Source organism: Equus quagga, chromosome 8 (assembly GCF_021613505.1).
Source record: "Equus quagga isolate Etosha38 chromosome 8, UCLA_HA_Equagga_1.0, whole genome shotgun sequence".
Lineage (NCBI taxonomy): Eukaryota > Metazoa > Chordata > Mammalia > Perissodactyla > Equidae > Equus > Equus quagga.
In genome coordinates this window covers 73946896-74091074 of record NC_060274.1, presented here as the reverse complement: position 1 = coordinate 74091074, position 144179 = coordinate 73946896, and the positions used below count along the sequence as shown (strand labels likewise).

Below are 144179 nucleotides of genomic sequence, written 5' to 3'. Positions count from 1 at the left end.
TCTAATTAAGAGAGAATTCTAAGATTCTAATTAAGGAGAATCTCGGGAGTCTTGCTCGACACATTGGGGCAAAAGTTTGCTCTAAGAGTAGAAAGATGTAAAGCAAGGAATGTGCCATCCTAGGGAAACTAGCCTATGATGATGATACACCAGAAAGGCACAGCCACTAGAATAAAAGAGAAATAGAGTCTGAGCCAGTGGATTTAGCCAATCATGAAGCCCTGTTCTTCCTCTAACCTTGCACACAGAGGAGCCAACATTTGTCTTCATAAGGCCATCGAGTCAGGTATTCTCTCTGTGCAAGCAAAGATATTTTAACAGAGTAAGTACCTAAATTCCTAAATACCTGAACGTCTACAACATTTACAAAAAGCTCAAATATATGCAGTGAGGTGACCAATGAAACTTCATTCAAAGGTCTGAATAAAACTACATTTACACAACAGCACATGCGTTTGCCATCTTAAATGAGTTAAAATTGATCAATCTACAGGAACACTGTAATGAATCCCATTGTATTAGTCAGAGTTCTCCAGAGAAACATAAGCAATAGGGTGGTGGTAGGGACAGAAAGAGAGAGAGAGAGCGAGAGAGACAGGAGATTTATTTACAGGAATTCGCTCACACAATTATGGAGGCCAAGAGGGAAGTCCCATGATTTGCTGTCTGCATGCTGGAGGCCAGGAAAACCAGTTGTGTAATTCAGTTTGAGCCTGAAGACTGAGAACCAGGGGAGTCAGTGGTGTGAGTCTGAGTCCAAAGGCCTGAAAACCAGGGGTGAGGGCCAATGGTATAAGTGTAGGTCCAAGTCCGAAAGCCAGAGAACCACAGTGCTGATGTCCAAGGATGTCTGGGCTCAAGCAAAGAGGACAAATTTGAACTTCCTCAGACTTTTTCTTCTTTTTCTTTTTGAGGAAGATTAGCCCTGAGCTAAGTGCTGCCAATCCTCCTCTTTTTGCTGAGGAAGACTGGCCCTGAGCTAACATCCATGCCCATCTTCCTCTACTTTATATGTGGGATGCCTACCACAGCATGGTGTGCCAAGTGGTGCCATGTCTGCACCTGGGATCTGAACTAGCGAACTTTGGGCCACCCAAGCAGAATGTGCGCACTTAACCACTGTGCCACCAGGCTAGCCCCAAGAAGAAAGGCTAGACTTTTTCTTCTATTTAGGCCCTCAACTGATTGAATGATGCCCACCCACATTAGGGAGGGTGATCTTCTTTACTCAGTCCACCAATTCAAACGCTAATCTCTTATAGAAACACCCTCTCAGACACACCCAGAAATAGTGTTTTACCAGCTATCTGGGCATCCCTAAATCCAGTCAAGTTGACACATAAAGTTAACTATCACACCCATTAAATAAAATAATCCCTCAAACTCCCGTTCAGCCCTGATACCTTTCTTCTCTCTCTTTAGCTTTTGCTATTGACTTTAGAATATTTCTTTCTTATCTTTTCTCCTTGCAACTTCCTCAAATATCATACCCCACCTCCACCACAGCAATCTCTATCTTACGCAGCAATACTTAAGAGGTACATATACTACTTTTACACATAACACCTACCACTACCCATAGTTTATGGAAGGAGTTAATTTAACATTAACTGAAATTTATCATGAGCAAACAAAAATTACAGTGGGAAGGAGTTAAAATTAGCTGAACACTATCTTTACAATGTGGCTACTATATCATGATATAAATTATCAGCGAAATAGAACTAAAAACAAAATCTTCTCCCAACCCAGAAATCCTCTTCACAAAGGTAGTAGAGAAAGAGACACTTTTATTATTGAATAGGCATTAAACCAGAATGTAATACACATCCTAGGCAACCATGTAAGAGATTGCAAGAACAGACAGGAATCTCACGCTTTTATATGGCCAAACAGATACAACCCATCACCTACACATTCTCAAGATAAATAGTAACTAGTCCCCAAGTTAAGAGGACTTGACAGTACCATTTGTCATGATGAGGATCAAGAATGCACCAGGGAGAGTAGCCCAAGGTGTCCTGCCCTACATACTGACCTATGATCTATATCATCCTCTGGAAGAAGCGTAGGAGTCCTGACTTAATCCTATCTGATTCTTATCTAAAGTTATAGGACCAGCCAATAACCAGACCCCACCTGTACTGATACCATTTTAACGATTTTTTTCATGATCTTTCCTTTGTCTTGTAAAGACATAACTCACATACCTATGCCTTATAAATTGAGCTCTAACCCTCAACATATTGCAGCCCTTCACTGCCCATGGGTCCTGTCCCCATGCCTGCAGCTCTTCACTGCCCATGGGTCCTTTCTCCATGGTATTCTCTGAATAAAGGAGCACTACTGCCAGACCTTGAGAATCCAAGAAATCTTTCTTTCTACTCCTTCACTCACTGAGCCTGCATCATTCACACATAGTTCATCCTAACTTTACTTGGTAATGAGATTGGCGTAACCATCTATCCTAGCTAACATGGGGCCGGCCCTGTGGCCAAGTGGTTAAGTTTGCATGCTCTGTTTTGGCAGCCCAGGACTTTGCCAGTTTGGATCCTGGGCATGGACCTAGCACCACTCATCAAGCCGTGCTGAGGTGGCGTCCCACATGCCACAAGTAGAAGGACCCACAACTAAAAATATATACAACTATGTTCCCAGGGGCTTTGGGGAGAAGCAGGAAAAACAAAATTTTTGAAAAAAAAAGAGGAAAAACAAACTTTTCATATCTTTATGACAGGAGGTAGTTTTGCAACTTGGCGCAAGGCACCCACCTAAGTTCAGCTCCTATTATCCTCTAGAAATTGGGAAATGGGCTGCTACCACCCTCTATGTTCACATTTCAAAGAGATGGGTCCCAGGTCTTTGAGAAAGACATTCCTGGGTCATGAAGCTAATAAAATGCCAATGTAGTCTTCTAAAATATTTACATATATTTCAAAGAGAGGAGAAAGTACTTCCAATGACAAGTTTTCTAAACCAAATACTCAAGAGAAAAGGAGGGGAGAGAAATCTCTTCCCTTATTTTCAACAGGGAGAATTAAGCAACTTATTTTTAATTTGTATTTGTCCTTACATGATGCTCATATTTTGATTTTATTCTAGGTGTCCAAGACTCTAATGTAGGTGGAACTTCATTCAACAAATATTTCTAAGAGTACCTCCTATGTGCCAAGCACATGCTAGGCAAGTCTAAAATCCTTTATCCTTATTCTAAAATTTAAAAAGCTCTGAAAATTGCAAAGTTTTTATAAGTCTGGTGCTTAGATTCTTTTTGTGCAAAATTTGACCTAAGAGGACATGAGACTAAGTATAATCTTTATTTCACTTGATGTGAATATCTTAATACATTTTACTGAGAATTATTTTTTTTGTGTGAGGAAGAGCAGCCCTGAGCTAACTACTGCCAATCCTCCTCTTTTTGCTGAGGAATACTGGCCCTGAGCTAACATCCATGCCCATCCTCCTCCACCCTATACATGGGACGCCTACCACAGCATGGTTTTTGCCAAGCAGTGCCATGTCCGCACCCGGGATCTGAACCCGTGAACCCTGGCCCGCCGAAGCAGAATGTGCGAACTTAACTGCTGCGCCACTGGGCTAGCCCCCCTGAGAATTATTAATGTGCTTGAATAGCAGATAATATCCCAGACTCTACTTAGTTAGCTTTAGTGATTGCTTTACTTTGACTTTTGAAGGAAAAAAGTATTAAAACATAAGGCAGTGGGAGAGGGGAGATTAAATTCTATATATGTGTAAGTTGCATTTTTGAAAAATTTAATTCCACGTTATAGTCAGTTAATGGAGGTTGAAGAAGTAAAATGAAAAACAGGAAGAAAAATTAAAGGAAAGGGAAAATGCAAGCATGATATATATATATGAGGGCAAGGATCATATTTGTTTTATTTTCTATTAAATATCCAGAATTTAGCACAGAGCCTAATACAAAGTACGTGTTCAATTTTATGAGAGGTACAGGAGGAAGGATAGCTGGACAAGCACAGAAAAGAGAAAAAGAGACAAAATCATAGAAATAACCACTACGGGGAATGAAACAGCATATTCCTAAAACTAGAGGGGAGAGATTGAGAGAGAGAGAACTAAGATAGAAAGAGTCAGGCACAGAGACACCAGGAGTGTCTGAACTAATAGCCTGGCGACAGCTCTGTAGAGCTGAGAGAGACTTCAAAGTCTATTATCTTTGATCTTTGAAATGCCAATTCACTGATTAAAGACTTTTCACCACTTGTTATTTAAACTTAAATTTTCAAGCCACTGCAGCTCACCACGCTGCACTTCTTTTAGCTGCACTGATAGTGACTGAAGAGCAGAGGTGATGGGGTGAAGTCCTGCCAAGATCTGAGGCTGTCGACCCTTTCTTTAGAATGAGTGAAAGATACCCCAGCATCTGCCATGTTTGCATTTGAAAAGAGAGGTTATACAGTATGGTAATAGCATTGTGTTTTTTTTCTCTTGATTCCCTTTGTTTGGTGATGTCAGCCACAGTCATTCATTTTGTGAAGAGACCTCTGAATAGTAATTATTCAGAAGATCTCTAAACCTTCAAATTGTTCCATTGATGTCTCCCCTTTTGATTTTCCTCATTGTAACATTTTGTTGTTCTCATTAGGCCCCAGGTGATGTAATCCAGGCTGGAGGGAAGAGGGAGAATTGAGGTACAGGGATTATACAGCCCGGAGAAACGGTCTGTGAGGAAGTGAAATTCTCAGCAGTTAAGTGATGTTAGCACTAAGATCTACAAGAACGAGAGAAAATTTGAAGATAGGATGAAAAGCAACAATTTAATTTTAACTTTTTCTTGATCTTAGCCAGTAATTCTTAATCTTGGTTGTTTATTAGAATTACCTGAAGAAGCTTTTAAACATACTCATTTCTCGGCCTCGCTTCAACATATTTTGATCCAATTGCATCAGAGTGGGTCCTGGGCATCCATATTAAATACACACACCGCCCTCTCTCCAGAGGTTTAATGAAAATCCAGAATTGAGACCTCTGCCCTAGGTGATGTGCTAGTCTCCTGTTGTATTAAATTCTATCCATATGACCACAGTTCCCTTCTGACTGACTGACTTGTAACTTCATGTGTTGTTTTGATGCGGGATCGGTGAGCCGAGGAGTCGAAAGAAAGATTTCTTAGACTCTCAAGATCTGGCAGTAGTGCTCTTTTATTTAGAGAATAGTGTGGAATAGCATGGGGACAGGACCCATGGGCAGTCGGAGCTTCTGCTGCTGCCGCTGCCGCTGCTGCTGCCCCCGCTGGCATGGGGACAGAGCCCATGGGCAGGCAGAGCTGGTGCGTGGGGACAGGACCCACGGGCAGTCAGAGCTCCTGCTGCTGCCCCGAGTTGAGGGTTAGGGCTAAATTTAAGGCATAGGTATGTGAGTTATCTCTTTATTGGTGCCCGTTTGGTCTGGCCATTTGGTGGTCCCACAAATCAAACCGGATTGAGTAAATGGCAGAAGTCACCGCTCAAATATTATCCTCGGCTAAAGACAAAGGAGGATCTTGGGGTGGGGGTCAGTTACATGAGGTTGCCAGACAGTTTCCAAAGATAAGGCCATCCCCCCTTCCTCCTGGCTCAGAGAGGGAGGCATCTTCACAGATAGAGGTTTCCCTTAGAAATGTAAATGTTTTCCCAACAAGGGGCAAACAAATTCCAGAGAGGGAGGCATGAAGATTTCCTTTACAAATGCAATTGTCTCTGATCAAAGGGCAAACAAACTCCACTCCTTGGAGCCTGCTTCTTATCTGTAGTTTGAAAAGTAACCAGCCTAAAAATCCTCATCATAAACTGGTTTAAAATTAAGCAGCCTAAAAATCCCCATCAGTTTTACTTCAAACTTAGCTCTTGATTTTTACACCCACCTCCCCAAAATTCAACTTCATTCTGTCGGGGACTGGCATTGGCCACCCCAAGATACGTCTCTTTGGCATGAGGATTATTTGGGGCTGGTTACTTTTAATAAACTGCAGACGGGAAGGAGGCTCTGAGTGGAACTTGCTTGCCCTTTGTTAGGAGACATTTACATTGTAAAGGAAATCTCCATCTGTAAAGTTGTCTCCTCTGTACCAGGAAGAAGTGGGGATGACCTTATCTCTAGAAACTCTTAGCAATGGGGAAGGCAAGGACTTAAATCTGCATTTGTTTATTGTGATTGTCTGGTAACCTCTTGTAACTGACTCTCCCCACCCCCAACATCCTCCTTTGTCTTTAGCTGAATATGATATTTAAGGTGGGGGCGTCAGCCATTTTGGCGACTTGCTCAGCTTGCCTGAGCCTCTCCCATGTATACATGTTATAAAGCTTTGTTTAATTTTCTCCTGCTATTCCATCTCATGTGAATTTAATTCGTTCTCCGGCCAGACGAACCCAGAGAGGGTAGAGGAAATGTCTTCCTCCCCTACAATTCCTAGTCAATGGTTGCCCTCTCCTCCAAGGTACCTCCAACACTGCAAACAAACATCATCACTACTAACTCATGTGGAAAACCTCCTGACACCTCCCTGTACCTCACACTGTCCTGATGTTCAGTCATCAAGTCCTTCTGATTTTACTTTTAGGAAATCTGTCCACTTCTCAGTGTCTCCACTGCCTTCACAGCACTCCAATCCCTCCTCATAGGCACCTGGGTTACTGGTGTGGTCTCTGAGCCAGCTTCCTTTCTTTTACTCCTGTTTCCTACAATTCGTCCTTCACATAAATTTGTTTATGACCCACTATTGATGAAGAACTTTCAAAATCTTTCTTAGAGTGGTGGTTACCAGGGTCTGGCTGAGGGAAATGGGGCACTATTGGTCAAAAGGTACAAACTTCCAGTTATAAGATTAACAAGTTCCGAGGATCTAATGTATACATGGTGCTTATAGCTAATAATACTGCATTATACACTTGAAAGTTCCTAAGAGACTAGATCCTAAATCTTCTCACCACAAAAAAGAAGTGGTAATTATGTGACAGGTTGGAGGAGTTAGCTAATGCTCTGGCAGTAATTATTTTGCAATTTATAAATGTATCAAATCAATAAGTTAAATACCTCGAACTTACACAATGCAAATGTCAATTATATTTCAATAAAGCTGGGGTGAAAAAGATACTTCTTTTGCTCTATGGATAAAACCCAAATTGCTGAATTTGAGCTACTAGGCCCAGTCCACATCTACAGACTCATCTCCCACTCTCCTCCCATCCCTCACCCTGCTTCCACATCGTCACTGACCTTTTTTCTTTTTTTGTTTCTAGGTCACATCAAATCTCTAATCTCCTCAAGGGCCTTCCTACAGGATCATTGTTCATTCTGCCTGAACCGTCCATCCTCACATCTTTTCTCTCCCAACACACCCCCAGTTCCCATACCACTTCCCTGTCATTTTGCAAAGCCTGACTAAATTCCATGCACCCGTTACTTCTCAAGTTAAATGTTACCCTCATTCTAAATTAGGTCCACTTAATAAATGCTCTAATACCCTGTATTATTCCTTCAAAGCATTTCCAACAATTGCAATTACATATTTATGTATTTTTCTTTCCCAGTAGAACATAAGTTCTACAAAGTCATGGACTAGGTCCTTCTTGTTAGTGCTAAATGTCCACCACTTATCACAGGATAGGTCTCGTGGTCCTCAGATACTAAATCATTTGTTCCACATTGATTAAAATGGGAGCTTCCTCTTTCCATGGTATCAGTATCCGTGGGATTGTCTTGACTCTGGAAAATTGACGAGCACTCATGATTCCCAGCTTAGCTCTCACAGGGAGGAGCTGAGAATGAGGAAATCAAGACTGTAAGAAACTTTACATGGGATCCTAACTGGGTAGGTGTAGGTTTCTCAGGAATCTCTGCCCTTTTACCCAGTCTATGGTTGATAGATTGTCTTCCTCAATAAAAGCATGTACATGCTTGCTAAGGGGTCCTGGTGGATTGCCACTGCAGTGTTGTTCTAAAACAGAAGTCTGTCATGCAGGATGTGATGTGGATCATGGGACATGAGCAGTGGGAGAGGCTTAGAATGACAGCTCAGAATACCACGAGAGTCATCCACTGACACCAGTTGAACCCGAGATTTCCAATCACTAATATATCTCAGTGGTTCCATCCCCTGGTCCAGCAACATCAATAAATCTCTCTTCTTGAGCTGTTGTACAGTCCAGAATCATCCTTACCCTTTACCAGAGAGACATTTCTAAAGTTCCTCCAGTATTATATTGGCTATTTAATTAAAGTTTCTATTTAATTTTAATAGTTGACTCATTTCCATTTCAGAGGCTACTCATAGAAATGAAATGCTTCTTCCAGTCTTGTTCTGGCCCAAAGACATATGCCAGATATTAAAACCATCAAAGAATAATCTACTCTTTTTTTGGCATCTAATCACCAATCAAAAAAGAATCTACTTGTTTATGGCAATCTGCAAAAAAAAAAAAAAAAGTGAGATAGTAGTACTTAGAACTATGAAGGAAGATAGCACTGGCAGAATTTCCCATCTCTCTGGCTTCAGCCACTAAGCATTGACACAGTTAACTAGGCTCTAGAACTCACCAAGGAAATTTCTGGGGACTTCTCAGGGTATTACCCAGCAGAAGTACTTATAACCCTCACCCTTCCAGGCATCTGATATCATGAGCTTATTCATCTGCATGAGGAGCTGTGCATTTCAAGTTATTTAGCATCTCCATCTAGCAAATATTGCACAGGAAGAAATCTCAGGTCAGTCAACCAACAGAGTCATCCACAGCTTGGGGACCAATTTTATGGTCCCAGGGGAGTCCTGGAGAATGAGACTCAGGTCAGAAGTACCTGTAGGCACCAAGTGTAACAACAGTCCAGGTACCATTGTTCCTCTAAGACCCCCATGAGCAATCTGGGTCTCTTGGCTTAACTTTCTAGGGTACCCCTACTGACAAATAGGTAAAAGTATAAAGGTATACAGGTATAAATAAAAAGAAGAAATTATTTATTTTTTTGTTTTAATTTATTGAGCATAGGCAGAAGATTTATTTCCCATTTTTAATTAACTATTATCAGTATGTATATGATAATAACCCATTATTATAACGTAAATCTCTGTATTCATTATTAAAAGAACCTCATCTTGTTGTTATTATTATTATCTACAACTAATATGTAATGAGTACTTACTATGTGCCTGACAAGGTGCTAAGCACGTGATATGTATTATGTCATCTAATTGTGATTACAATTTTGTGAGAAGCTAGGTAACTTGCATAATCTTGCATATGAGATAACTTGTACTATGGAATAACTTTCATCTCATTCAATTGCGACAGCAACCCTGTGAGAAGTTAATAAACTTTGGTAATAGGGACTATTAATGAAGCAAGGCTTGGGGAATATTTGTGGAAAAGTAATAATAGTGATAAAACCTTAGATAAATATAACAGCAAAAGAGTTTGGTTCAATGCAATTGATAGGAAAAGACAACAGATCTTAAGCAGAACATAAAATTATATTAAGATGACACTGATATTCTATTGCATCAGTCATAATAAATAGCGATTTATACTTGCAAAACACATTTTAGTTCCATTCTACATAATTCCTAAAATACTAGATTAGAAAATTAAGGAACAGATCCTAAGTAAGAGTTTAAGAATCCACAAGAAATAAGAATACCACCACCGAGTTTAAAAATTTCCTTTGTCTACGTAAGAAAAAAAACCTTCTGAGATAACATACTTAATATATTAATTTAAATATACTTAATATATACTTCAACATATATTGAAGTATATACTTAATATAATCTTAAATATACTTCACTATAATCACATATTTCAAAGAGCCAGGCTGAACTTTCAGAGATGGTAAATTCCAAAGGCAACTTCTATTTTTAAGTTTTTTATTAAAATAATGATAGACATAAAATAAACTTATTAGAACTTATATTTCGAAAGTTATAAGGTGGTATAGCATTTGCTTGAGAACTCACATGTAGAAGTCAGACTTCCATGACTTGTTATCTATAGAAATTTGGATGAGTAATTCAGCTCTGCTAAGCTGGTTCATCAGCTGTAAAGTCAGATTAATAATAGCTCTACCCTACAGGGTTGTTTTGAAGATAAAAAGGAAATTATTTGGCCTTAGTGAATTACATATAATTACTGAAACGTCAATTAAATTTGCCCAGTCACATTTACAGAAGCCTTTGATTACTCTATGTTTTAATTGGGCAAATGTTTAAATTAGCTCTGTGTGGTAAGATTCCCAGTACTGAAGCATTTTAGAACACTGCATTATACTGCATATTTAATAGTATTTGTTATATTCATCTATCTCTAACAGCAATTTCTGACCAATTTCAGGATGCTCACAAATTTGACATTTAATCATAATTATCTTGAACATTTTAGAAGAAATTTTGATTTCAGACCACCAGCAGAGCTGGTTGTGCTTCATACTCAACTTGGAGCTCCATGTGGGTTGCCTAGAGTTTTGATGTCTTAGTCAGCTCCAGCTAATATAACAAAATACCATACACTGGGTAGCTTAAACAACAGACACTCATTTCCCACAGTCTGGGAAATCTAAGATCTGGGTGCCAGCATCGTTAGGCTCTGGTGAGAGCTCTCTTCCTGGCTTGCAGATGGCCACTTTCTCACTGTGTCTTCACAACGTGGAGAGAGAGAGAGAGACTACAAATTCTCTGCTGTCTCTTCCTACTAGGATACTAATCCCATCATAGGGGCCCCACCCTCATGACCTCATAAACCTAATTACCTCCCAAAGGCCCTACTTTCAAAGACCATCATATTGGGGGTTAGGACTTCAACATAAGAATTTTGGGGGACACAACCATTCAGTCCACAACATTCGGCTAGGGCTGCCATGACAAATTACCACAAACTGGGGGGCTTAAACAACAGAAATTTATTGTCTCACAGTTATGGAGGCTGGAAGTCCGAAACCAATGTGTCAGGAGGTTCCTTCTGAGAGCTGTGCAGGAAAATCTGTATCATGCTGCTCTTTCAGCTTCTGGTGGTTTGCCGGCAACCTGTTGTGCTCCTTGGCTTGTGCTGCAGCACCCTGATCTCTGTCTTCATTTTTACACGGTATTCTCCCTCTGTGTGTCTCTATGTCCAAGTTTCCCCTTTTAATAAGAACGCCAGTCATACTGGATTAGAAACCTACTCTATTCCAGAATGAATGATCTCCTCTTAACTAATTCCATCTTCAGTGATCCTATTTCCACATTAGGTCACGTTCTAAGGTAATGGGGTTAGGAGACGAACATATGAAGTGGGAGGGAACACAATTCAATCCATAATGCCTTTAATATCTATAAAACTTAGATAAGGACATGAAACATTATTTAGCTCCCAAGTATTCATAGGCTATATTATTTTTTCACATTAACATAAAATATTATTTAATATATAACGTGGTCTATGTTTTCTCACTTGATATCTTCTGTGAGAAGTATTGGCAATATTAGAAGAACATTCCAAGTTTTGTGAACAAAAAGAAACCTACACTTACAAAAAGAAATTGAACCCTAAGTGTCATCTGAGAACACTTTGCCAAATGAAATTAGCAATTTGCTTAGTTTCCTGGTATGGTACTTCCAGGGTTTAAAAGTGTTTCTAAATTAGCTATTAAAAAGCATTTAATTTTGCATAAAGCAGCTTTCACTGCAGAGCCTTAATTAAAAGTCACTAGTGAATTATTTATGTACCACTCAGGGTATTCAAATGATTTAGGAAACCAGCAAGTAACATTTTACAGATTTGGACCCACTGGCACACAATAACTCAGAATAAATTCAAATACTATTCTGACTTTCCTTGTCTGGATTTATATCCATTAGCCTTTACAGAAAGCTGCTAGCTAACGCGGTCTCGCGGTCTCTGATGAGATCAAAAGACAAGAAGATGTTTGAAGTATTCTGAATACTCACTTAAAAGTCCACAGAAATTTGAAGCTATAAAAGTTTAACTAGCTCACAGAAGAACAATTAGGTGACAAATACAAATAAATTTTTAAGAGCTAAATAATCATCACAGTGAAAGAAACAACACTCAGTTATCTAATTCAAAAGGACATCTGCAGCTCCCTGGTGACCAGGCAGGCCCTGGAATTGTTGACTCCTTTATCTGGTGGCCTCCAGCCGTGCACAGTTGCCTTAGGGGTTCCCAAAGTGAGAGGAATTTAAAGGCATGCCCATGGACCCCCAAAACAATGAGCAAAATGAGTGACATGGGTCCCCATCACTCCTCTCTGATACCTCGAGAGTGTCCAAGAGGTATTCCGCCACTGGGACATCTACTGCAGTGGACAGCTACAGAACGTGACACTGCCCATCACGGACAAGTGGCCCAGGGAGCCATAGGAGTTGTATTCCAGGTGGAAGCAAGTCAAGTGGTTCTACGAGGTACTCTTCTAATTTAAGTGATTAACCTTTCATGGGCTGAGTTGCTTCCAACAGGATCAGTGAAGTCATCATCAGTAATTACCATGAGGCTGGTGAGTAACCTCAACTTGCTAAGACAAACAGGGTTTACAACTTTCACTGAACAAACACCATCCTTCAAAACAAAGATTTTCACAGACACTGCTTTCCATAAAACAGAGTAGTTCTAAGGTCAACAGAGCTTAGAGCATATCTAATAAAACAAAATTAAATATCAATATAAAAGACAAATAAAAAAGTTGAAATATTAGGGGAAAGTTCCCTTCCCCTTTTAATAAACAGACTAAGATTTCACTTTAGGATGACAAGGAATGGACTAAAGTTAGGTTTAATTTACTTTTTATGGTAAATCAAAGCTAAGAATTCTGTGTTCTTTATCTTTCTTCCTCACTTCACTAAACATATAGCAATGACTAACCTCAAGCTTTGAATTCACGGAGTCCATTGTTACAGCACCTTTTTATTTTTCCTTCAGGTTTGACTTGAGAAATCTTTGTCCAGTGACTTTTTTCCTTTAACTCAATCAAGGCTGAATTAAAGTATCCTGAGCTAATGATCTCTTTTTCCTCTTATAATAGTTCACTGTGAATGAGCACTATAGCCAAGCTTCTTTAGATTCTCATTGGCATTTTGACAATTGTTGAAGGTTGAATGATGCCCCCCTCGCAAAGATACCCTCATCCCAATCTCCAGAACCTGTGAATGTGTTACTTTACATGGCAAAGGAGCTTTGCAGATGTGATTAAATGAAGGCTTTTGCGATGGGGAGATTATCCTGGATTACCAGGCGTAAGGTGATTCTGATGTGGGCAAAGAGTCCCGTAGAGGAAGAGTAGGAATGCAGAGAAGCAGAGGCTACGCTGCTGGCTCTGAAGATGGAGCACAGGGCCACAAACCAAGGTCAGCAGGGAGTCTCTAGAAGCTGAAAAAGGCAAGGACCTGGATTCTTCCCTGGAGCCTCCACAAGGAACACAGCTCTGCTGACCTATTTTAGACTTCTCGCCTCCAGAACAGTTAAGGTTACAATTTGTTAGGTTTTAAGCCACTACGTTTGTGGTGACTTGTTAGTGCTGACAGGAAACTAATACAACAATGGTCTGCAAGCAGCTTTCACTCACCTCCTTCGCGGGATCTCACGTGCTGCCTGTGGTGTTGCTTTTAAGTGTATTTGTGAGGCTAGCACTGCTCAAGCCAATGCCTCCAGTTACAGACCTTAAAAGGTGGTTGAGGGGCCGGCCCAGTGGCCTAGTGGTTAAGTTTACATGCTCTGCTTTGGCCACCTGGGGTTTGCAGGTTTGAATCCCAGGCATGGACCTACACACCACTCAGCATGCCATACTGTGGTGGTGTCCCACATACAAAACAGAGAAAGACTGGCACAGATGTTAGCTCAGCAACAATCTTCCTCACCAAAAAAAAAAAAAGAAGAAGAAGGTGGTTGAAACTCTAGGTAAATGGTATTGCCTAAGCTGTCTTATAATACTTAGATTTCTCCTATGTGCGACTACCTAAGCTATAGATCAGAAGGCTATTCACTATAACAAAAACACTAACAAATTAATTTTAAATAAGATAGACAACTAGAGGAAGATTCAAGCAAATGCCAATCCCTATACCCAGTTAGTGACTCTAATCAGTAAATTTTAACTGTTCATCACTGCTTAATATAATTTGAGTTTCCTATGAATTTGAGTAGAATAAACTCATCTTGAATCTTCATTATTTTGAGATAAGTCTGGAACTATCAGACCAACTTGATATGAAAAATGTTTCCCAACTGCAATACTTTTATTCTCCTTAATTAAATATCGATCTTTGAGGTTTTCTCTGATAATCCTCTCCCCTATTTGGTTCAGAGCCCAGACTGCCCGTGGCTTGCTTCTGCTTCCACGTAGAATTAAGAATATTATTGTCTTCTTGCATTCTCCTGGGCTGGATTCCATGATTGCTTTTCATCTTATCCCTTGTTTACCTTCCAAGATAATAACCTCAGAGCTGTTCTCCGTGTGTGTGTGTGTGTGTGTGTGTGTGTGTGTGTGTGTCCATGTCTTCTAGCATTTTCTGCTAAAATCCTGCTGGAAGAAGGCCGGTAAGAGATCAAATTTTTAAAAAGGCAAGGCATGAAGTTACATTTAGCCTACTCCAGGTATTGCACTTCTGGGGGCTAAGACCACCTCTAAATATTCCAATCAAGTTTCAAAACTTAGATCTTTAGCACCATGTGTTTTACTTTTTAAATTATTTTTCAGTGTTTATAAAGTGAAGAAAAAAAAACCCCTCAATTCATCCAAAACAGACACTGATACGTGCAGCGTGGGTGGTACAACGGTGAGCACAGCTGCCTTCTAAAACAGACACTAATCGGCCATATTTTTTAATTAGCTATTCGGTTGGATGATTCAAGCTTATTACCTGAATTTTTAAAAACAGAAATGTACAGCAAGTTATCTAATCTCCTCCATATTTCTTGGAAAATGGGTTATTGCTTTTTTTGAAACAGTACCCTGTAGTGTTCTAACTCCTAACTGAGATGGACAAAAATTAAGTGGGTCACTGGAGCAAGCACTTCATTAAATCAGCCCAATTCTTCCTTCCTGTCCCTCCAATTCTCTCTACCCTGAGTTCCCTTTCCTCTTCACTTTTCCATTGTGGGAATATGTCAGAAGGAACGAAGACTGGCCCCCAGGACAAAGCTGAGACACTGGTAGGTGACTGTGATATTGCCATGGCACATACATTTCATACGGGAGTTGGGCTGTCTGGCTATAACCATCTGCCTTGAGTTCCCTTGACACCACTATTTGGCAAGCCCTTGCCAGCTGGCTGCTATTTTTTTTAAGCAGCAGCATATTCTTTCATGAGTTCTAGGTAATTTTCCTGAATGCACACATTTCTAACATATTTTGCGGTCCAATCTTCAGAGGCATCTACTGTATTCATTTAGTTACTTACAAATCTTTCACTAGTAGAATCATTCTTTATTTTCAGCATGATTTTAAGAACAAGAATACTTTCCTCATATCTAAAACAATGCATAAATCATAACTTCTGAGGAGTTCACTTGTTTGCTTGAAACTTGGTTGGTCATTGTATATGGAAAATAACTTTTTTTTAATACACAAGGGGAAAAAAGGAACGAAGCTTTAGACTCAATCTAACTAAAACAACTTTAGAAATTAGAGTCTGACTTAAATGATTATTTTTAACCACAGGGTGATGTAGGGCCTTATCTGTGACTTTTATGAATTTTATTGTGCATTTTAAAAAAGTGTCATTTGTGGCAATACCAAATCTTTAAATCGTTTTATTACAACCATTCTTTTAGGGTATCCTGATAGCATATCCATAGGGTTCACGGAGGTCAACAGGCAGTTCTGGAGCCACTCTCAGGTCGTATGAATGCACTTATGAAATCACAGACACTTAGAAAGATACGTGCTTTTAGAGGTCATCATGTCTAACCCTCTGATTTTACAAGAGAAGAAACCCAAGTCAACAGAGGATAAGAATGAAGAACAGAGGGACCATAGTCTCACTCTCTTTTCTTTTCTTTTTTGTAGGGAAAGGTTTGCCCTGAGCTAACGCCTGTTGCCAGTCTTCCTCTGTTTGTTTTTTCTCCCCAAAGCCCCAGTACACAGTTGTGTCAGCTAGCTATGAGTCATTCTAGTTCTAGTTCTTCTGTGTGAGCTGCTGCCACAGCATGGCAACTGACAGATGGGTGGTGTGGTTCCATGACCAGGAAGTGAACCAGGCCATCAAAGCGGTGAGCACCAAACTTTAACCACTAGGCCATCAGGGCTGGCTCTCTCTTTTTCTTTAACTAAAAAAAAATTTCTTTTTTGGAGACCACAGTCTCTGGAATCCCGATCTGATGCACTTGTCCCCAAAACTATGTTACTTCGGGCTTTGAACATAAACAAACATAGTCCTCCAAAACTATTATAAGAATGAAAAGGTTATAATATCCATTTTAGAGATTTTCCTTGACAGTTTGGGGGGGTATTACTTTGATCTGAAGAGAAACTGAATTCATAATATTTGCAGCACTTTAAAATGGGATTAAATAAAACAATTTTGTTATTCCACATTATTTGTTTCCATGCAAAATAGTATATATATCCCCATGTGTGCATATGGGTGTGTATAAATGTGTGTGTGTATATATGTGTGTATATTTATGTATGTGTGGTGTATACATATATCTCCTACTGTTTCTATTTCTCTGGTAGGACTCTGACTAATACAGATTTTAGCATCCTTATATCTTGATATCATACTATAATAAAAAACACTGAATCACTAAGTTCTGGAATGTAATGAAACCCACAATCTATTTCTAAAGTGGTTTATCATCATTATCTTTGAGTGCTTTGAACAAGCTGCCAGTAGAGGTGATACTAAAATTACCAGGAAATATGCCAATATTTGTAATTTTGTGTTTTTCCCATCAACTAGAACATAATAAGGTATAAAAGGTTTGAAAGGTGCCTATAAGGACACAAAACAATGAGAGCCCTGATAACTGGCCCCTTCTCCGGTGGTGTGATACTGATGCTCATTTCCTGTGTGATTACTCATTTTGTGACATAAATTATGACCTAAAGAAATTCTCTCTTCCCCACAGCACCATACATTCCCAGTCCCTGATTCTTTTTTTTTCTTTTTCGTGAGGAAAATTCGCCCTGAGCTCACGTCTGTTGCCAATCCTCCTCTTTTTTTGCTTGAGGAAGATTTGCCCTGAGCTAACATCTGTGCCAATCTTCCTCTACTTTCTACGTAGGATGCCTCTACAGCATAGCTGATAAGTGGAGCAGGTCCGCACCCGGGATCCGAACCCGCAAACCCAGGCCACCGAAGTGGAACACATAGAACTTTAACCACTTGGCCCACAGGGCCAGTGCCCCCTCCTTTTTTTTTTTTTTGATAGTGATGAGCATAGCTGCCTTCCTGATTAAGTTTTAATAGAGGTGAACTCACACTTACAATGATTTTTAAAAAATATCGGGTTTTTCTTGCTTCTGCCAAGGTAACTAATACCTGACAGAAATGGTACCCTCAGGCTAAGGAGGATTTCTGGAACCAGAACCCTCTCTTTGGAGCTGGGAGCAATCAAGTTGAACACGAGTTAACTGACTTTCCTACATATCTTTGCCCAGGATCTTGGCATGCTGTAGAACGTGAATTATTGATTATGGTGGAGTCAGATGCCAAGTTCACAACAGACACAGACTCTCCTGTTTTATCTCCTGGATCGCTCTTGACTTTGGGCAAACTGAACCCCACTTTAAGCCATTAACAATAATGTGATAAACTGTTCCTCAAATTAACTCTCTAGACGTGAAAGCTACAGATTTTATTTTTCAGAATTTTTAACGAGACAAATGTAGCAGAATCAAAAAAGCTTACATCTGACCTTGAGGGTATTATATGTTAAGTGAAATAAGCCGGAGAGAGAAAGACAATCTCTGCATGACTCCACTCATATGTGGAAGTTAAACACGTGGACAAAGAGAACAGATGAGTGGTTACCAGGGAAAGGGGGGGTAGGCAGTGGGCACAAAGGGTGAAGTGGTGCACCTATAATATGACTGACAAACAATAATGTACAACTGGAATTTCACAAGGTTGTAAACTATCATAATCTCAATAAAAAGTAAAAAAGTAAAAATAAATAAAAAATTTAAAAAAAGGTTACATCTAATAAACACCTAAGAGAACAAGGATAGGTGTGGAAATTGTGTGGCTATAGCTGCAAGCTGGAATGGTAGGCTGGTCAGTAACATTCCTAGAAGAATTCACTATTCAAGGTCCTGCTTCTGGTAATGCTAAGTAGTTTCTATAAGACCAAACTCCCCATGGATAACAACTATAAACTCTAAACAAAATAGGAAAACAATTACTTGAAGGCAGTGGAGAGTAACAAAAAATCAAGCAGATACTGGTGGGGAGGCAAACAATGGGAGGAGTCAACACAGAGAAAGAGAGAGCACTGGGTAAGTGCGCCTCTCCCCCACCCCTTTAAAAAAGCATATGTAAACAAATAAATAAATACATATATACATACATTAGCACAAGGGATGCCATTTGGGGCCTGTGGTTTTTCTCTTCAACACTAAAAAGGGTGGGTTGGTTGTACTATCAGGTAAAGTAGATTTCAAGACAAAGATTATTACTAGAAGCAAAGAGGGACATTTTGTTATCAGCTCTTAGTTAACATCAGCCCTGACATCGGTTCACCTACATTGAACCCAGCATATATGGGGTTAAAACCAAAAACATTCGGCTCCCTGCTTCTTTAGCTACACTCATATGTAAGTATCTGTCTCTTTAACCTTTGACTCCCCAAGCTTTACAACCAAATAGAAGTTACAAATTGTTCAAGTCCAGGTAGCCTGGCATTGGACTCACATTAAAGTTTTAGCTAATCATGCGTCCTTGAAGTCTGCCCCAGGAAAACTGGTGTCTAGAGGATATCAGAAAACTGAGGCTTCCCAGACCTCAACTCCTCAGCTCCCTGACACTAGAAACCACCATCCATTATGAAGGCAAGACAGCCAAGGACGCCCACCAGCAATCATCCTGTCTTACCATTCCCCTCTCCCTGCAAGCAGCCAATCAAGGCCAAACACAGGCTGGCGGGAAAATGCCCACTAGCAACGCTATATGTTCCCCCCCACCCGGCCACCTAAAACCCCAAGTAAAAACCCTTGCTTGTAGCTTTTCCAGGAGTTTGGGATTTCAGCATTAGTTACCCATTCTCCTTGCTCAGCACTTGCAATAATAAAGTCCTACTTTCTTCCACTGCACCTGGTGGCAGAGATTGGCTTGCTGTGCAACAGGTAACCAAACTCACTTCAGGATCGATATCAATTTCATAATGAAAAATTGGCCAATTCATGAGAAAGATATAATGATCATAGGTTTAGGCATTTAATAACAGAGCTTCTAGATACAGGAAGCAAAACTGGTCAAATTAAACAGAGAAATGTACACTTTACAATCAGGGTTGATTTTAATACCCCTTTCTCAGCAGTTGATACAACTACTGGGCAAAGAAGTCATTAAAGGCAGACGCTCTGAACACCACCATCAGTGATATTTATAGAACACTCTGCCCAACAACTGCAGAGTCCACGTTATTTTCCAGTGCACATGGGATATTCATCAAGATAGACCATATGCTGGGCTATAAAACAAGTCTCAATAAATTTAAAAGCTTTGAAATCATACTGCATATTTCTCTAACCATTGTGAAATTAAACTAGAAAGCAATAACAACGTTAGAAAAAATCAAATATCCGGAAATTTTAAACTGTACTTGTAAATAGTCCATGGGCCATTGTCATAATTCATATATTTCAGAAGTTGTTCAGTACTCACATGCTATGATGTGAAATGTTTCTTTTCCCCAGCAGCATCCTTTTATTGGCTCTGGACAGTTTTGTGGCAGGAAGAGATGGAGCCAACCAGGGGTGGATGGGCTCACCCATCCGCCCAAAACATGGCTGACATCTCAAGGACTGTTCAAGACAGGACTTCAAATGCTTGCCAGAAGCTCAGCACTGCTCCAGGGATGTTGCAGCCCTGAACTAGGTGCCAGGTAGGGGCCAGAGTGAGTTGGGGACCCTGAGATCCCAGAGGACTAACTGGGTGGGGTGACAGGAGAGAAACCCAGTCCCTAGGCTGAAGCCCTTGCTGGCCCCACTGGTTGGAGGGCGTTCATGCTTGTCCAGTCGTGGCTGTGGTTGGTGCCAAGGCCTCCTGCCCCCACTGGCTGGAGCTAGACGTGTGACCCTTGCCCCAGGGAAGGGCCTGGGCGGTGGCCCCAGACAGTTGCTGCCACTGCTGTCCTCGCTGTCCGAATATGTGCCCAGCTGACTCAGGGAGGAGGTGCGGGGCGTCTGGGGTCCAGGGTCAGCAGCTTCCCGTTCTTCACGGTGCCCAGGGCGGGTGCTGCGATCCAGGTACGTTTTCTTCACCATGACCAAGTCCAATAGCTGGGGCCTGCTGCCAAGGGTGCCCACGCTCCTCTCCCATTTCTCCACTTTCCTCTTAGCCTTTGGGGCCTCCTCCAGGATGGAGATGGGATTGGGCAGGAGGGCTGACCCGGGTGGGAGCAGCATCCTCCTCTCCGAATTGAAGTCTCCAGCAGTCTTTGTTTCCTAGCTTCTTCCCTCTAGGCCGCCACTAACTTCGTCCTCCTTCTGCTCCTGCTCCTGCCTCAGCACGGCCTCCAAGTCCACATGGGTCTGCCACTGCCCTTGAGGTCCCGCAGGTTCTTCAGAACTGTCTCCAGCTTGGAGTCCTCAGTTCGGTTCTCCAGCTCCTTCATGGGGTTGTTCAGCTCCTCGTCCTCCTGCTCCCTCTGCACCCTCTTCTCCTCGGCCTCCAGGAGCTCCTCGGCCTGGAAAATCGGCGTGACTCCGCTCCCTGGTGTGGTTTGTGTTTTCAGGCTCTGTCCTGAAGGTGCTCTCTGCCAGGCAGCGCGCACTTGGCGCAGAAGCGGAAACTGCGCAGGCCCGGCCGCCTCGCTCTGCAGCGTCTCTGCGCGCTGAACTTGTTGCCCCAGGAGGTTTGTCTTGCATGTCTTGCACCTCAGGTTGAAGGGGGGCCGTCAATGCACGCGTACTCCCGGTCTTAGGGCAGCTTGAGCACGGGGATCTTTGACCAGTCAAAGCGGGTGGGCAGCATTTGTTTAAAACTTTTTGCTCCACCTTTGCCTCCGACTTTTCTCACAAGTACAAGAAAACTGCTAGCGTTCGGTGTTCGCTGACCTTCCCTTGTACTTCCGCTGACATCACTTCCGTCGGCCTCTATTATTGGCTGTGGCGTACACATCTTGTCTTTTTCATTGGCTCCACTGTGAAACATGCTTTGTTGTGAACGAAAGGATAGAGGCCGTATGGGCAAAGTAAACAGCTTAACCAAAATCCGTGGAAAAGGTTTATCGTTTGACCAACAAAAGATGAATGATCAGATATTTCATGTGCTTTGTCCACAACATTAATGTGGCATCAGGATTTTAAAATCTTTTGTTGCAAGCTAGTTAGCCTGTATGTAATCCTCCTATCTAGATTCCCATGTGCATATATACATAAAATTCATCTTTGATTTCTCTGTTCCCCCTATGTTCCTCTCTATTATCCAGAAGTCTATTCTGAGATATGTTGAAAATACTCATCTTCCAGATTCCATTGTATTTAGAAAAATTGCTGTTTGTTACTACGAAACCTGCTTGTTGATAAGCATACTAGAAAGAAGAAAAAAAACACTGGGAATCCCTTTTCACTTCATTGTTCAATAAGAAGATAAATGGGGCTGGCCCAGTGGTGCAGCGGTTAAGTGCACAGCAGCGGTTAAGTGCACACATCCTCTTTGGCAGCCGGGTTGGCTGGTTTGGATCCCTGGTGCGGACATGGCACCGCTTGGCAAGCCGTACTGTGGTAGGCGTCCCATGTATAAAGTAGAGGAAGATGGGCACAGATGTTAGCTAAGGGCCAGTCTTCCTTAGCAAAAAGAGGAGAATTGGCAGCAGTTAGCTCAGGGCTAATCTTCCTCAAAAAAAAAAAAAAAAAGAAGATAAAAAGTTGAGAAAAACTAGTTTTTAGAAGAACTATTACTTTTCAGGTGTTCACACGCACTTAGGAATGAGTTCATACTAGCCACCAGCTATTCCCATAGTTTGATCTGAGTCATATAGTTATAGTCTCTGGAGATGTTTTCCAGTCTCTGATCAGCCTTCAAAAACATGAAATCTACCATCTCACTAACCCCTTACCTTGTGCCAAAGCCTGGTCCTGCCTGTACTCTAATTGTCCTCCAATCCTCATGTCTTTTAGGAATGTGTTCCAAGATGGTCTAACACTTGAAGTTTAGGTCAGGCCAGTGGTTCTTAAACCTAAGTGTGCATCAGAATCACCAGGAGGGCTTGTTACAATAGATTCCTGGGTCTACCCCCAGAGCTTCTGATTTAGCATGTCTGGAGTGGATTTTGACAATTTCCATTTCTAGCTAGCTCCCAGTGATGCTGATCCTGCTGGTCTGGGGTCTACACTTAGAAAACCATTGGGTTTTCCTGTTCAAGGGAAAGGAGAATGCTAAGAGAGTTTCCAGGGTTTACTCAAAGGATTTTTTTCTATTGTAAGAATTCTAGACTGTGTGAATTGAGATGTTTCAAACCCTTGTACTTCTTAAGACTACTTTAGGATTTCAGAGGAGACAGGAGTTTGAGAAAGCTAGGTAAGAAATTTTAGAAATTCCAGCGCTTTTGAGGTTGTCTAGATCAAGGTCCCATTCTGTGGGGCTGGGTTGCTTCAACATGCCTGTTACTAAGGGATTAGAAACTATCTAGCCCAGTGGTTCTCAACGTGAGGTCACTGGACTAGCAGCAGGAGCGTGACCTTGGAACTTGTTAGAAATGCAGATCTTCAGGCCCCACCCCAGGTGTACTGAGTCTGAAACTCTGCGGCTAACAATTCATAATTAACAAGCCCTCAGGTGATTCTGATGCACACTAGAGTTTGAGAAAGGTAGATATTTTACCGTTTTGGATCTGTTCTAGGCTGGAGGGGATAGGCTGAGGGGCTCACAATTGGTCAACAACAGGTTGTCAACACCCACAATGCACTGTTATAGAGCCTGGCTAGACAAGCCTCACAAGAACGTATTATTTCTTCTTTTGGAAGCAAATAAGGGATAGTGTCAGAATCATTTTATAAATTATGAGTCCACATTTTGTTGGCTATGTTCCAGAGAATGACACAATCAATAATGATGCATTTCTATTTAGTGTATCAATCCTAATTGTTACTAAGTAGAAGTCAGGCTGTGGTTCCAACACTGTTCTTTTTAAAGAAGGTATAGGAACACATTAGGATGAATTTATGATCAACTCTTTAAAACGGAATTCTTAATGCACATTCGCTCATTGATTCATTCAAATATTTACCAAATGCCAACTTCCTACCAAGCTATGCATTGTGCTAGATGGCAATCAAAGATAGAGAGATGAGTGAAATACAACCACCTCCTTTATTGAAGACATAATCATTTGCAGAAGTCAGCACAGAAATGGATCTTAGTAACCACTTGGCCCAGTGGTTCTTTCTCAGTGTAGTCCTGACACCAGGAAGATCAGTTATTACTGAGAACTTGTCCCTAGATCTACTGAGTCAGAAACTCAGGAGGTGGGGCCAGGAGGTGGGGAGGTGCAGTCCCAATCAATTTTAAGCCTTTTGGGTGATCCTGATGCATGCTGAGATTTGAGAACAAGCAATCTAGCCGAATGATATTTTGCCTTTCTTAGGTAACAGACCACTCAGAAAATCTGATGAAAACAGAGTCTTGTATATAACTTTGGGTGGTATAAACTGTGAAGTCTCAATTTAAGGACTGATCTTGTCCACATCCTTATTTTACAATTAAGCAAAGTAAATACCAAGAGTTAAGTGACTTGCTAATTAGTTAAACATCTAATTAATGGCAGAATGGTGCCTCCAAGCTCAAGCTAACCAATTCCGAGTTCGTCTCCACTCCTCCGCTTATACAGCAGCAAAAGCAAAATGTAGAAGTACACACAATTCAAGCCACAGTAATCTATGATTTTTGAAAAATTTATCTTGCCCGTATAAGATGGGACTACTCCTTCAGAGGAGGCAGGGATGGTTTTCTTTTTTGTAATGACTACCATGAGGAAATGTGTGCCTTCCAAAACTCTCTCTGAAAAACAGATATGTGCCTAGGAATTGTTCTCTGTGCCCAAAGAGAATAGGGCAACATTTTGGCTCATTAAAAAATAATGTTCTCTTGTTTCCCATGTTCTTGCTGAAAGAGCTGAGTATTATTGTTGGTAGATCGACTAAGCTGCTAGGTGGACTTAATCACCTACCAGAAAGAAACTAAACACAAAGAACAACGAAATGAAGTAGAGCAAAGTTGAGTAAGAGAAGGCGTGAACAAAACAATGCTATGTGCATTCATTGCAAACACAGGTAAAATGAACCTGTGCTGTCAGAACTCAGGAGAGTGATGTGCCTTGAGGAGGCAGAGGTGGGGAGGGGCATACGTGGGCTTCAGGGACTCAGCTAATGTTCACTTTCTTATGATTGCTGGTTACACAGGTGTGCTGTTTCTAGTCAAGCCATAGACTATGCATTTTCCTTTGTTTCACATCAGTAAAACACTTCTACACACAAAACCAAGGTGTAGAGATTTTAAATATGCAAAGCCTAGTCTAAAAATGTGTTTTGCACGGAAGAAACGTTTTACTCCCATGTATTCCACAAGTAGAGGGCCAAGGCAGTGTCGGGGCATTTATTAGGAGGGACCTTGAAGCCTGCCGTTTTTCGAAGGTACAGAAAGCAGAAAGAAATAATTTCCATTAGCTCAGAGAAGGTGAGGTCAGAGTACTGAATCAGCTGTGCCAGGGAACCACATTGGCTCAAACCAGGTAATTCTGTAGCCATGTAGGACTTGATGTGCTTACAGACTGCTGGTTTTCTGGCTTGAAAATGAAGTATTTTAATTTCCTCCACCCCTACAATTTCAAAAATTGGATCTGCTGAATTCCAGAAGTTTAAACTTTCGTATTTTTAGAAGTTAACAGGTACTTTTTTTTACTTATGATTGAAATTATATTGCCTTGAACTATGCCCTAAATGGGTATAAAATGCATTCAAATGTATAAATACAAATTCAGAAATAAGAATTTGTGTTAAAAATATTCAAGTCTTTTAAGCCAAATTCCATATCTATTTTTTCTAAATAACCAGAGATAAACAAAGATTTATGTAAGAATATACCATGGTTATTTTTAAAAGCAAAATTTATAAAATACCTTCTATTGAGCAATAGAGTGAGAAATAGATTACACTCCATCCATACCATGAACAATTAAATATACTTTAAAATGTTTTTGAAGAAGTTATTCATATGGTAAAATGTTATAGAATGCTTTTTTTTTTTTGAGGGAGATTAGCCCTGAGCTAACATCTGCCACCAATTCTCCTCTTTTTGCTGAGGAAGACTGGCCCTGAGCTAACATTCCATGCCCATCTTCTTCTACTTTATATGTGGGACACCTGCCACAGCATGGCTTGCCAAGCAGTGCCATGTCCGCACCCGGGATCCAAACCAGCGAACCCCAGGCCAACAAAGCAGAATGTGCGCACTTAACCACTGCGCCACTGGGCCGGCCCCTAGAATGCTACTTAATAAAGAGCAGTATATAAAACTGATATAGAATGGACTTAATTTTATAAAGAATTAAGCAAATCATATGTGTAAAAATATAAAAACATTAGAAGTGCTCATCTCCATAGCAGGACACTGTAATGTTTAGTTTTTCCCAAAAGCTTTTTCATATTTTCCAAAATAAATATATATTAATTTTTAAAATTATAAGGATATTGCATGCTCTTTCTAAAGGAATTCAAGAAAGTAGAAAGAGTAAAGAGAAAATTCTCCTTCCGCTTTTTTCCTTCATTCCCGCCAAGACTTATGCAGAAATAACAATTATTTATAATATTATTAGAGAATATTATTGCTTTTCTATGTGCTTATAAAGATATATTATATATAGACATAGCTTTCATTAATGGAAAAAAGACATTCTTTTTAACTTGCATTTTTCCTTTAATGATACACTATGAACCTCTTTTTGAGTCTATCTCATTCCTGATATGGATTTATCATAATTTATTTAACTAGTTCCTTCTCATAGACATTTTAGATTTACCAGTTGTCTTAGGCCATTTCAGTTTTATCGTTAATAGTGATCATTGCACATATGTCTGTGTGTACACCTGTGGAATGATTTCAGAAATGGAAGTGCTGAGTCAAAGGATATGCATTTCAGAAATGTTAATATTGATGCTCACCATCACTAATCATCAGGGAAATGCAAATCAAAACTACCCTAAGATATCACCTCACACCTGTTAGAATGGCAAAAATATCCAAAACAAAAAGTGACAAATGTTGGAGAGGTTGTGGAGAAAAAGGAACCCTCATACACTGTTGGTGGGAATGCAAACTGGTGAAGCCACTATGGAAAACAGTATGGAGATTTCTCAAAAAAAATAAAAATAGAAATAGCTTATGACCCAGCCATGCTACTACTGGGTATCTATCCAAAGAAGTCGAAATCAGCAATTCCAAAAGTCCCATGCACCCCTATGTTCATTGCAGCATTATTTACAATAGCCAACATGTGGAAGCAACTGATGATTGGATAAAGAAGATATGGTATATATATACAATGGAATACTACTCAGCCATAAAAAAGGATAAAATCGTCCCATTCACAACAACATGGATGGACCTTGAGGGTGTTAAGTGAAATAAGCCAGATAGAGAAAGACAATCTCTGTATGACTCCACTAATAGGTGGAAGTTAAACAAATAGACAAAGAGAACTGATTGGTGGTTACCAGGGGAAAGGGGGGGTGGGGGGAGGGCAAAAAGGGTGAAGTGGTGCACCTACAACATGACTAACAATAATGTACAACTGAAATTTCACAACATTGTAAACTATCATAATCTTAATAAAAAGTTTTAAAAAAATAATGTTTATTGCCAAATTTTAACTCAAAAGACCATGTACACAGGGAAAGAAACCATTTTTTCCTACACTACCATTATGGTTTTAATATATTTTCTAACCCAATGAGTAAAACATCTTATCTCATTGCTTTATACAACTTCAATTAACAGTAAGGTTGAGCACTTTTCCATGTTAATCACTCATTTGAATTGACTCTTCATACTCTTTTTGTGTTTTCTCAATTTTTTTTTCTTATTGATTTATGGGCACTCTTTATGTTGTATTGTTGTTAATTATTTGTTATTTTTATCAAAAATATTTTCTTCCAATCTGTCGAAGCTCTACTAATCCCACATGCATTTGGTCTTTATTATTCATGTATATATCCTTCAATATGGAAGAAATGTTAACTTTTTAATCAGATTTCTTTTTGGCTTTTGTGTCATGCTTTTCCCATGCCAAGATTATGAAGCTATTTCATAGATTTTCTTTTAGTGCTTTCATCGTTTTAGCATTAGGTGAAGATTTTTATCCATCCAGAAACTATTCTAGGATGTGTGTATATACTACTGTGGTAGCCAGCCTCCAAGATGGCTCTCAATTATCCCCACCTTCTGGTATTCACATCTCACACAGTCCCCATCTACAGCACACCAGGGTTGGTCTATGTGACCAATAGCATGTGGCAGAAAGGATGTTATGTTACTTCCAATATTGTTATTAAAGATGGCTTCCTTTTTGGGCACCCCCTTCTCTCAGACCACTCATTCTGGGGAAAGCCAGCTGTTATGTCCTGTTGACACTCAGGCAACATAAGCAGAGGACCCTGTGGTGAGGAACTGAAGTCTCTGGTTAAAAGTCAGCAAGGAACTGAGGCCCGCCAATTACTGACTACTGTCAGCATGGAAGCAGATCCTATAGCCTTCAGTAACCGCAGGCCCTTCAGGCCAGGCTTGACTGCAGCCTCAGGAGGGGCCCTGAGCCAGAACCTCCTAGCTAAGCAGCTCCTGGATTCCAGACCCACAGAAACTGTGACATCAGAAATGTTTGCTGTTTAAAGCTGCCAAATTTTGGGATAATCTGTTACGCAGCAATAGATAACTAATGTAACCACTTTTATAACTGGGATAGGCTTTATATTTAAAAAGAAAACAGACACTTGTCTTTCAGAAAAAAGGATTCATTAAGTCTTTGCTGTTTGAGCATTCCCTGCCCCCATGCTTGCTTACCCTAAGATTACTATCTAAAAAGCTAAAACTCTCTGCCAGAAAATGTTGTTTAGTATTCTATAATTGCTGCAGTTTATAGATTAGAAAATAGCTTTTCCAGATGTTTATCAACAAAAGTACTAGTTTTAAAAACACTTGCTTGAACTTACATTCTCATTATAAATAATTTGACGGGAGAATGTACAAAAGAGCATAGGTGTGGGACTCTGAAAATGGCAATTTTAGCTCCATCTTGGTCACTAACTCTACGACTTCGGGTCAAATATTCTCTAATGTAGGGGCCTTCACTTTTTACTCCTGATCTCCTAAAATGAAGGGAAAACTCTCTTACATGTTGACATAGAAACTTAAATAATATAAAAACATAAAAGTTGACATAAAACTTTTATCATAAATTGAATGTGATTTTCAATATCTTACCTCCAACTATATTTTTGTCAAAATATTAGGATGTAGATTTAACTTAATTTATGGGATATGTCTGCCATATTAATTGGCAGTCAACACTCATCCAATTGGCCAAATTTATTTTTCTTAAATTACTTTTACCTATCTTTTTTTTTTTTTTAAAGATTTTATCTTTCCTTTTTCTCCCAAAGCCCCCCAGTACATAGTTGTGTATTGTTAGCTGTGGGTCCTTCTAGTTGTGGCATGTGGGACGCCGCCTCAGCATGGCCTGATGAGCGGTGCCAGGATTCGAACTGGTGAAACCCTGGGCCACTGCAGCGGAGCACGTGAACTTAACTACTCGGCCACAGGACTGGTCCCCAAATTTATTTTTCAACTAAAACTTTTCATTTTTTTCAATTCAACCAAACACATTAATATGCACTCTATGATGTGACTACCACTTAACTTCCTAATTCTAATTTTTAGAGAGGAGGAAGGGTGGACAGATAATGGAGACTTGTCATGAATTGATGGCCTGGAAGAAATCAGATACCTCTCCCTTTGGTTCCTGATTTTTCTCTTGAGGAACTATCCTACAAGAGCAAAGAATTCTAGATTTGTCCCTTTGTTTAGTAACATATGGTTTTCATCTCCCAGGATAATGTACCATAAGGAATAGATGAGTTAATACTTTCTTTTATAAAGTAGGACAAGGGCAATTGTGAAAAGGCAGACTGGAAAGGAAAACCAGTATGAAAGAGGAGCATTACCCAATAGATCCATTTTAGGAAAGAATATATAAGGACATCCAGGGGTATGCTAAGCACTTTAAGGTGCCATAAAGCTGTTTATTCTATGACTTCCAATCATTCTTGGCCACAGTTGTCTTGTTCTTATTATTTCCTGTGTGATGAAAATGACATTCTTACACATAGATGATTTTTCAAAAATTATCTATGCTAAATATTTCTGTCCATTGTTGGGACAGAGAACTTGACAGTGCTCTAACTACACGAGAAGAAAGGCATTTATCAAAGCCTTAGTGTTTAAAAGATGGGAGGAATCCATCATGTTAAAGGTGTAGGTATGTGGTCAAGTTACAGGGGGAAAGATTTCCTTTTTTTTTTTGGTGAGGAAGATTGGCCCTGAGCTAACATCTGTTGCCAATCTTCCTCTTTTTTCTTCTTTCTCCTCAAAGCCCCAGTACATAGTTGTATATCCTAGTTGTAGGTCCTTCTACTTCTGTGTGGGATGCTGCCTCAGCATGGCTTGATTAGCTATAGGTTTGTGCCCAGGATCTGAACTGGTGAACCCCAGGCTGCCGAAGTAGAGTGTGCAAATTTAACCACTATGCCACCAGTCCAGCCCCAAGATTTCTTTTTTCTCCTGAAGACAAATAGGATACTAGAAAACATTGTACCATGGTGAACATTGTTTCCAACATATCCTCCCTTTGCTTCAACTCTCAGACAAAACGTTTGTCGGAGCCTACCATTGCCCTAACAGCAGCAGGGCAGTTCTTAAGTTTTTCAAGAGTTAAGAAAGGCTTCTTAGAATTTTAGTTAAGAAAGAAATAAAACTATGGGCTTTCCCAAATGGTATGGTGTTTCACATCGCTACTCTTGAGAACAGGATAATTTAAAGAATAAAATCAATATAGTTATAAATAAATATAAACAGAGATCTATTTACATTTATAAATCTTTTAGGTCTTTAGGTCTTCTCTAAACAGGGAGGAAACAGAGCTGAGGAAAACATGAGAAGTGTAGAACTATGCATGTACATATATAATAATTATTAATAATATCACTTCTTGGTATTAGTGCTAATATGCATATAATTTTGGATCAATTTCTATTTCGCTACAAAGATAACTGAAATTTATTACATATGATGATAAAAGGAAGTGTTATTTTCCTAGATGACAAGAAATGTAACCATTCAAAATTCTGGATGGGGGAAAAAAAGCCTAACACTGAATGTCATCTGCTTAAGAAGTCACATACTGTAAAGAAACAAAAGCTCCAAGAATATAAGCCCAGATTTTTATAAAGCCATTTATTTTAAAAAACTGGTTTGTCAAATCACATACACGAGCAGATACACAACTACCAAAGTGGCCCTGTAATAGACACCAGTGGGGCGTTCACCACACAGTACCTGAAAAATACGGCTAAAAAACAGGAGTCTGTTGAGTATTTAACTTTCAGATTCCTAGTTGACTCCGCGTTGAATGGCTTTAAGTTAGCATATAGCGAGGGAGAGGTAGAGTCCCAAGTATAATAGCTGATGCCTCAGGGCTCCATTTAAAAACAAAATAAAACAAAAACCATTTCCCTCTCTGCACAAGGGAAGTCTATCCTATTTTTTTTCCTTTGTGAAAACAGAAGCCAAGTTTCTCTTCCCAAATGGTTCAGCATTCCTGATCAGTGCTGTGTGGTAACCTAGGTATTGTGCTTCTTGAGCCATCTAACTTTCCTCGCCTTCCGATTCAGATTCTAGGAGAGAAGAAACAAAGTTAGGTTTTCCTTTTTTTTCCTAAGACTCTTTTAAATAAGGTCATGGAAGGGTTTCTAACCCACTTCCCACCGCTGCCCCTCAAAAGACATTTTTGTCCTAGGCACCTATCACTAAGTAAGATAATTATATAGGAGGACAGATAGCAAACTTTTGCTCCCTTTTGCTTTTAAATTACCTTTGCCTTTCTAAAAATGCAACATCCTCATAAGTACTATTAGAGAATATAACTACTTTTATTCTTTGAATCACCTAAAATAAAATTTTCATTCTGAGTTGGATTCACTCTCATCCATTATTATCCCGTGTTGCCATTTTAAATATCAGTCAACTGGCAACGGTGCTTATAAATCCTATACAATCCCATAATGTGTGATTAAGCCAAATGTGCTTTTTTCCTTTCACACCTGCTTATAATTTCTTCCTCCTTGTCCTTCATTAGGGTGGATAATTTAAGGGAGTTTTCAAAATTTTGTTTTGTTTTTTGCCATTTAGAAGTTTTCATTGCATTGATTTCAGAAAGGAAGGCTAAGATAGAGACAAAATGTGTGATATGGAAGACACCTCTAGAACTTTAGTTTTAGGAAGGCAAGAAAAATCTGCAGAAGAGGTAGATATCTTGAACTATAACGAGAAAGCATTTGCTAAATGGCCGCCAGAGTTGTTAAATGGAATCATACCTTCTTCTGCGTTTTGTAACCACTCGACAAATTTCTTCATCTGGTCAAGAAAAACACTCTTGCCTTTGGCAACATGCGCTTCTTTGTACCATTTCAATATCGCTTCTTCACTCAGCACATCAGCTGCAATTAAAAATCAAAGATTTCAGTTACCACATAAATGTCATGTTTCAAAGCAGCCTCATGTTTTATAGGTTAATAGAAAGCAATCACTTTTAATATTAAAAGCTCTATTACAAAAGAAATCCACATCCGAAACTTAGAAGATCATGTTTTATAGGTTAATAGAAAGCAATCACTTTTAATATTAAAAGCTCTATTACAAAAGAAATCCACATCCGAAACTTAGAAGACAGGAACCAAGCTCATTTCACACAGAACAGTGCTGTACTTTAGCAGTTGGCTTAGTAGTACTTTAGGGATGATGACGACATACATCTCATCAGGCCTGATATAATGCAAGCCTATATGCAAGTCACTACTGGGACCTGGAAATCTCTTACAGTGCTAATTTGCTGGTAGGAAACTGGGTTATTTTGGAATTTTGCAAATGCATCAGCAATTCCAGCATTTCAGAACACTCTGTGTCCTGCCAACGTCAAACACATCTTGATCAAGCAGCAACCTTAAATGACTGGTCTTTTAAGGAGATTTACTTTTTCAGGAGAAAAAAGGGCAGATGAAAAACATGTAGATAAGATACAATAATGATATTAACAATTAGATAAAAAGATGAGCCTCCAGGGTGTATCATGGGACCAATACACACAGAACCCAAAGTTCTACACTTATTCTATTGCTAATCACTAATTTATTTTCCTACAGTATAATATCCTAAATCACAAGATTTCCTTGTACTCTATTAAGAGAAAAACAGAGACATATTGGATAGATTTCCTACAGGTTTCTAACAAAAAGTGTTATCTATTAACTATTACATAAACTTTAAATTCCACAAATATGCCTTGATATTCTCAAGTTACCATTAATTTAGAACATTTAATGTTAAGAATAGGAAGGGGAATACGAAAATAATAGCATAAATATTCTGCCAATGTTCTAATGGGTTGTCTTCTGAGATTTCAGAGTGAGAAATGAGATGGAAAACAGATAAAAAGCATTTATTATGGTCTCTAATGCCTGCCCAATCCATTACAAATGCTGATAAGTCACTCTTATGATAGATTTGCAGCTAAAATATAATTTTAACTTGTGAAAATGAGAGAAATGATTTTGATAATGTTTTCATTTAAAACATCACTGACCCTTTCAAAACAAAAACGTTAAGCTTGTTTTCTTTTTTTAAAATTAATAACTGGCTCTTGGATTCGACTGAAGAGACTGAATTGGCTAAAAATGCACATGATTGGTTTTAGAAAATATAAGTTTTTTATTTGTTTATTTTTATCATTAAATAATACTACCTTTTTCAAAGGAAGGAGGAAGTCTGGATTTATTCATTTTTAAGGACTGAACATAAAAGTTCTCATCAGGAGTCCTATAGAATTAAGTATTCTTAGCTTCTAGTCTTTTAGCTGCTTCTGTTTGCAGCTCCGCACCTTCCACTCACAATGATCAAAGAACGTTCCTAACCACTTGTCATCAAAGCCCAGTTTTTGTAGGTGAGGGGTAGGGTTTACAGCCTGGGAAAGTGACTTGTTATTGTGCAAACCTGCTTTGCAGAGATTTTTCAAGAACACTAATTAGCTCAAACATGGATTTTAAAAGTCTCTTTTATATAATTTGTCTTTACAACATCTTTAAGATGCTTGTGATTTACATCAGTAATTTCCAAACTGTTTTGATCATGCTCCCCTATTAGTAAGACAATTTTGAGCATGTACACGCAACATGTGTATATTTTTTGGTTTATAAATTATATGCATGTTCTGTAGAACTATTATTATTAATGTTATAAAACAAACAAAAAAGAATTAAGAATATGACAAACATGGAAAAGGAAATTCTATTTTTCCCCTCACTTCAATGAACTGTGTATGACACAATGTACATGCTGGAAAGCTGGTCCAGACTGCAGGTTAGTGATAGTTTGTCTGAGGTTTTTCTTTTGAAGGCTGAGAGCTCATCCTATGTTTTATTGCCCCACAGAGGCTGAAAGAGGCCATGCAACTACTAAAATGCTTGTCAATAACAGTGCTTGTGAAAAGGACAGCAAGTGAGAGATCAAACCTCTCAGATGAGTTGTCCACCGAAAATCAGACAAACTGTGCCAAGTGGAGTTCTTAGAAGAACCTGATTTAGTAACAGACCTGTGTTGCTTAACGACAGGGACACGTTCTGAAAATGCATCGTTAAACAATTCTGTCGTTGTGTGAACATCCTAGAATGTGCTTACACAAAGCTAGATGGCATAGCCTACTACACACCAAGGCTAGATGGTATGAATCTTATGCGACCACCGTCATATACGTGGTCTGTCCTTAACTAAGACGTCAGTATGATTGTAAATACCTGCTCTGAGACCAAATTTCTAGTACGAGGCATAATAAAGAAGGGACAGAAACAACCACACAGGCAATTTATGAGGCAAAGCATGAACAACAGTCTAAGAAGAAATTCAACTTTTGTTTACTGAAAAGTCTAATCCAAAAAAGAAGGAGCTCCTTCTTGAAGAAAGAAGAGGGAGATTTTTTTTTTTTCTCTAATGAAAAGTAGGGAGAAGAACTAATTCAAACTGGGAGATGACAAAGTGTTTGTTAGCATCTTTCAGAAATACCTATTAGGAATATAGAAAATCACTAAAAATATAAGAAGAAGGAAAGACACACTGTTGCATGTAGAGTTCCCTCAGATTAAAAAATATTTTTCTGCCTTCTATCTGGCCAATTTCTTCATCATCTCTGGTGAGCTTCTCAATTTGCGGAGTTATAATTTAAAATTTATGTTCTCATGAGAATCAAAGAGACAATATTGTAAAAGTGGTTTTAATGTTATTTAGATATTTAAGTTGAAAACTATGTTCCTTGGAACTCAGGTGAGAAGGCCACCTACCTTGTTTTAGAACGAGAATAAGAAACTCGTTTTAGAAAAATTTGCATGAGAGACAGAATTTAACCTTAAGAAATGTCTGCAAACAATAAAACCCATGATAGAGATACTAACAGTACTTGAGAAGGTGGTGTTATATTTTTCAGACCTACATGCTGAGAATATGGTACTTAGCTTCAGGAAGAAAGGAAGAGAAATTATTTCTAAAAGTGAATAGTGTGATGTTTAAAAATTAGTGATGGATTTACTATTTTTCCTTACTGCCTTAGAAATATAAAAATCTAGATTTTTAATACAGAAAGTGAATGACCAATCACTAGTTTTTTCTTTCATTGCTGAAAAGCATTATTTATTTATAGTTTATTCACTTTTATTCCACTGTTACTTATATAAAATATTTAAAAATCTTTCAATAATGGCATGCATTTAAGTGATTAGGTTTGTCTAAGGGGACATGGGTAATCATATCCCCAAGTTTCTGTTATCCTCAAGTTCTGGAAATAAGGGTAAAGTGTGTGTGTGTAATAGAGAGAGAGAGAGAGAGAAATGGAAAAGGAGAAAGAATTTCCACTATGTGTATATATATATATATATTTCTTTTTTTGAGGAAGATTAGCCCTGAGCTAACATCTGCTGCCAATCCTACTCTTTTTTGCTGAGGAAGACCGGCCCTGAGCTAACATCTGTGCCCAGGCCGCCAAAGCAGAATGTGCGAACTTAACTGCTGAGCTACCGGGCTGGCCCCACCCCCTATATTTTAAAAAATCTGCTTTAAAGCAAAAATCTTCCTTACAATAATTAAAAGGACTCCACATCTAAGCACACAAGACATTATTTGATACTTATAAAATGTACATGTGTGCATGGAATTAATGAGAAGGATAATTCTGAATATGTTACTTTAGTTTACAACATTTGCCCTTCTGGCATTCAATACTCTTTAGACTGGTGGTCTGGAACCAACAGTCACAGTATTACCATAAAGTCTGTTAGAATGCAAATTCTTGGGTCCAATCCTGGACCTGCTGAATCAGAATCCTTGGGATCCCTGTTTTAACAAGCTCTCCGTTGATTCATATGCACACAAGTGTTGGGAAAGGAATGCTTGAATATCTACTGTTCATCAAGCCTTTCTAGACATATAAAATATACGCAAGACATAACAAGAGCCTCCAAATCCTTATAAAAACATATAAAATATATATCTCCTGGTGCACAAGTGTTTGTTGGATGAAATTAGGTCAAAGTAAAAATGACTATTCAAGGAAGCTAAGAAGGTAAACACTGTAACTCTCTCAATAGTGGTCTGGAACAATCATTCCCCAGGTGTTTCACGTTCTCAGGAGAAAACTTGTAATTATTTCATTCAGAAAAAGACTATATGTATAATTTTGTGGAAAATTATGAAATTGCCTAGAAAATGACATTTAGTTTTAACATCTCAGTGATATACTTTAGGTTTCTATTTTTAAAAAGTTTCCCAATTTCCTTTCCAAAAATAAGCCAGAATAAACTTGACGTTGACACTTGCCTTCCTGCGTTCCCTGGGCCTGCTCATACTTGCCACAGACCTTACTAGCTTTACATTTAAAAGCTGATCACCTCTTAATCATGGCCTAAGCAAGAGCTAATCCCTCTTGTTTTTACTTCTTGATGCCCACTTCTTGGTTATTTTATAATTTTAGGTACTGTTCCTTAGTATTTGGGACCGAAAAAAGGGAAATAACTCAAAGCAGTCAGTTTTGCTAGTTCTCAGTAGTTATTAGAAGGAGTATAATGGGGGAGGAAGTTGGCATTAATGGTTAAAATGAGAGATTTGAAGAAGGGTTTTAATGCTTCATATGCCACCTAGATGCCATTACTGATAAAAAGTAGTTTGTTTGTTCTTTTGTGAGAACTAAGTACAATAATGAAATGAGGTGTTCCTGTAGATGAAGCTCAAACAACTGTCTCAGTTAAGAAAACATTTGGTAAGAGACACTGGTTGGGTTAGCTATTAAATGACAAGAAAGGACATTGTGTGCTTAGGCTACTAGTTTATAAACACTTTGCTTCTCTGTAGTGGCAAATATTGACCACCCACAAAGCAAATGTGAAGCCTCTCAAGGCTCTCTCTACCAGTTTATAAATGGAGCCAGCTGTGGCTAGCTAGCGTGGGCAGAAACGGCCACTGGCTGGGCGGGCTCTGGTTCTCTTTCTTGGTTGCTGAGTACCATAGGTGCGTTGGCAGTATGACCTGCAGGTTTTGTTTGACGGGTTACCTTGGGTATCATTTTAGCCCTAGGTTTAGGACACTGCCATCTCATGACCACATTCAAGAGGACCTACATCAGATCTGGCCAGAGAGAAATGCCAGTCAGTGAACTTTAATTGGGACCTGGCAGTCATCACATTCTCCTACTGACAGAAAAATTGTGCCAAATATCTTAAGGCTGAGAAAGTAAAATATCACCCAACACTTGTGGGTAAGATGTATGCATCTGAAGAATCTGCATGGCCAATTAAAACTTCTTGTGAAATGCTATTAAACCTTTTAAAAATAGCTATCAATCAATAACGTAAAGTTTTTACACTCCAAATGCCCAAGTAATCATTAAAAATAGACAAATTTAAGAACACATCAAAAGGAAAAGAAACAGTGGCTGGTATTAATTCATACTTTAGTTTTTTCTGATGTTTTGCATTTAAGATTGCAGTAACTTCTAATGAACATTTCATGATGTTCAAAATGTAGCATTTCTTAAGTGTTCTTTTATCCCCCTTACAAAACTACATAAGCCCAGACCAAAGACTAGTCCAGGATCATTTTTTACATACTATAGGTATAGAGATTGAGATCAGTTAAAACTCTAATAGCATTAGTTCATCAAAGACAGTGCCAGTTGTCATGGCAACATAATCCTTATAAATACAATGAAAAAACAGTAAATGTGAAAAATCTAAAAATAGCCATTTACTTGGAAAACAGAATACCTGGGCCAAATAAAAAGTGAAGAACTAATTATTTCAATAATTTTAAGGTCAGCTTTATGGCACCTAAAAAGGTCTGACCATACTATATGCAGTATTTTGGTAATCACTGTTATTAGATCTAATCCTTACAATTCAAAAAGAGACCTACACTTTATGTAATTATATTCTTTTCTCACCGTCTCCCCCCAAAATAACCACCAGTTCATCAACAGTCTCCTGGGAAGTTCCACCAATGAGAAGTGCCCAGGGGCCTAATCCTGCTGGTTCCTGAGGCCACACATACGGTGTCTGCACTTTCTCTCTCTACATAACCTGCCTGCCTCACTGAAACCTGCAAAGATTAACATGAAGCCCCTGTGCTCCTCTGCCTCACCCCCTGCTCTGGCCCTAAAAGAGCTTCAATGAAACATAGAAACACAGAGGTGGAACAACACGGAGGGATACCTTTATAAAAGAGAACCACGATCTTCTGAAAGGCTTTCATGAAATGGATGTTGTCATAGCAGTATTCCTGAACCTTCTGGAGGAGGATCAGCTCTGACTGGCCTTGGGAGCTGAACACAGCCAGGAGAGGAGCGTATTGCTGGAACAGAAGTGGGGAGTAACACTGTGAACTTTCATGGGAGGTAGAGGGCTGGCAACACTTGAATCATAACAGTAATCTGGTGATTTGCTTAGAAAACATTCACTTTTAGGATTATCTTCTTATTATATTGTATCTAATCAAAACAAATTTTTTATCCCAACATCTTATCACATTTCTCTTGCTGTACCCACTAAAGGAAGAGACCAATATGAAATTTTGACTATATTAAAGATAACTGTTGTGCTACTATGTCTGTCTATTATGAAAATGAGACAAAGCATGAGATTTTCCTTTCCCAGACCCCTCACAGGTCATCTTTATGGTTTTGTTCATATTGTTGCTTTTGTCCTCGATATCCTTGGCCTCCAGTCACTGATGTAGAGCCATTGTTTTCCCTAAGGCCTACTCACTTCAACACACATCCTCTGAGGAGCCTTCCCTGATCAACCTAACCCGCATACATCACTCACAGCTCTGTTCCCCTAAACACTGAGAGTTCTCTTTAATTTACACTAGGTGATCTTTGACTTCCCAATTCAAGTGGAAACTCTGAAGGCAGGATCGAAGTCTTCCAAGTCTCTTAATATGGTTTTGTAGGGAGAAGACACTTAATAAAAGCAAAAACATACGTATCCATGCACACAGATAGACAATTTACATAATTAGTTGCTCAGATACGTTTCAAGTTCTAAAGTCAGTTTGTAGTTTACTTAAAAATATTCACTAAGAATTTTTGTCACGTAGAACAGAAAGAAAAACAAGAGTTAGAGCATATTACTCTTTAACTTTAAATACTAAATACATGACTATTCTATGGATCTTCTGACATCGTTTTTGGTAAAAACTTACCCTTAGATATTTCATAGGCTCTTACATCTGAAACATTTTTGGTAGCGACAAATTTGAAAAGAAAAAAATTAGAAAATATCTGTTTGGCCTGAGTCTAGGTGAATTGCGGTTGGAAGCCATCTGTCATACTGTTAAGAGCCGCAGTTGGCCTGCAGCCGAGGCTGTTCCGTGTTAAGATCCTGTACCTTCAGGTGCTTAAGAGCCTGCTCTGCAACGAGTTCTTCCTTCTTGTTCCACTCGACAGCATTCATTATACAGGTCCATAGCAGTCCAATCACTGCTGTTTCCGGAAGGTCATTCCTCTTCATCTCTTCTTTCACATAGAGCACCACCTAAATTTCATGGAAAAAGGAGTCAGAGAGTCACAGGCAGATGGGGAGTTCCCCTCTCACTGTGCCTGGTTAGTACAAGATTTGGGGCAGATAAATATTCTGCTCAGTTCCTCCCTTCTTGGCATATATTTGCAGATTACAAGAGGGAGGAAAAACACAATGATTTGTTCTCAAAGCAGATTTATTTTTAGTCCAAAAGTTGATAGGCTCAGCTCTGGCCAGGAGCTGCTGGGTAACAGGAAATAAGAGAATCGTTGTTTCTTAGGAGTTATTCTTTTACGTGCAGGAACCCCTCTGGGTCCAGCAGAGCAGGGATTACTTGAGACTGACTTTCTTGGGGTTTGAAGAAGGCAATAGAGCTATGAATTTTTACCTCTGACCCTCAACTTTAAACCTTTTGATGGATAATGTCTTGGGTTTGTACTTGTGCATTCTCCACAATTCATTCTTTTTTTTTTTTGGTGAGGAAGACTGACCCTGAGCTAACACCCATGCCCATCTTCCTCTATTTTGTATGTGAGCTGCCACCACAGCATGGCTTGATGAGTGGTGTAGGTCTGTGTCTGGGATCCGAACCCATGAACCAGGGCCGCCAAAATGGAGCATGGAAACTTAACCACTATACCACAAGGCTGGCCTCTCCACAATTCATTCTTTAATTATTACTTTTGATGATCCTGGTGCCCCATCTCAGTGAAAAGTTAACTTATAAATAAATTGTAAAGTGCAAAGGTAATTTTTTATATGCTATGTATCAATGCAGCAACACTCAGCAGGTTATTTTCCCCTTGGAATTATGTTTAAGTATAAATTTATCTTAAATTCTGACAGTATAGAATATAGATCTGCCTAACAAGGTATTTTATATCAAATTTGTTTGGAAAAATCTTGCTTTTGAAATAAAATCACAAAGAGAGGTTACAGCCTCAGAGGTGATTAAAACCCATAATATATGTCAAGTATAGTGGTTTGTGAGTAGTGCAACATTTTTTTCCTTTCCTGTTTTAGTGAAAATATATTGCTTTCTTTTCTGATGGCCTGCGTTGCAGCAGCCGGTTAAGCAGCCTTCAAGAACAGAAGGAACTGGGAAGTGCCAGTCCCCGAGGTGGCTGGGGGAAGCGGCAAAGAAAGGTGACATCTCTGCCTCCAAAAGCATCACAGTGCTTTTGGTTTTGTTTTTTCCCCCATGGAAAATCATGTCCAGGTTCTTGTTGGAGAAATGATATTGAACATATCGCTGACCTTAATGCTACGAGATTTAGAAACATTTATTGCTCCAACACATCCACCTGCTGGGTAGCATCAGTCTGGAATTGTCCAGTCTTAAACCACACGAGGGGCCTTAGAGAGCTTAGCGTATGCAGGGTGGTGAGGATGAGGGACTCAGGAGTAAGTGGCAAAAGGAAAGGACTCTTCATTTAGTTTTTGGATTATCGTGTAAAAGTTATTAAAGTTCAAATAGGAAGTTTTCTTCAGGTGTGAATTAAAAACTAAAAAGATACAGCCCTAGCTATATGAACTACAGTATACAAACTATGTTTCTACATAGCCACACAGAAATGTAGCATTTACATTACGTTGCACTAAAATGTAGCATCACACAGCTATTGTGAATGGGATCAAACAAGCCACTGGTCCAACTGGTCCTTTCCCATAATATGAATTCAAAATTGTCAACCTATTTTTCCTTCAAATGAAAAAAAGAGAAATAACTCTAAATATTCATATTTGGTAATGCTCAAAATACCCAGAATGGATTTCAAACACTAACCAAATGATTAACCATGTTACATAATCTGCAACAAAGCAGAAAAACCACCAGATAATGGGGTATAGTGAGAATGGATGGTAAATCTACTTGACAGATGAGCTCATTTAAATGGTATGAACAAGTGCATGAAGTTCACAGCAATAAACAAAGGAAGGTCTTCTTAAGGGAGGTAAAGGTGGTGTTATAGAGTCTACGTTATTCCTCTCTTTCATGCGTTTGCAGTGATGTCAGCCCATGGTTTCCCACCTCCTTAATCGGGCATTCCTGAGAAAGACGCTCCTGGAGCTCCTTCTGCAGTTCCTTCCTGGTGCCCAGGGACTGCTGGACTCGCAGGAAGTCAGAAAGCTCCTTCAGACCTGCATCAGTGAAGTACTTAGCAAAATGATCCACACTCTGTCTGTTAACTGGAAAGAGCTCCTGAAAGAGAAAAGAAAAAAGAGAGACTGTTACACAACAAGCTATTTAAATTTCAGCAAGCATAAAGGACAAAATTTTCATATTAAAATGGCACTTCGAATATATCATATTTGGAGGAAAAGAACAAGGACTGATTTTCAAAAGAATAAATCTTGGGTATATTTCTTGAACATTTGCTAAGTACCTTTGAAAATTAGTCAGTTTCACAAAGAAAGGAAAAAAATGCTAAGCAACTTCCATGAACTTCACTCACCTTGAACCATTATTTGCTTTTTCTTTCACTTTAATAAAAGTATAGCATGTAAATATAGAACTAAGTTTGCTAAATCAAATGTAAATAAAATAACTTTGAATAACATTTGGATTGTTTTAAACTGACAAGAAAAAAATGCAAATCATTAGGTAATCACACTGTTTCTTTAACTGAGTTAATAGACAAGTCAGTTTTAATAATGCTGAAAGATCTGAGATAATATTAGAAAAACAACACTGACTATTGTCATCTCAAAGACCTCTATTCACATTCTGAGAAAATGCTGCTATTATTCGAAAATACTAGCTATAGAGCTAAAGAGAATTTTGTTATATATCTTAATGATGGTGCCTCAATTAAGTTCATGGTGAGATCTAATCTAAACCCATCCTACCAACTCTTCAGAGTTCATTACATAATTTTGTTGGAAACTTGGAAAAAGAGCAATGTACCATGGCTGCTCTCATATTTTTACTTCATTTCCATTTTACCTTACACAGCTTGGCAGAGTCTCAGTAACACTTAGTCATGTTCTAATCCTGTGTGCCTTCAACACCCAACTAAGAAATAAAGCAATTTTCAAACTCACATTTTTCAGACTGCTGCAGAGTCTAAAAAATAGACCCAAACTTTTATCTTGGTTAGATTTGCATGTATATGGTCAATGGCCACGTGACTCCAATAAAAATCTCAGCAATGGGTTTGCCACCATGTACAGGGGCATAGCCAGATGGCTTCTATATCATGACTTGAATTTCAATATTCTCTATATCATCATCCCATAATCTCCCCTGTTGAGTCATGAGATTCAAAATGTCAAAACAGAGTTTGGGGGAACAGGTATAAAACATGCATTAATGCTAAAGCAAGCATTTCACGCAAGACTGAAGTTGTGTCACTGACATTTGCACTACCATTCGTGAGGTCTTCCAAATTTGAGGGACGGGGAACCAATTTAATTGAGTTTCTTCTATGAATCAAGATGTGGCAGGCACTTTGTTCATAATTTTGTAAGGTAAAAATTTTTAGAGAAGGGGCTGGCTCCGTGGCTGAGTGGTTAAGTTCGCGTGCTCTGCTGCAGACGGCCCAGTGTTTCGTTGGTTCGAATCCTGGGCACACACATGGCACTGCTAATCTAAACCACGTTGAGGCAGCGTCCCACATGCCACAACTAGAAGGACCCACAACAAAGAATATACAATTATGTACCGGGGGGCTTTGGGGAGAAAAAGGAAAAAAATAAAATCTTTAAAAAAAAAAAATTTTTATAGAGGATAAACTAAGTCTCAAAAAGGTTAAGCAGGTTGACCCAAATTATGCAGCCAGAATATTTATGGACAGAGCTGTGCAATCCCAAAGGCAATATTTTATTCCATTACTTGATGCCAACATTCAATATTCAATTTAGGAAGACTGTGACTGCAAAGTTTGATCTAAAGTTACACTCAGAGCAATATGTCATCAAACGTATTATTCGTGACTTATTTATTAACGATATCCAAAGTCCTCATGAATGATACATAATATATTGAAAATTATTATTTAGATTAAACTGAGGTAAAGTCAGTCTAAATGGTATCATGACATTTGCTAGCTTAGAACGCGGTTTGCGTTTGTTAGAAAAACTTTCCCTGGTACAACGTTGCATCACCTCATCCCTAGATGAAGGTGTCCCTGCTTCTGTCCTTGCTCCTCAGTCTATCCCCAAGGCAACAACCAGAGGGATCCTGTTAACACCCGAAATCCCATTCTGCACAATTCTGCAGAGAATTTTCTAAAAGCTTCCTGTCTTACTCAGAATAAAAACCAGTTGCTAGATGATATGGCACGTGCTACATCTCTGAGCTGACCGTCTCTACTTTCACTCTTACCTAATACTCTCTCTTGCTGTTCCCAACATGCCATGCCTCAAAGCCTTTGCAGTTTCTGTTCCCTTTGCCTGGAATGCTCTTCCTAGAGCTATCTGGGTAGCTCAATCTCTCACCTCCTTCAAGTCTTTACACAAATGTCACCTTATCCGAGAGGCCTTCCCCTACCACTGAAAATCATATCCCACACTGACACTCCTTAGTGCTGCCCTACTGAATTTTTTCCTCGTAGCACTTTTCACTTTTAATGATACTACATATTTTAATTGTTTATTTAGTTTATTGCCTGTTCCCTTGCAATAAAATGTAAGCCCTGTAAAGGCAAGGGTCTATTTATTTGATTTCTTTTAATATCTTCAGCTCCTAGAAAAGCTTCTGGCTGATATCTTGAGCATTGTTCCTTATTCCACTGAGGAGGGAAGGATGTCTCCCATCCCCTCTCTTCTTAGAGTTGCGACAAAATTTTCTTGCTTCTGTATTACAGAAGTGGGTAATTGCTAAACTTTGAGACTATGCTATTTTTTCCTAAAATGTCCTGGCGCAGTCAGAGAGAATCTCGTTGTATGTGTTAATGAAACAAAAATTCCCTCCTTGATGGTGGAACTGACCCTCTAGTTCCTCATTCATTCGTTGAGTCAGCAAATATCAGTCAGGCGCGGTCCCAGTGTGCAGGCAATTTGCCCATCCTCAAGGAGCTTGCAGTGTTTCTGGTAGACACTGCCACCCATGCTTCTCATACCCAAAATACATGTAGACACACAAACCTAGTAAGAATAGTTAAATGATATGTGTTTTTCAAAAAGGAAATACATTAAAAGAATTTTTCAACGAAGTGACCTAATTAAGCGAACCAAGCTCTGCCTATTGATATCTTTAAGGAACCATGCTTTAAGAAATAACTGAGTCTTTTGTGACGAGTTGTAATAGACTGTATCCTTGTTCCCAATCATTCACCCCGTCTCTTTAAATAAGTATTAAGAGAAGCCCCGCCTTGCTGTGTTGTTTGCAGGGGTGGAGAAGTAGCCTGAGACTTGCCTAAATTTTCCCACCCCACTGTCAGTCTTCTCAGTGACTTCTTTTGGCCAATAAAAAGTGAGCTTTTAATGCACCAGAGGGGCTCACTTCAGTCTTCTGTGTTTCTGTGTTCTGCACGGCTCAGATGGGAGCTGCTCCTTCAGCCTAAGTCCCAGAATGAAAAGGTATGTACATCTCAGTGGGGCCCAGCTAAGACAGAGCCAATCCACACTCAGGGACAAGAATACCTTCCCTTCATAAGACCTTCCACTGTGCTCAGCAACCTACTCACTTATTTTTTATGACTGTCCCTTTGATATACTGGGATCCACTCTAAGACCATGAGAAAGTAGTTTCCATAAGGGCAGGGAGCTTTTCTTTCTTGTTCTCTACTGGCTCCACAGCTTCTAGAGGCATGCCCGGCACAGAGCAGGCACTCAGGAAATACCAGCTGAAAGAATACTATCATCAGTGGCAGAAATTAACTAGAATCTAGACTTCTTGATTTTTCTTTATCATATTACAAAGACTTTAAAGATAGAAATAGGGCTATTTTAAGATAAATTTCAAGAGACAAAAGAATTTTAAGTGATTGAAAGTACAAGTATTTACAGTTAACATTATTTTCAGGTTTTCTTGAGGAAAAGAATCAGTTTTCAGAATTATCCCATAGACCAACAACTTTGTACACTGAAACACATTGGAAGAAAAAAACAGACAAGAGACTAGGTGAAGAGAAGCTGGCAGGGTGTCTTTTAATTTTAGGCTTTGTCCTAGAATTGTAAAAGCAATTTCACTTGGAGAAATCTCTATTATCTGGACAGCTGTTGCTTCTAGCAGAAAGAAATTGTAGGGAGCAGATAGAAATTACAAGGACAAAATATTTTTCTTGATTTTCTTTGAAAAATACACAGATGGAGACACAAAAATATAATCAAGCAATCGTGATAATGGGAGCTTCAAATTCACTACACTTAACTTATTTGCTTTGTTAAATAGCTAAGTATGTCCAAGGAATCGTGGTATAAACAAGGAATCCTGTTTAAACTCTTATTTTGTTAACTAACATGTATTTGAGATCAGTGTCATCCATCTCCAACCCAAGACATCACAAATGTCTAATGAAGTAGGATCCATAGGACTTTATCATATTAAAACTTTAAATTTCTATAGTTACTAGTTACAAAAGAAAGTGCTAATTCTGACAAATGTTAACACTATGTCAACAAACTTTCAAATTTGAAAGTTTCCATATTCTCTATGACTTTAATCTTATCATCCCATTTATTTATACAAGAAAGATTAAAATGAAATTAGTTTCTATCTGCCAATAATACAGAAATAAAAGGAACCATGCTCCAATTCCACACAGACCCAGCATTTTAGTCATGTAGTACACTGTGGGCATTACCAACGCCACGACAGAAGCACGAAGCATACAACCCTCTGACCAGACAGCACTTACAAGCAGCCTCTTGTCTAAGTTGGCTTTTCTCAAAGAAGAGGTCACAGAGTTGGCATCTTTTTCTGCCATCCATGCTTTAAAAAGCTTGACAGCAAATGAGGCTGCAATGCCTGTTAGAAAAAGAGAGAGAGTTTCTTTCCTTTTATAGGTAAAACCACTTGTGATGATAGACAAGACAACATTTCCCACTAGGTTTCCAGAAATGAGTAAATAACTCAAAGACTTGACTTGGTACTGAGGAAAAATGGATAGCTTTCTAGGCACAGTTCTATTCTTTTCATTACTCAAAAGAGAACATTTTCATGAGGAGGAAAAAGATAAAATATTTTTCAAAGTCAGACTCCCTAATTCCAACCTGGAATTTATTTATTTATTTTTAACTTGGTCAAAAACAGATTCAGAGCCCAGCATTTTCTAGTATTTTTGCTTCTGTTTTACCCTGTGGCTCACCAATATTTCATGTTTCTAACACCGATCCTGAGGTACAATAAATAAATCATGAGATATAAAACTGAAATGTCAACTAATGTACTGATAAATGATACCAGTGAAAGAACATTCATAGTGACATATAAATAAAGCTGTAGATGAACATGCATCATTTATTTTACATTTTTACTTTTTGTAAAAATCATTTTGAAATACTCATGAGTTAAGCTATAAAAATATCAATGCTGTTTCAAGTTGAACTCTCTTCTGGATATTTTTTAAGAGATTATTAAAATAGCTACATTAATCAGGAAACCACTCAATTACATATCCATATTTACATTAGGATTTATTTCTAAATATAAATAATCAGATAACTAGTAAACAGTTCTTCTGGGAACACTTTAAATTTCTAAACTAATGTTGCATTTATATAATGAAGAGTTAAGGTGTAGTGGAAATATTAAACTGATTTTTCTGAACTGAAGGCTTCCCTATTGTTGGTGGCCTAGCAGCCTCTATTCCCCTTTCCTCTCTCCTGAGAGAATTTTCCTTTGGTTCAGGCCAGGTGACTTTTAATTAGTCTAGGTCCTGGTACCACCTCCTTCTGCAAATGATTAGTTTCATGACCTCAGCTTGAACCCATCTGCTCATGGCATCCCCCTGGCAACCACTACTGGGCTAGAACTGATCATGTGGCCAATTTCAGCCAATCAGCCAAAGGCAAGATCAATTACGCTATGTTCAAAAGTGTTCTTCCACTGAACCTGAATGAGGAAGCATGTGCCATAACTATACTAGCAGACATCTTGTAATGACTAGGGAACCCATCCTTGCAGAACAGTTGATGCTATGAACGGTAACGTGGAAAATACCTGAGGCTTGAATGATATTTGCGTCCACTCTAAAGTCTGCCTTACTTTTATACTTATTGTTACATAAGAAATAAATGTCCTGATATAACAATTTGAATCTTGTCTTCCACTTACTCGAAGGTAAACACTTTTGACCGATATATCATATCATTTATATAGATACCAACTTTACCCAATTTTCTTCATCTGAATAGCAGAGGAACTAAGCCAAAAATAATTATGGCTATGACAATAAAACATGTGTTATAAGCTGGAGAATTTTACATTATCAACTTGTTGACATGGATTTTTAACACTTTCATTAGTTCATAAAATCAATATAAAATTTAATATAAATTTAAGTAATTAAATAAAAATAACAGATGGTGAATCTATATTGTAAGTAAGAGAAATAAAGTATGCTCGAAACCAGGAGTCCAAACTCTAGGCTTAAACCTATCATTTTGCACTGAAAGTGGCTCTTAGCAGAAAGGTTGGAGAAATTTCTTTGTACCGGAGATTCTACTAAGTGGGAAGATTCCATCCCCCTTAGCCGTTTGGTAGGTGGGAGGTTGGGGAAAAGATGTAATTTCTATTAATCCTTTCCTATTTAGGAAGCAAGAGTTTAATTCTTTAGTTTCTAAGGTTGGTGGAGTATAAAGAAAAACCAGCCAGCACAGGCACTATGTCACCTCCATAGCAAAGGTATTTTTCTTCTCTTTCCCTACCCTACTAACACTTTACTATAAAAATTTTCAAACATACAGAAAAGTTGAACAAACTGAACAGTAGATACTCATATACTCACCATCTAGATTCTACAGCTCTTAATATTTTGCTATATTTGCTTTCTCACTTGTCTATCTATTCATCTAATAATTTAATTTTTTGCTACATTTCAAAAAAGTTGTATACATCATTTAGATTTTTAATACAACTAGAAAGGCAATTATTTTCTGTTATGAAGGTAAGGGCATTTTCTCTTGTTTTCCTAGCGTAAATTGGCTAGTAACATAAATAAGACATGTGAAGTGTCATAAATTCTCTTCAGGAAATACTTTAAAATGTTATTATAATTATTAACAAGTTAATAATAATTACAGAATCTGAGCTATCATAAATCTGAGCTGTTCAAAGCTGAAAACTATAGAGAATCTCTAAATAATATTTGACTCAATTTACTATTCTTTTCGCGGCTACAAGAAAACTATAACACATTTCACTGCAGGCATGAATGAGGCTGGGACTTCATGATTATAGGAGAAAAACTTGTTCTAAGAAGACAGATGTTTTCACAAAAGTTCTTTTAACTTATTTTTAAGAAAAAAATAACTCTTTGTTTTGTGTTGCCTTATAACTTGAATATCATTATCCTCCTACAAGAGAAGAGCCCACTTTTGTTTTATTCTATAACCAAGAAATTGTATGTATGCCTATAAAACTCTTAATGCTTTAAAATTAAAACAAAACTTTGATGCAGCCATCTGGACTTCCAAAACAGACATAATAAATATCTTAAAAATGTGATCAAAATGAACCTACGAGCATAAGATCTTGAAAGTTAACAGTTTAGAAGAATGGCTGTAACCAGGGAAATAAACAACCATTTGGGGGGCATTTTTGGTTGTTATACTAAATGGAGGCGGGTGCTACAGGCTGGCATTTTGCGTCTGAGGGCAAAAAGGTTAAATGTCTCACAAAGCACAAAAGAGTCCTGGACAATGAAGCATTGTGCCAACAAAATATGCCAGTAGCATCTAAGTTGAGAAAAATGGCTTGGACCAGTTCAACTTCAGGGTATTTGACCTAAGCATTTAGTTTTACACCAAAAATTCTAGTTTATTCTTAGTCTTTATTTGTCTTTGTATAAGTGTGCAATTTTTTTTCTTTCAATTTCCTACAATAAACATGTACAATCCTCTTATTGCTTGAAGGTACACACACACACACACACATTCTCTTATATGGAGGAAGGGTCGGTAGTAGAGGATACTAAGAGGTACTGGCATTTTTCTAACCATCTGTGGCTTTACTTTTCTTTTACATATGACAGGGAAGAAAACATGAGAGGAATTACCTTCCTTGACTAAGCTGTCGGTGAAGAGACTGGTAAGGATGGTGGCAGGAAGGGTGCCGTTGCCCAGCAGGATCCCAGACAGCATTGCCAACTTTGTCTGCTCTGTTTCGGAAAAGGCTTTAAGGAAGAGGAGAAGCTGTGGGTCAAACAAAAGAAACCATGTCTATAAAGCAAAGGACTAAAGCAGGAAAATAACAAACAGAATGTCCAGCCATGGCTAGGTGGTACACAACCAGTAGGTCAGACACAACGCATAGTTATTATTCACTGGAAACACATACATATGTTCAGGTATAAATTGAATGCTACAGTAAGAGACTTTATCAGGCATAGTTCCTTTCTTCCAAGTTCACTTACACATAGCTATAGATAACATTTATGTGAAGGAAAAGAGACATTTGGAGAACAGTGTGAATAGGTTGCATAAATAATTTACATTTGACTTTGTACATGACAAAGGTTAAGTGTTACATAATGAACATGATGTTTTCTGACATATATTATTGTCTTTCACTTCTTTGGGTGCGTCACTCCCCCCACCCCCCACCACATCTACCCATTTTTGGGGGGGGTTTGTTATAGCAAAACAAACGAAAAACAGGAAAGAGTCAATAAGCTTTGACATTCAGCATATACTTCTCTGAGTTCACAGCACATCATACTCTTTCAAACAAGACTGCTGAATGAAAAAAGAGTTTTCTAAGTTCTTAATGTTCTTTTTAAAGTAATGAGATTCAAACGCAGTATTTCTTGGATCACACAGGCTGGTGGTAAAACACCAGCCCTGGTGATGAGGTAATGGAGGATATGAGGTAAAGAAAAGTTCCTAACGGAGAAAAGGTCTCTGATGTGAGTTGGAAAGAGCAATTTTGGAGGGGTAACGAGAAGATGAAGATGTTGTTTGGGTCCTTCTGGGTCCCAGTGCTCCCAGCCTCTTCCCCTAAGGGGAAGTGAAAAAGTAGCCACCCCAGAAAGGTTGAAGGGAAGCCTTCACACGGATCAGACTCCATTTTGAATTCCAAGAGTATTCAGTCTGTGGAATGCCCTCCTCTTTCCTAATCCTCCTCCACCTAGTGCTTTGACTACAATCCATGCCTATTTTCTCCATTTCATCAGTCCTTAGGCATGTTACTGAGATCCCTAGGGCCCAATATCACTATCAGGGCCTTGCTGACTTTTTCATTACTTTGCACCAATGAAAAGTTACTGGCATCAACATAGGTGTAAGTGCTTTAGTGCCAATGAAATTCCATTAACTCTGTCCAGTGGGTAGGGCAATATTAATTTACTATCCCCAACAGTTAAAGGATTATTACTTTATGGAGAGGTTATGTGACTCTCCAAATATTTATATTATGAGTAAGTGGCAGAACTGGAATCAAACTAGTCCATTTCACTCCCAATTTATCTCTATTAAAATCTCCATGAATTAAAAAGAAGTCGTCTTCTAAGTTCACAAGAAAACAGGGAGTGAGGGAACGAAGCATCAATGGTTAAAGCATCTGGGAGCACCAGGAACGGCGTAGAGTAAAAGAACTGACAAAACCATCGACACTTTGTATCAGTCTGGCCTTCTATTAGAAAAATGAAAAGCGCATATATTTTGAAAAATAAATCATTCTTGAAAGCATATCCATACATGAATGAAATACTTAAGGAAGTTTTCAAGGTTCAAATGAGCCGAGAGAAGTAAAAACATAAGTGATATTACTAGATAAAGTGATAAGATGTTTAATTTATTTGAATGTTTTGCATCATGTTTTTCATCATATCTATCCCTCTATTTAAACAAGCACTTCTTATTTTCTAAGCATGCAGCAATATAATGGACCACATTTTTTCCATTTATACTTTTTCATATTAAAAAAAGTCATATATATTAGTAGAACAAAATCTGACAACACAGAATAATATAAAAATGAGAAAAATCTCTCTAAAGCTACTCTCTTAGAATTAACATTAACATTTTGATGTGTGTCCTGGATATTTAAATGCACTTATATATGTCTACAAATTATAAATAACTACATGTATACACATGTTGTTTTTACTGAATTATACATTGATAACAGCTACAACTTGTTGAGTGGAGCAGATACTCCTCTGAACACCTTCTATGTATGAATACAACAGCCTCAATCCTTGTTTTACGGCAAAGAAAACTGAGGCACAAAGAATACATAACTTGCTCACAGTTAAACTACTACCAAATGGTTGCTCTGCACCTTGCTTTTTCATTCAACAATTTATCACGGGCATTTTCCCTTATCATTTCATGTAGCTATGCCTCATTCTATAAAAGATTGCTTAGCATCCCACTGTACGAATAGACCATAATTTAATTAACCAGTCTCCCACCAATGAACATTTAGATTACATCTCAATACTGTGATGAACATCTTTATACATATAGTTTTATGTATCTGTGCTGAAAGATTCTTATAAACACGAATATTGGGTCATGGAGAATGTGAATTTAAAAAAAAAAGATTTTACTGTCAAAATGTTCTTCACTATATATGGAACCACTGTCAACAGGGGGAAGGAAGGAAGTCACAAATTAGATTTTATGGTTCCTTTATTCCTGTGGTTTATAATTTAGGTAGATTTAACACTGGAAACAATGACAAAGCAACATACAAATCTGTAACAAATTAATGTAGTGACTGCTATATATAAATACAGAGGAGTTACAAATTAGATGAGAGATCATACTGCGAACCCTGAAAAGAGGGCTTCTTTAATAAAGTGCTACTCTTTCACAACTTACTAGAGGCCAGTTACTGTGTTAAACACCTAATATGTTTTCTCATTTATTCCTACAACAACCATAAGGTACATACTCTTATTGCAGCCATTTTACAGATGAGAAACGCCACTGAGATTTACACCCATCCACTGTTTCCAAAGATGTGCTTCTATCCCCTTTGCTCAACTGCACCTTCTAAAACGAAAGAACTTTACTGAGTATTAGCTGCTGTGCGAGGCTCTTTCACATGCTTTAACTAATCAAAGCGCCTTATCTCGATTCTTCCCTTGATATATTTATTTTTCTTGCATATTTGGAATCTCTAGTTTTTAGTCAAACTCTGCAAGATCAGAGATCATATTCTATGGAACTATTCCTATTGAACAAAGCATATTGTCTTGCATGAAATATGAATGAAAAAAGTCTAGGCTCATCATGTCTCTCTTCCTATAGCTACTGGCTAATGATCTATCATACTCACTCATTTAACAAACATTTATTACAAACTTACAATGGCCATGGTACCTATGACTATTGTTGTATATGCAAAATTTTTGTCCCTCTCCATTCCATCACTTTAAATAGATAAGGCACGACATTTGAATTTTTACCTTTTTCATTTCATCCTCAAATGCCTTTTCCAAATACTTATATCTCCTGATGAGTTTATTGAAGACCTAAACGTAAAACAGAACCATTAGATATTACGTAAACAATATTAAAAGGCAATAGAAGGAGGTGTAAAAACTCACCCTAACTACAACATAGATTGACATGAATAAAAATGTGTAGTTAAACATGCTCACCTTGTGCTATCAGAACTATAAGTACTACAGAAGAACTCACCAATTATGACCTAGAGGACAAAATAGGATCAAAATGCATGTGGAGACTAAAATAAATTCATTCAAGAATATAACAGGTGAGAAACCAAAAATAACTTTGATGAAAATAAAATGAATGTAATTTTAAAACTGTGAGATGCAGAGACGGAAGATAACTGAAATGAAGGGGTTACAGACGTCATCACATAGACAGTGGATATGACGGAGAGGAGAGCAGAGTTCATGGGAGATCATGCTCTAGGTGGACACAGACACATTTGCAGCAGATGAGCAAAAAATGGTAGAACTTAATGGCAGTAAAGGATTGCTGGCCCCTGCAATCCAGTTAGAACTCTCAAGCAGGGTATACACAGGCCAGTGAAATTCTGGACTGTTTGTAAGTGGAATGATGTTTGTTATGGACTGAAGGTTTGTGTTCCCCTCACATTCATATGCTGAAGCTCTACCCCCTAAGGTGACTGCATTTGGAAGTAAGGACTTTAGGAGGTGGCCAAATGAGGTCATAACTGTGCAACCCTAACCTGACAGGGCTGATGGCATTATAGTAATTCTCTATAGAAAGAGAGACCTCCCCAGGAACCAGATCCAACTGGAACCTTGATCTTGGACTTCCCAGCCTCCTGAACTGCGAGAAATAAAATTCTGTTGTTTAAGCTACCCAATCTGTGGTATATTGTTATGGCAGCCCAAAAAGATTAATACAATGTTCTTATTTAAATAGCGATTTTTATAAATATTGATTATTTTAATAACTGTGGAAATGATTTCTGAATCTAATTCCTTTCTCTTATATCTACATGATATACTTTCATCTAAAACTTTCAGGGGGCCAGCCTGGTGGTGCAGTGGTCAAGTTTGTGTGCTCTACTTTGGCGGCCTGAGGTTTGCAGGTTTGGATCCTGGGCGTGGACCTAGACACCACTCATCAAGCTATGCATCTGGCATCCCAGATACAAAACAGGGGAAGATCGGCACAGATGTTAGCTCAGCAACAATCTTTCTTAGGCAAAAAGAGGAAGACGGGCAACACATGTTAGCTCAGAGACAATCTTCCTCACCAAAACAAAAAAACAGAAAAGAAAACCATTCCCTCTCACTAAGGACAAGAATACCTCCTTCAGAGTCAAGAGATCAAAATAAGTTATCTATATCAAAGTGTAATAAATAGACCATTTGTTCTTAAAAAAAAAAGCAATAAAACACTTTCACTGTGTTTATTCCTTAATGTAATCAAGATGGAGTCCAAGAGTAAAAATTACAGTATTGCCCTTTATGAGGAAAGACTAATGACCCAGCATGGGAATTGATATGCAATAAAAAAATAATAATAATAAATTATATTGAAATCCTACAAATTTGATTTCTGACTTACACTAGCACTCACATATTCCTTAAGATGATTATTAACAGGAAAAAGAATTCTCCTCATCCAAGAACGACTATCCAAATCGCCACAGGTAAATGTCTACATATGAAAGTAAAAATCATCATACTATAAAAGTACTCTCCAACTATTAAATTAATCTCCACTAAATACTCTTTTCCATTTAATTTCTCTCTCACCTTGACTACCCCATTGACCAAGTTTTTCTGTCAGTCTATAAGGCTACAATAATTTTTTTCTGTTTTATTTTTAAAACTTTTTAATGTTTAATTTTTCCTTCTCCCCAAAGCCCCCAGTACATAGTTGTCTATTTTAGTTGTGGGTCCTTCTAGTTGTTGGCACGTGCGACACCACCTCAGCATGGCTTGATGAGCTAGGTCCGTGTCCAGGATCCGAACTGGTGCAACCCTGGGCCGCCGAAGCAGAGCACGAAAACTTAACCACTCAGCCGCGGGGCGGGCCCAAGGATACAATAACTTTTAAACTCAGAAACAACAACGTATCAAAGGGTCTTTCCTCAAATACACATATTCTGTATGAAAAATAAAATCATCCGTAAAAAGAAACAATCCTATTTAGATATAATGAAGAGGCGAACTCTCTCTCTTTTTTTTATGGGAAAGTATAGTGAAGTAATGATTTCTCTTCCAGGCCTTCTTATCTTTCTTTCTCAGTGGAACTCAAATAGCAAAATAATACACATTTAAAAGACCAGCTTTTGAATTGAGTATATTTGCTTCAGTATACACCTGGTCAAGGTGTTTTTGGGCATTTACATCCAGAGAAGAAGCAAAGATTTACAGAAGACAGGTTAGAACCCAGCCCACTCAATCCTGTATGCTTAACCTTTGTTCCATTTTAAAAGATTTTCTCTGCTTTCATTTGTTATACATTTCTTAAATATAAACCAGGAAAGAAATATATTTGCTAAAACAGCATGTAATTAAAATACTTTTTGGAAGTTTAAATTCTTTTTTTTTTTTTGGTGAGGAACATTGGCCCTGAGCCAACATCTGTTGCCCATCTTCCTCTATTTTTTGTATGTGGGATGCTGCCACAGCATGGCTTGATGTACAGTGTGTAGTTCCATGCCCGGGATCTGAACCCACACATCCTAGGTCACCAAGGTGGAGCGAATGAACTTAACCACTAAGCCACCAGGGTTGCCCCTTGAAGTTTAAATTCAATCATTTAACTGCCAGTAATTCCTCTGGCCTTCTTCAGGTATATACTGATGTGTATAACAGGAAGACTTGGTGACCTTCAACTTGCCCTCATACTTAAGTTGGGAATAACGCTGACTTATAAGAAGAGTCAGAGATAGAATCAGAACAGAAACACACCAATCCTAAGCTGGCTGCTCAGGATGCACACATTCAGCTTTACAAGGTCACGTCTACTAGGTTGCTCCATTTTACACTCCTGCCACTTCCTGACCTTCCTTAGGGCCTAAGACTTAATTTTTACCAGTCTAATGAATGCAAAAGGATGTCTCATGACTTTAATTGAAATTTCCCTAATTATCAACGAGTTTGAACATGTCTTCATCTGTTTTTGGGCTAATTGTTTCCTCTTCCTGGAAATGCCTATATGACTTTTCCTGATAGGTTGCTTATCCTTTTCTTATTGACTTGCAGTTCTTTATCTAATCTGGATATGAATCCTTTATAGATTTTATGTACTACAAATATCTTCTTGTCTCTTTCTTTTTAACAGCTACATGATAGCCTATTAATATGAATTAACAAACTTTACATATTAGTACTCTATCAATTGACTTTTATATTGCTTTCATTCTTTGATATTATTACAAGCAAGAGTGTGATGACACGTCATTTCACACATGTGCAAGCTTATCTGCAAGATGAAGTCCTCGAGGTGGAATTGCTGGGTCAACGGGAACGTGCAGTTTTAGTTTTGAAAGACAGTGCTAAACTGCTCTCCCTGAAGATTGGACCAATTTACACTCCCACCAGAAATCACGTGAGCATCTCATTCCCCAAGTCCCTTACAGGTGAGCCATAAAAAATCCCTCGTGAAATTTTAATGCCCATTGTCTTACTATGAATGCAATTGAGGGTCTTTTCATATGTTTAAGAGCTAGCTAACATTCCTATTTAAAAAGTGGCCTGTGGAATTCCTGAATCTAATGTTTCCCTAGATGCTTCCTGTTCAAACATTTCCCTTCTAACACAACAATCTCTCAGCAACAAGCTCTACCTGAGCATAGTTTCGGATGGTTTCATGATCTTCATTTGCTGAAAACACACAGTGGTTGGTCATCTTGGTCTTGTCACCATCATCTATGCGTGTTCCACCAGGGGCTGAAATGAGAAAGGCAACTACAGTTAGGACAATTCTGAAATGAGAAGAGCATTTGCCAAACAGATCAATTCCTGCACATCGAGGAAAACAATAAAAGTAGATGTAAAATCTAAGAGCCACATAAAATTTCATGGAATGATGCACATGTGTAGATGCGTACATGTTGTTATGTATTTGCTCATGTTCCGAATATAATGCAAATTGGTCATTCCATTGTATATTTCCACCACAACGTATGAGACTGTTGTGCTACATTCTTGCCTTCACTAGATTCTATCACTGTAAGTCTGGTTCTTTCCAAAGTATATCCTTAACCATGGAAGTTAACAATAATATTTATTCGGTGAACTTAATACAATTATTCTCAATTCAGTTCCTGACGTTTCCCACTAGGACATGGTTCACTTTTCAGGCTTGATAATATTTTGCTGGACTCCAGTTCACCAACACTGAGATTGACCAGACCTGGCTCTTACGGTAGATCTTGCTGGTTTCTACTTGAGTAGGTATTGAAACTGTTCCCTCCTCCACAAACCCAGTTATCCATGCAGAGTTGAACAGTATACACTGACTCCTTGCCATTTGTATTTGATCACCTAGCAGATGCACTGGCTACGAAAGAGAGCATTTTATTCCCTCTCATCTTTTTTTCCCCATGGCCTATAAAATATCATGAAATAAATGGACTAGAACGAAAGAATGCCTTTTTTTATGACTCAACTTTCCACATTTAAAGGCTCTTCCTGTAAGTTTCAATGGTGCCATTCCAAACATTGGTTGATTAGAAGAGCAGAATCAGGAGACTAGGTATTTTTGTTTTCTGATTCTACTTCACTGAAATTAGGGTGGAAGGTTTGAGCAAGCCAAGTTAGATTAATATCTTTCATATACTTGAGAAATATTTGCAGAATATATACTTGTACCATCCTCCCCACTCTTTCTTTCTTTCATTCCTTTCTCTCTGTCTTTCTAAGTGTATAACTGCCTTGATTTAACTTGTGATTTCAGATCTTTGGATGAAAAGAGCTACACATAGCCAATTTTTTTTCATACTCCAGCATACAGCTTTATAAGTAAATTAATTTTTAGAAAAGTCAGCTCATTCAGGAATCTATTTTCATGCACTTAATTTATGCACAAGGTTTAATTAGCCCTTTGTAATGAATACAACCACCTGGAACACAATTTTATCATGATGATAATCTTCTAAAAACTTTGGGCTAATGATTTCTAACTGACAGAAGTTACATAACTGAAAAGTCTGATTTTGAAACTATTATCTTTTCTCTTAAGAGGTAAGTTTTAAAAATTGCATTCTTTTATAAAACAAAACATCTGTTACACATTAATAATATTGCTACACCTTGCATTTAAATTTTTTCCCTGATCTTGGAACCAAGTATTAATTCCCATTTCTAAAATTTTTGTGAGCCTGTTTTTCTCAAAGTAGAGGTAATAGAAAGTAAAATATTTTTATACATACTCTTCAAAGGATATAATTAAAAAACCAAAATGACTATTGTTTCAAGAACAATGGGAGGAGGTAAATTCTTTTGTGGGTGTAAAGAAAATTCTTACATACTCAACAAGTAAACAAAGTGTTTATATAAAAAGAATGCACCTGGCTGGCTTCATTCATTAATTACATCATAGGCTTGGCCTCAGTAGACATAAGACATCCTGCCTTATGCTCTCAGTAAGTTGTAGCAAACATTTTGTCCTACCCTCTTCTTGGATGTCTGGGTGTGGAGTGAAGGAGTGAAATCTGGGCTGCAGATAAAAACTAGCTGATCATCATTATACAGATGGTAAATAAAGGCTTGAGATAATCAACGCAAAGTGAACAGAAAATTTAATACATACGTAGGGGGAGTAAGTATGGAAACCCAGGCGTTAGGTAAAAAGTGGCATCTGAGACATGTCTCAATGGTCTCATGTAAGGCAAGAAAGTAAAACATTTCAAAAATGGCGCAAGGCTCCAAAGGGCTGCCAGGAGGGCATTAAGCACTGAAAAGGGTCCATATGATTGACTAACGAAGTCATGTGTGACTTTGGCAAGAAGCAAACTCACTGAAGACTATTCAGGCACGAAATGTACCAGCATACCAATAAAAGTATATCATCATTCATGAAATACAAAAAACCAAAAATAGCATTAGAAAGCATTCAACTTCACTTTTAATTTAAATTTTTTAAATGAAAATATTTATCACTTTCCTAATTGACAAAGATCTAAAAACTGACAAAGTTGAGAGTACCTAACATTGCTAACAGTGCAGGTAAATAGGAACACATGCTTTTTGATAAAATGTTAATTAGAATATTCTTTTTGAGGACTGGTTCTCTCTCTCTCAGATAGATATAGATATCTCCATGCTTCAATTCATTAATCCCTTGCTAAATACATAAAGATATAATCAGATAAAAGCACAAAGATGTGTATACAGATACTGATGACATTGTTATTTATAATAACAACAACTGGAAACAACTTAAATATTCTTCAACATCAGTATGGTTTAAATTCTTTTTAGCATCATCCAAGGTAACACTCATGGGCATGAAAGGCAACAACATATTGCTGAGTAAATACAAAACAGCATGCAGAGTATCAGATTAGCATATCATCCCATTCTCAAAAGTTTGTGTATTTAGGTAAAGAGATTTCTAGAAGGGAATTAACCAAAATATTAACAATGTTATCTGCGGGTATTGGGATTTGAACACACTACATATACCTTTTATAATTGGACTTGAATTATCTATAGTGATAATGTGAGAAATTTATAAACACTAACAACAGCAAAATTAATTTGGTATGTAGTGAAAACTAGCAGCACAGATCAAAAGGGGCCTGGTAGTAAATGGGGCCATGTATCAAAACAGATAGAAGAGCTCAGAGGGAGGAATTCGAGGGTGGCTCCACCTTGAAATGGAGGAATGTATATACTTTGTGTTAAAGTAGGTTGGCTTATGCAGCATTTCTCAAGGAAAGGCACTGATGGTGCAATGGGCAGGGCAACTTTTCATTGTACTCAAAGTCTCTTGCATGGCAAAGGAGGTGGCACAACTGGTCTCTACTCCCAAGTCTTTATAGCAACCAAAACACTTCTACACATTTAGCAATGTCCCCTAGATAATTGAAAATCACTGGCCTAGGAGATTTGACCACTTCTAGTGATTTATGGTTACTACAGGAACGAATTTTAAAAACTAAGATCTAGGAATAACTATGAGAGGGAAAATGGCGGTTATGATACCTAATAAACGTTTAGATCAATAAACCATGTCACTTAAATAGTATTCTGAAGTCTTCTTCTCTGACGCTTCTGCTCTATAAGACAAAGTTTTTATTTTGCTTTTTACATGTCTTTAATAATTTCCAATCATCTTCTCTCTCTAATCCTTTTAGCTATATATCCACAATTTCAAGGATTAAAAAAGGTTTAAACTATAGTTCTTAGACATTCGTGGATGAAATGGCATTTAATGAAACACTGGGAATTATTTTTAAATTTGTTGACACAGTTACATTTCACTGCACCAAAAAAAAGGGTGGGGATCACAAGAAAAGGTGCTATGGACTTTGGGGGTTAATTAAATATAGTGGAACATGTTAAATGTACTGGAAGGATCTAGACACACAAAATTATACTCTACTGCAGAAATTATTTCCCCTATGTCTGCTCCAGAAAGATTTAAAGATTAGGGACACATGGGAAAGCTGGCTTTTAGCTAAAGCAAAGTGGCCAACTATGTTTGTAATGTCAACAAAAATCCCTAATTCTATGCCTCTCTTAACCAATAACCATTTCACAGCCACATTAATACCACTGAGTAAAAATTGTGGACACTCTCATTTGTATTTCTTATCAACTCTCATAAATGTAAGCTTATAAAGATTCTATCCTGTACAGAACTATTTCAATAGAATTGGAAGTACATATACTACAAGAAGATGCTATAACGCATAGCTACCGAGCATACTGCCAGCCACCAGGATATCGAAGAGTGTGTCTGCATAGCGACGATAATCTAATCTTGAGCCTGTAGAGTCCAGAAACTTGGCTACAGCTTCAAGGTCATCCCCAGCTTCATTAAGCCCCTGGACAAGTGTATCCCTGAAGACTGTGGGTTCGAATTTCTCTTTTTCATCTAAAATAAATAAATTATAAAATTATTCCTTTATTTACATATCATATTCCCAAACGCAACCATGTATTTCCTGCATTCACTGTTCTTTATTTGATAAGGTGATTACTTAAAAGTTGAAGGACAGTTAAGTTTTAGTACTAGATTTCCAGGTCTTGAAACCCCTTGTTTAAACATTTATTCAACCAAATAATTTATTTCTGCTTAAAAGGGGCCACAAAAATATGTTAACACTAACTAATACATAATAAAATTGTTGACTGGTCATTTGTGTCATTCATAGTATAGGCCAATGTAATCTATTAACCTTAACCATCTGAGAAAAAATAAAGTATAACCACCAAAATTTAAAATTTTGTTTCATCTAAGACAGAGAAAGAAAATGATGCAGGGACAATCACCTAAGAATAAAGGACAATGTATAAACAAAGTAAAGATTGAGAGGGAGGAAATAAATAGGAACATCTCTTTATTACTTTTTAACTGAGATATAATAGACATATAACGTTCCATTAATTTCAGGTGTACAACATAATGATTCAGTATTTGTATATACATTGCAAAATAATCACCACAATAAATCTAGTTAACATCCATCACCACACAGTTACAAATTTTTTTTTCTTGTGATGAGAACTTTTAAGATTTACTCTCTTAGCAACTTTCAAATATACAATACAATATTATTCACTATAGTCACCACGCTGTACATTACATCCCCTGACTTATTTATTTTATAACTGGAAGTTTGTACCTTTTGCCCACTGTAACCCATTTCACCCACACCCTACCACCACCAATCTGTTCTCTGTATCTGTGAGTTTGTGGTGTTTTGTTTTTTTTAGATTCCACATATAAGTTAGGTGATACAGTATTTGTCTTTCTCTGTCTGACTTATTTCACTTAGAGTAATGCTCTCAAGGTCCATTCATGCTGTCCAATTCATGTTGTCACAACCTGCAGGATTTTCTTCTTTTTATCCCTTCACTCATCTATGGACATGTAGGTTGCTTCCATATCTTGGCTATTGTTAATAATGCTGCAGTGAACATGAGTGTGTATATATATCTTTTTGAGTTAGTGTTTTTGTTTTCTTCAGATAAATACCCAGAAGTGGAATAGTTGGATCATACAGTAGTTCCATTTTAATTTTTTTGAGGAACATCCATACTGTTTCCATAGGGCATGAGTCAATTTACATTCCCATCAACAGTGCACAAGGCTTCCCTTTGCACCACATCATCGCCAACATTTGTTATTTCTTGGAGGGACATCGCTCATTACAAGATAAATTATTTCAGGGTACTTGAAGATTTAATATATATCATGAGCAATATATGCATATTTATAGCTTCAGAGCAGATGTTCTCAACCTTTTTGGTTTCATGATCCCTTGACATCATTAAAAAGTACTGGGGATTCCAAACAGCTTTTTTGTTTATTTAGGTTACATCTATGGATATTTACTTTATAGAAATTAAAACAGAAAACTTAAAAATATTTATTAAATAAAAACAGTGAGAAGAGAGGCGGTGTTTTACACCTCTCTTTAACACCTGGCTTAATATCAGACGGGTGGATTCCCATATCTGTTGCGTGCAATCTGTTGTAATATCACACCTTCTGTAGCCTCTGAAAAACTCCACTGTAAACTCACCAGAGAATGTATGAAATGGGCAAATAATATCTTAGTATTATTATGAAAAGTTTGGATTTTGTAGAACCCTTGAAAGGGCTTTAGAGGATTTAGGGATACAGATATTTTGTTGAAAAGAAGTGAAGATAACAAACTAGAGGTCAGATGAGGCATTAAAAAATGACTAGATTAAAGGCAAAGGATCTAAGATTCAATTCAAAGGACTTCACCATCTTTTTTAAATTTTTTATTTTTTTGCTGAGGAAGATTTGCCCTGGACTAACATCCATGCCAATCTTCCTCTATTTTTTAATATGTGGGCTGCCAGCACAGTATGACCACTAACAGAGTGGTGTACGTCTGCACCCAGGAACTGAACCCAGGCCACCAAAGTGGAGCATGCTGAACTTAACCATCAGGCCACCTGGGCTAGTGGTTAAGTGGCCTAAGTGGTTCTTTCCCCTTTATGGAGAATGAGTCTGGATGTGTGGAGAAAGGGGCAAAGGATGAACTCAAAACTTAAAAATAAAAAATTCCTGTCATGGATATCTTCAGAAAGATAAATAGATATTGCAACTATAAAAAAAGAGGAGGGGGCTAGCCCAGTGGCACAGTGGTTAAGTTCACGTGCTCTGCTTCAGTGGCCTGGGGTTTGTGGGTTCAGATCCTGGGTGCGGATCTACACACTGCTCATCAAGCCACGCTGTGGCAGCGTGCCACATACAAAATAGAGGAAGATTGGCACAGATGTTAGCTCAGGAACAATCTTCCTCACCAAAAGAAGAAAAAGAGAGAGAGAGAAGAAGGAGAAGTAGGAGGAAGGGAAGAGGAAGAGGATGCTATAAAAAAAGAAAACATTTCATGAAGAAGAGAGTCCTTGGAAATGAAAAATAAAATAGAAAAAGTTAAGAAGAGTTGAAAGAGAAAGCTGAGAATATCTTTTAGAAACTAGAAAAAGAAAGTCAAAGACCTAGAAAATAGGAGCAAAAAGATAAGAAAAAGGGCAGAGCAGTCAAACGTCCAAATAATAAGTAAATAAAATAAAAAGAGAATTAAAAAAAAAGAAAGGAAAGGAAATTATTTAAAAAATTTCAAGAAAGTTTTGCAGAATTGTAGGACATGAGTTTCCCAGCAAAGGGCTGTCTGGGCACCCAGCACAAGGACTGAAAGTGGCTACACCATAAGGTGCATTCATTATCGTGAAATCTCAGAATACTGGGAATAAAGCGATTATCTGAAGTTTCAGGGGCAAAAACCCAAAACACATATAAAGTATCAAGAAACAGAATGACACTGAATTGCTCAACAGAAATACCAGAAACCAGAAATTTCTTCAAAGGGAAAGATTAGAGTTGACTAGGTTTGAGGCACAGAAAACTAAGCAAAAAAAAAAAAAAAAAAAAAGTAAATTATTAAACTTATTAAATCCAAAGATAAAATGATATTCAGAAAATGAAAGGTAATCAAATAACAGTTCAGCTGCAAACAGCATGTCCAAAGTCACAATAATATAAGCCCTGAACATAGGCTGGCTATAACTGTGATGTAATGAAAGGATAGAGAGGGACAGGAAGTGTGCAGGTGGGTGGGGGCAGTGTGAGAGCGCCAAATCCTGATCTTGCACAGTAGGAAGTGTGTGTACAATACCTCCAACAGAAAAATCAAGAAATAGCCACATAAGGATGTTGTTTGGCTTCATGAACGTAAATAATAAAAGAAGCGGTTAAAGAGCAGAAAGAGTTTCTCTAGGGAGCAGACTTGCTGTTGTTATAACATGTCTTAGAGAACTGTGTGACCATTTAAACCATGTGCATGCACAACTTTGATATAATTAAACTCTACATTTAAAAACCAGACAGCACCTGTCTGGTGTGTACAGACTGACTACTTAGAGTGGTCTAATAAAAGGGGTGGGTTGTAAGGGGTTAACATCACAGCATCATAACCAGAGGAGAAGATGGCATTCCCAGTACCCGTGAGAGTCACGCAGACTAAGATACCATAAAGACAGATGTAAATTAACTTGAACACGATTTGTCATGAATAAGACATAAAAGTCCTTTTGATGACATAAGCAAAACATTATGCAGCCAAAAACACGCAAATGTTGATTACAGAAAAAATAAAATTAGTCTTTTTGTGCAGAGGGGGAAGAAGAGAATGGGAGCACTAGAGGAACAGATGATGAGGAGCTGGAGGAGGGGTGACTGACTGAGCAGGAGGAGCTCACTGGCAAGCAAAGGAAACTTCACCCTCTACTCAAGGTCTAGCCAAAGGGTAATTCTCTCCCCAGCGGGAGAAAAAGTTTTCTTTCCTGTAACATGAGAACATGGAAGTAAAAAGATCACCAGCTGTTTATTAAGTCTTGTGACCAGCTTCCAAAATCAGTTGAGGCCATCCCCACCATGCACTACAACATGCCTGAATGTTGACTCAGGTGGGAGAACAGGCTTTCGTGATTTCAAAGTTATGAATTCGAAGCACTGGAAAATATAAGTTGGTAAATAAGGTAAAACCCAGACTATGCTATGAATTCATGCAGAGGACTTCGTTTTGAATCTCAGAGACAGCTTAAAATCTTGTGTTCATACAAAGGCCTTCATCCTCTGGTTATACTTTCCTAAGAGATCCGCCAAAGAAGAGGAAAAGAGGAAGACAGGTATCATGGCCAAGGATATTTCAACAGTGAGCAATCATGCAATAGGCCGAAATAATCACTTATAGCTTTGGAATCTTAAAAAGTCATGATGATACGATAGGATTAATAATTCTTTTGCAGGCTGGAAAACACCTCCCATCTGCTAAGATAAAGTGTCCATCCGGAGGAAGACAAAATTCCCGAGCAAGAAAATGGCAAGAACACCGATGGCAATTTGGGAAAACAAGACAACATTTTACCCAAAGGTTCTTTTTCATTTGAAACAACAGTGCATACAATTCCTATTGCATTTGAGGACAGTCTAGCAGAAATACTAACAAAATCCTAATGAAAATACACCACTGCTTCCTTGAGTTTCCATTTGGCAGGTCAAACCTCCCTTGAGGTGGGAAATATATAATCAGGGTCTCAAATTTATACTGTGTTGGTGAATCACAAGTGTGACACTGAAGAGTTCGTCACAATAGCCCTTATACCGACATAGAGAAACGGGCCTATTTATGACACTCATGTACGCCTGTAAACTATCTAAATACATTGCTTTCTCTGAGAACTACAGTACCTGGTTAATAGAGCATTTTTCCTACCTGTTAACTTAATAATAAATAACATAACCCATATCCCTTTCTTAGAGTCACTGAGGTATAGTAAATGAATAGGAACTATCATGGGTTTTCTAACTATACACACACATATATATTTCAACATTTGAAGGTTTACTCAATTAGTTGCTAACACCACTTCTTATAAGTCCAAGAGTGATTTAAAACCCCCAGCACAGATCTGAAGTCTTAGGGAGAAACCCGAGGACGTGGTCACTCCGGATGCCTGCGGTTTGGTCATTTTGTTTCTCTCCTATTTTCACTAATTTTAATCCAATTTCCCTACAAAATTTACAGGGAGGCCAGTTCAGTTATTAAATATTTCACTTAGCTAAGCATAACAATAGCTCAGAGGAGAAATTTTCATCCTCTTAGGTTCCCATGAGCCACACTAGAAAACATAATTTCCTTGGAGAAAATATAATAAACAAGATGTGCATATTTTATAAAGGAAAAGAGAGTCTGAAGGGAGCTCTATATGATGTATCTACCATAATGTTTAATTTCAATGTTCGCAATAAGAAATGCACTTTTGTACTAACTTGGCATGGAAGAACATTAGCTTTGTTAGGAAACAGCTTCAAACTGAAGACAGATCTTCAGAAGACAGCCTACCAAAATGACCTTGAAATATCCTCAGTAGATTTTTTCTACAAAACCGCAGACCATTCATCTCAAGTCAGCCCCACCGTAAGTGCAAAGAAAAGCCAAAGCACAATAAACCGTCAGGAGGCAATTCACTATTATGAAGAATAGAAAATGAGGTTGACTCCATTTTTTTTTCCAGTCAGCAATTTGGCACAAAATGGCTCAAGTGTTGCTTAAATCCCCTAGAGATCTATGTTATATAAATCCAGATCAGCTGACAAATAGTATAGAATATATTTCTCGACAGCTCTCTCAGTGCTCCAGCAGCAGCAAGACGCAGGCACAATCTTGAACACCAAATGCATCAGAACCGAATCAGAATCTCTAATTCTCAGAATTCGAGAAAATCTTTCCAGTTCAAAACTGAGGACGGACTGTAAAGGCCAGTTGAACCGTTGAATCATGAGCTGTTGTGCAACACATCCTTGGGCCTTCTCTTGGCTTTTGAGCTCAGTTACCGGGAATCAGCGTCACACCCATAAAGCTGCTTGATCTCGAGATCCAGGTCTGAGATTAACACATTCCCTCAGCAGGCAGGCGATGGCAAAGCTCTCTGCACCTCACAGGCAGATATGCATTAAATATTATCACATTACTTGGCCAAACAATACCTTAACTGTAATTATGTTTCTGAACTGTATTATTCCTTACTGATTAAGTCCTTTTGAAACCATCCACGTCATCCCCCCCCCCCCCCCCCCCCCCCCCCCCCCCCGCTTTAAACAATGAGACAAAGAATGCCTGTCGGTTGTAGCATCCTGTATTGATATCTGCTTCCAGATTTCAATGGGGAAAGGGAATGGGGACACAATTGGTAAGACCAAGATGAGCACCACATGGAGTGAGGTTGCGCAGGCTGTATGTGTACTGAGCTTATGGGAACGAGCCAGGGATGAAAAAAACAGGAAAGAGGAGAACGCAAGACAGAAATACTGAACAAAATTACCATTTTTCGTTAGTTCTAAACTTCTTAATTTTCATTGTTTAGTGGGAATGTGAAGCTTTCCAGCAGGCAGCATTTACAGTTAAACTCAGCCTTACTGCTGTCTAGTGACTCCTGCAAACTCTTCTAACCCAAAAGACCTGTTGAGACTTCTTTTTTTCCTACATGAGTGGACTTGCTACTTATGCAGACAAAGCCCTACAAGAGATCATCAGGTGCAGGCGCTGCCTCAGTGCTGGAAATGCCAAGAGCATAGGTCATCAATCCAACGAGTTAGCACTCGATGACCATTACACGGCGTTATGCTTCATACTCAGCAGTGAGGCCTCCAGACAGATATTCAGTCATCACTTATCTTTATACATGATTCTTCCGTAAATATTTTTCAATCACTCTCCTCAGTGTTAGTTAACAGAATAATTTCATGTTTCCTGTTTAAAAAAGTTTCCCTATCAAGTTTCAGCTCAACTATTCTTAAATCCAAGAGGATCACTATATAATATGCAAAACTGATTAAATATAAATTTTTAAAAAATATTCTTTACACAGCAAGGAGGATAAGATGAAGATAATGTAAAAAGAAGTCACTCACACAAACAGAAATTTTACCAGTCATTATCAAACTGGGCCATCACTACTCTTCCCACATAGAAGACAGTTGAAAACAACCTGGGTTTTAAAGAAATTTAGGGCAGTAAATTTAATTTGACTTCCTAAATTCTGAAAAGGTAAAAACTCTTCAATATCTCTTTCTCTAAATTACTCTCCTCTTAGTTTTACCATCTTTGCTAGGAACACTTTCTTAAAAACAACAAAGAAAGGAAAACCAAATACAAATGCTGATGTCAAAAATGATAAAGCTTATCAATCGCATAGCCTCACATGAGAGTAAGGCAACTTGAACAGAGATAATCACCCCCATTTTGTAGATAAAAACACAAAGTTCAGACAAGTTAAATGACTCGTCCAAAATCAGGCATCTAAGTAACTGGCAGTTCTGAGGCTCGAATGGAGGACTTCAGATTCTACATCCGGAGCTCAAGAGTAGAATTAGTGAAGTTAGGTGGAAACAGGGATAAATTCTAATTCTTCTCCAATCTTATATTTTGATTAGAACTTTAAACACACACATCGTCTCCATACACACACACACACACACACACAACACAACCTACCCCTTTTCCGAGTTTTGAACCGCTGGCCTGTTAGCACTGGCTTCTGATGCTTATTCATAAAATTTCTGAAAACAAAGAAAATAAAGATTACGTATTTCAAATAAGCAGTTCATATAAAAAAGTCTAGCTAATAAGCATATGTTCAACCTCACCCGTACTGAATATATTTTTAAAAATGAGATATAGTTTGAACTATTGAACCAGCAAAACTTTTAAAGTTGAATAATACTTAGCGTTGACAAAAGACACAGGGAAAACAACCAGATGCAAACTATGGCATAGGAGATAGACTCCATACTTTTGGAAAGCATTTGATGAATATCTATAAATATTTATATGTACATAACCTGTGGCCCAGCAATTCCTTTACAATGAATTTACTCCTCAGTTATACCCACACAAGTTATGCAAACATACGTGTGTGTGTGTGAAAGGATTTAGTTGCGGCATTGCTGGACGCATAAAAAAATGGAAAGTTAAATGCCCATAAACATGAGTCTGGTTAAATAAGTTCTAATAAGCCATCAAATGGCACATTATGAAGCTTTACAAAATTAGATCTAAATTTGCTAGATTTCTGGCCCTAGCTACCTCTCCGATTATGTTTCCTACATTGACCTCTCTTCCCATCACTCACTGTGCTCCAGCCACACTGCCCTTTCTTCGTTCAGTGTGCCAGAGAAGATCGCCTCTCTGCTGGCAAGGATCTTTCTCTGCCATTCGCGTGGCTCACTCTCTGCACTCACTCAAATGCCTCCTTTTCAGCGAGGCTTTCCCTGACCATCCCGACTAACGGGGCCCCTCTTCACTCTCTCCTTACCTAGCTTTATTTCTCTTAGCCATACCTGCCATTTTATTATTACCTGCGTGCCTATGGTCTATTCCCCCTAAGAGTGTAACTTCAGTGTGGGGAGGGTCTTTGCAGTTTTACTCAATACTGTATCTTTAGCACCTAAAACAACACCCAGTAAAGAGCAAGCATTTAATACATAATTGTCAAAAAAGCTGTTGCACTGACACAGAAAGATGCTCAAGGCATACTGTTAACAAAAAAGCAAGGTGAACAAAAGAACACAAAGCATAATTTTTTTTGTTAAAAAGAGGGTATATATAACATTTGTTTTTCTATGGAAGGAAAATTTAAGAAAGATATAAAAACTGTTAGTAGGTTTTCCGTTTCTTTGTTTACCTTAGAGGATGGGGATTTGGGTATTTCAAATTCTTCTACTGGATTTAATATACAATTGAAAAATATAATAAATTATCTTCAAAAAACCTGCTCTACAAGATCTTTTAAAAATTGAGAATAAGCTTGCAGGTATAAATATTATAATCTTAAACCATGTCTAGATTGCCTAAACTATGAAGACCAAACAAGTAAGATGTCAAGCAAATTATTTAATTACATTTCAAAGTTTTTTAAAATTGTGATTTGAAAATGACTAGATTTTCTCCATTAGCTATACTGTTAAACAATCAGGAAAATCTGCAGTATTCAATTAAATTAATTACATTGCAAAGATTAAAAAAAATCTTTAAGAACATAAAAAAATTATTATTCAGTTTATGTACCAAAACTTTCTTCCCATTCCATGAAAGAAGAGAAACTGCTATCATAGCAAGAAACTTCACATAGAAAGCATCTGTTTATCATTGAAAATTTTCATCATAATTTAAAAAGTGAAACTAATAAAAAATAATGAACACAAAAAGTAACTTCTTTCATGGTTTAAGTGGAGAGAATTTTTATCAATCCTATAAAATAAAATGAACTTAATACACCACGCTTTGAGACACAAACGTGACTAAGCCAGATTCCACACCCTGAAGGAGCACAGAGCCCAGCAGAGATAAAATTGGAACGTGTACAACACAATGAGAGGTGAACAGCAGCAGTACAGACCTGGAACAAGGGCAGAGAAAGTGATTGATTGCTGTGTGTATGGGGCCGCCGCTACATATTGAAATAGCTACAAATGCAATAAACTTAATCAATGAAATCTCATTTCATTTGACAGATGTTGGAAATAGAGCTTCTAATGCATTATTTATAGTCACTGTGAAGCTCTTTCGTTCAGAAATTTCCCTGTTGGCATTTTCAACAGATTCTACTCCGGATCAGCAAACATTTCACAGCGGCACAAGTAATGAATATATGTGTGTGCTCTTTATCATTTCCACACCTCCCCAAACACAACAAATATCACAAAAAATGTTTTCTTGTGTTAGCAAGGAAAAATACCTATTAAAGAGTTGGGTCTTGTACCAAGATACAAAAACAAAAATGGAGGCCAAGTAGCCTGAACCTTCGCTAGTTGATGAGCATACAAGGAAGCAGCTACTCTTTGCCAAAGACGTTTTTACTTTCGAATTAATAGAAAATATTTTAAAAGTGTGAGCCCTTTCTAAGAGTTTTATTTTAGGGTCCAGAATATAAACACACGGAAGTCCCTAATTAACTCTACTTTGTTTCTATTTTTCTGCTAATGGAGAATTACCAGCAAACACAGCCTACCTATGAGCGAATTACTCTATTTCAAAAAGCTCCATTGACACTTTCTTCAGTTCTAAACACAAAAGTTTGTTTCTTCATAGCCTCACTACGTGGGCTTAGTTTTCACACAACCTCAATAGGGTCTATGTGGAAAATAACATAATAACATGTAAACATAAAAAAGTACGTGAAGATTTTGATGTACACAACACCAAAAATTAAAACAAACAGACAAACACAGAGACTCACCTACTGGTACTGAAAGACTAAATGAAGATAATCCCTTCACTAAAGTCTCTATCGTTTAGCTGTTACTATTTGGAGCACAGGCCTGGCTTCCCTCTATATTTAGCTCTCTGTGCTACATTATAATCTGCTCCAGTGAGGGTCAGCCTTTATAAGGCACTCATGGAAGCCCTGGCCGAAGAGAAGCAAGGGCACTTTGAATAAGAAACTGTGCTAGCTTCAACCTGGGACAGCAACAACAAAGAAAGAGGAACAAAGACAATTTTATCAGGCCAATGTCCAAAGCTTGCTTTTACTAGATTGCATTGCAATTTACAACTTGAAATTAACTAACTAAAAATACATAAATTTTTTTTAAAAATCAGAGTTTAACAAAATCCTCAAAGACAAATTCGTCTGGGGTACAACTTACACATCAGGATGACTTGGCATCCATTCAAAACACTATATGCCACAGTATTTTGTCAACGCATACAAAATAAGCTCATGTCTCACCAAAATGGAAAAGTTCCATGGCTTAAAACAGTATTTTAAAAAATTGTATGTAAAATGGTAAAACAAAACGGATTTAAATATTTCCCGTCATCTAAGAGATTAAATTTCTTGGACATTCCACAAGATAAAAGAAGATTATAAAAATACTAAAATGATCCAATCAATCAAAAATTAGAAACCAGGTACTGTATTAGTGAATTTTTTGAATAAATTCCTATTTAAGACTAAATTGAAAGTTTTTTTTTTTTAAAGATTGGCACCTGAGCTAACAACTGTTGCCAATTTTCTTTTTTTTTCTGCTTTTTCTCCCCAAATCCCCTCAGTACATAGTTGTATATTTTAGTTGTGGGTCCTTCTAGTTGTGGCATGTGGGACGCCCCCTCAGCATGACCTGACGAGTGGTGCCATGTCCACGCCCAGGATCCGAACCAGCGGAGTGCGTGAGCTTAACTACTCGGCCCCGGGGCCAGCCCCTAAATTGAAAGATTTTAATTGAAAGATTTTTAGGTCTAACATATTAGATAGATTTCACTCCACCTTATTCATCTTCTAACTGTCCTTGTGTCCTCTGCAGATTCCATTCCTGACTCCCAACCAGACTCTGGGCCCAAGTGTGACAATGGGCCAGCAGCACAGAAGGGCCTCATGGCAATAGTTTACTAACTCTGTCAGTTGTGCAGCCCACCTTATGCAGATTGACACCCTGTGTGTTGTCTTGCCTGGTATTCTTCTTTCTCTTCATTTTGGAAAGAATCTGATCTACCAGAGAAAGACTTATCTTCTATGCAAACAATCAACTTTATGAATATGTACACTCTAAAGCAGGGTCACCACCTTTTTCTATAAAGGGATACAAAGAAAATATTTTTTGCTCTGTGAGCCACATGGTCTGTTTCAACTACTCATTTCTGCTGTTACGGCCTAAAAGCAGCCACAGACAATATGTAAACAAGTGGTCATGGCTGTATTTCAATAAAACTTTATTTACAAAACAAGTGGTAGAGCAGACTGGGTGCCCAGGTCGTAGTTTGCCAACCCCCATTCTAGAGCAGTGTATCCAATACAACTGTCTGGGATGGTGGAAATGTTCTATATCTGCACTGTCTTACACGGTAGCTACTAGACACATGTGGCCATTGAGCACTTGAAATGTGGCTAGTGTGAATGAGGAACTAAATATTTAATTTTATTTAATCTTCATTAATTAAAATTAGAATAGAAATAGCCAATGTGGCTAGTGGCTATCATGTTGGGCAACCCAGTTGTAAAGCATTCATTATGGCCCAACATACTTAAATTTGATAAAAAGGTGAAAATACAGCCAAAGAATAGGAACTTTTTAATTAACGTTTTTTGAATAAAATAGTTCTAGGGACAATTTGGCCCAAATTGCAAAACCATGTGGCTACAGCAGGAAAGAAAAAAAAGAACTAAACTTCAAAGTGAAAGTTTCTGTGTGGGGTCAATATTACTTAAGATAGCAGGGAAAAAAAGACTTTTGAATCTAAGATAATAATTATAGGCAACAATATTACCCTCAAAGTATAAAGTGTTTCATAAAGATACAAGAACACCAGCACACAAAACTCATAACACAATTGAGCCACTTCACTGCAACATTCTCAAAAAGTACTTTGTTTCATAGCAAGTTTCAAGAATCACCTTTTATTCTATATTTCAAATGAGTGAAATAATTTACCATTAAAAGAAAAAACTAAAAATTGCCCATAATTATAAACTATTCTCCTTTCCATTAAAGCTAAAATTGCAAGAACAAACATCATAAAATACTTTACAGAAAGTTGTCATATCCAATAATCATTGGGTTAATAACATTGTGGCATCATTCTCTCCAAAGCAGCAAAAATAATTAAATTACTCTCTAAAAGTTTAAATTATTAACATTCTAAAGCAATAAACTAAACATATGTCTATAATAACTCTATACAATTTGTTGCCCAAAATAACATTAACTTGTTTAATATCCTTATCATGATTTTGTAACAAACCACCTCTCTCTAATCAAAATCACCCAGCCTCTACAAAAGGCATCATTACAGCTCCTAGTGAATTCTTTTTTATTTCCCTCCCCAAATCCCCCCAGTACATAGTTGTATATTTTAGTTGTGGGTCCTTCTAGTTGTGGCATGTGGGATACCACCTACTACTGAGAGGTGCCATGTCCAGGCCCAGGATCCGAACCTCGAACTTAACCACTCGGCCACGGGGCCGGCCCCGTTCCTAGTGAATTCTATGTTAAGTTTTAGTATTTATAATAATTGAAAAAAACATTAAAAATTTAACAGATAACCTACCTATAAAAGAAAAATGTTTCTAAATAAAATCAAATATTCCTTTCTTAATACAAAAATATTACTGGTATATTCATATCCCTTCATTCTCATCCTTAATGGTATAAAAGAACAAAAATATCTTTCTTAAAATGCATGAAACTTGGGGCCAGCCCTGTGGCCTAGTGTTTGAGTTCAGCGCACTCTGCTTCTCAGCGGCTTGGGTTTGGTTCCCAGGCACAGACCTACACCACTCGTCAGTGGCCATACTGTGGCAGCAACCCACAGAGAGGAAGATTGGCATGGATGTTAGCTCAGGGCAAATCTTCCTCAACAAAAAGAGGAGGATTGGTGGTGGATGTTAGCTCAGGGCGAATCTTCCTCGAGAAAGAGGAAGACTGGCAACAGAAGTGAGCTTCAGGGCAAACTCCCTCAGCGCAGCATGCACGTGCACGCACACACACAAGCAAGAAACTTAATAGTTCTTGCCTCAAAAATTTACAACTATGTTTTCCAGTTAAGGACATTAATGACGGAGACTTAAATTGTGCAAAGCAACTAACTTATAAGGAAAGAAAGATCAAAGCCCAATGGAATTGTGCTGTGGAGAAAAAGAGCACTAAGAGTTAACTATGTTCATCTAAATTTTCCTTAAGAAGATATATTGGCATCATAAAATGTTCATTATAACATTTCCAAAGCTATTTAACATCTTAAAATTGTTAATACACCTATCTTATTTCTGAATGCTGATTTTTTGCTTCCCTTTCAATAAAAATGGAAGTATTCCAAAAATTACATTTTAAGTATCACTGCACAACCTCTGCATAGAAATAAATTAAGACAATTACATAATATCACTTTTTTCATCTCAAAGAAATTATTTTAAAAATCTTTCAAGAAGTATAAACTGACTCCTAAAATACTTTCACTTATCAATTCATACCCTCCGGTTAATGTAATCTCTGAGAAGTCCCCTAGGGCATGCACTTTCCCTTCTCTGCCCTGCCACTTTCCCCAGATGGAATCTCTCCCAGATTCCTCCCTTCCCCCACCAACTGACCAGGCTCATTCAACTTTCCAGATGGTCTAATCTTGCTGATGTCATTCTTACGTCTCTCAACACTCTGAAAGACACAAACACACACACACACTACACACATTGTAGCACACTTGGGATTTCAGAAAACCCATCCCTCAAATAGAATGTTTCAGGGTATTTTAATAGCTAAATGCCCTAAAACCTCTGTTCTAGATAAGTTAAGACCCTTAGAATTTTTGTCTGCAAGACAACAAGATTGTGATAACGACTGCATACCTACCATATTTCAAATTGTAAATTTTGAGAATTTAGAGGAAACGGTGGCCTAAAACAAGAAAATGTCCAGTGATTAAATGTCTATCTGTGGTTTAAATAAATGTATTAATTTATCAAGTATTTCGGGGTGCTTATTGTGTGTCAGGCATTGTACTGGAGCAGTGGTCTCACTTCAGGGTAATTTTGTCCCCCAGGGGACATTGGCAATGTTTGGAGACACTGTTCATTGTCATGCCTGGGGGAGGGAAGTGCTACTGGAATCGAGTAGATAGAGACCACCGATGCTGCTAAACAATCTACAATGCACAGCAGAGCCCCCAGAACACAGGGTTATCTGGGCCAAAATGTCAATAGCGCCAAGGTTGGAAAACTCTGCACTAAAGAGGAAACAACAGTGAGTAAAAGCAGAGACAGTCCTTGTTCTCTAGAGTTAAAAATCATGTGCACCAGTCTAAACATACCAGAGCTGCAACCATGCAGATATTTCCTTGAATGACTTGTTTCTGTTTGCCAAACATTCATGTTAATTGTAGAGAAAACAAATTTATCACTGAGTAGCTTGTCATAGCTAAAATCAAAAGTACAATTAGTATACAAAATAAATGCTTCCCACAGTCTTTGATACTCATTGATGTATTTCCACACTGAGAATTTCACATCCTCTGATAAGCGGGGAGGGCAGAGGAGAGGGAACAAGGTGGGATGTGAGGAGGGAGGCAGGAAAGAGGAGGCTGAGCGCCAGCAGACAAACTTCTGCTTTCAGACATCGCAGTAGTGAGACTAAAAAGACAATAAGGAAAAGAGGAACTTTAAAATGCAATCTACAACTGAAAAATACAATTGTTTAATTTTTAGGACTTGGAGAAAACAATGATATGCTAAGTAGAAAGAGCAAAACACTAAATTCTATATAGATACATGACATGATCTTAGCTACATAAAATACACTAGCACAAACAGTGGTCAACTGGAGCAGTGAGTTTAAGGGGTATTTTATTCCTCTTATTTTACTTGTCTATATTTTCTATATGATGAGTATACATAACTTTTATAATCAGAAAACAGTGTATGTTTGAATGAAAACCTTTAGCCTCTTCTGAAGTGTAAACCAATTTCAAGAGTCACAAGTAGATCTATTGTTTGTGCATATAGAGAAATATGCCACAGGATCTAAATATTATTTCCTACTAAAAGAAACCAAGATTTCTTGGATAAATGGCTGATTCCAAGGTTGCAGCAGAGAAGATTCAATATAATCCTGGAACATCTTGTGTCAGAAAGTAAGGAATTGTTAAAAAAAAAAAAAAAATAGATCAAATGACATAGGAACCACCTGGAGGACAATTCCACTGGCATAACCTGATAACCTGGGACAATTTCAGCACCAAAACAATTAAGGACAGCACTGGATAATAACTCAACTGAATAAAATAAGAATTCACAGATCCATACTCAACATTCATTTCAGAGAAAGCAAACAGTGCACAAGGGAAAGGGAAGTAACTGGGCAGAAGGGAAAGCTTTTCTTTCAGTAGAATGCCAACTAATAAATAGAGAAGGAAACGTGGAGCCAGAAAATCACCATTTTGCAATCATCGTATTAAAAATTGATTCATGCAAGAATCATCAATGTATGCTAATCGTACCCTGCCGTGTGTGTGCGTGTAGGGGTGTTTGATGATCAACAGGATACTTACACAGCCTCAAAACATCTTCATATAAATTACAAAAAAGAAAACAGTAACTGCAAAGTGAGAAACAAGGTAACACCTTAACCAAGGCACCACCTGTCTCTAGATGTTTTACACTTAGGACAGGATATTGTTTAAAAAGCACGACCTGAATCTAATCATGAGGAAACAAATGCATATCTAGGGACATTCTCCAAAACTGGCCTGTATTCTTCAAAACTGACAATGTCTTTAAAAAAAAAAAAAACCCAAAAGATCAAAGAACTGTTGCAGATTACAGAACCAAAAGGACATCACTAAATGCAGTATGCAATCTTGAAGTGAACACTGTACTGGGGAAAAAAAAAGTACACACACACATATATGACATTATTGGGACAATTGATGAAATGGGAGTATAGACTACAGTGATGTAAGTACGGTATCTATGTTAATTCACTGAATTTTATTATTGCACAGTGGTTCTGTAAAAAAAGTGTCTTATTCCTAGGAAATACACACTGAAGTAAGAAGGGGCAAAGCGTATGCAGCCTACTCTCAAATGGTTCAGAAATAAAAGTGAACATGTTCTTTAAAAAAAAAAAAAGGGGCCAGGCCCATGGCTGAGTGGTTAAGCTTGGGTGCATCACTTCACCAGCCCAGGGTTTCGCCAGTTCAGGATACTGGGCGTGGACACGGCACCGCTCATTGAGCCATGTGGAGGCAGCGTCCCACATGCCACAACTAGAAGGACTCACAACTAAAAATATGCAACTATGTACTGGAGGGCTTTGGGAAGAAAAAGGAAAAATAGAATCTTCAAAAAAAAGGTGAACATGTTTGTATAGATATAGAACCATGGGGTGAAGGCAAACACTGGAGGTCATACATATTTTGGGGAATGAAATTGGGCAAGGAGAACAATTTAGGGAGCTGAAAAAGCCTAGAACCCTGAACAACACAGATTTTGTATTTTCTGGGACTGCTTAGAAATCAAGCTTGCCACAGAGAGAGAAGGTGCTTTATCCTGCTGCATACATAGACTACCCAAAATCCTTGGCGTAAGCCAGCTATGACCTGCTTAACCACGCCCTGCACTATGTGTGTTATTCCTGCCATGGACTACTGTTCTGCATTATAGTCTTGATGGAGGAAAGATTCAGTACTTAAAACGAAACTATTATTAAAGATCATCATCATGGAAAGGACAAAGTCAACAGTGAAAAAAAAGTACATGCACGTAAAATAAGATGTGAGATTTTTAAAGATAAGAAGTTCTAACCTCTTCACTAATTCAAAACCAATACCTAAAGGCAAAGTTATGATTCCTGAACAGAAAAGGTTTTTAAAATTTTTAAATAAACTAGTTCATTATTTTTCCTGTATATTTAAAAAATATTTATCAAAGCAAAACACACAAGTACAGAATACTATATAGTAACTTAATTGATTAAAAACCATATATTCCAGAAATTACCCATCAAATTAATTTCTTCCTTAAATACACAACTATGAATTAAACTAATAATGCTGTCATTAATTAAAACTCCTTTTCATTAATATTTTTATGAACCTATTCTTTTATATATTGTTCAAAGGCAATGAATGCAATTTTCAAAAAGCACTTTAAAACATTTATTGATCAACTGAATTATCAACAGCGATCTCACAAGGTGATGATTTGGAAGGTCCATTATCTACCAAGATATTGTTTAACGTTATCCATGCTGTTGGCTTATCTCATTAATATATCTCATACATTTTATATATTATTATGCATACCACTTGATTATTTCATAAAAATGTGAAAAAATTAATACTTGCTGTAGAGAAAATAATTCCTTAAAAATCACTGTTTACAAAATCAACTCATCATGTAAATTGCTGAAAGTTTAGGAAGAAATTGGGAAAAAGATGGATAAAAAGTATCTATAATTCTAACTTTCAGTAATGGCCACTGTATACATTTTAACACACTGTATAATCCTCCATTCTGTTTTTTTGGTGCATACACACAGAAAAAATGTTTAAATCCAATTCTATCAACTTTTCTAATACTGTGACAAACTATAATGTAAAAAGAAAATTTCTTGCATTAGAACTTGCAGTTATGTGACTTGATTCAGTGACAGCCTCTAGCATCTTTATTTTAAAAGTCATGTGTTCTAATGCATCACTTTAGGAAAATCAGAAGCCTTTCTTGGAGAGGGAAATGACCTTTGAAATTTATTAATCATATTTTAGTTTGAAGCTGAGAGGAAACACGATGGTCTCTGTATATTATTTTATTTTATTTGGCTCTTTTAAACTATAAAGTGCAAATACACTGATGGCAAAATACTAACATAAAGGGTATGAAGTGAAAAATAAAGTCCACTTTCCAACCTCTCACTCCTGATCTCATGTCACGGAGTGGTGTCCCATTCCATGGAAATAGCAAGTTTAATCCTTCACATTGTCTTACGTATCCTTTCAGACAATGTCTATGGATATATGACAATAAATACACATACACATGTGTGTGTGTGTGTGCACGTGCACATACAGAAAATGAATTGAACATTTATGTTGGGCACCAAATAGGTACTAGACCATCTGCTGTCAAACAATCCATAAATTTATCAATTTTAACAGATGTACCATTCTAGTGGGGGATGATGATCATGGGAGAGGCCATGCACGTGCGGTGGTTTATGGGAAATCTCTGTACCTTCCTCTTAATTTTGCTGTAAACCTAAATCTGCTCTAAAAAATTCGTCTTAAAAAATCAGCAGGAAGTAGTAACCAGAGAGCAAGTCAGTTTATTGAGATTGACTCTGTGTCAGACATAAAACTGAAGGGAGTGTTTATGACTATTAGTTCAAATGGGAAGTTAGAAGTTATCATGACAAGGGGGACTAAAGTGTCCTCTCTTCTCAGCATTTTAATCAAGTAGAGAGGAAAATAGAATCTTCTGGAAAAAAATAACACCCTAGACTGGTAACCAGTGGGAGAATCTTGCTTTGGAGCCACTGCCTAAAAAACACGGTAGTGGACCTTCAGGAGGCTCAGAGGTGGTGGTGGGCAGGAGTCCCCCAACACTTCCTCACTCAACCAAGCCAGCCACTCCTGCCCCCATCCTCCCAAGAGGGGACCTGCCCAAGCCTGTCTAACAGAAGATTTGAAGAGCTGCACCCCCAAAAAGTTAGTTACCATACACACTATTTCACAATGAGGAGAGCAGGAACTGGAGAGAAATGCCAAAGCCTCGCCTAGGACTTACTGCGACACAGCACACTGATGATATGGGACTGTACTCCCTGACACAATTCTATAGGAGTGGACCACACAACCTCAAATTAAAGGAGGAAAAAAAAGACTAGTGCAGAGCTACAAACGCTCTCAAGTACGTATACTTTTCTAAAATGTACAAACATATAGAAAATCACTCATTTGTATTCATTCACCAAACATGTCTGGTACCGGTCAACAGAGATGCAGCCGGGACCAATCGGACAAGTTGCATGGTGCTCACTTTCTAGAAGGGGAAGGTGTGACCCAAGTACAGCACAAAAAACCTAGCAGTGAGTTAACAAGAATTAATGGTCTCCAGTATGTTAAAGGACATCACATACTGCATTTGAGTTACAGTTGTGTTTATTAATGTTTTAATAATTAAATGTGTTTTTGACTTTTTAACTTATAACTGATACCCATGAGACATGGAACACTTTGCAAACCATGGACCTAAACCCAGACCCTGATCTCACAGCCCAATAAGGCTCACGGATGTCACACCACCGCCTGAGGTCATGCACTCCATTCTAGCATTGGTGATACAGCAGAGATCAAAGTAGAAAACTCCCTGCCCGCCAGGAGCTTAGACGCACGGAACAGTCAGGCTGGAATCTGATCAACTCAGTCTCCATTTAGTGCACTTCCCAAACAGCCAGCTGAAGATGTTGCAGTGTCTTGGGTAATTATTTATACGACGCTTGAAGGAGGTTTTTTCATTATTTGCCTCATAGATTTTATGGTTTAGAATTAGATGGAGTAAAGCATAAATATTAATTTTAGTGTCTAGTTCAGCACTTGGATAAATTGAATTAGCATATGTTACCTCCAAAATGTCAAATAGTTCTCCATGGATTCTATTAAGGAAAAAAACATTTATCTTCAGTGAGAGGATTTAACAAAAATTCTGCCTCTTAGGGACATGTAAATAGTAGGAAATTTATGGCACCATGGTTTCTAGTACTACAGGAACCAGTTATCAAATTATTTCCTGCAGAGGCTCAATTCTAACAAAAACACAATCTTCACACTCCTAAATACCAATGCTACATCCCTTTCCTCTAGCCAGCAGTTTCCTCTGTACCACCAACTTGGGGTTCTCCTTCCTGTTTACAATAGCCCCATTCTATTACCCTGTATACAAGAAAAACATATGTCATGTTCTTCTTTTTTCTTAGAAATGATCACAGATCCAGGAAGCCGTCGAGGCTAGTTTGAAAAGCATTAAAGTCTTTTGTGTGAATCTACAAAAAGAAGAGGATGACAGCAGAACATCACAAAACTGCACATCCCACAGTGGCTTATGATGTCTCCTCTATAGTGCTAAGAGGTAGTGTCCTTTATTGCTACTCACCTCTGAGCAGTGGTTTTCTTGAGATTTATTCACATCCTCAAAAATAACAGTACCTCTAACAATTATTTTTTAAAAGTCTTCATCTAACATAAAAATAAGTTGAAATATGAAAAGAGAAAACATAATTCTCTATCTTTCACAGATTTAAGTTATTATTGTTTTCCTACTAAAATATTACTTCCATAATTAAGAGAATTAAAGATAGCCAAAGGAGTACATTATCTTTAATATTAATGTAGGGCATTATTCTTTCTTATGTTATCATTATACTATTTTCTTTCTTTTTTCATGTAAACTAAAAAACAAACAAACAAACAGAAAAACGAAAAACAAAGGATACATCTGATGTTAAAAATCATGAAGGAATAGTGAAAGCATTGCGTCTTTGGTATTTGCCAAAAGAATGGTTCATTCAATGAGTTACCTAAATCTTTATTTTCAAAGTAGATAGTTTACAAATGTGACCATCAAAACATTTTTTGGCACTCTTCACTCAACACATGCCAAGTTTAGAACAGGTCAAATCTTTCCACTTGGCATTTAACTGCCCCAAAGATACTTGCCAAAGAGATCCACGGCCTCAACATAGATACGAGAGTGAGCTAAGCATGTATTTTTGAGTGTACTCTGCTAATGTTGGTAGATTTTATATTAACAAAAGTTAGAAATTATTCTAAATCATCAAGTGCTTTTTCCCCTAATGGACACAAAGGAAAAATGCTGTGGAAACTCCTAATGACAACCACAATCCTACATTAAAAGATCCACATTAACCTGATTATTAAATACCTGAGTTGTATCTCAAGCTTAACCGTTTCGGCAATGTCTTTATTCTATTCATCAATAAAAGTAGAAAAAAAAAAATCTGAATGGTCCAATTGGAAAAAAGTCAAATTGAGAGAATAAGAAGTCCTAAAATTCCTTTAAGGTATAGATAAAAACAGCTTCCATGGATCAGATATTCAGACATGTTTATTTGCAAAATAAATTTCACAAAGAATTTTCTCCTTATTTTATCTTCTAGCCGTTTGGCTATTTACATTCTAGCTATTTTGGATAATTTCACATCATTTTGCACCCAAGGGCAAAATATTCTAATAAGTATATGGTTTTTCTCTTCCATTGTTTTTTTTTATGTCCATTATCAAGTTTCCTGCTACCACCAATTCTAAAGAGACTAGTTTATAATTTTCAATTTAGTATTAAACATGTGATGTCACATTTTATAAATTACTTGAGAGCAAGAACATACCATCAAGTGTGCTTTAAAATATAATATACCACCTTTACGATTTTAAAAAGTTGGCATATTGAGGAAAGCATGCCTTTAAATGAAATCACTTTTAGTTCCAGTGTGATCGGCCATAAAATTACAGCCAATATTTACTTTACAAATATTTATAATGTTCCGATATTTTATAGAGTTGTCTTCACGGACATTGTTTCCCTGGAATCCTCTCATTTTCCAGCTCTCTTGCCCAAAGTCACCAATTCTTCCAGACTCTGTTCAAAATCTCACTTTCTCCGGGAATCAGCAGCCCCACTGAGCTCTATCCTTTGTGGAATCCACACTTGTGTCTGTCCCGCCCTGGCTGGGGACTGAAGAAGGCTGTGTGGAGCAGCGGTCATCTGAGTGGAGGACTGGAGTAAAATTTGATATGCAGAAATGGGTGGGGAAGGGCATTCCAGGAGCAGGAAGCGGAGTGGGTGGGGAGAGGAGTAACAACAATGTTCGAATTAGAGCTGAAAGATCGGCAGGAGGCAGACAGCCACTCCAACATGCAAAGGGAAGTTCTCAAAGGTGTCTAACCTACAGGCTGACATAAGCAGGGCAGAGCCTTGGGAGGATTACTTTAGTCCCTACTGTTTCAGGGGCTGGCTTGTCTCCTGGAGGAGGGTATAAGCCTCTTGAGGACAAAGATCATGTCTCATCCTTTGTGATTCATTGAACATGACAGATGCACACCAAGCTCTTTCTTAATAATATAGAAAGGAATGTTAATTTTGAGATATAATTACTAGAATTATATCTTTGATGAAAGAGTCTGTCTTTAGAAATAATTTTTATCTTCCCAAACCTACAAAGACAGGTTTATGGCAAATACTCACGTCTATACAATCTTACTTTGAAATGATTTATCAACTAGGCCTGTAATTGTGTTATTCATATATTTCCCAGCTGTAAAAATAGACAGAATCAGCCCTAAAATAGCAATTGGTTTTTATACACCATTTTATAGTTGACAAAGTGTCCTCAAAGTCACAGTAGGTTTGGTTACTATCTGTTTTATATATGAAGAAACTGAAAGCAAGAGAGATTGCCTTGGAAAACACATCTTGTCACAGAAGCTGAAGCCCTGGTTTTGCCACTCCAACTTCCAGGGCTGTGGCTGCGGCTGAGCTTAGCTGCCTCCCAGGGACCACCCACCATCTTTTCCTACCAGGTCAGAAGAGCCTACTCAATGGGACTGCTTCACTCCACAATCAACAGGCCAGCAAGAGATTTTACTCAGAGGCTGATGAATGTAGTATGAAAAGCTGCTTTGTCTGCTGGGTCTAACACAATCCCACAATAGATAATCAAATGACAAGAGATCAAAACACCAATTTTCTAGCTTAAATGTATTTATCAATAAGGTGAATGCTACCTTTTTCCTCCTGATGCAGAAATAGTTTTCTATCTTTAATTACTGCAAAAGTGTTATTATCCTAAGAGATAAGATGCATCAGCCTAGAGCTTTAAATTCCACAGTGACATAGCTAACGTAAATACGAGTTGAAGCTGGATATATCCTAACGTGTGCTTCAGCATTACCTGGCAGAGATACTGGACTGGCTACCCTGTCCTTAGACATTGCGAAGACTTGGCTTTAAAGTTTAATTAAATCTTCTCTAAAAACCACTCAAACAAATTCTGGGAAGACACGTTACAAATGATACAAAAAAATTCCATGTTGGCCTTTGAAAACAATAACATTTACTAAGTCCAAAACATAATCAGAGAAGAACTTTAAATACCAAGAAACACAAGTTATACAAGAAACAAACACATAGACACAGAGAACAGATTGGTGATTGATTACTAGAAGGGAAGGGAAGAGGGAGGGCGAAAGGATAAAAGGGCACACGTGTACGGTGATGGACGGAACTAGACTTCTGGTGGTGAACACGATGTAGTCTACACAGAAGTTGAAATATAATGACGTATACCTGAAATTTACATAATGTTACAAAACAATATGACCTCAATAAAAAATTAAATAGAAAAGAAAATTATCATTATTTGAATTTAAAAATAAACACAAGTTATAGAGTTGCAAGAATCCAGAGAGCAGGTGTCAAATTAGCATTTAGGCAAACCCTCAGTAAGAACCTTGCAGGCACACCTAGTCCCGAGGCTGGTCCAGATTTTCCTATATTAATATACTTATCCTAACAACACTGATATTGTTCACAACAGTTTTGCTACTCCTTTTTTGGAAATGCCTTCTGACTTGGTTTATGAGACAGAAGAAAATCAGTATCTCCGCTTCATTCACATCTTGATTTTCTCAGTTAAACTAAATATATTTGCACCCCCTGTTCAGACTTGTCTGCAAATTACTTTGTCAGTTTCCAAAAAGGATGAAGATTAGCTGTCAGAGATATTCATAAGCCTGTGACATAAGCACTGAGTAATACCACCTACCTTTTAGTTTTGTGGAGAAGTTAACATGTGATGTGAACAGTTTATGGAAATGCATTCTTCACAAGAGAGTCTTTTGCAGATTTAGGTGTAAGTGTTTTAACATTTAAATGCATAACTGCATAAGCTAAACTCCAAGTACAGAGAAACAGCATTTGTATTTATTACTTTATGTTTTGTTAAAAAACCATAACAACAATTTCTTAGAGGCTGTAATACTTCCAAATTTTCCTTTTTAAAACTTCATTATGGAAAATTTCAAATGTATCTAAAAGTAGAGAGAGCAGTATAAGGAAGTCTATGTACTCATTGCCCAGCTTCAGTCGTTAACAACGTAGTCAGCTTTGTCTCATTTATACTCTTACTCAGTCCGTGTCCCCACTGTCAACAAATTACATTGAAGCAAACCTCCAATGTCCTATCGTTCCCTCCTTAAATAATTCAGTACATATCTCCGAAAGATTAGGGATCTTTTAAAAATATAACTACAATATTATTTTCAAACGTAAAAGAAAACAAAATTCCTCATTATCATCAAATATCCACCCACTCAAGAAATGTACCTAAGTCTAAGAAAAGAAAGTCAAATGTCAAGGAAAAGATTACCCTGAAAGATATAATATTCAAAAATGAGCCGTTCCCTTGCAATGGAAAGGAAACAGCACCCTCTGAAAGCAGAGAGCTGGAGGTCAGGGGCTTTAACGAGAGGGGATCCAAGAACAGTATGCAAAATTGGTATCATTTACATATGAACAATTTTTTTCTTGGTTCATAACATTCATCCAAATGCCAAGCAGCTGGAGATTGAAAACACTTAAAGACCTACTGCCCTTGGTTATGACTGTGTGTGCTTAGTGGCACATCACCTCACACTGCCAGGAAGGATTAGTCAAGTAGGGAAATAAATCCCCCTAAAATAACTTAGGGATCAAATTGAATTCAACTCAGCATGTACTGAGCACACAGTAGGCACAAGGCACTGGGTTACATCTTGAGAAACAAGGGTAAATTAGTCCTAGTTAATTTATAGTTTGGAAGGAGAAGGGGTCAAATAGATTAATAAACACTATAATAGAATGTCCTGAAAAAGGTGCCTGCTTTAGGTATTTTCATGGAGATCCAGAGGAAGAAGCAATTTGGGGGGTGGGAAGACTAGGGCTCATACGAAGATAGGAGACAATCGGAGGATGCCAATAATTACACCAGTAACTCCTGTGTAAAGATTTTGTTTATCCTATTTGCTGAGGGACAGGAACAAATGTGTTTACTAATGTCTGTATTTTCCTCACTGGATGGGGTGGGAGAGGTGATCCTGAAGGCTGGAGAGAAAAGGTTATGTATAAGTAGTATCTTGAAAGTTGAGCGATTCATAAGATCTGCGGAGGAGAGAGAGTCAGTGAAGAGGGAAGGGAGGTCACTCCAGAAAAAGAAAAGCAGGAACAAAGGGGTGAAAATTACTGGTATGTTAGGAAACCAGCAGTGTGGTGACATTACAGCAGTGTGTGGGAGGGGCTGGCTGACTGGAAATGCTGGCTGAGACCAGAAGTTGGAGCCTATCAAGCTAGACTTGGCCCTCTATTCTGTGGCCAGTGGAAAGCCATTGACATGTTTTAAGGGACTCAGTTCTGTCTTTCAGACTCTGTCTTGTCTTTGGGGGGATGATGGGTGCTCAATGTTTATTGAAGTGATGGTTCCTTGAATTAGCTGCATGGGGTGAGCGGAGAGAGAAGCAGGCCACTTAGGAATCCATTGCAATAGACTGGCAGAATTCTAGGGTGGGAGAAGCAGAAAAGAGATGAGGGGACACATATAAGAATTTCAGATATTTCAGAAATCATTATTTTTCAAAAAGTGAAGAAAGAAATGGAAGAGAAACCAAAGCATCATACCAATTCTATTACACAGTGTGGAACAATGTGTTAGCATGCTCTCATTTCTACAAAAAAAAAAAAGTAGAAATATCCATATAAGCTATAAACTCATCAAATATCTCGGGAAGGACATGAGAGAAATAGATACCATTGCATTGGACTGGGCAAAGAAGCAGGAGAGAGGCTTTTGTAACTTTGGCATGCTGGTCCACGTGAATATATTATCTCTCAGCTCGTTAGAATACATAATTTCCCCCTTACTGCCAGCCACATAAGCAAAGAATAGTGAAAAGAGAAAGGGTTTTGGAGAAAGATCTAGGTTCCAATTCTGGCTCTGACACCTCCTAACTGTGAGGGCACGGGCAAATTAACTTCTTTTAGTGCTGTCCTCTTATTTGCAGAAATAGGGATAATATTGGCTAATTCCTGGGTCACTATAACAGTGATTAAAATAATCCTATACAAAGCATCTGTTAGAACATCTGGCACAGACTAAATACTCAATAGTAGTAGCTATTTTATTACCAAGCACAAGAAAACTTCTTTGATGTCAATGCATTTTTAGCACAAGAAAAGTTCCTTAATCTAGTCTAAGGTATGCTCATTAGCTAATCTTATTCACATTAAAAATTTACACTGTACAAAATGATTAAGGTAATCCCCTTGATGAACACTATCCATTATGTGTCTGTTTCTAGAAATTGAAACGTATTCTTTACCTGCATTTCTAGGTAGAAGTTAGCTTTTGTCTTTAAATGTCATTTACTCTAAGTTTACTGAAGACATGTATTCACAGTGGACTAAATACCAACCAGGTGCCATAAAGCATCGAGAAAATAGACAGCAAATTGCTATCCTCGAGGAACTGACAACCCCAGTGAGACAAACAGGTGTGACCTTCAAGTAACCATGGCCCAAATTTGGCACAAGAGATGGAAATACTGGCACCGAAGTACCCAATTCTGGCCATGCACCCACTGTAAGATGTGAAGTCACATGTTAGGGGAGGTTACTAGCAAACATTTTCTTAGGTTTGTGGGTTTCTTCTGCATGATACTGTTTTTTAAATTAACTGGAACTGTGGCATTAACAGCATTCTAAGTGTTAGAAAAGATTGGTCACTCTCAAAAGCCTCACTACTTGTTGTTTGAACAGCCACATCCTTATTAAAGCATCACTCAACAAAAGTTTCTTTGTTATACATTGAGATGAATAATTTCAAACCATTTTCATGTGAGATGTTCTGGCTCAGATCTGTTCCAGCCTCTAAAGATGAAGCCTTAGAAAAGAAAACAGCTGGGGTTTAGGAAAGATTTTTGTTAAAGACAGGAAATAAACATCAACATCTTCCAGAATTCACAAGTGTTAGTGAACACTTCAAAAAAATGAAGGCATAAGGTCAGAGGAAAATGCATTTCACTTCATATATGGCACTCTAGGGAGAAAGAGTGGTAGGAGGGGATGCTTAACAAAAAACATCCAGATAATTATTCAAATATTTCTCTTTGAAGCAGACGGGTCTTGGGAGAAACATCAGTACTGGTCTGTAGAGAAACAACAGTAAAACATAAACACTAATTTCTAAAGCTTTCATTGATACTGTAAATATGTTACGGTTTGCGCGGCCTGGAGAAATGACTGACTTCATATTAGCAAGCAATCTTGTTAGTGAGCCACAGGAGGGTACACACTTGTATTTACCCGCCAGCTACCTGTGGTCTAAGCTCGAGGCTACATATTGCAGTTGAATGGAGGTTGGATTAAGAGGCTAATCTAAGGCTATATATAGACAGCAACACCAATTTAATCTCCGCCCCCTTCCCCTCCCCTCCCTATTTCCATAAATCTCAAGATCTGAGTTACAAAGAGACTGGGAACTCTAGCAGAGCGACGAAGAGGCCCTTCCTCCCCCAAGCCGTCTCTCATAAACGAAGTATCATTGCAAGTGTAAACTGCTTCCAAATATCCTTAACAGGCACCACAGGGCGATCAGATCCGGTTTTCTACTACAGCTTCCACAGAAGCTAAAGGAGATGACAAGTAGAGGCGGGGGGAGGTGTTTTGAGGCTTTGCCAAAAGAAAACTACCTTCTCCCGAGACTATTTGCATCGTGCGTTCACCTCGCTCGTAATGGGGAGCTCTCCTCCCCAACCCACCCCCAGCCCAGAGCCCCATCTCTCGGCAGCTGCATCTGGCAGTGCCACGCACGAGACGAAGTGCACCCGCCACTTCCCACCGCGTGGCGGACCCCCGCCCGCTCGCAGTCCCAGGGTCTCCAGGGGCGGCCAAATGTGGCAAGTGGCGGGTCTTCACTCCGGGGCACTGCTACGCGGTATATGTGACGGTAAGGGGTGGAGGGGAAGCTTCCCCACCGAGAGACAGGAAGCCGCCCCAGCAGGCAGGCACATGCTTTCACCCGGCCAGCTCCGGTCCGGGTGAAGCCCCCGGCGGGGTGGCGGACGCGGCTCCCGCAGCCCTCGCGGCTCCCTCGGCCCTACCTGGGTTGCCTCTCACCTGTCCGAAGGGGTAGCGGCGACGCGCGAGGCTGGGGGCTGCGGCGATTCCGGCAGCGGCAGTGGCAGCGGCGGCGGTGGCGGCGGCAGACAATGGAGGAGTGAAGGACAGACACATTGACATCGACACACGGAGCCCGGCGCAGCCCCGCCTCCCGCACCGCCCCTGCCTCCCGGGCCTCCCCCCGGAGCGGGCCGCGCCACTCCTGGGGAAATGGGGGAGGTGTAGCGAGAGCGGGGGACCTCTGTACGCCCTAAGCAGCAATAACCGGAAACACAACTTCTAGTAGAGAATTTTAAATACTGTGTGTCCCTAACTACCTGAACTGGACAGGATGGGGTTGGCGGAGCGTGTAAGAGGAATTTAATCCCTCCCTCTGGTTTTCTCCGCTTGGTTTTTCCTTCCCAGGCTGCTCCAATGGGAGTCTCTCCCTGCGGCCTCCTGCAGCTCCGCCTCCCGGCTGGACCAATGACGCGCGGGGGCGGTGACTGCAGCTGGGCCTGCAGACTCCGCTGGCCCGGCTCGCCCGAGCTCGCCCGCTGCTCGCCAGCCCGGGAGCGGGAGGAGAGAATTCGAACGCTTCCGCTGTTGGCTACTCAGTATCGTGGTTGCCTCATTGCGGCTGGCGTTCCTTATACAGACACATCGTTTCTTTGTAATACTTCTAAAGAAACGGAATAACCTTCAAGCTGGCGGGAGCAATGGTTCACATAAAGAAAGGCGAGCTGACCCAGGAGGAAAAGGAGCTGCTGGAAGTCATCGGGAAAGGTAATGGGTGCTGGGCTGCGGCCGGGCGCTGCCAGCCTGGCCGGGGGGCGTGGCGGCGCCTGGGAGGCACTCCTGGGCCCGGCTGACCCTGGGCTGCCGTTCTACGAGGTTGGCAGCCTGGGATCGAGAAATAGTGTTTCTCCCTTCAGTCTGGGACCCGTGGTGGGGGAGAGCTGCTGCTGGGAAAAGAGCGGAGGTTGCAGAGGCTCGTCCTCTAACGCAGCTTTGGGAAAGGTACACGTTTCCAGGCCCTACTTCAGATTATAGAGAGCGACCCCGGGGTGGGGGCCCCAGGATGGGCATTCTTCAAAACTCCTCAAGTGATTTTGTCCGCGGTCCGTCTTCGAGAGTGGCCTTGTAGTTTCAGGTTCTTAGACGGGTGTCTAAAGGGCTGTTTCGACTTCCGGAGGCCGAAAGATCTGGATCCTTGGGCTGTCCCCGCCCCCGCTTGGGGGTGGAGGATCTCCTAGTGAGAGGGCTTCTTTATAAGGTCAGAGAACTAGGTCTCTAATTTGCCGCGTCGAGATTTCCGCGTCCAGGGCCTCTCCGGCTTCCTTCGAGAAGCCCCCGGCCGCCTCTGGAAACCAAAGAGAAGCGAGGAGGTTGGCGAGGCGTCCACGCCTGTCGGCGCACTTAGCACCGCCGGGATTTTCGGATCGCGCTTTCCCTTCCTACTCTCCCAACGCGTGTCCCGCTTCCGCCGCTCGGGGTCGTAGGGAGGGAGACTCAGGCCCTGGGGACCAGCTAGAAGCCATGTTTTCCCCTCAGTCCCCGGGAGGACGTCCCAAAGGAGTTCCCTGCTAAGTCCCGTTACCTGGCAGGTGACATAAGTGTGGCTACGTGGCTTCTCCTGAACCATCACGGCGCAGGGATGGGGGAGTGTGGGACTGCGGGCACAGTTAACGTGGTTGTTTTAAGCTCAACAGTGAGAAAGCCACGTCTGCCATCGAATGGCAGAGAGGCCAGTCATTGCAGCATAAAGACCCTCCCAGATTCCAGTCTTCTTTCTGTCCAGGTAGCCAGGCTCAAATCTGGACCCTCAGAGAGTAAGGCAAATTTTTTCTGCATACTGACAAGGAAAGTCTAAATGTAAAGGAGAAAATAAAATCGGATTTGAGTTCAACAGGTGCTGATGAGCTGAGCCCACACCATCTGATCCGAACAGTTTTAAGTCAGTCGCAGCTCTATTTTTTATGATGTGTTCTTTGCCTAGAATTGTAGGACTTTGAGTTGGTGTTTTTATTGTTTCTTCTGCGCGGTTCTCGCTGACCTATTTGGCACTGCAGTCTTTCTGTTCCCGACTGTCTCTGGGTCATTTCTCCCTGCCTTTGGCGGCGCTGGGATTCAATTCAGCAAACAACGTGAGTCCCAGCCGTGTGCCAGGTCCTGTGCTGGGCAAAAAGGAGACAATGGATCAACACGAAATCCACCAGGAACGCAAATTGTGTTTTTTAAACAGTCCAGAGCTATCATGTTCTCTCAAAAGTGTAAACCAGTGAACAGTTTTACAAAGTGAGTCTCTGAAAGGGGTACGTGGTCGTGGGTAGAGCCTTGGATATATTCTTAGGTGTCTGCCAGTTTGTATTTTAAAGACTAAATGAAAGAGAATTAATGGGAATTTAGTCTGGTTAGTGCTGTGATATTTCTGGGCCCACGTCGTGGGTCAAGTTGTACCAGTGCACGGACACTGTGTTTCAGCAATTTATTTGGCTCAAGCCCATGAGAAAAGAACTGAGGTGAACTTAGTCCGTGATACACTCTTGTCAAGTGAAGGTCCGTGGGTCATCACTGTATTGTCAAAGAAAAGGAATGGGAGATATGAGAAAATAACAACTATAACCAAGGTTTATTGAATATTATTATGAGCCAGGCATAGTTCTTAGCACTCTACATGTATTGATGTATTTAATATTGATGAGCTAGTTATTTTTAAGCTACAGCATTCCTAACCCTGCAGGTCTGGCTTGGAATCCTGCCTCAGTCATTTGCTGGTGATGTGGCCTTGGACAAGTTACTGTTTCTGAGCTTCAGGTTCTCCATGTGAAAAATGATACCCACTTCACAGCGTTGTTGTGAGGATGAAATGAGTTAGTGTGTGGAAAGCATTTAAAATACTATTTGTGTTGCTGTTATTATTGGTAAATATGGTAATAAAATACTCTGTGTTGGCCGTTATTATGGTAAATATGGTAATCTCCACTTTACAGACAAGGAGGCTGAAGAACTGAGAAGCTAGATAACTTGCTCAAGTCACACAGGTAACAAGTGGCAGAGCAGAGGTATTATAGCCCATAGTCCTAGAAATATGCTGGACTTGAAAACAAACCAAACAAAAACAAAGCCAGCACCATACCAGTCCATACCATATTCACTTTGAGAGGCAATTTCATTTCAGCAAAACATTCATCTGTCAAGTTAAATTAATTTTAAATGTTATTGATTTTGTAGTTTTGTGTGCATTTAATTTGTAACATAATTTTTGGTTTATAGTTGAATGAAGGTCATAAGCAGAGTTTATAGGAACTTTTTTTTTAAGCAGGTGGGTGGAGTTGTAATTTTTTTCCTTTGGTACATTTCCCGACTTTGAGAAGCACTAGATCCGTCAGTACTAGTACTTGGAACTAAGTACATTTTCAGCCAAGTGTGACCTGTCATCTTGGCCAATCTGAAATAAACTCAGCAAATTTTTTTTTTTTTTTTAAAGATTGGCATGTGGGCTAACAACTGTTGCCAATCTCTTTTTTTTTTCCTTCTGCTTTATCTCCTCAAACTCCCTGTGTACACAGTTGTATGTCTTAGTTGCAGGTCCTTCTAGTTGTGGGACGCCGCCTCAACGTGGCCTGACGAGCGGTACCATGTCCGCGCCCAGGATCCGAATCCTGGGCCGCCGCAGCGGAGCGAGTGAACTTAACCACTCGGCCACGGAGCCGGCCCCAAACTCAGCAAATTTTTGAGTGTCTCCATTCTGCCAATCACTGCCCTCCAGAAGCTGAGTAGACGGGAGGTGAGACTTACAGTCTAGAGAATCCTGCACGTTGCTTCTGGACACTTTTTAGGACAGTTTCTTCTGAGTGAATTCACATGCTAGGTATTCTGTAGATAGTATATTTGTTCGGATGCCAAGAAGTTCCAGATGAAACTGAGAAGCTGTTTCCTGTGTACCCATTTAAATCATAGTTAATGACAGCATCCATTTTACGACATTTAAGAAGAGAAAATTGAAATAACTGAAGTGCATTTAACTGGCTTATGTTACTTGTAGATTGACTCATTTTCTAACTTCAGATATCTTTTTCATTAAGCACTGAGGAAGCACTATTTTAAAATAAATTAGACCTTTAAGGGTGTGACCAGATCTTCTGTTACTTTCCTTGTTTAGTACCTGAAATCCCTGAGACCACTGTTGCTGTCTTAACTAGAAAGTAAGGTATTTACTGGTTCTTTTCATTATTTGTGTAAAAGAAGCTATGGAACAGGCTTTAGGTAATAAGGTTTCTTCCACCAACTTTATTAAAGTATAATTAACGTACATAAATGGTGCATACTTAAAGTGTACACTTTCTAAAATCAGGTTTTTTTGGTTTTTTTAATACTGTTGAAATGCCATTTTTTTTTGTTTTTTGTTTTTTTCTTTTTGTGTGTGTGCAAGATTAGCCCTGAGCTAACATCTGCCACCAATCCCCCTCTTTTTGCTGAGGAAAACTGGCCCTGATCTAACATCCGTGCCCATCTTCCTCTACTTTCTATGTGGGATGCCTGCCACAGCATGGCTTGACAAGCAGTGCGTGTGTCTGCACCCGGCATCCAAACCAGTGAACCCTGGGCCGCTGAAACAGAATGTGTGAACTTAACCGCTGCGCCACTGGGCTGGCCCCATAAAATTAGTTTTGACTTAAGTATACATCCATGAAAATGGTCACTACAATGAAGATAATGAACAGTTCCATCACCCCCAAAAGCTTCTTCATGCCCTTTATAATCTGTCACTCCTACCACCCCTCTCTCCAGGCAACCACTGATAGGTTTCTGCATATATTGATTGGATTTCTTCACTCTAGAATTTTATATAAGTCGAATCATACAGTAAGTATCCTTTTTTTTTGTTTTTTCCGGGACTTCTTTCATTCAGCATCATGATTTTGAAGTTCATTCATGTTGTACCAATAGTTTGTTTCTTATTTTCTTCCTTTATTTCCATTGTATGGATATACCACTATTTGCTTATCTGTTCACATTGATGGACGTTTCAGTTCATTCCAGTTTGTACTATTTAAAAAAGATCCTGCTCTAAGGTCCTGTGTAGTTAATGTTATTTTTAGTATTTTTATGGTTTAGAAAGATTCAGGTCTGCTAATAATCAATTATAGTATAGAGTTCAAAGAAAAATTAAGGGCTGGCCCTCTGCATAGTGGTAAAGTCTGGCATGCTCGGCTTCAGCTGCCTGGCTTCATGGGTTTGGATCTTGGGCGAGGACCTGCACTACTCATCAAGCCATGCGGTGATCCACATACAAAATAGAGGAAGACTGGCACGGATGGTAGCTCAGGGCTAATCTTCCTCAACAAAAAAAAAAAAGAAAAGAAAAATTTAGCAAAATATGTAGTTACTATGAATTATGTGTCTGGGCAGGTTATGCAACCTCTATCAGCTTCATTGTCTTCATTTACAGAACAACAGCCTTTTAGATACTCTGATTTTTATGCAGTGATTCATATTCCCAACTTGTTGGGAATTTTGTTACAAAGTCTAAAATAGATGTTTTTCTAACAAATGTTGTAAAATATTTTGTTACAAAGTCATTTTGTTACAAAGTCTAAAAATAGATACGTGTAGGAGAACTTTTAGAAAATTCACACTTAAACAAATTCACAATTTCAAAATGTTATAATTAGAAATGTCTACTTTAAAAATACGTTTTTAACTATATATCTTATTGTCTATACCCATATATTGTTATTTTAAAATTTAGACACTTTAAATATTTTATACATGATTTTACTTATACATAAGCATTATAGCAATTAACAAGCTGAATAGTTTTTTAAATATTTTACTTGGATATAGATTCCTTAAAACATCCCACTTTGTGGATCCCACTAAATGACTGAAGCTCATACACATCCAAATCTCATGGTTATCTGATAGATTGCTAGAAACAGAAATGTTACAAATTTATTTCTCCCTTTTTGTTTGTTTTGGCTACATCTCCTTGTCTTCAGTAGAGACCAATGGTCCCAATCTAGATATTAGAAAATGTCACACTCAGTTATATTGTGCTGCTCTGAATATAAAATAACAAGAGAATCCAATATGCACTGAGGGCATACACTGGGCCCCACATTGGGACAAGCCCTTAGTCCTCCTCAGAACGCTGTGGGATGGATACTCCTATCTCTGCTTCATAGATGAGGAGGCTGAGGGTTTCCAGGACTTGTTCAGTTTCGCAGTGGTCCTGAAAGGGCTGTAGTGTGGGAGAAGTGAGGCAGTAACTGAGAGTATCGCTCTGAGCATCGTCTCTTCTCTGTTAAAATGCTGGCTCATCCAGATAAGTTGATCAGTCCCACCCTAATGAGGCAGCTTGGGTTGTGTTTTCTTCTTTGGTTTGAGCAACTTGGAGAAATTATGAAAAGGGAAACAAATATTGCTGTCATCAGTTATAGGTCTGTTAATTTTGGTCTCCAATCAAGAAAAATGTTGGCTCATTTCACATTCCTCCTTATAGTACTGTATTCCCTCATCTTAAAAGTTTAAATCATATCTAGTTCATTTCTTTTCAGCAATTAATCTTTTAAACTTTGTTGCAAAATACTGCTTGAGAGTCTACTGTGGACAGTAAGGAATGACCAAAAATAAAAATCCGTCTCCGTGAGCCATGTGTCTCACATTTCCGTGCTATTCTAGAACTCCTATAGTTTCCTATTCACGTCATTAAATTAGGAACACCAAATTAGAAATCATCGCCAGTTTTTCCTCTCGGGGTATTGTGCCCATCTATTTTCCAAAATCCATTTTTATTCTTTAGAAGCCAAAACCATTTCAGAAAAACTTTCTCATCCTAGTCCCTGTGTTTCCAAAGACTAACTGGTGTTCATTGATATGTGAGTGCACATCTCATCTTTTTTTTTCCAATTGCTCCTTGACTAGACAGATTTAACTTATATTGCTGGCCATTGGGCTAAACGTTTTGTAGGATTATTGGCTTGTTCTCTAACATGAGCCAAATGTTTATGATTGTAATCCCCGTCCTGCTCCAAACATGTGGCTTTGACATGCTCACAATCCTTGTAGTATTTTCCTTTTACTGCATAAACATCTCCTGGTCAGATGGAAAATAACCAGTTATTCCCAGTGGTTAATGGGATTCAGCTGAAGCATCGTCCTCAAGTGAAATTGGGGAGCAGGGTTTTTGTTCTAATTCCTCTCTAAAGATATTTGAGAATCTCTGATGAGAAGCCGCAGGTATGGAGAAGCTTCCATGTAGAACCTGCTAGTGTGCTTGAAGGCTTTGCCCTCTTGTTCTTTAGCCATTCAGCCAGTGATACCAACTGCCCTCAGGGACAGAAAAAGGCACTATTTACAAAAGAGCTGCTGTCGTAATCCAGGGATTTATAGATCATTCACTTGACATTTCCCCAGCAGACCTATTCCTCTGTCCACGTAGGAGACAGTTCTCTTCTCGCCTCTGTTGCTGAGGGGCATTCATGCTTGCCTAAGAAGCAGGTTGGGGAGAAAGAAGCCTGCTCATCTTTATTGTGCATTCCACCTTTGACTCTGGGAAACTGGCAGAATTGACCACATTCTTGAACTATAATTCTAAATTTAAGGAGAAGAAATAACACTCATTTGGGGGGTGCTTTCTATTCTTTTATGTCGTTTTAGAGGAGAGGCTTATCTCATCCTTTTTCCCTGAGAACATTCAATTTCATTGTTCTCTTCCTAGTCAAACCAGAAATTTTCAGCAGAACATGTGATTGGCTCTTATTAATGATGATAATAGCAACATTCTCTCCTACAACTGCTTGCTTTTGTCAGTAGGCCTTACAGAAGACTGGAGAAACCTGAGAGTTGTGGCCCAATTACAGCTTATTTCCAAATTTATGGAGACTGACCTTGAGGTTTACATTAGATGACTTTCAGTCTGAGAGTCTGAACACTGACCCTAGGCACTTACCAAGCTTTAAAGATGTGTTTACTTGAGCATTTCCAAACCCAGACTTCTATTATAAGCATGCCATCAATTCACAGGGCCTAGCAGTGACAAAGTACATAAATACTGACTGTATTTTGAGCTCCAATTATTACATTGACTGGAACTTAAGCTTTAGATGGTGGGCTGCACTAGGTGCCCTTTAAGATTTGTTTCATTATTAAGAGTCTCATGCTTTGTGGTTATTGTATTACTGCCAAAAGGAAAATGTGGCCAACTTAATGTACTCTAAGGTCAGTGGAAGTAAAAACAAGATGGAACTATTTTTGTTTCTATGAATCTATTTTCTGGATAATTACTTCATGGAATAAGTAGTATTTAACTGATGCTTTATGTGTTAACAGCCTAAGCTGACTAGTCTAGTTTTACAGATAACACTTTATAGTTTGTTTCCTTGATGTTAGGTCTTTTTCTATTCTAATGATAAATAACTTTACTTTGAATTTTCTTTCTTTTTTTTTAAGGTACTGTCCAAGAAGCTGGAACGCTGTTAGCCAGCAAGAATGTTCGTGTCAACTGTTTGGATGAGGTAAAATGAAAAAAGTTTAATAAAGTGTTTTACTTCCTATGAGAATGGATAATATATAAAATCTAATAAGAAGCGTTGTTTTCTAGCATTTGTTCTCAAGTTATACTAATCTCTAAATCAAATGTAAGCAGATGGGTTGCAAAAGACAAATAAACATGTAAAAACATGTTTAATCTTATTAGTAATCAAATAAATGACAATTAAAACTGAAAGTCCTATCATTTCTTGGAAGTGTAGGAAACGTTGGACTTTTATATGCTAATTGATTAGGTGTATATTGGCATCACATTCTGAAGGAAATTTTAGAATATTTGTCATTTTTAAATGTGCATACCTTCGATCCAGCAGTTCTACTTCTAGGGAAAGTTGACTCAACCTAAACTCAACTTTCTAGAACAATTGCTGTCCAAAATAACTTTCTAAGATGATGGCAGTGTCTATTCTGAGCTGTCCAATATGGCAGCCATTAGCTATATATGACTAGTGGCTACTTATTATACAAGCACAGTTCTAGTGCTAGAAAGTTAACTGAACTTCAATTTCTCATGCAGAAGGGGAAAAGATTTTGTTAACCCCTTACCCGACATGGATAGCAAAATTAATATCAGACAAAATAAAGTTTAAAGCAAAAAAAAAAAATTAATAGATAAAGGCTATTTCTTATAGATTAAATTAATAATCCACCAAAAGCATACCAGGCTTTACTCTTCATTATAAGCCTATAAGCATGGAGGTTCATTAAAAAAAAGATAAAATTCAAAGGAGAAATTTATAAGACCATAATAGCACCCTTTAGAAACCAACAGGTTAAGTAGAAAAAAGTAATTCAGGGGACAAAAAATTTGGATAACCTAATTAACAGTCTCAGTGCACTGTATGTGGAACAGAAAAAAATAGTACATCTTTTTATATGGAACATTGATAAGAACGAGTCTCTGTATTATACTGTTTTATAGAGGAAATTTTAGCTAATTTCAGACAAGTTCACCAAATGCAGTATAATACATCGAAAATAAACAAAAATATGACAAATAATAAAATGTGTAAACTAAAATTTTTTTTAAATTCTACATGATTCTTGGGTAAAAGAAGAAATAGCAGTAGAAATTGCTTACTATTTAGAACTGAAAACATGGCATTTATCAAAAGCTGTGTTGTGTGGCCAAAGTGATAATTCAGAGGAAATTTTGTAGCATTTATTATGTACTTTCAATCTTTTTGGTGTTCTAAGCTTTCAACTCATGAAATTAGAAAAAAAGAGTAAGGTATACTTACAAAATAGAAGAAATAAATTAAGAAAAATAAAATAGAAATAAGAATTTTCAAAAGCCGTCAAACACAAGCAACAAGAAAAAATAAAAGTTAAAAACTTGTGCTTCAAAGCACACCATCAAGAAAGTGAAAAGATAATCCACAGAATGATTTTACAGATCATATCTGATATGGCAGTTGTAACTAGAACTTGTAACTAGAGCTCCTACAATTCAGTAATAAAAAAGACAAATAACCCTATATTAAAAAATGGGCAAAGGATCCGAATAGACATTGTTCCAAAGAAGATATGCAAATGAGTGATACACACATGAAAAAATGCTCAACATTAGCTGCCAAGGAAATGCAATTCAAAACCACAGTCAGATACTTCACACCCACCAGGATGGCTCTAGTAACAAAGATGGATAATAACAAGTATTGATGAGCATGTGGAGAAATTTGAACCCTCATAGATTGCTGATGGGAAGGTAAGGGTGCAGCTGCTCTGGAACACAGGTTGGCAGTTCCTCAAATGATTAAACATAGAGTTAGCATGTGACTGAGCAATCCTAGGCATATACCTGAGAAAAATAAAACATATGGCAACACAGAAGTTGCACATGAATGTTTATAGCCTCATTACTTATAATAGCCAAAGGTGGAAACATCCAAATGTCCAGCAACTAATGAGTGGATAAACAAAACATAATAAATCCACACAAAGGAATATTACTTCATATCCACCGAAAGGAAAGAAGTACTGATACATGCTACAACGTGGATGGACCTTGAAAATGTTATGCCAAGTGAAAGAAGCTAGTCACAAAGGGCTAAATATTATGGGATTTCATTTATAGGAGATGTCCAAAATAGGTAAATCCGTAGAGACAGCAAATAGATTAGTGGTTGCCTGAATAGGGGCTGGGTAAGTGGGTGAAGGGGGAAAATGGGAATGACTATTAATTGGTATGGGGTTTCTTTTGGGGGGGTGACAAAAATATTCTAAAATTGATTGCGATGGTGATTGCACAACTCTGCAAATATACTAAAAACTATTATACTGTACACTTTAAATGAGTGAATTGTATGGGATATGAATTATATTTGAATAAAGCTGTTAAAAAAGAAAAACCAAAGTTGTCAACTAAAGACCAAGAAAATAGATACAATTTGGAAAGTATGAGCAAGAAAGTAATACGTATAAACACCAAGAAAGTAAGAGAGTGAATTATAAAGGAAATTGTCATAGCTTTTTTGTTTAAGCCAATATATCTGAAAACCCATATGAAAGTAGTAACTTTGTAGAAAAGTCAAAATGAACATATTCATCTCATATAGAAGGTATAATTAAGGAAGAATTCTGTAAATGTATTTAAACACCAACTACTTTCTACAGCTGTAAACTTGCATAAGCTTTACAAAACCTTCAAAGACGAGTTAATTCTCATTTTACACAAATTGTACCAGTAGTTCACAAAAAGACAGAAATATACTCAGCTCATTTGATAAGCTTAGCATAACGTTGATGCCAAAACAGTACGAAGCCCAAGAAAATTAGGGCTCAAGTCACTTTGTAAAAACAGATGCAAAAACACTATATAAAATATTGGCAAGTTGATTCAGTAGTGTGTCAAAAGGATAATAATGCATCATAACCAAGTAAGGTTTCTCCAAGAATGAAAAGATGGCAGTTTTAGAAAATCTTTCAGTGTAATTCACTATTAGAGAATAAAAGAGAAACAAATATGATTAACTCAACAGATACTATAATGCATTTGATAAAATTTAACAACCACTGATGGTAAAAACTGTTAAGAGATGAGAATTTAATGGATCTTCTATAACTTGATGGAAGAAAAGGTTTGCAGAAACCTTCCACAAACTTTGGCATCCTACTTAACATTAAATCATTAGACACACTCTCATATTTAACGTTAAAACCTTGGATGCACCAGAATGAAGACCAGAGACTCCTGGAGATTCTGTGAGTGAGCTGCAGGCAGATTTGGCCTTCTTGATGTTCCTTGAACATAGTACTCCTCTCCCCCAAGGAGTTTTGCACTTGCATTCCCTTTACCTGGTGCATTCTCCCTCTAGTTATTTACATCCTTTGCTCCCTCACTCCCTTCAGGGCTTTGTTTGAGTGCCACCTGCCCAGAGGGACATTCCTTGACTGTCCTTTTAAAAATGATAATCTCCTCTTTTCTTCTGGCATTCCCGCTCCTCCTTCTTCCATTCTGTTTCCCTATAGCAAGTATATCACCATCTGCCTTGTCACCCGTCTGAAAATTTAAGTGCCAGGCACTTACACCATAGTGGCATGGAATTTGTTAATTGCTAGCCACAGTTTATAGATCTATGTCTGACATATATTAGCCACTCAGTAAATACTTGCTGAATGAATGAATGCTGTATTTAATGATATAGAATTGTAACTTAATAGACAAATATTGATTAATTCTTTGATGTAAGAATTATAGGAGAGAAACTTTAGTTATTTTTAGGGTCATTGTATCAAAAATATTGTAGCAGCTCGTTTTTCATGCAATTCAGTTAAGCAGACGTCTTCCAAGGTTGTCTTTGGGAAATGACAAGGAGGTGAGAATTTTTACTCTTACATTTCATGGAATTACGATGTCATAGACTTTAAGTCTCATCCAGATTTCAGAGACACTAAAAAATGAGGGAGATGGAGACTGATAGCAATTTATAAGATTCTAGTATTTGTAAAGTACAACTCAGTTTCAGAGATGTTAAAATATGAAAATGAAATACTTCTTAGAAGAGATGATTTCATGTAACACTGAGATAACATTTTATGAGACCTTATGACTGCCTTCCTAGTTTAAACAGAGGTAGACATTAGGTATTTTATTTTTCTATCTGATACTTAGTTATTCCATATTTATAACTAGAATATGACTTTTTTTATTGAGGTAACATTGGTTTATAACATTATATAAATTTCAGGTGTACATCATTATATTTCGACTTCTGTATAGACTATATCACATTCACCACCAAAAGTCTAGTTGCCATTCGTCACTGTACACATATGCCCCTTAACCCCTTTCGCCCTCCCCACTTCCCACTACCCCTCTGGTAACCACCAATCTCTTCTCTGTATCTGTGTGTCTGTTTGTTTGTAGAACATGACATTTTAAATTTAACTATTTTAAACATGGCAATATTCTACTTCTAGTAGATTAGCAGTATTGTTTTGAATTATTCAACTCCTTGTTTTGATATTTACACTGAAATACTTTCAAAATATTAGAAAGACTAGAAAATTTATAGTATGGTGGCTTTATATCTGTATGGAATATCAAAATTTATTAATACATCTTTTTTTCTTTGTCCATTTAAATGTTTCCGCAAATAACAGGTAGTACTAGAACTAAGATGATAATGCGTTGTACTCATTGCACTCAGAACTTGTAATTTTCTTTGCATTGTTCTAAATTCTTATAGCCCAAAGTTGAACTAAGAGATAGGAAAATAATTGGGATACCCACTTACTTGAAAAGCTTAGTGTAAATTTGTCACATCACAAGTTTGGCTGCTAATACCCAGGACCATCCAGCCCAGCACTGAAATTTGATGCAGGAAATATATACACTGTATTATAAATGTGACAAAAGCAACAAGTTTAGAGATTGCACAGCAAACGATATGATTGGAGTAACTTATTACCTGTTTGGAAAGAAGCTCTTTCGTTGGTTGGCTCTAAAAACCAATATGTACTAAGAAGACAGCTAGTCAACAAGAAAGAGCAAAAGAGAAAAAAGAAAAGCAAGAGAAAAATTTTAAAAATGAGAGGAAAGGGAGGCAACAGGTAAATGGGCAGAAGTGATGAATACAGATGACAGTTAAAACACAAGCCGACATAAGAAACTGAGGACAGTTTGCAATATCAGACCCGAAAGCTTTGCACATTTGCTTTGCTTTAAGCATATTGTCACATTGTGATGAAAGCTGCTTTTTTAATTTTTTAAACTATGGGACAGTTCTGCAGTCTCAGGAGTATTCATTCTCAGAGCTAGAGAACTTGTAGTTGTAGGATGGGATTGCTGGGTGATTGACTGCCCACCTGTACTGTGTCCTTCCTTCCCCCCCAGGCTATACACTAGCTTCTTACGTACAGGTTATATCATCCTTTAGGGGCTGTCACCCTAGTCAAGCTCAGAATACATTTTTGCCTCCTTCAAAAGGTAATAACCATATAGTCTATTCCCATTCCCTTAAAGTACTCCATTGACCTCTGTACAATGAGATTTTGATTACTCATACCCACCCAGCCACCCCTAATATTTAAATACTCTATCCTTGTAGATACACCTAACTAAGGGAGTCCTAAAGTTATAATCTCCTTATCATTTTCCCGTTACTACTCTCAAGAAACTTTCACTACTTTTTTTTATTTTTTTTTGAGAAAGATTAGCCCTGAGCTAACATCTGCTACCAATCCTCCTTTTTGCTGAGGGAGACTGGCCCTGAGCTAACATCCGTGCCTATCTTCCTCCACTTTATATATGGGATGCCTACTACAGCATGGCTTGCCAAGTGGTGCCATGTGTGCAACCGGGATCTGAATCAGCGAATCCTGGGCCGCCGAAGGAAAACGTGCGAACTTAACCCCTGTGCCACCAGGCCGGCCCCAAACTTTGACTATTTTTAATGAATTACCACTTGTGTGACCACCTGAAAGGTCCCAGCCTCCCTACAATTCTCCTATCAACAACCCTATGAGAATATTGATAGCTTATGTTGATAATAATAATCTAGAACCATCGAGAACAATTCAAATTATGTTAGCATTATAAGATTTACTAATGTAAGAGATTATATGTATTAGAGGGTTTTTTATTCCAAAACAACTTTGAAATTCTAGCACTTATAGACATTATGCTGGGTTACTGAGAAAATTTACTTACAGGGAACAGCTCATTCATTTAGCTAGCAAATAGTATTAGATACTCGACATGTAAGATTAGATCTTACATTGGATATGCCCAGCACATATGGGAGACTAAGCAATGTAGCCTGGTCTAAATACTACTAACCATTTCTGCATATTTACACAATCATATATATGAATGAAACAGATATATGATCAAAATATAAATGTGATTTTGGGGATCATTGTTTTTAAAATGATATGACTGTAATATATGTCTCCCACATCTTGTTTTTCTCATTGACAGTAATTCATGGAAAATTCTCCAATTCAATAGATACAGATGAATTCAGTCAATAGCTTCACAATATTCCATGTTATGGATATACCATTCTTTATTCAACTTTCCCCTTGTACACATTCTGTTTTGAGATTTTGTCTTAGTTTCCTTTTTATAATGCGTTTGTATCTTCTTGTTCATTTGTTCCTCCAGGAGCTAAGTACGTGAAGTAGAGGTGAGAGCACAGGTAAATTTGGGTTCTGGTCCCTGCCCCAGCTATTTTACTAGTCACATGAGGTTGAGCAAGTCTTCTCTGAGTCTGTTTGCTAATCTGTAGAACAACCTCAAGTAACAAAACCATCTTTTTTCCTCAGCAGTTTATGGAGGATCCAAGTGGGGAAGTGAATATAAAAATACTCTGCAGATTATAAAGATGATTTTATTAATTCATGTTTTTGTTTTAATTTAATTGCAGGAATTGTTCATAGGCAGGGGAAATATAAATAAGTAAAATTAATACTTTTTTTCTTTCTATTAAAGAATGGAATGACTCCGCTAATGCATGCCGCATATAAAGGAAAACTTGATATGTGCAAATTACTTTTACGACACGGAGCTGATGTAAATTGTCATCAGCATGAACATGGATACACAGCCCTCATGTTTGCTGCACTTTCTGGTGAAGTGTTATCATTTATTCTAATATATTAGTCACCTATACAAATTTGTTATAAGTGCATATATATTTTTAAATTAAATGCACCTTTATTATAGTAATTTGAAGATTAAATCTTCTGGAAAGGAATGGTGGGAATTGGCTTTGAAAAGCTGTAATGTATGAAATATGTGACATAGTTAATTTGGTGCTGTTTCTTCAGTTATTGAAATCAGTTGACTATTTGTGTTGACAGCATATTTTGTGTAAAGTTGTGGAGCTAGATCTGTTATTCTTTCAGCTTAGTTCCTTTGATGTTCTGTACTTTATGTTATGAAATAACATGAAAACTTCTTGGTTGTTCTCTTGAGAAAATAACTGCTGTGATAGAGCTGTCCATTTGCTTCACTGACATTTATATACTGAATATGATGATTCATTTAGAAACTTACTCTGATTCATATTGCTTATGATTTGGAATGAAGACACTTGGGAAATATTATCTAAAGTTAAGTGGATTTATCTGTAATTGTTATAATTTTCAAGACAATAAAGATGTATAATATTATCATACTTTAAAAGTAGTAATCTGTATATAAAAAAAAGTAGTAATCTGTTATAATCCTGGAACAGGAAAGCATTTCTAAGCATGATATAAAATGTAGAATTCAAAAAGGACAACATTGCCTGATTTGATTACATAAAATTTTAACATTTCCATATGTAGAATATACCGTACATAGACTTAAAATATAAATAAAAGATTAAGGAAAATATTTATTACATATCCTAAAGGGTCATATCATTATATATGAGGAGTTCTTATTATCAATTAGAAAACAGCAAATACTACAGTAGAAAATTGGACAGAAGATTGAACAGAGAACAAAAGAAATACAGCTGGCTAACAAACATGGGAACACTTTCACCAATAATCAGAGAAATGCAAATTGGAACAATAAATGATCATTTGTCACTTATGTTGTCAGAGGTTAAGAAGGAGTGATAATGCCCAGCATTGGCATAGGGACTTCTTTGCTCTGTTTTGGGTAGTGTACATCAACCCAGCCTTGTGGAAGGCAGCCTGGCAAAATGCATGTAATATATGTGTAGTCTTTGATCCTGCAGTGTTTTCCAGGAACTATTCCTAGGGAAATCATAGTTCAAACTTGCAAAAATTAATGGAAAGTGCTGTTCACTGAGTGTAGTTTATAATAGAGAAATACCTGTAATGATTTCATTAGTGAAAGAATGCAAATAGAGTAACTATGGATGTTTAGATGGAAAAAAGTGTAGAAAGATAGACCTCTAACTGTTAATAGAAATTCTGGGTCCTGGAGGTGTGAGGGATGGGATGGGTTAGTAGATATTAAGGGAGGACTTCTATTCATTTTCTTTCTTCTGTCTTTGTTTTTGATATTTTTTGTTTTGAGTTTACGTTAAGCATTATTATTAGGAAAAACACATTTGTTTTGTTAAAAAAAAAGTGATACTCAATTCCATACCATTTTTGTATTTCTTGATGTGTTTTCTAGAAAGTAAGGTTAATTTCTATGTGGGTCCTATAGCATTTTACTCTTTACTGTAGTTGTGATTTATATTTTGGAGAAAAAATGAAAATATTCACAAGAGGGAAACCTAAAACTAAGTGGAAAAAAAGGGTACAGATTATTTAGAAGCGGCTATTTGAATTGTGCATGCATTAACACTAATAAACATGTTCCCTTTTGCCTCTAGGTAATAAAGACATCACGTGGGTAATGTTGGAAGCTGGTGCCGAGACAGATGTTGTCAACTCCGTAGGAAGGACAGCAGCTCAGATGGCAGCGTTTGTGGGTAAGTTTTTATGGCAGTTTTACGTTAGGTTATACCCAAAATTTCCCCTGTGGAAAAAATGCCACTTTGCTTCTCAGAGTACAAATACTGTCATATTTATTTTTAAAAAAGCAGAATGTTTGTGGTTTTGTCTAACTTAGTGAAACACCTCACAACAGTTTGGAGAAAATGAACAAGCTATTTTAAATTTCCACTCTGTAACTTGCAAAGAGTGGTGGGGCCATTTTAGTTGCAGTCAAATGCTTGAGTGAGTATATTTTATTTCTCTAAGGGAAGTATTTTAGTCTAATGTTTAAGAACGTGAACTGTGGATTTAGCAGTCCTGGGTTGAAATTCTGACTGTGCTGCTTAATCGCAAGTTACTTAATGATTCTGACCTTCAGTTTCCTCATTGTAAAATGGTTACATGGTTATTGAAAGGATTAAATGAGATGATAGACTTCAAGAGCTTTACATGTAGAACTAAATAAATGCAATCATTTACTGCTATTAATAATAATTACAACAATGATGCAGTTCTTCCTTAGGAAGAACCATTAATAATCATATAATACACTGCTGCTTCATTATTATCGTCATCAACCACAAACATTTTATTGTGTGTGCCCGGTGATTCTTGGTATGTTAATCCTGTTACTTAGGGGGTTTAGAAGAGTGTGGGAGTGGATATTTGATCATTGCTATTTTGGCCCCATTGATTTGGCAGTTAGGAGAGTCCATTAATCGAAAAGCAAAGATAGAAACATCTGATTTATTGGGAGTGCAGGAAATGGCCTTGTGGGAACTAATAATTAATTAAACAGATACTTACTTTCACAATCTATATCCTAAGCGTCACTCTAGGTACCTTGGTTACAGTGGTGAACAAGACAGAGGCTGTTCATGCATTCATGGCACCAAGAGGCTAACAGCAATGACAGACAGTGTGAAAATATCCTCCAGTGGATGACTTAAGTGCTCCATAGACATACATCGGAGAGGGATCTTCTATCCCATTCCAAGGGAGTTTTGGGAGAAATACACTTATGCTGAGATATAGTTGGAATTAGTCAGTTATGGGGAACAGTAACTATATATTGTGTTAAATTTTATTGTTAAATTATCTTAAAACTTCTAATAACAGCTGCTGTTGATTAAGTTAGATAGTCCCTGAGTCGCTTTATGGCAGCTTTTAGAGAGCAAATATTCTTATTTTATTTTAATTCAATTTCAGGAGGATTTGAAAAAGGTATGGCCTTGCTATGCAAACTTAAGGGAAATATTTATCTCCCACAGTTAGGGGCTCTCTGGTTGCCCCCAACTCACCTCTAAGCTTATTTTGAAGGTGTCAGTGCAGTGACAAAAGAACACTAAACTGGGAATCTTGAGACTCATCTTTTAATTCATGTCTGCTCCTAATTAGTTACAAGATCATAAGGAAATTCTTTCACCACCATGGTTTTCTGCTTTGTAAGCAGCAGCCAGGGAATTAGATGGTCTCTCTAACTCTACAAGTTTTCTTATGTCCACGATGTAACAAAGTAGAGCTCAGCTAGAGGTTAAGTAACTTTCTCCAGGTCACAGGGCTGAAAGTGGAAGAGTCGGTTCTTTCAGCCGTTAGTACAATGCTCTTTTCTTTTCCTTTTTCTTGATACTACTATATTAATAAAAATCCAAGGTAGAAGTTGTCCACAATCACATCCTAAGATAAAGGTAATGTTTTCATTCTATTTTAATCTTTTTAGACTAATTTCATACACAGAGAATTGCATTGCACCTTTTCAGTTGACATTATATTTTCTACAGTTAGTCTTTTAACAAACTCATCCTCCTCATTTTGTTCCCCTTAAGCCAATCAGTATATATACATGTGTGCACACACGTGCAAGATTTTTGTCATCTGTTTGAAATGTGGTCATAAAAATATATTCCTTGTAACTCGTTTTCTTCATTTACCAGTACAACATGGAAGTCCCTCCATCTCAGTTGGTATAAATAAATTCAGTTATTTCAACAACTGCATAATATTCCATGATACAGGTGTACCACATTTCATTTAGCTCTCCCTATTGATAGATTTTACAGTTTTTAAATCACTTCGCTGTGAATAATGTAATAATGATCCTTGATCTTCCATTTTTACATGGTAGTGCTTTAAAATCTGTAAGATATATTCCTGGAAGTAAAATGGCTGAGACAAAGCTGTGTATTTTTAATTTTAACGTAAGTCTGGATTACTTTCCAAAAGGGCACAGCAATTCACACTCCCGTTAACATCCTCTCAGAACTAAGTGTTCGCACTCTGTCATTTTGACAGTCTGATAGTTAAAAAGATGGTCTATTGGGAATTTACTTCCCCCTCATTATTAATGAAATTAAGCTTTTAGTTTTGGTCATTTGTATTTTCTCTTCTGTGGATGCCTGCTTATATTTTTTACTCGTTTTTTCTTTAGGTTGTCTTTTTCTTATTGCTTTGAGTTGTTTTATGTGTATTATGGATGCCAACCCTTTGTCTGTCAAATGTCTTTCAAATATTTTATGCTGTCTTGTTTTTCTTTTGACTTTATGGGAAGTTTTGCCATAGATATTTATTTTTGAGTAGGAATATTTTTTCTTTTATAGCTTCCATGTTTCTGATCTTGCTAAAAGAGGTCTTCTTACCATAGGATAAATGAGTATTCTCCTAAATGACCAGTTTGTTTTTTTGTTGGTTTTTTTTTGTACTTCTAATATTTATTTTTGTAGACTTCATTTTCTCCTGGATGTATATAGTTAATTGTGATAACACCATTTATTAAACCTCTCACCATTTTCCCACTGAATTGAGATACCACTTTTGTGGTAAGTTAAATTCCCTTATGTGCTAGTATCTATTTCTGGAGCCAGTCTTCTCTTCCACAGATCTGTCTGTCACTTTCTATATTAATGCCATATTGTTTTGATCACATTGACTTTAGAGTTAAGCAAGTGTCCTCTCACTTATTCCTCTTTGAATACAGTCCACTCCCACAAATCCTTTTCAGTTCTTGTTGAACTTTTATTAAATGGTTATATAATTATTTGCAGAGCATTGACATCTGTATGATGTTAAGACTTCCCACCCTATCACATGTTGTTTTTTTAACTTGTTTTTTGGTCCCTCAGTAATACTTCCTAGATTCCTTCATATCAGTCCTTTTTTTAAAAAAAAATGTTTAAATAAAACTACCTTTCTTTTAAAATTTATTTCTAAGTAATTTGTAGTTATTGCCCACATTATAAGGAGAATTCTCTCCACCACCTCTCCACTTTGTCCTTTCTAGTTGATAATGAGTGATAAAGAAAAAGCTATTGATTTCTGCTTTTTCCTTGTCATTTTTATTAGAGTCTCCTGGGTTTTATACCTATTCAATTTCATTTCATTATCTTTTTGAATTAGCTTTAAGCTTCAAAGTAAGAAGAAATAATAATAAGAGATAATTGGCATGTCTGTCCTTTTCTTATTTTTTAATAGAAATATTTGTAGCTTTTCACTTTTTATTGTGATATTGGTATTGGTTTTATCATTGCATCATGTCATTCTTTGTCCTGTTTAATTTTTTAGTTCTACTTTTTCTGATGTTATAGCCATTCCTGATTCCTTTCTTGTTCTTGTTTTTTGTAGTTGTCAATAATCTCTTTGCCCATCCCTTTATTTTCAATCTTTATCATTTAATTTTAATAGTGTAACTACTACTACACCTACGTGTTTACAAACATATAGGTGTGTTGTTTTATAACCCAAAATGATAATCTTTCTCTTTTATCAGGTATACAGCTTATGCACATTTAATATAATTACTGATAAACTTGATTGCATTCCTCCTCTTTTACCTCATTTTTTACTCTTTATTTTACTTGGTGGTTGTTTTTGCTTGTGTGTGTTTTCTTAATGTAATTGTCTTGGTCATGTTAGCGTACATTTTCTTTCTCCTTTTATTAACGTGAAAGATCAAGAATGCCTTTCCATTCTACTAGTGGTTACTTTCCTGTCCATAACACTCCCAATTAAAGCCATATTTCTCAGTTATTGTCTAAAAACAAGAACAAAACAATATCCTATGCCCCATCCCCAACGCACTGGATTTGTCCATTTAGCAACTATAACAAGATGAAATCCCTATAGCTTATTTCTCTACATTCTTTGTTGTTGCCTTGTCAGGCAACAGGCCTTTCCTTTTGTCCTCCCCCACCACCATTAGCTGCAGACATTGCTGAGAGAGTTTAGTATTTTTAGTACCAACATGTGGTTAGAGTGTCATTCGAAGCGTGTTACTTCTCTTTCAGTAATTCTCATGGTTAACAGTATAATTTCTCGGTCATGCTATCTCCACCCATTCAGATTAACTATCCCTGCAGCCGAGGGCTGTTTGTTCCCCTCTCTCTCCCTTCCTTTCTCCTCGCTCCCTCTTGGGACCTCTATTTTCATTTAGGTTTGGATTACAGGACCTTCTGAGATGGTATGTAGGTTGTATATTTTTTTGAAACCCATCATAACCAAATCTATCTTTCTGAAATAGGAGTCTTATCTTGGCTGGTTTCAAGATTCTTGTATCCCTATTCTTTTCTCTCAGTCATATCTGAAACTAAATCCCAGTTTTCTAAATCCTGGTTTTGCAAATGAGAATTTGATTTATTTTCCTTTGTAAGCTTTTCATTTCTCATTCTGGAAGCGCATTTCAATTTCAGTTCATCCTTGAAAGTAAAAATTTTTACTGAGATATGTCTAGTTGTATGTGTGTTCTTGTTAATCCTGCCTAGGACTAACTCAGCCCATTCAATCTAGAAGACTCAAGTCTAGTGACCGTAATACTGGAGCAGAAGGAGGCACTGGTTCCCCTGCACCGCACAGCATTTATTTTCCATATTAATAGTACCATTTTATTTCTTTGTATTCAGAAGTCATAAGTTAAAAACCAGTAAAACTAAATATTTAATAGTTTCAATTGTAAAAATTTAAATAGAAATTAAATAGAAATTTATGTTTATAAAGATAAATTTTAAATATATCACTCTAACATAAATTATTAGCAGATTAGTTAAAATAAACTATCAAAATAATCTAAGCACTACTTAAAATGAAAAAGATTAATCTTGAAAAAGAGTAAAGTAGGGACTGACCTAGTGATATAGCAGTTAAGTTTGCACATTCCACTTCAGTGGCCTGGGGTTTGCCAGTTCGGATCCCGGGTGTGGACCTACACACCGCTTGGCAAGCCATGCTGTGGCAGGCGTCCCACATATAAAGTAGAGGAACATGGGCATGCATGTTAGCTCAGGGCCAATCTTCCTCAGAAAAAAGAGGAGGATTGGTGGCAGATATTAGCTCAGGGCTAATCTTCCTCAAAAAAAAAACAGGGAAAGTAACATTATTTTTTCCTTCTCACAAAGGTGTTATCTGAAACCCCTAGTCCTGTGATAGTGTCATTGTTACATAGCAGATATTTTTATGTACAAGTATTTCCAACTGCCAACGGGGCTTTTTCTGACTATATTAGTTGGGGGACTCATGGGACAACATGGTTAGAAGCCAGCTCCGTATTTTCCTCTGACCCCTTTATCTTCAAATCTTCCTATGTTTATTTTGACATTTTTAGGAGCTATTTTAGAACACTTTTTTTTTTCATTAGGAACACCTATCTTTTTATTGAGGCTGAATGTAGATTGTGTTTTAAGGAAGCAGTGCGGTTTGTCTTCATCTTCCCTAGTTTCTTCACATACAGTGGTAAATTCCCACACACACTTATCTGTGTTCATTTTGATGCTGTCATGTTCATATCCCATTTGTAGTAGATCTGCTTGATTGACTGTCGTTTTCTCCCTTTTTGAAGATTACGGAGGTAGAGATGATCATTTTCTAAACAGAACATCTCAGATTTTTAATATATCCTATTATTGTTTGACTTCTCAAGATATATTTAATGGAGTTTTCTGATTTTTAAAAAAAAGAGAAACTGATGTTTCAGTCTTTGAGAATAGCATTGAATACCAAAAATGATACTGTGATCACTACTAAAATTTCCCTTCACATCAGCATGTGTTCTTCTACCATTTGTTTAATTATTAATTCTCCATCCATTTCTTTTTTATTTCTGGGATTTCTCTTATTTTTCACTGTTATATTTCCTGGATCTGTCTTTCAACTCTCTCATCTCTTCCACAATGATTTCTATCTCCTAATTTTTCTATTTTGAGATATTTTATCTGCTTCATCTTCTGCATTACTATTTTAGTTCTCAATAGTAGCCAAGATTACCACTTTCAGTTTGTCTGTTAACTTTTAAAATTTGAGTCTTTCTGTGGTCCGTGACAGTCTTTTTACATACTGTAATTGATCTGCTTAATTTAAGCGTTCTTGTCTGGTGATGGTGGTTATGGTTTGGTTGTGGTTGATGTTGTCAGTACACTTCCCACCAAAGACGCCATCTGTTGGAGGCATTGCATAGTCTTCTGAGACACTGGATCCCCTTGGGTACTTTGCTTTGTATCTCCTAGGCAGTCAGGTAAATGACAAGTTCATGGGGCAGTGGAGGGAAGTGCCACCATCTCTATACTGCTGGTCCCAGGGTTAATAAACCAGTGGATATTTTGTCCTCTGTTGAGAAACAAGTGGGAAGCCACTCCACTCTTAGATTCTCCAGAAACTCCCAGGCAAGCAGAGCCCTCTGCCAGCCTCAAGTACCAGTATCCACCTGGCCCACAGTACAGTCCTGCTGCAGGTCACCTGTTGTTGGCAAGATCAAGCAGATGCTCCCAGGACTGTGCATAAGTGGGCAGGGGCCACATGGGCTGCCCACGGTGGACCCGCTCTCCAAGAACCTTAGTGTCTGGGCCTGCTCACCAGGACTCTCCATTGCTGGTCTCTCGGCCCTCGTCAGGCAGAGAGGAGGAAGAAGTTTCTCTTCTGGAGATCCTGGAAGAACCTGAGCCCACAAATGTCCCCTGTAGGTTCTGCCTGCTTACCTAGAGTGGCCACTCTCTTGTTCCAGAGAGGGAGTGGACAGGGAGTTGGGGAGGGAGAGGCAACAGGAATACACATTCAGGCCACTGTCTTCACCAGGGAAGGTTTTGCTCGCGTAGAACCATTTTTACCTCTAGAGATGGCTTAGGGAAGTGGCTCAGGGATCTATGAGAAGTCGTAATATGGATTCCAAGCTTATGGGAGCAAAAGCTTTCTCTCCAATTCATTTCTCAGAGAGGCAAACTTTTCTCAAATTCAAGGGGAGGCGAGATTAGCTTAATAATATGAATAATAATTATAATAAAAAATTGTATATCGAATACATTTAAATTCTGTGTAAAGAAAGCCAGATGTGATTAGGGAAGAATGGCCATCACCTGCGTAGGGGTGGATGAAGAGACATTTAAATAATAAGCAACTTTTATAAAATATTTAGGGTCAATCATAAACTGAATACAGCTTTTTTTGTAATCCATGTAATCTTCATATGTATTGTGGATTCTGTGTCTTTAAAAGATTCCTTCTTGACTTCACAAAACATGCTTATAAATGTTCCCCAAAACATTTTACCTCTCCTCCTCCTCCTCTACTCTCCTTTCCTGAAAATTAGAGATGTTGATACATGTTTACTTTACAAGAAACCAAGCAACATAGTTAATGAAACATTGGAAAATGTCTTATTTTGAATAATAATACAACAAATTTCCTATTTTTCTATTCAAAGGTCAACATGATTGTGTGACTATCATCAACAATTTCTTTCCTCGAGAGAGACTGGATTATTACACTAAACCCCAGGGATTGGATAAAGAGCCGAAACTGCCCCCAAAGTTGGCGGGCCCACTGCACAAAATTATCACCACAACAAATCTTCATCCTGTCAAGGTGGTGTGGTGTTTATTGTATTTGCTTTTTATTCAAATGTTGCTTCGGAGTTTAAACTGCTTTTATTGTATGGGGTCATAATTCTCTTGGGTTGAGTCTTGTAGATGTCAAGCTTGCGATGGGCTTTCTTGTTCGGTTGAGGCAGTGAAGGAGTGCTCTCAGTTGAAACCTGGAAGAGAGTGAGGGACCCACACTAGAGCAGGAGGAAAAAGCAGGACGAAGAGGTGGGTGCAGCTGAAGCCCAGCTTGCGCCTCATCTCACGGGGAGCTCTAGACCATGAATGGCTCAGGGAGACAAGGAAGCCAGGCTTTTATATGCATCAGTCTGTTGTTGGCTGAGGCCTGTCCCCAGAGGGAAAGGACAGCCTCCCAGATAGTGCCAAGTGAGGTGACTCCCTTTGGTTGAAGGTCGTTCCCTAAAGAAGGAGGCAGCTCTGAGCCCATAGCAGCCAGCACTCCCATAGCTGGGACCTGGTGCACAGGCCTGCTGAAGAGGGTCTGGGTGGGGCACCAACAGCATCTACTCCAATAATTATCCTTCCAGGAAATGTTCTCAAGTGTAATCATGAACACATTGGTTAATGCAAGTAGCCATTTGATGCCTTTAAGTAATATATTCTTCCAGTACTTAGTCAGATCACACAGATTTTTAAACTTTGTAGATCAACCCACAAGTTCAAATGGCTTAACTGAGAAGCTTCAAGAACCATTCTGAACTATTTTCACTGCTATTTTCTTCATATTTTGTATACAGCCTTTTTGTTTGTTTATAAAATGATTGTTGCTGGGGTTTTTTTTTTAATCAATCCAAATGAGTATAATTTCTTCAATGGGTCATTACAGAAAACTCCATGTTTGCTACAGTGATGCTGTTGTTTTCCAAATTTCAATATCTTTCGTATGTCTTCATTCATAATGTATAGATTTAATAGTAATTCAGAACTATTCGATGGGCAAGACGGTAAGTTGGGTCAAAAATTGAGGTTTTCCCTTAATACGAGGTGTTGTTATAATGTAGTGAAATAGATTTCCTTAGAAATCTATTACAAAAGAAGAATCTACGGCATATACTGAACATCATTAAAATAAGTGGACAGTTCTTAGAAAGTAACTCTTTTGAAGACTAACGCTCATTTGAAGGTAGAGATTGCAAATTGTACATAATATTATTACTTTACTGACGCATCCCTTTGCATACAGTCTTTGAAGCTCAAGAAACAAACCAATAAAACAAACAAAAAAATACCTGTCATGTGGCGCTTCTCCCAAATTAATTTCCTGAGCCATCAGGAGAGATGGCAAACTAGCAGATCCTTTCCCATAAGACAGACAAGTGGAGTCTATTCTGCTTTTATTTTTCAAAACTCAAAATGTTTTACTTAACCTAAAAGAACTGCCAGAGGCAACACTTGTGATGCTAAGTGGGCAAAGAAGAGATTCAACCATGAATCACATGTTTGTATTTCTAGAAGAGATTATATGGGACTTAGAATTTAATCTTTAAAAAATATTTAGCCTCTGCTGTGTTTGTGGTTCTTTCTCTTCCAGCACATGCGGGAAAGAGAACTTTCATAAATAATAGCTACTCCCTCTCCAGGGCACTCTTTCTCTTGGGGCAGGGCAGGCTGGGTTGGGAGGACAGGATTTTTCCTAGGGATACGGTACTTCTCAGTGTAGAGAAGGTACACGATTTGACAAGGCCCTGTTGTTCCCCCTTCAGCCTGAGCATTACAGGATATTCTGGTTTAGATTGACTTGAAGAAGTTCTGTGTGTTTTTCTGTTTCACTGTCTTTTATATCTATATTCCCACCCCTTGAGATTACAGTAATCTCAATTATTGCAGTAATTGAGTCAGCAGAGTAATTTTTGATGTTTACATGGAACCTAGTCTCTCAGAGTTAAATATCCTAAGAATTATTGTACCTCTAAGTACCTTTAAAAGCATATGTTTTGAGTAAATGAGATTAAGGGCATATGTATACAGGCGATAAATTGTAAAGGTGTATAAACTGAGATAGTCTACATTCTATCTTTAGAGCACTTGGTCTTATAAGAGAGACTATTCTCTGGCTATAGTACTTTCCCTCAGACCAGACCTTGCTTTTTATAGGTATAAATGAACTGTTCACTTGAAAGCCTTTCTTTTATCCACAGCTCCGGTAAAAGCTGCCCAGTTTCTTTGGTGGTGGCCCATTTTCATTGCTTCACCCTTTTTCAAGCTGGTGTGGGTCTTCATAGAGCGTATTGTAAAAAAGTAACTAATAGCCACTCTATAAAGTCAAAGACCTCTTAAAATCAGCACAGAAATCCTCCTCAATACACAATTCAGCTGTTTGCTACACTGCACCTAACACAGCTCCATTTGCATCGAGGTTAAGTGGCTGCTATAGCAATAAAGATGTTTGTTTTCATCAGGGACTTGGGGAATTGTGTTGATGCCCAGAATACGGAGGTTATAAAGGAGAAAAGCAGACTCGCAGGAAAATCACAACAGAGTTGAGGATGGTCTCTAAGTGGTCAAGAGGCACATGTACACACGTGATCCTGTCTTTGATTATTAACATGATTTTTAAGCCCAGAATTGTTGATTTAGTAATTTTTAAAAAATGGGATCTAAAAAATGAAAATAATTCAAAATGCCACTATATAAACATATTCTAAGGTAGTCTGTTTTTGTGAGAGGAGACCTATCTGGCTTTTATGCCTAGAGGACTCTATTTATTCCTGCTCAATAATTACTAATAAGGATTTCCTTTATAGTGTCTTACTTTATAAGGCTGCAGAGATTAGAGGAAGGAAATTAGTTCAAATATTATTCTTTTGTGTCCAGCTATGTAAATGTTTCAGTAAGCTCATGGTAGACCTGTGGTTACGTGTCATTTTTCTTTGTCTATGTTGCTGTATATTATAAAATAAAGTTTAATGTCTTAAATAAAGAAATCATTAATCTAGGTTCTATTTGAAATTTTTTTTAAGAATTCTCACTTGTAAGTTTAAGATCTTATGCTTTGATTATAAATGCTGTATATAAAAATATTGAACAAACAGGGGCTGGCCCCGTGGCCGAGTGGTTAAGTTCGCATGCTCCGCTGCAGGCGGCCCAGTGTTTCGTTAGTTCGAATCCTGGGCGCAGACATGGCACTGCTCATCAGACCACGCTGAGGCAGCGTCCCACATGCCACAACTAGAAGAACCCACAACGAAGAATACACAACTATGTACCGGGGGGCTTTGGGGAGAAAAAGGAAAAAATAAAATCTTTAAAAAAAAAAAAAATATTGAACAAACAACTTCAAATGATTGCAGTTGACAGCAGAAATATAAACAGGTAATTAATGAGTCTTTTCTTCTCTGCCATAAGTCAATTTTTGATATATGTTATGGTAGGGTGGGAGTTGTCAGCAAGTTTACCAATAAGGATTTTGATTATACTTACTTCATCAAGTCTAATAATGTATTACTAAGTGCTATATTTTAAGTGAAATACTAGATTATAGCAATATAGTAGCATCAAAAATAAGTAAAAGTCATATTTTATTTCACAAGAACACTTAATCTATGTTAAATTTCCAAGGAGGAAGCTAGGCATGGGTTTTACTTAAGTTAACAAATTATCTTTCTTCATGTCTAAAGAAAAGGATCTAATTTGTGAAACCTGCTGCCTGTTGTCCCCTTAATGACCTGGGATGGATATTTAGCTGTAACACGTAGGTTAGCAAATACTGACTTTCTGCTCTGTCCGTACAACTGTGCCCACATTACACACATATTTACTGTTATGTCACCATGGATTTTTACAGCTGTCCAGTGCTGACATACTGCAGGTAATCTACCCTATAACAAAGCCAATAAAGAAAATACTTCTCATTACACTAAATTTGAACTTAATCTGTGCATATATGGGAAGTGTGGCTCTCATGATGCATAAGAGTTGATAACTCTCTGATATTGCTCCTTTTAAGCTATTTTTGCTTTCCTCTTTGACCTGTTCTCATTACTGTAGATGATTAGAAGCATATTGGGGAAATTTCCACAGAGAAATGTAGTTAATCGGAAAGCAATACTCCTTTTATTTTTAGACTTCTTTCTGTAAAAATCTCATTTCCTCATCATTAATAAGAATTAATGAGAATTGTAGTTCTCCTAGCCATGAAATTGTAAAGCTCAGTAATGTTAACTAAAAGTTGTGATTGCTTGGTAATTTGATGCTGTATATAAAGGATGTGCAGATATGCTGTGTATCTTTTAGTAAGAGTGCTTTTAACAGAGGCGGTAAAACCGTGACTCTGAGTGGCCAGTAACACCCTGGTTTGGCTAGATGGTAGAGCACGTGATAACTTTGATATACAGAGTTCAAGAGATTCCTTATGTGTTAGTTTTATAACTTTGATCAATGTCAGTTTGCACTTAACATAGTAAATATAGAACTGTAAGGAAGACTTTAGCTGGAAATCTTTTAAAATCAATCAAAACTGACTGCCTGATTTGTACATAGAAAGATCTCTCATGGAATTTCTAAGCTCAGTGGAATTTCTTTTAGATTGTGATGCTTATAAATGAGAATCCTCTGCTGGCAGAAGAAGCAGCTCTGAATAAATGCTACAAGGTGATGGATTTGATTTGTGAGAAATGTATGAAGCAAAGAGACATGAATGAAGTCTTGGCTATGAAAATGCATTACATCAGCTGTATCTTTCAGAAATGCATTAACTTCTTAAAAGATGGAGAGAATAAACTGGATACTCTGATCAAAAGGTACTGTTTTTACTGTCATGTATAAAATACACTCAAATGGATAATATTGTATTATATGAAGCCTCATTATAGATTTAAAAATTAAGCATTTTGCAGCAGTTCTTATCACATTAAGTCTGCAAGAAACAAGGGACAGTATTATACTCAGATTGAGTGATTCTTCCATTCTATACTCTTCACAACAATGCTTTTGTTATCCCCAGTGACAGGTGAGGAATCTGAGGTTTGGAGTTTAGATAGCATGTGTAAGATCATACAGCTGGAAGATAACCCAAGTCCAAGGATACGTGTGCTGTGTCATGTGCTCTGGATCCGTAATGGCACCCAGTCTATCTCCCTTCCTCTATCTGGGAGAGCTGGGTGTTACCATTGTTCTGTGACCACCAGGGATCAAATTCTCCTATAGTTTTACTGAGAAAAGTGAGCCAAGTCAGAAGGGCGTGACTTGGTGAGAGTCTTCACTCTTTGTGCAAATAACTGACATGGTAATAAGTAACTAGCTAATCTGATAACAGTGTTTTATGACGGGGTCACTTTTATAAATACATCACCGGGTCCCTAAGTCCGATAAGGCCTAGACTAGCATGCAGGTGGGACAGCAGTTTGAATTGAGTCTATCGTCATGATTTGAAGAGGCAATGAAAATCTTAAGTAGCAAAGACGAAAGTACTAAAGGTTCATGGGTTCAGCTGGGAGGAAACGCTTCGTGGTTCAACTCCAATTACTTTTTTGAAAATATCTTTCAGCTTGTTAAAAGGCCGAGCTTCTGATGGCTTTCCGATATATCAAGAAAAGATCATTAGAGAAAGTATCAGAAAATTTCCTTACTGTGAAGCTACCCTCCTCCAGCAGCTGGTGCGAAGCATTGCTCCGGTGGAAATTGTAAGGCTCCTCATAGCTAAGTTAACTCTATCAGTAAGACCTAATTACCATATTTTGTACAAGTAAAGGCAAGTTCTCTTTAGCATTAATTAATTATTTAATAAGGAAATTATTATTATTTTAAAAAATTTTGAAGAACAAACATGGAAATAGGTTTGCCTGTTAACTGTGTTCCTGTTTATCCATTTCCCCTCTCTGGATCCTCTTCTTCCATTTATATAGCTTGTGGTTTCATAAACAGTATTTCCCTATGATGGAATTGTAGATGGTTATAGTGGAAACTTACATGTTAAATAGCTCTGAAACTTGTAAAGGTGGGTACAGATGCACTGTGTAATACAGATACTCACATGTACACTTGTAGCTTGTGAAAAACCAGTCGATGAAAGAGGAGTTGATTGTCAGGTTGATGGTTTCCAGTCAGTGAAGGGGTGAGTCATGGGAAGGCTCATTGTATGTTCTGATAAAGAGTCTCAAAAGTATGTCCCAGCTTCTTATATTCTACCTTGATGCCTCTAATTATAAATTTTCCATACTTAAAAAGAAAAAATCTGTTTATACTTCCCAGCTATGAGAGGTGAATTTTGTTAACTTTATTATCTGTTCTTTAAATTACTTATTGCCCTTTTGTCATGTGTTTATTTAAGAAGTATTTCGTAAGGCACTCCCTGCCTTCCCTATTTTGAATAGGTTTCTGTTCACCTCATCTATACCAGTCATCCTTTTATACCCTTCAATGAAATCCTTTATCAGGTTTTGTCTACTAGACAAGACGTCAATCCTGACGCTAGTCGCATCCATGGCTCCCTCCCTCCCTCTGGCAATTTCGATTCTTCTCTCCCTCCCCTAGGCTGTTATAGCATTCTCAGTGTGAAAAGTCCAGACTAGAAATGAGTTCCTGGTGCTCCTTTATACATTAAGACTTTACCTGTTCAGACCCGTGAAATGAGAAAGCTCTGAGCAGACAAGATCATCTCATGAAGTTCATGCATCCATTTATGCCTGAGAGCTCTCCACGATTGCACAGAGATTCTTCACCCTCACTTTAGTAGACTTGGCTATTTGGGGTTTAATCTTTTGGAAGATTAAAGTTAGCAGATTATGAGGATGGTTTATCAGTTACGAATGTGTTTTGGCTGCACATATCAAACACCAACCAACCATGAATTAAACATAGATAAGGGTTTGTTTATTCACAGATATCCAGAAGCCCAAAGGTAGGCAGACCAGATCTGGCACAGTGGCTCAAAAGTGGATTGGGGACCCAAACACTTTCCCACTTTTCCGCCCAATATGCGTTAGCTGTATAAATTATCATACTCATGCTTACTACCTCATGTTTGCAAGGCATCTGATGCTCTTCCTCCAAGTTCACATTCCTATCCCAGGCATGCAAGAAAAGGAAAGAGGGTTATAGCTGGAAAACATAAGGTCTCCCACAAACCCTCTGCCTGTGCTACATGGCCGCTCGTAGCTGCACAGGCTTCTGGGGAAATGCATATTTTTGGCTGGTCTAAAAACCGTTGCTCTGAACAAAATTATGCTTCTATTAGTAAACAAGTTGAGAATAATGTAGTTAGAGTTTATGGAGTATAATGATTCATGTTTATCCTAGTGATCTGAGTCATTGAGAAGAGGTTTATTAATAAAGATAGTATTTAATGCAAATGAGAAAAATTTCTCTCTTTAAAAATATTTGTTTTTTAAGAGTTATATATTCTGCTCTCTGGAAAACTTTATTTATCTGGAATGCTTATGGTTGTGAGTGTCCCAGATAGCCACTGTTTCCTGCCTAACGGGTTTCATTATACTGCAAGTTCATAAGCCTATGAAGCTATGCTAACCTTCTCCTGTAACACAGTGGTCCTCACAGCTGGCTGCCATGAGGATCATCTGTGGTTCTTTCTGACGGTGATGACGTCTGGTCCCTCCTGCACAGGTTTTGATTCTCTCTGCCTGGTGTGGAACTCTGGCTTCTGCCTGTCACAAAGTTCAGCAGGAAGCATGAGGCGTGGCTACATTTAAGCAATGCTGTTCCAGCAGTATAACAGACTAAACCGTTAAAGAGATCTTGCTTTATCATTGGCAGTGTGTATTTTAACTTCTGGAAGGCCAGCAAATGTCTCTGATTTTGTAGGACACACAGAATAAAGCATCCTGTTTGTTTTTAGGCTGAATATCGTCCATGGGCAGAGTTCTGATGCCTAAACAGACTCTTATTTGACAAAGCAGATGATGAGATTTTGTATAGTAAGAAAGAGTTCTTGTCACTCACCAGTGAGAAGAAAGATTCCATGTGTTGTTCAGCTGTACCATCAGTTTTTTTCTGAAGCGATAGTTCATGTTAAGAGCCATGCTTCTAACAAAACGTCTTCCAGTTTTACTGTCAGTTACATCTATGAGAATGTTACTGTGTTCTGACTCTCACAAAAGTCCCATTTGGGGAGAGATTTTGAACATGTCTCAGTCACTTTGGGGAAAAAATATTTGAATGTGAAAAAGCAATTGTCGTAAAGTCGGTTGAATTTATCCTACCCTGTTGATTTGTGGACCAGACTGTTGTCTGATCCAGTACTCTACTTTTGAGGGAAAAGAATTCTATAGATTACTAAATGCTCAGTGTAACATTAAGTACCACTAATTCTTAAACTTTTAAGTACCAGCAATTCTTAAACTTTTAGTATGTCTCAGAATTACCTGTAATAATGCAGGTACATGGGCCACATGCTTAGAGATCCTAATTTAGAAGGTATGGAATGGCAGGAATGATCTGAATTTTTAACAAGTTCTCTGATGCACACCATTATTGGAGCACAGCCTCCACAGACCATCATTCCTGTTGAAATTATTAACTTACATAACTAGTATCTAAGGTTTCATTTCATCTATTTTTTTCTCACCATTATACTATCTTCATTCCAAAAGAGAATTCTTAGCACTTTAACATGAAAGGAAACCCAGTCATTATTATTTGTTTTCAGGAGGATCATGACAGTTTCAAAATGAATACGACTTTTAAAATACTTCTTGAACCTTTTGATTATTTTTTTGACTATCTTGTTCTGTACAGAACAGTATAAAACAATGTTCCAAGGTGATATTTGTAAAGCTCTATTATATACAATTGGTAAGGTAATACTAAAACAAATATTCTTAGGAAGAAAAAGCAAATAATCAAATGAAAATTAGAATTGTGAAAATTGGCAAAATTTTAGTTGGGAATAAATAAGTAAGTTTGAAAAATTCAAACAACTACTATTGGGAGTAGGTGAGATAGCTAGAAACCTATGATTATTTTTGCTTGCTCTAAATAGGTCTTAATCGCATCATCCCAGACAGATAAATATTTACCCTTATAATTTTCCATGTAAAAAAAATTTCACAAATCCTCTTTAGCAACACATTCTCTTTTTCAGTAGCCCTATGATAAAGTTTCCACACTTTCTGTTTTTCTTAATACTCTGATGCAATCACACATATGTCTATTTAATTAAAGAGTTTGGAACATTTCAATGATAAAGGTGATAATTTTTAACTATTAGAACTGCAAACCCACATTAAGTAGTTTTAAGTATATAAAGTCTTTAAAACACTTAAGTTGCACCAAAATTTTAAGAATTAAGGTAAACATTTGTAATGTGCCCTATGAATTGTCCCACAGAATATGTATATTGTTTTGATGTCAATTCTCAGAAGAAAATTCCACCCTGAGTTCATTGTCCTACATCTGAAATCTTTGTGAGCTTATTGAATAATTCTGATTGAAAAATACTTTTATTCTAGAATAGGGCATTTTTTCTCTTGAAATATTTGGATTCATGACTTACCTCCCATATACTTTGTGTAGAAAAAGGTGTACTCCAATGGATATTTGTCATTTTGTCATAGATGAAGTCTGTGTAATATCTAGCCTTAATGACTTTGCCACTTGTGTGCCTGCTTCTAGACAACATTGTTCTTGGAATGTCATCTCTGTAGTCTTTTCATGGTGACTTCAGAGTGTTTTTTCTCCTCTTTATACCCACTCTAGGGTTCCGATCCCACTGCATTCTCTGTACTTACCCAAGCCATCACTGGTCAGGTGGGTTTTGTGGATGTTGAATTTTGCACTACCTGTGGAGAAAAGGGAGCAAGTAAAAGATGCTCAGTATGCAAAATGGTAAGAAAGAAGTTCTTTTAAGTTCATTGACATCTGATTTAGATTTCATCCAAGTTGATGATTGAGTTTTAATATTCTGTAAATATGATGGTTGACATTAGTTTTCTAATACATTAGCTATAAAGTATTGTATCTAATACTTAAAAGTAATTTTGGAAGAGAACTACGAGATAAATATAGTTCTGTGCCATGTCTTCTGCCAAACTCCAGGCTGCCCCAGCTGCTATGCTGACCACCCCAAAGAAAGAAAATGAATGTGAGAAAATAAGAGAAAGATTATCCATAGGGGACTGAGGCTGGTACACATATGAGAACCTAGAATAAGACAATTTATAAACATGCAATCTTAAATCTTCTGCCGTTGACTTTAACTATAATCTCTTCACCTACTCTTCCTTGTAAAATTACAACTCCCTTCTGTTACCAATCTTTAAGCGCTCTGGACTGTGATACCTACTTCTGCCAGAATTATCTTGGTAAAGGGCATATCTACTTGTGTTCTTCTCACATTCAGATATTACATACATGTATACATCTGTTCATTCACTTTACCCTATAGATAATGTTAATTTCCTTTTTTTAAAGATTGGCTCCTGAGCTAAAAACTGTTGCCAATCTTTTTTTTTTTGATTCTTCTCCCCAAAGCCCCCCAGTACATTCTTGTATATTCTAGTTGTGAGTGCCTCTGGTTGTGCTATGTGGGATGCCACCCCAGCATGACTTGATGAGCTGTGCCATGTCTGCGCCCAGGATCTGAACGGGTGAAACCCTGGGCCACCGAAGCAGAGTGCGCAAACTGAACTATTCGGCCACAGGGCCAGCCCCTAATTTCCTATTATTTTTGAGGTTGAGGTTCTTCAGCATATTCTCCCATTCTGCTGTAACCCATCACATTCTGTTGTAACCTAGTTCTCCAGCTTCATTTCCTTTACTTACTTGCTTCTCTGAGCATCAGTTTCCTTATGTGTGAAATGGGGCTAGAAGTGTGAGAATTAAATGAGACCATCTGTATTAAGTCTTGCTGATATAAAAACACCCCAAAATTCAGTACTTAAAACAGCAGTCACTTACTATTTGTCCCATGTTTGTGGTTGACTGAGGTACTTCTGTTCCAAGTGTCTCTCATCTTCCTTGGACCAGCAGGCCAGGCTGAGCGTGTGCTCATGGTGATGGCAGAGGTAAAAGTGGGCAAGTAGAAACACGTGAGGTCTCTTGAGGTCTAGCCTTGAAATTGCCATGCTGTCTCATTCCTTTGGCCAGAATAAGTCACATGGCCAAATTTAAAGTCAATTTTCCTCCCCTTCAGTGAAAAGAACTTTGAAATCACATGGGAAAGCATGTGGTTGCAGGAAAGAGTGAAGAACTGGGACAAATAGTCCAATACCGTCTATGTATAAGGGCCTAGCACAGTGCTTGGCATATAATTTTGCAAAAATATATGCTACATTTACACAAACCTCTTGCTGTCCTTGAACATATCCTTCACTGCCCTATTCCTACATTTTTATACAGGGTATTCCCTCCGCCTGGAATGCTTCTTTTCCAGCTCTCTGTCTACTGATTCCCTCCTGATAGAATGAGTCACTGCTTCCTCTGTGCTCCCATTGCTGTTATTTCTATACTGGGATATGAATCATGTTGTTAGGTGTCTGCCTTCCTCTGTGCTGCCCCGTCCTGCTCTTTTTCAACCCTGGCTTCCTCTAGGATAACAATTGTATCTTCTTTGTCACTGTACTTTACCAATTGTGGCACTTAGTAGGTTCTTAAATAAATCATTCATTAGAGTCTTTGGTAGACCGTTTGTTATATATCCATTATTGTTATAAAGTGTAAGCTAAAATTACAAATATAAATCAGTACACATCCACACATATGGTTTTAAAATATAGAAAACTTAATATTTTTACTGCATAGTTCTTGGTTTAATGTCATAATTGGAATATCATGCAGTCACAGCTCTTAAAATGAAAATCAACCTACTATCGCTTTCAGGTAATATATTGTGATCAAACCTGCCAGAAAACACACTGGTTTGCACATAAGAAAATCTGTAAGAATCTCAAGGACATTTATGAGAAGCAACAATTGGAAGCTGCCAAAGAAAAGAGTGAAGAGGAGAACAGTACGTATACAAAGACTGAGCTCGCACTGCTGCTCCGTGGGGAGAGGAATGATAGATGATATTCACCCAGGCCACACAGGACCTGAGTCTTCTCTGGGGACCAAGGACGCTTGGGGATGACCAACATAAGGATCACACTTAAACTCAACCGTGTCCCTATTTTGAATCCTTGAGATAACGTGTAGAATATAGTCAGCCTCGATCTCACTAGAAAACGAAAGACATCAAATTCTGTAGTTTATGTAGTTTATTCCACATTCTGCATTCCGATGCACAAGAGTGCCCTGGAACAATGGGACTCTTGATGAATATTTATTTACATTCTGCTCACAAAGGATTTTAAAGTCTTTGAATAAGAAAATAATGAAATTTCCCCTAATAGCTACCCAAAGATTTTAAGTTTTGGAAACCTTTGAATTTCTTAATTATAAAACTGCAGGTGAAGTTACAGAATAAATTTATAAATTACAAATTAAATTGCAGATGTAATGCACGGATTAAATTTCTCCAAGTGCCAGGGCAGTGAGTGCTATATTGTTTTTCCTCTCACTCCCTCTTGAAGTACGTGACTCCTTTTCATCAGAAACAGGGAGTTGCTTCAGCAGTGGTTCACGTATAGCAGAGCAGGACCCCACTCCTACGCCCCACCCCAGAGAATACGTCACACATCCTGGGGAGTGCCTGTAGGTTGAAACAGTTGTCCAGGGGACTCTGATACTAAGCGCTTCCACCTCCACCCCTCAAGGGACTGTTTCCTACCTGGTGGAGAAACGCTGTTAGTGGGATTCAATGATTTGTACAAAATTTAATCCGTACAAAATTAAATTGTATAAATAAATTGTCCAAATAGTCAGGCTTTCTCCTGTTTTCTGGACCAAATTTCTGTATCCTGTGTGTGGAGAGCAGTGAATAACGGCTGGTTGTGTATTAAACAAGCCGTGGGAGAGAATAGGACTGTTGGCAGAAGGGGAACTCCTGGTCATTAGCATCAGCACGTGCCACACACTGTTCTAAATGTTACAAACCCTTTATTCTTCACAAATGTAGCATAGGCTTTATTATCCGCCCCTTTATAGATAAGGACATCAAGCTAATTCATGGCAAACTATTCAGATGCAGATTTTTGTCAGATCCCAGACAATAATCCTGATTTCAAGGCCTGGCTTTGCAGCCAGAGGCCTGAGTTCAAATGCCAGTTCTGCTGCTTTACTAGCTTGGAACTCTGAGCAAGTTACCAACCCCCTGTCTTGTTAGTTTCCCCATCTGTAAAAGAATGATAATCGAAAGAATAATCTACCTCATGTGGTTGCCACGAGGAGTAAATAATACGCATAAAGCACTTAGAAGAGTATCTGGCACATGCTAGGAACAAAATGACTGTTTTGTTTTCTTTTTATCAGATGGCAAACTCGATGTCAATTCTAATTGTGTTAATGAAGAGCAGCCAGAGGCGGAAACAGGAATCTGCCAAGAGGATTGCGGTCCTAAAGATTCTACGGAAGGGGATAAGGAATCTCTTCAGAGTGATGCTGGCTTGGAATGCTTACAGGATGCTCCTGCAGGTCCACAGGCATCTGAGGAGTAAAAGGCAGAGCAGTGCCAACATGATGGTCCTCCCTCTGGCAGGTAGCTGGAAAACTCATGTGACTGTGTCCTCATTGCCTTGTGACACCTGCATGGCACTGTGGCAAGATTTCATAGAAGAGAGGCTTTCCAGCAAAGCTCTGTCCACCATGCCCTCATTTCCTCCTGATTTCTGTTCTAGAGTTGGACAGATATTCCTAGGGAAAAACGTATTTTTCAAAATATGGGAGAAATATTTCTTTTTCTCTTTTTTTTTAAGGAAGATTGGCCCAGAGCTAACACCTGTTGCCAATCTTCCTCTTTTTTTTCCCTCCCCAAAGCCCCAGTACATAGTTGTATATTCTAGTTTTAAGTCCTAGTTCTTCTATGTGGGATGCCACCACAGCATGGCTTGATGCTGTGATGTGTAGGTCTGTGCCCAGGATCCAAGCCAGCAAACCCTGGGACCCTGAAGTGGATCGCGCCAACTCAACTACTATGCCACCAGGCTGGTCCTAGGAGAAACGTTTCTATTCCTTTTCTGAACTCAGCTTTCCAGCAGTTGTTCTCAGAGGAAAATAAATTCCCTGAAAGAAGAAATACAAGCTGTAGAAAACAAAGGGGCAAGGAGAACAGGTGTAGAAGAGAGGAGAGTTTCAGGAAAGTTTACAGCCACAGAGATGAGTAGTTAAAAGAATCATAAGTTATATGTGAATAAAATGCATATAAATAACATTTACAAAAGTGAAGTTCTAGTTATTAGGATGTAAGGAAATGAAAAGCTCTATGTTAAAGGATCTTTGCCATAGTTCAGCTAATTATAGTTTTCTATAGAAATTATCCTGAGCAGTCTGAGCTTTATGTAGTGCCTGCAGTGATGTTTTATCTACAGTATTGGTACCTTCAGAAATGTCAGATCCCCCAGAAGGAGCTAAAGCATAGCCAGAGTCATCTCAGCATGTGCATTACAAAAGATGTTCCATGAAATTTTTGATTAAATAATGACTAAACATACTGGGTCCACAATTATTGTAAAATTAATTCATGTGCCATATTCCACTTGAAAGGCTGACTTTTATCTTCATGTAACTTTCATGTGGCTCTTCCTGTCCAGAAACTGATTTATAACTGTCATTTATAGAATGTTCTGGCATCTGTTTTTAGTGTATGTAGTATTTAAACAGAGCAGCAGTCTGATAGTTGAAGATAGTGCTGTGTTTCAAAGTTTGTTGTGTTGATTGTAAAATAAATTGTACCTATTGTATAACCAACTCACATCTTGTTTCACAGTTTATTGCTGTTAGAGTGTGGCAAATATTAGACAACTTAACAAATATTAGGAAACTTAGCAAATATTGGAGAACACAGTAATTATTTTAATATGTACCATTGTGAATCAAAATGTCTAGAATCCTCAGCTGACTTTCCTGTCCACATTCTCTATCTTGCTGGTTCTCCTCTTCCTTACACTCAATTACTTCTTTCCCAGCACCAACATGTACATCGTCTGCACACCCTACACCACGCTGCTCCAGGAAGGCTGCATGTGAGTAAATTCAATGCTAAGGGTTAGCTGGGTAGGGATTGAGCAGCCAGATTTCATCTGAACTTGTCAATCCTGACAAGCCTTCCTTCCTTCATCAAGGTACCTCGTTTATGCACAGATACACATTTGATCTTTGGGTAGGAAGATAGTCCTCTCGGACCGTCCTCTCGCACAAATATGTTTTTTAACCTGAGTTCCTTTCTTTTTAATATTTTTTGTGTTTGTGTTATCATCATTCTGTGTTACCACCATGTCCTGCCTTTGGATACCATAGAGAGTTGTGAAAAAGCAGAAGGAAATAGGAAAATCAAGAGATGTGGCAACGTAGAGGTAATTTTCCCTCTCATTGAAATGAATCAGATATCCAACACAGCTAAAACTGGCTTAAATAGGAACTTTTATGTTGGACAAAGAGGACTTCAGGTGTACGCCATGTCAGTATCAAAATTTTCCACAGGTGTATTTCAGGGAAGAGGTGGTCAGAAAATGGGGTTTAAGAGAAAATTGGGTTGGTTCTGATTATAATCACTTCCTTTGCTGTAAATAACCTAAAATAGATGTTTCTGCTATAATAACATCAAAACAGATGGTCATCCTGGTTATTCTTTTTCTTTACCATGCTAATTTATATTGAATATACTATCAACAAACTTTTCTCAAACAAAAATAGGACCTAAAGGATTAGAATAGTCTTACTATTCCAGTATCTCTTATACCTAGAGCTGATGTAATAGAATATTAAATTAGCCAGTGAGTTTATTAGAGAATTGGATTCTGCTTTTTGACTCAATAGGTAATAATAGTAACTAACACTGAAAGTTACTGTATCCCTGAAGTTATCTTGTTCCATGTTGGCAATAGCCCTGTGAATTAGACTTTATTTTTATCCCCATAACAGAGATAATGAGGTTTAAGTCTAACAAGAGCAACTAACTTAATCCAGAAGTGCAGAGCTGGGACCCGACGAGGTCTGCAGTTTTGACCACTATGCTGTACACTCTGAAATGCTACCTTCACTATAGTGTCTCTGCAGACATAAGATAATGGAGCTCTGAAGGCAAGCCACTTTATAGGATGTAATGGATATTCTTGAGGCCCTTAAAAAGATGACTGGTTTTAGTCATCCATCATACATATGATTTACTTGAGTTTTAGTAGGATATTAAACTTAATACAAATTCTTAAAGTAGATAGTCTTTTTTTTTTTTTTTCCTTTTTTCTCCCCAAAGCCCCCTGGTACATAGTTGTGTATTTTTAGTTGTGGGTCCTTCTAGTTTTGGCATGCGGGCTGCTGCCTCAGCATGGCTTGATGAGCAGTGTCATGTCCACGCCCAGGATCCGAACCAGCGAGACCCTGGGCCGCCGAAGCAGAGCGCACAAACTTAACCACTCGGCCACAGGGCCGGCCCCAAAGTAGATACTCTTGCAGTGTTTTTTTCTTCTCTGGATCCCATCTCCCCTGCTTGTGAAGCAAATCAGTACCCTTCTTGAGCAGGAGCTGTACGTCTCCCAATGCGGGTGGTTTTATAGTTACTGTCAGGTGGTAGTGACATGATTCCTTAGCCACAACTAGGCCAATCAGAGCACTTCCCAAAGATTTGACATTCCTGATGCCGAAGAAGGGAGAGTTTTGTGTGTGTGTATTTCTCCCTTGGGACATGATAAATTACAGAGATTCAGTTCCAGAACTGTTGGAGCTGTTGTGTGGAGGGACCTGAGAGAATGCAGCTGTTAAGCAGACACAGGCAAGAGAGGGATGGATGATGGGGACACTGTTTGAGCTATTGAATCCACTGGGCTCTGACACAGTCTACACTGGGTTTATGGGATTGGGTTACATGAGCAAATAAATTTCCCATTTGGATTTCTATAAATTAGAACCAAAGAATCCTTATTAATACATCTTGTGACAACTAGAAAACAACTGGAACCAAGCTTTAAAAGTTAAATACATATAAATATAGCTAAAAGGAAACTGAAGGTGTGTAATTGAAGTTTTTTGAAATTTATATGCTCTTAGAAAAAATACAATGGCAGTTCAAGTTTTGAATTAGATTGTAGTTACCATTTTGGTTGGAAAGGGAACCAACACAGGTGTCTTTGCATCTCTTTACCGACAGTTATTTTAGAAAAACTGCTATTTGCTTGAAGTTGTATAAAGATTGGTGCACATTTATGTAAACTGTGATAACTTCACAATGTAATTTGCATAGATAAAAAGCAAGATCTTAATTTAGTAAAAAGCAAATTTCTTCTTCCTTCTCATCATTACTTCAGTAGATAAGCAGGAAATATTTTCCTCAAAAGGAAATATATCCTAATCCTAATTTATATCCTAATTTATAGAGCTAGTTTTATATATCCTTTAAGGATGAAGTTGTAGTTTTATAGATAGGTGAAGGCATCTTTTTAAATTGTGATCACAATTTGGCTAGTATTCTATCAGCTATCTAGTGTTGTATCAGGTAGCTACATAATTGACCAATCCAGGGCAATGTAGCTAACTAATTCTTAAGCTCATGCAATACTACTTAATCCCTGGATGATTCTAAATGGGTAAGAATTAGATTAAATGTGGAAAAAATGATTAATCTCAGAAGAAAGCATGAGAGAATTCTTTATGACTTGGCATGAAAAAGGCCTTCCTAAATATGATACTAAACCCAGAAGCCACAATAAGTTCAGCTATGTTTAAAAAATAATGTGAACACTTCTGCTTCTGGAAAGATGGAGCAGACATATTTTTCCTTATTCCTCCCACTAAGTAAAACTAAAACCCCTGGACGTTATGTATAAAACATAAAAAGACCCTGTAGGATGGAGAGAAGGCAGACTAACTAGGGACCTTGGGATTCAGGCAGTGACACTTGATTTGTTCTCTGGGTTTTCTTTGTGCTTCGTATATCCTAGACTTGGAGCTGAGGAAGCCGGCAACATGGAAATATCAACAACTACAGACAAAAATAAGCCCCAACAAAAGCCTACCAGTCTGCTGGCCTGCCTGTGCCCTCAAAACTGCAACATCACGTACGTCACACCTGAATTTCTAGCCTGCCCCAGGCTACCCTACGAATTTTAGACTTGTCAGTACCCACAATGGCAGGAGCCAATTCCTTAAAATAAATCTCTCTCTATACATATATTCATATACCCTATTCTGTTTCTCTGGAGAACCCTAATACACCAGGTGTCTTAGTTCGGACTGCTATAACAAATTACCATAGACTAGGGCAGCTTACACAAAAAATATTTATTTTTCACAGTTCTGGAGGCTGGAAGTTCCAGCCCAGGCGCCAGCATGGTTGAGTTCTTGGTGAGTGCCCTCTTCCTGGTTTACAGAGGGGCGTCTTGTTGTGTCCTCACATAGCAGAAAGAGGGCAGGCTAGCTCTCTGGCCTCTTACACAGGTACTAATCTCCTTCATGAGGGCTCCACCTCATGACCTAATCACCTCCCAAAGTCCCCACCCCCAAACACCATCCTATTGGGAATTAGATTTCAACATATAAATTTTGGGGGGACACAAACATTCAGTCTGTGACATCAGGTACAGTTCCTAAGGGACACAACTGCACTTGGGATAAAAATAACAATATTAACTGAGGTGTATTGAGCACTTTAAGAAAGCCACTCTACCTAACACTTTACATATATTATCTAACTTAATCTTTGAGACTCTATGAGATAATTATGATTATTATTTTAAAGAAGAGGAAATTAAAGGAGGTTAATTTCCACTCGTTAAACCTAGAAAGGTTAACTAACTCGTGCAAGTAACATAACTAGTAAGTGAAAGAGCTAAGTTAGGTATTTCTGATTCCAGAGCCCCAGCTTTGAGCCACTACCCTCTGTAAATCTCTGTATATCAGTATTTTCTGTTTCCTCCTCATGCTGTCTCCTGACGGATCCTGAAATAAATATGCTTTCACTTGAGCCAGCTTGAATGGGTCTCTGTTGTTTAAAACAAAGAACTTAATTAAAACTTAATTAGAAACATCCTCTCAATTGTATGTCCCATTTTGGTAGAGTTTTAGGTTAATTAAGTGAGGATCATGTCTTCTATTTTGTGTTTCTCCCCAAATGGTATTTACTACAATGTTTTCCAATCACAGCCGACTCAGTAGCCCTTCATTATTGAATTAAAAATGTCCAATATTGAGGCATGCATTTTAAAGCAAATCTTTTTCTTCACACAAATGAGACATATTCACGTTAGTTCTCTATAAAGGAAATTAAGTAAAATTTGCTAACCATATTTTTGTAATTGGGATAAGTTTTTTGTCCTTTTCAGTGATTGTAGGATTAAAAATATAATAGACACATTCTTTTACTATTCTTTTAGTGGTTAGCCTGGAGATTACAATATTCCATCCTCAATTTACTAAAATCTAATTAAAAATTAATACTGCCTATGTCACTTATGGGCCAGTTTAAATCTGATCCCGAATATACATTTCCATCATGAAATGGATTGTTGCTATGCCCAGGCAACATTATTGCTTGGTGGGTCTGATAGTACTCAGCTTGTGATGAGTAGCTTCAGTCAAACTGTTACTTGATGATCAATGGTCAGGCTCTTTGTGCTGGGATGTGTGCAGTAGCATGCCTACAACTGCTGTTTGAACAGTGACTAGTTCTCTGCTGAAGATGGTGTAGCTCTGCTCAAGAACCCTTGGAGACTGCACTGTGACTCTCTTGGCACTTGCCAGAGACTTGACTTCACAAGGCATCCTTACCTGCGGGAAATACTTCTAGCACCATGGATTATGCTAGGTTATTGTATTAGTTATTTATTGCTGTGTAACAAATTTCCCTACAGTTTATGAGCTTGCAGCATCAATAAGCATTATCTCATACAGTTTCTGCAGGCCAAAAATCCAGGAGCAGTTCACTGGGTGGTTCTGGCTTGGGGTTTCTCAGGAGAGTGAGGTGAAGCTTTCAGCCAGGCCTACAGTCATCTGAAGGTTTAATTGGGGCTGGAGGATCTGCTTGCAAGATGGCTCACTCACATGGTTGTTGGCAGAAGGCCTTCGTTCCTCACTGGCTTTAGGAAGGAGCCCTCAGTTCCTCACCACATGGGCCTCTCCAGAGGACTGCTTGCGTCCTCATGACATGCCAGCTGGCTTCTCATGGAATAAGTGATCTAGGAAAAACAGCAAGAGAGCCTTTCTATTCTTTCTATGACCAAACCTTGGAAGCCACACACCATCATTTTTGCCTTGATATTGGCCACTCACCCACATCAATACCAAAATCTGCTTTTTCTTTTCCAAGCTACAACCTTCTGCCAGGGTCCATTCCTGAATTTTCAGACTCTGGCTATGTACAGAATCATAAGAGCCCATGGGTGAAAGGAGGGTATAGATTCTTGGTGACAGTCGTTACTCCCTTTCGGGCTCTCACGTCTTGCCTGTTTTGATTTCAGCCTCATTTCTACGGTGTGTCTATGTTATATGTCTATGTCACAGTGTTATGGTGTCTAACCACCATCAGATGTAAAAAATGTCATTCTTCTTTTTATAAGTTTTTGATCTAGCCCTTTAGCTTAGCTGGAGAAAACCAACAATGCATTTGTGTTACCTTAAGTGTCCAGCTTTGTGTCGCAGTACCGGGCAACTGCCAAAAGCTTTTTTGGTTTCTCTTTCCTCTAGCAGCAAGCTTCGGGGTAGGCCAAGCTCAGATCACTGGCCCACACCCAGAACTGGCAAAGGCCTCTGAAGGTGAGGATAAAAGATCATAGACTGGAGAAATAAATTGTGGTATAGTCATATAATGTAATACTATACAGCAATGAGAATGATAGCACTATTGCTACGAGCAACAACATGAGTGAATTTTACAATGTTGAGTAAAAGAAGCCAGACCCAAAATAATTCAACTTTCATTTATATGCCTTTCAAAAACAGACACAATGTATGGTTTAGAAATGAGGACAGTGATTACTTTTGAAGGGTGGGTAGTAATAGGTAATAGGACAGGTGACAGGAATGAGGAGGCTTTTAGAGTGTTGAGAATGTTCTGTTTCTTGATCTACGATGCCAGTTCACATAAACGTTCATTTTTTGAAAATTTTTTGAGCTGAACGCTTAAGATTTGTGTGCATTTCTATAAGTGTTTTACTTCAACAAAAACTTAAAATGTAGGAATTATTTGTTGGTGTTTCTGTTTACATTTAAATGTTTCAAATAATATCATAATAAACATATAATATGCTGAATCACAGAGAAGTTTAATATACACTGAAAACCACTAGAGTTTCTAGAAATACCAGGGGTTATCTCAGTGTAACTGTGAGCATTTGAACATGTTCTGTGCCTTTCTCTTCAAGGTATTTTTCCTCTCGTGTTGGAACCGTGTCCCAGTTCAGAGAGGTGAAAGCCATTGCTGATCTCTTCATGGACCTTACAAAAACAGCATCTTCTGGGTCTTCCAACACAGTTCTACAAAAAATGGCAATTATGTCAGAAAAAAAAATCGATTATACAAAAATGAATCTTTAGTTTAAATCAATCAATGCCATATTTTTCTATGTTATTTGTATAGTACAACTAACAAATAACTTTTGGGCTCTACTGACAAATGACTTTCAAGATATGTAATGCTATTTCTATTATATAGATTGTTTATTTTAAAAATAGAGTATTTGAACATATTTGGGATCGGCTATTACAGTTTAGATCTCACACATTCATGCATTCATATTTTAAACCAGTGTTAAATGAGATTAAAATATTTATACATATCATACACATATTAGTAACTTATATACATTTGATTGGAAAGTTATTATTTCTTGACATTATGCTGTATTTTATAGACATTCTTGGGGATAACAATTTTTCAACACTGAATCCAAGCAAAAAATTCATAAGTGCAAAATTTAAAAAGAAAGATGATTTTTAAATTCATCAATATTCATGAATATGAAATGTTTTTCATAGTTTAATAAAGTATTTGCTTTTGAAAATGTAAATTCCAGTGGATATAAAATGTTAACAATTGCTCTCATTCAACATATTTAGAGGAACAGTAAACAAGGAAGGTAAAGACCCTCACTTGTAATAGCTAATAATTCTTGTTTTATCTTTTTACTCATTGAATCATGGTTTAGTTTATTTTAGGTGATAATATTAAAAACCTAAATATGTCAGATATGAATATGTAGCTTGAACTCATTTATCACAGAAAAACATAGCATTTTTCCCCATTGAAAAATTTTCCCATCTATTGAAGTGTTAGTCATTTTTTAATTCATTAAAATGTATTTGGGGAAATGGGAATAATTTAGAGGGTCAACACAATTATGAAATAATCTGATAATAAAAGTGAGGTTAAAAAAATCACTTACTTGTCTACATTATTCGCAAATGCAAAATCTAAAAAAAATACATTTCTAAATTAGTATTTTTCAAATGTTTATTCAGTATCTTAAAACAATAGAACAATGCTGTAAAGGAAAAGTCTAGAGCATAGCTCTCTGGTTTTTGAACAAGCATTTAGATGAATAGTTCAATTCATCAAATAAGCCTTGCTACCTTATCCTAAATTGAAATTTTCTCTTAGATATACTGCCTTAGGTTTTCCTTAACTTTTGAGGCAAATTCTTTAATAAAAGACACGTCTCAAAACTCTGAGAACAGAATTCTTAATCAATTTAGTTACCAATGGAATCCAAGTGGGAATTTTCATAATTAAGATATTTAGTCTCATGTGCAGAAACTGATGCTTTTTTTCAGATAGTCACATGCATTTATGAATAGGATAATAGATCAAATGAGGAGAAATATTTAGAGCAGTTTAAACCATTTGAATTCTTGGCGTTAACTTCAAAGTAATAGAATAAACAAATCCTAGATCACAAGAATCTACATCTTCCCCAGCATTGGAGCTCAAAGGCTAGTCCTCAAAGCTTGGATTTCTTCTGCTGTCTTCCAGAGACTGTCCGTGCTTGTTTTTTTCCTCTCCAGAAGGCCTAGTGCCAGGCTAGAGATGGAATGTACCAGCACCTGTTGGGCCACCAAAGCCCACAGTGTGAGCTCTTGCCAATCCACAGGCAGCAGGGCACATACGGTGTCCTCCTTGGGAGAGGAGTTCATGGCATTGTTCCCTTCACAAGTGGCTGACTCAAGTCTCTCATGCCCTTTCTGATCTCCTAGACTTTATTTTTACACATTTTTAATTACAAAAAGTGTACATTTAACTGAATTTAAACAAAATAGTGAAAAGTGAAACCTTACTTTGACTTTCCCAATTATCAAAGTATCACTTATCAAAGTATCACTATTAAGAGTTTTATATGTGGGCTTCCAGCCCCCTAGGTGCATACACACGTGTACATGTACACAGGGATTTATTAGCTGACAAAATTCCAATTTTGTCATTACTTTACATTATTCCATGATGTATTTTTTTATACTCAAAATATATCATGGGATAATTCTGTAGTGCAGTAGTTCGCATTGTATGAATGTGCCATAACTTAACATTCTTCTGTGATTGACCATTTAGATTGTTTCCATTATTTTTTCTATTACAAAAAATGTTTCAACGAGCGGCTTTATACACATATCTTTGTATGTGCAAATACTTATATAGGAGGGAGACTTCAAATTTAATTGCTATGTTGAATGGTTTGCACGTTTTATATGTTGATGGGTACTGCCATATTGCCAATGGTTTTCCAAGAAAGTTGAACGAGTTTACGCTCCCACCAGTAGTACATGAGTTGCGCTTCTCTCTCCCCTCATCCACACCAACTTTTTCAACTTTTGCCTACCCACTAGATGAAAATGGTATCTCATTGGTTTAATTTGTTTTTATTTGCTCACTAATGAGGCTGATCATTAGATATCACATTTATTTCTTTCTATAAATGTCTTGTCGATAGTTCTTGTCACTTTTTGGAGTTTTCAAAGTGATTTATAGGAGCCCTTTGAGATAATGGATATTAACTTTTGCCTATTTTATATATTGCAAACATTTCTTCCGTGTCTTTTAATTTTGTTCCTATGTTACATAATGGTTTTGGTTTTCATTTTTTTTTTTTTCCTTTTTCTCCCCAAAGACCCCCGGTACATAGTTGTATATTCTTGGTTGTGGGTCCTTCTAGTTGTGGCATGTGGGATGCTGCCTCAGCGTGGTTTGATGAGCAGTGCCATGTCCGCGCCCAGGATTCAAACCAAGGAAACACTGGGCCGCCTGCAGCAGAGCGCGCGACCTTAACCACTCAGCCACGGGGCCAGCCCCTTGGTTTTCATTTTTATGTCGTTTAATCTGTCAATATTTTCTTTTCATGGCTGTGAGGTTTGTGTAAGGCTTTGATTGACCTTCTTCACCTCGAGACTGTGAAAGGTTTTTTCCCCAGTACCTTTCAATTCGTTTACATTTAGATATCTAATCTCTCTGGAATTTATTTTTGCATGCAATGTCTCCCTTAGAAAGTAGTCCTTTGGCCAAGGACCCCTGCATGGCACAACTCCAGGGGCTCGCAGTCATTGTTTTTTGTGTAAATGGCACTTACTGGAGTTGTTCAACATGGTGGTGCTGCTGACTGCTGATTTTTGCCTTCATAAATCCTTCTGACTCCGCGCAGCTTCCTCAATTGCCAACCATTCTCCAGATCTCACATGGACCTCTGGTACCTACCTGAGCCTTCATGCATAAGTAGCACTTGGCATTTGCTTTCCTGGGTATACCTGGTGTCATTGCTACCCAAAGTCAGAGATGTCTTCGAGGCCTGGCTTCCTGAGCCTTCGATCCCCCAGCTCAAAACTTAACTTTCTGTTTTCTCTGGATTCTGTCCTGTTTCCTTACACCTTGGGTGATTCACGGTGGTGAAATGCCATTGGTTGAATTGTCTGCCTGATTTTCCTTTTTGGTTTTCCTCGTCCCTCTTCCTGCACTGTATGTGTCTCAGCTGCCAGGCCCAGGCTCTGCGACACTGCCCCCAGCCTGGTCTCAACACCTGGAGTTCTGTCTTGTTTAGGGGAGAAGAGCAACCATGATAGAAATCCAGCAGTTTCACTTTTGGGCCACTAGTGGACTTTGTAAAAGTTTATTGGTACTTTCATTTATTTTAAATAGCCCTTAATGGCTTTCCACATTTAGATAGTTGGTGGGAAATCTGCAAATGTCTGTTTCCTTAAAGCCATATAAAAGCCCAAAGAGTTTTGGTTCTGAGAACGTTGCTTATCGTGTAATAAGAACCAAAGACATTAATGGAAATAGGTACATGCCTTTTAACCACAGCTATTTGTTAAAGATAGATAGCGGAAATTTGAAGAAACTTCAAGTTGACGTTGCTTCTCAAGCTATTTGGAATATAATTGGTTTCTTTCTCAATTTAGGGTTAAGGATAATAAAATCAAAATGGGGTGTTACAATTGCCTTATAAACATTTTCAAGTGTAGTTTCTTCCCAATAAAAGAATTCAGGGTCTTAAATGTGCATGTCACAGTAAAATAAGATTTATATAAAAACAAATACAGAAACTATAAAACTATAAGGCACAAGTTTCAAAAACCTGTGGTGGGTTTTATTAGTTTCATTATAACTCTTTGGTTTGTAGAAAATGAGGAGATTGATTAGAGTCATGTTGCCAATTTTTAGGAGGGCTGTAATCAACATGCTCACGAATTAAGAAGAAAAACTTTCAAATGCAATAAAATATTCTATCTTTTCTTCCTCTGCTTCTGTTTTTGGAGGTTTGCTCTGAAAGGCAGTAAAGAGAATAATTCTCTCAGTAATCTGGTTACTCAAGAGAAATGTGTAGCACTAAGGTCAGCTGTCCTGCTCACACGTGTACCAAAAATAGCACTGAAAACCAGATGGGGTGGCCTTACAGTGCTGGTTATTAGGTGCATTGGCTATTTTTAAGAGTGGAGATTTTCTATCCAGAGATTCCGCTCCCACCCCAGCCTGGCTAACTCCCACTAATCCAGGAACATTCAATTTGGGCATCAGCTCCTACAGGAAGTAAAAGAAAAACCAAGGAAGTGGCTGACTAAGAGAACAGTTCTACTTATCACGCACTGGATATGTGTCAGATGGGTGTTGGAGTGTTTCACATACCAAGAATCATAACAGCCAGAGGAAGGTGATATCCCCATTCAAAAAACAGAAAGCTGAAGCAAATTCACGCCCAAAACAAAACTTGTAATTATTAGCAGAGCTTGTGTTCAAACTCGGGGAAATCCCCCAAAGCTTGTGCTCCTGCCCCTGCAGTGGCTGTTCTCTAACTGGAGTGCATCAGAATCACCTGAAAGACTTGTTTCAAACACAGCCTCCTGGGTCCCACCCTTGAGTTTCTAATCTACTAGATCTCGTTTGAGGCACGGATTTGCATTTGTAACAAGTTGTTAAGTGATGCTGCTGCTGCTGGTTTAGAGGACCACACTTTGAGAACCACTGCCCTACCCTATTGTCTTCTGCACGTAGAGCATGTCCTCCAGACATTACTTCCATTCCATGGGACATATAGGGGATAAAGGAACAAGTTAAATGATACTTTGTGGAAACAGTCATATAAGTTGAGGCATTCTACAATATAACTGGTCCAGTTCCCTCAAAAAGTTGTGGAAACAATTTGGGAATCTATTCTAAATTAAAGTAGATTAAAGAACAATCAAATGTAATTATGAGCCTTGATTGGATACTGGTTTGAAAAGGCAGCTGTAGAAGCCATCTTGGAACTGGGAAAATTTGAATATGGATTATGTATTAAATAATACAAATAGATTATTTTTCTTAGGTGTCATAATGGCATTGTGGCTGTGTAGGAGGATGTCCTTATTTTTAAACTTACAGGCTAAATTATTTAGGAGGGAAATGTCACGATGTCTGCTAGTGAAGCATTTAAAGGGTTCAGCAATGTTTTGACGTTTTCCAGTTTACGCAAGAGGCAAAGCCTCATATGGAGTGCAGTGAATATGACAGAATATTACTAATTGTTGAATATACATGGGCATATACAGGTGTTTAATATTATTTCGACTTTTTCTATGTTAGAAAGATTTCACAATAAAAAGTTGAAGGAGGGGCCGGCTCCGGGGCCGAGTGGTTAAGTTCACGTGCTCCGCTGCGGCGGCCCAAAGTTCGGATCCTGGGTGCGGACATAGCACCGCTCATCAGGCCACGTTGAGGCGGCGTCCCACATCCCACAACTAGAAGCACCTGCAACTATATACAACTATGTACAGGGAGGTTTGGGGAGACAAAGCAGAAAAAAATAAAAAAAATAAAAAAAGAAGATTGGCAACAGTTGTTAGCTCAGGTGCCAATCTTTAAAAAAAAAAGTTGAAGGAAACATCTTGATTTTTGCTCTCATGCTTTTTTTTCTCTTGCTCATTCTTGAATAATAATTTAGCTGGTTGTAGATTTCTTCGTTGACTATTACTTTTTCTTAGCATTTTAAAGGTTTTAGATAACTCTCTTCTGACTTCTGTAATTGCAGTTGGAGAGTTTGTCATGAATATATAAATAATTCTTTTGTAGGCCACTTACATTTTCTCTCTGATGATCTTAAGATCATTTTGCCTTTGGTGTGGATTTTTGTTGTTATATGTCTTTTACATCTTTGGACTAATTTTGTCTGGTGAATCTAAGGATTCATACATTTATCAAATTTGGAAAATTCCCAGCCATTATCACTTCGAATATTACCTTCTCCCCTCTCTTTCTCTGTTTTTCCTGCAGGGTTACTAAACTAATTGGACTTTCTCTTTCTAATATCTCCTTGTCTCAACAGCTAATTAATATTTTCTGTCTCTTGCTTTCTCTATGTTGCATTCTGGGTAATTTCTTTAAAACCTTTTTCCAATTTAATATTTTCCCTTCATTTTTAGAAAATCTATTCCAGAATGTATTTTCTATTTCAAATGTATGTTGTCTCTTTGGCAAAACATCCTGAGGAAAGGATTTTGTCTTTGTATCTTTTTTCATCCCTCCTTGTGATACCTGGTGATACAGCAGCCACCTTGTAAGCATAAAGCACAGTAAGAATAGCATAACAAAAGATAGATGTATTCTTGAACTCTGATGACATCATTGAGCTTTATACTCACCCCAGACACCTTACCTTTGTATTCTTTGCTGTGTGAGAAAAATAAACCTCTATTTGCTTAAGTCACTGTATTGGATTTCTCTTACATACAAGAATTAAATTCCAACTAATGAAATGTCACAGAAGATATACAAATTATACTTGCATATTATGATAGTATATATGAGTACAACCAAAATATTAACAATGCTTATTTCTGGGTGGAGGAATTGCAGATGATCTTTATTCTTAATGTTTTTTCCATTTTATCAAAAACTTATACCCTTAATTGGTGAAATTGTCCAGTGATCATGGTAATAATAACAACTGCAGCTTATTTACAATGTCCTTTATACTGTGCTAGTGACTAGGGTAAGGACATCAATGTAATATCTCATTATCACATTACCTCATTAGTTAAATATGTGTAAGTGAAGATGAAAATTGTATATCACTTTTATTAGACTAATAAAATTAGAAAATATTCATTTCTCTATGTAGGTACTTAGCTTATTGCAACTTGTAGTTATAATCAAATTACTCAAAAGTTGAGGAGTTTGAATTTTAATTTTGTCTTTTTTCGAAAATACCTGAAGGTACTTTCTGGGCTGGCTTTTGCTTAAATGGTGATCTAGGATCCCACGAGGCATCTACTTTTCCTTGGAATGCTATTGATTGCACAATATGGGCCTTTTTGTGGTTAAAAATGGTAATCATTGATCTTCTTTCTTTTTCTGTAACTTCTGATAAATGCAAAAAATAGTGTTATTGCATAGCATTATAAACAGATATGCAAAGTGATTCAAACTAGAAGT

At 38.0% G+C, this 144179-nt stretch overlaps 3 protein-coding genes and 1 pseudogene across 8 annotated transcripts in view; 1 reads left to right on the top strand and 3 right to left on the bottom strand.

Annotated features, from left to right (window-relative positions):
• Positions 1–20034: 20034 nt before the first annotated feature.
• Positions 20035–22275, bottom strand: LOC124243316 (splicing factor YJU2-like; annotated as a pseudogene).
• Positions 22276–30639: 8364 nt separating this feature from the next.
• On the bottom strand, positions 30640–90181 carry BZW2 (basic leucine zipper and W2 domains 2). Of its 3 annotated transcripts, none has more exons than XM_046670097.1 (12): positions 90030–90181; positions 68819–68883; positions 60982–61158; positions 56899–57002; positions 53061–53126; positions 49701–49836; positions 46341–46450; positions 41570–41740; positions 39406–39552; positions 38230–38368; positions 31804–31926; positions 30640–31104 (listed from the first exon to the last, which is right to left on the bottom strand). In XM_046670097.1, exons 2-12 carry the CDS (start codon positions 68874–68876, stop codon positions 31076–31078), a joined length of 1260 nt encoding a protein of 419 aa, XP_046526053.1. In that variant the 5' UTR covers positions 68877–68883; positions 90030–90181; the 3' UTR covers positions 30640–31075. The 3 variants fall into 3 exon arrangements, with proteins under 3 accessions (XP_046526053.1, XP_046526054.1, XP_046526052.1); XM_046670098.1 differs by having other exon boundaries at positions 90014–90148; XM_046670096.1 differs by lacking the exon at positions 90030–90181 and adding an exon at positions 71562–71580.
• Positions 90182–90527: 346 nt separating this feature from the next.
• ANKMY2 (ankyrin repeat and MYND domain containing 2) lies at positions 90528–129445 on the top strand. 4 transcript variants are annotated; one of them, XM_046669871.1, is made up of 11 exons: positions 90739–90797; positions 98469–98533; positions 105178–105211; positions 105505–105643; positions 107357–107455; positions 115138–115298; positions 119840–120054; positions 120801–120936; positions 124967–125095; positions 127088–127217; positions 128618–129445. In XM_046669871.1, exons 4-11 carry the CDS (start codon positions 105511–105513, stop codon positions 128800–128802), a joined length of 1188 nt encoding a protein of 395 aa, XP_046525827.1. In that variant the 5' UTR covers positions 90739–90797; positions 98469–98533; positions 105178–105211; positions 105505–105510; the 3' UTR covers positions 128803–129445. The 4 variants fall into 4 exon arrangements, with proteins under 4 accessions (XP_046525825.1, XP_046525827.1, XP_046525828.1 ...); XM_046669872.1 differs by lacking the exon at positions 90739–90797 and adding an exon at positions 93639–93801; XM_046669869.1 differs by lacking the exon at positions 105178–105211 and having other exon boundaries at positions 90528–90797.
• A 7154-nt stretch (positions 129446–136599) lies between these two features.
• LRRC72 (leucine rich repeat containing 72) overlaps positions 136600–144179 on the bottom strand; it is a 44768-nt gene continuing 37188 nt past the window's right edge. The window contains exons 7-9 of the mRNA XM_046670409.1: positions 143955–144107; positions 137674–137701; positions 136600–136765 (exon numbers count right to left, since the gene is read on the bottom strand). Coding sequence (XP_046526365.1) covers positions 136600–136765; positions 137674–137701; positions 143955–144107 — 347 coding nt within the window. The remainder of the gene's footprint in view (positions 136766–137673; positions 137702–143954; positions 144108–144179) is intronic.

What these genes read in the sequence shown, in the direction of transcription:
- BZW2 (XM_046670097.1), bottom strand. Translation starts at nt 68,876, where the DNA reads ATGAATAAGCATCAGAAGCCAGTGCTAACAGGCCAGCGGTTCAAAACT. An exon ending in AGGAATGCCCGATTAAGGAG is followed by an intron (nt 39,553 to 41,569) that starts GTGGGAAACCAT and finishes CATGAAATTTAG; the next exon opens with GTGGTGCTCTATGTGAAAGA. An exon ending in GTTACAAAACGCAGAAGAAG is followed by an intron (nt 31,105 to 31,803) that starts GTATGATTCCAT and finishes CTTCTCTCCTAG; the next exon opens with AATCTGAATCGGAAGGCGAG.
- ANKMY2 (XM_046669869.1), top strand. Translation starts at nt 90,731, where the DNA reads ATGGTTCACATAAAGAAAGGCGAGCTGACCCAGGAGGAAAAGGAGCTG. An exon ending in TCAGATGGCAGCGTTTGTGG is followed by an intron (nt 107,456 to 115,137) that starts GTAAGTTTTTAT and finishes TTCTATTCAAAG; the next exon opens with GTCAACATGATTGTGTGACT. An exon ending in CTGGATACTCTGATCAAAAG is followed by an intron (nt 120,055 to 120,800) that starts GTACTGTTTTTA and finishes AATATCTTTCAG; the next exon opens with CTTGTTAAAAGGCCGAGCTT.